Genomic DNA, 135,628 nt, shown 5'->3' with positions numbered 1-135,628 from the left:
TAAACATTTTTCCGTTCTCTCCCCTCTTATGTCTTTTTTTTTCTCAGAGCACAAAAGGATATGAAATAATGCAGCAGTCAGCAGCTTTGTGCTGATAGTTTCTCCCCCATCCCAATTACAACCAGCTCTGCCTCTTACTGGGATCAGATTGAATTATGGGTTCCAGGTTTTTTCGTTTCATTCATTTGTATTTTGATATGTGTATTGTTGATCAATTGTACATTTCAGTGTAATTTTCCTTTTATGATGTAGAGCTTTTTTCAACCAATGGTATTCACCGGAAATCTGTTTTCATAATAAATCCTGATGCGTGGAAGACATACGTCAAAGCAGGTCAGAAAATGGCAGTGTTTTGATAACACAGACAATATTGTTTTCAGTGAGTGGGTGCTACAGAACTGGTATCCTGCTGCATTTTCTCATGGATGTACATGTAAGTGCAGATATTAGGTATTATGTTACCCTATTCCTCTGCTATTCATTAGTCTAGTCTGCTCTTTCGGATGAGACCAGGTTACTCATAACTTTAACAAGACAACAGTGGGTTTCTCAAGCCTCTGTCTCAGTTTTTTCTTAATGTGAGAAAGTTGTGTGAGACAGACGGCAGTAAGGAAAAGGGTTGTTTATGTCATTCCTGATGTCTTCCAGAAGAGACATCACACGTGGCCTCAACAGTCCTGAAAGTGTGTGCAGCTGCCTAATCATCAACACCATATGCAGATAGGATCACTGAATTCCCTGGCTGGTGTTACTACTATTAAAACAATAGAGATGCACTACAGCTGTCTGGAACTGGGTCTCATCATGCATGAAGTAAACATCCCCTTCAAAATGCTGCTATCTGGTATTTTTAGATGAACACCATCCTTTACTTTTCCATGAGTTGAAGTTGATTTTAATGTCTGGTTTGTATGAAGACAGTGAAAGGCATGGTTGTATACGTTTTCTTTGTTATATTGTGATACAGTGCCTTCAGAAAGTATTCATACCTCTTGACTTATTCCACATTTTGTTGTTACAGCCTGAAATCAAAATGGATTAGATCACCCATCTACACACTACTCCATAATGCCAAAGTGAAAACATGTTTTTAGAAATGTTTGCAAATTGATTGAAAATGAAATACAGATATCTCAATTACGTAAGTATTCACACTCCTGACTAAGTACATGTTATAATCACCTTTGGCAGCTTTGCACATTATTCTTTTTAAAATTCTTCAAGCTCTGTCAAGTTGGTTGTTGATCATAGCTAGACAGCCATTTTCAAGTCTTGCCATAGATTTTCAAGCCGATTTAAGTAAAAACTAACTAGGCCATTCAGGAACATTCAATGTTGTCTTGGTAAGCAATTCCAGTGTATATTTGGTCTTGTGTTTTAGGTTATTGTCCTGCTGAAAGGTGAATTTGTCTCCCAGTGTCTGTTGGAAAGCAGACTGAATCAGGTTTTCCTCTAGGATTTTCCTTGTGCGTAGCTCTATTCCATTTATTTTATATTTTTATTTTGTACAGACTTCCTCCTTTTCACTCTGTCATTTAGGTTAGTATTGTGGAGAAACTACAATGTTGATGATCCATCCTCAGTTTTCTCCTGTCACAGCCATTAAACTCACCATTAGCCTCATGGTGACATCCCTGAGCGGTTTCCTTCCTCTCCTGCAACTGAGTTGGGAAGGATGCATGAGTCTTTGTAGTTACTGGGTGTATTGATACACCATCCAAAGTGTGATTAATAACTTCACCATGCTCAAAGGGATATTCAATGTTGTTTTTTTGTTGTTTATTTTTTCATCTACCAATAGGTGTCCTTCTTTGCGAGGCATTGGAAAACCTCCCTGGTCTTAGTGGTTGAATCTGTGTTTGAAATTCACTGCTCGACTGAGGGACCTTACATATAACTGTATGTGTGGGCTACAGAGATGAGGTAGTCATTCAAAAATCATGTTAAACACTATTAATGCACACAGTGTGATTTCATGCAACTTATGTAACTTGTTAAGCACATTTTTACTCCTGAACTTATTTAGGCTTGATATAACAAAGGGATTGATTATTTATGGACTTTCATTTTGTATTCATTTCTAAACATTTCTAAAAACATAATTCCACTTTGACATTATGGGGTAGTGTGTGTAGGCCAGTGACACAAAATCTAAATTTAAGCCATTTTAAATGTAGGCTGTAACACAACAATATTTGAAAAAAATCCAGACGTGTGAATATTTTCTGAAGGCGCTATATGTGAGTTGATTCAGTAGAGAAGGCCTTTGCACTGGCAGGGACAAATAGAAAAGGTGGTATGTATTATGCAAAAATAACACAACCATATAAACATTATTTAGATAGAAGCTGATCATGAAATGGAAAAGTTATGCCCATATAGCATTTCATATATCTTTAATATAGTGCTTTGCCAGCATAGCATTCTGAGTGATATACGTCAAGATATAGGCTACTGTATGTCCAGGTCACATATTGCATGCAGAACTGTATCCTTCCAAGGTTCCATGTGGAATACACTATGACAGGCTCTGCGCTCCTGTGGTTTACAAGAATAAGCCACGTTAGTTTCCCTAACAAAAATATTTATCGTACAGTAGCTGTATCCCTGACCACATATGGGGGGAAAAAAACAACATTACATGGCTGTAATTAATTACTATGACGTTTTCAAGCTACCTCCAGCAGATGGACTACAGACTTGTTACCTACAGAATGTAGCTTCCGCAGTCTAACACACGATGGCAGTAGCACCACTTTGTTTATGCCCTTCCTGACGGTACCTGGAACCTGTTGTCTCGCACCTTTTTACACTGGACAGACCACCAACATACAGTAAACTTTGAATAAACATAGGACGGTTTTTATTGGCCGGTTGACGATAATGATATGTATGCAGAAAATAACTAAGTTCTGTTTTCATGCAACTGCTCTCATGAGGAGACAGTCAGTGTTGTTTGTAGAAGTTGGAATGCAAGCACACCAGCAAGGCCTCGGCTATGAAGACACCTCATCATAACTGAAAGTAAGCAACAAGTGTCACCATTTCTGAATGGATTCGGCTGAACAGCTGTCAGCTGTCACTTGCAGTCCTGAGCTGACATAATTGTGTTTAATTCTAGATAGCCAGACCCTGCTGTTCTGAGGTGTGGTGGATGTCCCTCATGTGGGGCCCAATGGGCCACAGCCCAGCATCTGCTTAGTCCAGATAACACCAACAATCAGCCCAGATCTACATCTACAAATCCACCAAGAGGGGAAAAAAACAGACTGAAATCGCTGTTTACATCTGTGGCTAAGCGGACTCAACAACTGTTGCTTGGAGAACTTTGCATAACAATCATGAGGCTGCAGAAAGAAAAGCAGAGAAAAGAGGGTCTAGATGGGCTGAGGCCCATGGTGCGTGGAGCGGGCCAAGAAGCTGCCAGCGTCCCAGCCGCCCCACGTCTGGGCTGGCACGGCATTAAGCGGGCCGTTTCGAGGCCTGTCAAAAGCTCATCACGGCGAGGAAGCCGTCTCCGTGGGGATGCTGCGGGAGTGCCAGGACACGGTAGGGGAGAGAAACCAGAGTCTTGCCCAGCAGCTTGGCCATAATGAGGAGGAAAATTCCCATTCTTGTATCCAGATTAATGTAACAATAACAATGCGCTTTTGTCCAACTTTTTTTTTTTTTTTCCCTTAATTTCTGCCCGTATGCTATACCAAGTGAATTAGTGATGATTAGTAGACCTATATCTTTTGGTTATCACCTATTTATATCTAATGGAGTGATGTGGAGGGGAGTTATGTTACGTGGTAACCTCCCAACACATTACACATGTCCAGCCACCTGGCTTATTAGAGGAGATCTACTGTATCCTGGTACATGAGACTGCTAATTCTGATGTTGTGTAACATCGTTACTTAATTCATGTGGTGTCTTATAGTGGTACAAAGTGAGCATATTTCCATTCAAAGTGACAGATAGAACATTGGTTGTCTCTGTATATTTGCTAGTAGCCTGGTAGATGGCATTAGATATGTTGTCATGAGGCTCTGATGACTGTGGATGATGTCAGTTATGGCATTTAAGATGCAGAATACCAGTTTTAAGTAATAACTTCTTGGCTGGGGCATTTATATGTGACGTCAATCTAAAGCTGTCAGCAAAAGAGGCGTGATGAATACAATGTCATTCTGTTTTTCATTATTTTCATTCTTGTTAACTGAAATCATGCCTCCTGATTTGTGAACGCACCAATTGACAAGCACCAGGAGTGTAAATTAGCAGCAACTCAGGGAATGGTGCCAGACATTACAAATTGAGAGCACTAACTTCATTTAAAGGGTCATGAAACACAACCTCTGAAATGTCAAATATCATTATTGCCCGCATTCTTTTTAATGTTGCAGGTGTGAAAGTGGGATGTGGGCAGGGAGTTGAAAGGGGGTTTAGATCAAATCTGAAGGACAGTTAATCTCTCATGACAGACATAAGCTCCATTCTTTCTGCAGTCATGGGGTAGGAGGCTACATATGAGGGGGTGTTGCTGGGGAAGGTGGATTCTGTACTGTATGCGTTTTGGTGAGAATGTCTTGTATTCTATGAAGTCTGCATCGTGTAATAAAGTTCTGCTCTGGGCCCTGTGTCTTACAACAGTAGTAAAACCCAGCAGTAAAAAAGAGGCAATCCTCCTTAGCCCAGCTCATAACAATTACAGGGCCTCTATATGGAACTGCAGGCTTGTTTATATGCTGTAATGTTGTGTACACGCCAAGCCCGCTCTGAGCCCTGGGACCTGGTGGTTTTGATTGCAGCAGGGAGTGTGTTGGAGTGCCGAGTCTGCAGCATGGTTCTGACTCCGCGGGGCGGCTGCAGAAGGGTGTGATCCGTCATAGGAGACAGGGTGGGGGTGGGAGTGGGAGGCTTTTCCCTGTTTGTTTTCTTGTTGATTTGTTTGTTTGCTACAAACTGCATCTGTCAGGGAAAACAGGAAGCCCCGCTCTCTTTTTTTTATCACTCCCGTCTCTCCGTCCCCCAAAAAAAACATCTTTGTTCAATGAGGAGGAAGACACTGTCCAACTCCAAACGTTAATTATCTTAAGCTGCTCCAGGCTGTCAGCGTTAATATATTCACAAATTATGCTTAGTCAGCACTTTTCTGATCAAGTTTCTGAGCGACTGAGTGTTACATCTCTGTCTATCTCCTTTTGTATCTCACGGTCCTCTTAATGGGCCTGTGTGCCTCATATGACTGCCACACAAGATCTCCTTCAAGTTGTTGGGGCTGAGGAAAGACATAATGTGCCTGGGTGTAATGTCAGGAAGCCTCCCACTGGTCGTGACAGGAGAGAGCAGTACTGTAGTGTGTGGCCCTGCTCTCACTGCACTGCACTGGGACTGTTTCATATCCATTTACAGCCTGGGCTGCTGCTATTGTCATTAGGATTGGGTTCTATTATTAGTCAAAATCTCATGAAATCCAATCCCATTTTAATGGTGAGAGAGTCTGGATTGGCCACCTTAATCATGTTCAGGAACATGGGCCATGTGACTGTGCAGTGTGAGTGTATGTGTTTCAGGATAGTATGGACTCCAGTATCCAAGGGATCAGACTCCTGTTCCTGTATTAGATATTTTAATTACAGACAGGATGAGGCAGGGATTGTCTTAAAGTAACTTTACACACTCATCCTCCTCTAGTGTTATATACATACATATACTGAACAAAAATAAACGCAACATGCAACAATTTCACCGATTTTACATAGCTACAGTTCATAGAAGGAAATCAGTCAATTGAAATAAATTCATTAGGCTCTAATCTATGGATTTCACATGACTGGGCAGGGGCGCAGCCATTGGTGGGCCTGGGAGGGCATAGGCCCACCCATTTGGGAGCCAGGCCCCCCACAAAATGGCTTTATTACAGACCAAAATACTCCTCAGCACCCCTCCCTTACCCTCCTCAGGCGATCCTGCAGGTGAAGAAGCAGGATGTGAAGGTCCTGGGCTGGCGTGGTTACACGTGGTCTGCGGTTGTGAGGCCGGTTGGATGTACTGCCAAATACTTTAAAATGATGTTGGAGGTCGCTTATGGTAGAGAAATGAACATTCAATTATTTGGCAACAGCTCTCTTGGACATTCCTGCAGTCAGCATTCCAATTGCACACTCCCTCAAAATTTGAGACGTCTGTGGCATTGTGTTGTGTGACAAAACTGCACATTTTAGAGTGGCCTTTTATTGTCCCCAGGACAAGGTGCACCTGTGTAATGATCATGCTGTTTAATCAGCTTCTTGATATCCCACACCTGTTAGGTGGATGGATTATCTTGGCAAAGGAGAAATGCTCACTAACAGGGATGTAAACAAATGTGTGTGCAAAATGGCAGAGAAATAAGCTTTTTGTGCATATAGAAAATTTCGGGGGATCTTTTATTTCAGCTCATGAAACATGGGACCAACACTTTACATGTTGCGTTTATATTTTTGTTCAGTATACATACATACGTACACTACATGACCAAAAGTATGTGGACACCTGATCGTCGAACACCTCATTCCAAAATCATGAGCATTAATATGGTGTTGGTCCCCCTTAGCTGCTATAACAGCCTCCACTCTACTGGGAAGGCTTTCCACTAGATGTTGTAACATTGCTGCGGGGACTTGCTTCCATTCAGCCACAAGAGCATTAGTGAGGTCGGGCACTGATGTTGGGTGATTAGGCCTGGCTCGCAGTCTGCGTTCCAATTCATCCCAAAGGTGTTCAATGGTGTTGCGGTCAGGGCTCTGTGCAGGCCAGTCAAGTTCTTCCACACCGATCTCAACAAACCATTTCTGTATGGACCTCGCTTTGTTCACGGGGGCCTTGTCATGCTGAAACAGGAAAGGGCCTTCCCCAAACTGTTGCCACAATGTTGGAAGCACAGAATAGTCTAGAATGTCATTGTATGCTGTAGCGTTAAGATTTACCTTCACTGGAACTAAGGGGCATAGCCCGAACCATGAAAAATAGCCCCAGATCATTATTCCTCCTCCACCAAACTTTACAGTTGGCACTATGCATTGGGGCAGGTAGCGTTCTGGCATCCGCCAAACCCAGATTTGTCTGTCAGACTGCTAGATGATGAAGCGTGATTCATCACTCCAGAGAACGCGTTTCCACTGCTCCAGAGTCCAATGGCGGCAAGCTTTACACCACTCCAGCCGACATTTGGCATTGCGGATGGTGATCTTAGGCTTGTGTGCGGCTGCTCGACCATGGAAACCCATTTAATGAAGTTCCCAACAAACAGTTATTGTGTTGACGTCGCTTCCAGAGGCAGTTTGGAACTCGATAGTGAGTGTTGCAACCGAGGACAGACGATTTTTACCCGCTATGCGCTTCAGCGCTCGGCGGTCCTGTTCTGTGAGCTTGCGTGGCCTACCACTTCGCGGCTGAGCCGTTGTTGCTCCTAGACGTTTCCACTTCACAATCACAGCACTTGCAGTTGACCGGGGCAGCTCTAGCAGGGCAGAAATTTGACGAACTGACTTGTTGGAAAGGTGGCATCCTATGACGGTGCTACGTTGAAAGTCCCTGAGCTCTTCAGTAAGACCATTCTACTGCCAATGTTTGTCTATGGAGATTGCATGGCTGAGTGCTAGATTTTATACACCTGTCAGCATCGGGTGTGGCTGAAATTGCCGAATCCACTAATTTGAAGGGGTGTCCACATACTTTTGTGTATATATAGTGTACATACAATGTAACTGAGTAGAACTCTCCTGCTGTTGTTATTGGATCCATTGTTTATTGGTGGGTTTCCAGATGTATGTTATATGTACGGCTAGAAATGGCTCACAAACAAAATCCTATGGGAAATTATTACATGGAATTCTCCACCCATAAACATATGGTTAAAATCCAGAATAACTAGCCCTTTATCTATAAACAATCTCTGTTGACATAATCACAATAAGAAATGGAAAGGTAAAGGGGGCAGAAAGAAAGTGCCGTCTTCCTGTTATGGAGGGCGGCCCTATGATTCAATTGTATGAAGGGTGGAGTGTCATCCACCCACCCACTTAACTAAATTCATAAAGGCTGTTTGTCTGCCTGTTCCTCTTTGTTCTTTGCCAGCACAAAACAAAACAGAATTACACAGAGGACCGTGACCAATGGAGAATGTATCACACTCTGGCAAATGCTGACGGAGCTGCAGATGGTCGTGTCTGTACCTCCCTGCCTGAGCCCCTACAGGTGCCACAGTGCAGACTAATAGAAAGCAGAGTGTATGGCGGAGGAGAGCAGATCAGAGCGAGGGAAGGAAAGGGGAGGGCTCCACTTCTCTCTGACATGTTTTACATGCTGCATGGGGTGCCTCCGCAGGCAGGTACTGTCAGTCACCCCACGGCTGCAGTATCCACTCTCTCATATCGTTTTCACTTCTCGCAGATATACAGTGGTCTCCCAGAGAAATAGAGCCCTCGTAACACACAGACACAGACAGGCCATCCGCAATACCAACTGATCTCCTGTGTCTTTGTGTGTGAAGAGACAGTGTGTGTTTCAGATGTTGCACAGGAACAACAGTCTCAAATGGTCTTACACTGTGAGGTCTCAAGGCTGGAGTGTGTGCGTTTTATCCTCCGGAGAGATTCTTCCTCCTTTTTAAAGAAAGAAATATGTCACCTCTGACAATTATTGAAATACCTTTTAATGACGCAACATAATCTTCAAACCCTTCTGGATTAATATTTCTACTGGAGACAATCCACCCTGAGCTTACATCTGCTGCTGTTATAAATCTGCCGGATGAAAAGCAGCGGCTCGCTCCATTCAACCTGAGTGGGTATCCCCTTCCCGTCTGGCAGGGGATGGGGACTGGTGGACATCCTTTGGCAGGAGCTACACACGTCTCTTATGGCTCTCGGCTCGCGCAGGCCCCTGACAACGCTCTCGAGAGATCTTATGTTTCTCTGACAGCTTCTATCAATCCGCTCCCAACAGAACGGCCATTATCAAATCAGCCACATGAGAGCTTTCTTCTTCCCCCTCCCCCCGACTGGCTCTCCTCTTTAGCGCAAGAAGGGGGTACAAGTGGTCCAAGAGATTGTGTTCTGTGAAATAACGCCGGCTGTATAAAGCATGCTCTGTGGGGTCCCCTTTCACTGAAGCACTTGTAAACTAACCCAACTTCCCACCAAACCATTGAGTTTCCCCCAGCTTTGTGGTAGAGGGGGGTTTGAAGGAAGTGTTCCTTTAAATCTCTAAGAATTATTAAAGCAGTTATATATTAACATGGCATGCTCCTCAGAGGCCATATTGTACAATACAATATAATACTGTCATTTGGCAGGCGCAGGATGTTAAAGACCTAAAGATTATATGACATTTCACAAGATATAGGGTATGATAATGACGAGTATAGCCCATAGCTACAGCGTGTGGTATTATAGATGGTGCTCAGTAATGGACTCAGTAGTCCCTCTCAATATATCAACATATCTCCATATTCTGTCCAGTCCTAAGCTGCAGACTCACCAATGTGTCAGAGAGAATTTCAGTGAGGAGGTTTCTGGACCACTTCAGAATGCCCAGGGACTGCATATCTCCATGGAGGCTGCTCCCACACTGTCAAAGCTGTCTTTGGTTAATACTGTGGTTTCTCCTCAGCTGGGGAACAGAGCTGGCAGAACCACTCACTCTTCTCTCACAACAGCCTAGTCAGCACAACACAGGGGAGGAACTGAACTACTTAAAGAGCAGGTAATCAGGTACCCAGGTTCTTCAGAGAATGATTGGAGAGAAAATTGTGTCCTCGCTTTTTCTTCCCCTTCTCTCTGTTTCTTGGAAATGACATTAGGGAAAAATTGGTTGATTTAACAAAGAGTGAAACCAGGAGCGGAGTGGGACCAGAAATTGGCTCTGGCATTCTTTACACACACATTTTTTGATCATAGATTTTTTTCTCGAGGCACCCACACCGGCACATTATTAACCAGATATTGATCATTTTGTGCAAAAAAGCCAAGTTAGACAGGCCCACTAGGCAGAAAATGGACCAGCCCATCTGGCATTTGCCCAAAATGCCAGATGGTCAGTCCACCCCTGAGTGAAACTATCAGAAGGATTCACTCAGCATATAGACACATAGCTTTAAAGTTGATTCATTTGGGTTTATCCTTCCAGCGTGTTGTTAGCGTTGTGCTGTCAGTTTTACAGTTTCCACGGTTTACACTGCAGTCACGTAAAGTGAAATTTTTTGAAGCATCCTCCTCTTTGCGTTGCTCCTCTCTCTGTGCTCGCTGTTCATGCTGACAGGAGGATTTATTGATCACAGAGCCTCTGGCACGGGGCCGGTGTTGGCTCATACAGCCAGAGACGTGTGAAGGTTATGATGTATAACTGGAGGAGGCAGGTATGCTAAACACCCTGAGAGGGCAGGAGGGACATCTGCTCTCTTACTCACTGGGCTAACTGACTGTATAACTCAGAGCAGGCCCAGAGCCCCCCGTCCCCCAACCCGGCCCTGCCTTTCTTGGTGCCGGTCCCTGGTACTATACAAGAGGATCTCACTAAAACAAATAGCAACAGAAGACCTGATAAAGGGAGGGACCCAGCTGGGGCTGGAGGTCCTGTGTGACTATTCTTTAATCCTGACACCTGCAAGCCATTTCATCATGATTTACAGTAGGGGGAACGCAGGCCGGGGGCGGGGAGCCCATGCTGGGAAGTGTTTTCCTAGCAAATGACGGCGAAAGCACTGTTGTCGGTTGTTGTCCAGGCATTTGAAGTTTGTTGCTCTCTAACCTACTGGGAACTCCATTCTGCCGTTTAAAAGCATATGAGAGAAAAACGATAAGTCTCTCACTATATCATTCTCGGTGTGTGTGTGTGTGTGTGTGTGTGTGTGTGTCAGGATAAATAGGTGGGCGGGGACAGGAAGGAAATGGAGTCCACATGGATGGTCATTAGCAAGATCTCAGCAGACCAGAGCAGAACCGCTTAGCTGCTGAAACCCACCCAGCTGCTGGCCCAGAATGCCTTCATACTTGGGCCTGGTTTACACTTAGATGCATTCTCATGTAATCGTTAGTTGATGGATTATCACATTGAATCAAATGTGTTTTCTAGTGTGTTGTGCAATTCAGAAATGTGAATGGTGGTCTGTCGGCCAGTATAGCTGATATACTGACTGTTCATGTCTTCTATGATGAAACAAGATTAAGTTGTCCACCCATTCAGTTTAAAGTGTACTCCCTGTCCAGTCCCACTACACATAGGGTGGATGGGAGGATTGTTGGACTGCTGATCTGCTAAGTAAAAGCCAATCTTCCTCTCTTACCTTCACCTTGCCAGACAGGAGACTGAAAGAACATCTGAGAGAACTGATGCCAAACTAAAAGGACTTAAGTTGATCTACAGCTATGAAGCAATTGTTTGTTTGCCGTTGCTGAATAGGAGCCCCTCAGTTTTCATCCACACCGCTCTGTATGCTAAGTCGTTTCATGCCTTATTTGTTAATGCCGTTATTTGTTAATGATGTGGAAACGCTCTACTATGTCATTGTTCACTAACCTCACTATTTATTTCTATTCTCCCAAGGGTGTGGTAGTGGATGCTATTATATAAATATAAGGATTGCTCAATTCGGTAATTGCCTTGCATTTTCCATCCACATAATTGTACACGCTCTCCCACCGAACGTGGTGCGAGCTTTGGGCTGTCCGTCACTGGTGCCCATTAGAGCTGAGAAACATGTCAGTGATGGGGCAAACTAAAAACACATTGAGAAATGGAATTAACACCTTTCTCTCTCAGGAGCGGGGATGCAGGGCTCTATGTGGAGCGCCGTTAAATAATAATCCCCAACCGTTAAACCGACTCCTCGCAGTCTGCCCAGAAAAACAAACCCCGCCGCTACTCAGCTTGCCTGCACCACTGCTGCGGCCGTGGCGAGGAGGGGGCGAGAACGGCCTGCGAGTGACATCAGTGCTGGACAGCTCAACGTGGTGAGCCTGCTGGCCCCAGCCTATATGTTTGACACATCTCCAGTGCTCTGTGCTGTGTATACAGTTCTGAAGTATTAAGAGGAGACACTGGAAGGTGGCCCTATAGCCTGGACCGGTATGGCATCCGTCCATACACACTTCCTATCTTCAGTGTCATCTGGTCTTTTCTCCAACTGAGAAGAGGTTTGCCAGTTAAAACTGGGCTGTACAAATGACAAAATAAATAGAATAATAAGCAATAATTGGCTATAACTATGAGGCCTTCCACCTAAACACTGGGGTATTTGTGTCACATTACAACACAGCCTCCATACTGTGCAGTAAGCGAGAAGTTTGCTACGATAAGGGCTCTGTATGACATCACCCCTGAAGCATTGTGATTATTGTGATTAAGTAAATCTTATTTTCATTATCACCCATGTCATTGTCATAACCCATTTATGCATCCCGTCCACTTTCCCCATGCACTCACACGAGGGTCTCGGATTCACAGGGCTCAGCCAAGCAGCCTGTGTCCCACCTTTGTGTTTTGGCATCAAGGTGGATGGCAAGCTTCCTGCCATCCAGGACCTCTATACCAGGCGGTGTCAGAGGAAGGCCCTCAAAATGGTCAAAGACTCCAGCCACCCTAGTCATAGACTGTTCTCTCTGCTACCGCACGGCAAGCGGTACCGGAGTGCCAAGTCTAGGTCCAAAAGACTTCTCAACAGCTTCTACCCCCAAGCCATAAGACTCCTGAACAGCTAATCATGGCTACCCGGACTATTTGCACTGCCCCCCCACCCCCACCCCATCTTTTTACGCTGCTGCTACTCTGTTAATTATTTATGCATAGTCACTTTAACTCTACCCACATGTACATATTACCTCAACTACCTCAACTAGCCGGTGCCCCCGTACATTGACTCTGCACCGGTACCCCCCTGTATATATAGCCTCCCTACTGTTATTTTATTTTACTTCTGCTCTTTTTTTCTCAACACTTTTTTGTTGTTGTTTTATTGTACTTTTTTATAAAAAAAATAAATGCATTGTTGGTTAAGGGCTGTAAGTAAGCATTTCACTGTAATGTCTACACCTGTTGTATTCGGCACGTGGCCAATAAAATTTGATTTGATTTAAGATCCCAGACCGTTGGTCTGATAATACCACAGACAGTTTGAGTTTAACAGAATATACCAGTACCGTATCCCACTTGGCCGCTTCCCTGCAGCAGCTACAGTTGAAGTCGGAAGTTTACATACACCTTAGCAAAATACAGTGGGGGAAAAAAGTATTTAGTCAGCCACCAATTGTGCAAGTTCTCCCACTTAAAAAGATGAGAGAGGCCTGTAATTTTCATCATAGGTACACGTCAACTATGACAGACAAAATGAGAAAAAGAAATCCAGAAAATCACATTGTAGGATTTTTAATGAATTTATTTGCAAACTATGGTGGAAAATAAGTATTTGGTCAATAACAAAAGTGTCTCAATACTTTGTTATATACCCTTTGTTGGCAATGACACAGGTCATACGTTTTCTGTAAGTCTTCACAAGGTTTTCACACACTGTTGCTAGTATTTTGGCCCATTCCTCCATGCAGATCTCCTCTAGAGCAGTGATGTTTTGGGGCTGTCGCTGGGCAACACAGACTTTCAACTCCCTCCAAAGATTTTCTATGGGGTTGAGATCTGGAGACTGGCTAGGCCACTACAGGACCTTGAAATGCTTCTTACGAAGCCACTCCTTCGTTGCCCGGGCGGTGTGTTTGGGATCATTGTCATGCTGAAAGACCCAGCCACGTTTCATCTTCAATGCCCTTGCTGATGGAAGGAGGTTTTCACTCAAAATCTCACGATACATGGCCCCATTCATTCTTTCCTTTACACGGATCAGTCGTCCTGGTCCCTTTGCAGAAAAACAGCCCCAAAGCATGATGTTTCCACCCCCATGCTTCACAGTAGGTATGGTGTTCTTTGGATGCAACTCAGCATTCTTTGTCCTCCAAACACGACGAGTTGAGTTTTTACCAAAAAGTAATATTTTGGTTTCATCTGACCATATGACATTCTCCCAATCCTCTTCTGGATCATCCAAATGCACTCTAGCAAACTTCAGATGGGCCTGGACATGTACTGGCTTAAGCAGGGGGACACGTCTGGCACTGCAGGATTTGAGTCCCTGGTGGCGTAGTGTGTTACTGATGGTAGGCTTTGTTACTTTGGTCCCAGCTCTCTGCAGGTCATTCACTAGGTCCCCCTGTGTGGTTCTGGGATTTTTGCTCACCGTTCTTGTGATCATTTTGACCCCACGGGGTGAGATCTTGCGTGGAGCCCCAGATCGAGGGAGATTATCAGTGGTCTTGTATGTCTTCCATTTCCTAATAATTGCTCCCACAGTTGATTTCTTCAAACCAAGCTGCTTACCTATTGCAGATTCAGTCTTCCCAGCCTGGTGCAGGTCTACAATTTTGTTTCTGGTGTCCTTTGACAGCTCTTTGGTCTTGGCCATAGTGGAGTTTGGAGTGTGACTGTTTGAGGTTGTGGACAGGTGTCTTTTATACTGATAACAAGTTCAAACAGGTTCCATTAATACAGGTAACGAGTGGAGGACAGAGGAGCCTCTTAAAGAAGAAGTTACAGGTCTGTGAGAGCCAGAAATATTGCTTGTTTGTAGGTGACCAAATACTTATTTTCCACCATCATTTGCAAATAAATTCATAAAAAATCCTACAATGTGATTTTCTGGAGAAAAAAAATCTCAATTTGTCTGTCATAGTTGAAGTGTACCTATGATGAAAATTACAGGCCTCTCTCATCTTTTTAAGTGGGAGAACTTGCACAATTGGTGGCTGACTAAATACTTTTTTTCCCCACTGTACATTTAAACTCAGTTTTTCACAATTCCTGACATTTAATCCTAGTCAAAATTCCCTGTCTTAGGTCAGTTAGGATCACCACTTTATTTTAAGAATGTGAAATGTCAGAATAATAGTAGAGAGAATGATTTATTTCAGCTTTTATTTTTATAATCACATTCCCAGTGGGTCAGAAGTTTACAAACACTCAATTAGTATTCGGTAGCATTGCCTTTAAATTGTTTAACTTGGGTCAAACATTTCGGGTAGCCTTCCACAAGCTTCCCACAATAAGTTGGGTGAATTTTGGCCCATTCCTCCTGACAGAGCTGGTGTAACTGAGTCAGGTTTGTAGGCCTCTTTGCTCGCACACACTTTTTCAGTTCTGCCCACAAATGTTCTATAGGATTGAGGTCAGGGCTTTGTGATGGCCACTCCAATACCTTGACTTTGTTGTCCTTAAGCCATTTTGCCACAACTTTGCAAGTATGCTTAGGGTCATTGTCCATTTGGAAGACCCATTTGCGACCAAGCTTTAACTTCTTTGAGATGTTGCTTCAATATATCCACATCATTTTCCTTCCTCATGATGCCATCTATTTTGTGAAGTGCACCAGTCCCTCCTGCAGCAAAGCACCCCCACAACATGATGCTGCCACCCCCGTGCTTCACGTTTGGGATGGTGTTCTTCGGCTAGCAAGCAACCCCGCTTTTCCTCCAAACATAACAATGGTCATTATGGCCAAACAGTTCTATTTTTGTTTCATCAGACCAGAGGACATTTCTCCAAAAAGTACGATCTTTGTCCCCATGTGCAGTTGCAAACCGTAGTCTGGATTTTTTATGGCGGTTTTGGAGCAGTGGCTTCTTGCTTGCTGAGCGGCCTTTCAGGTTATGTCGATATAGGACTTGTTTTACTGTGGATATAGATACTTTTGTACCTGTTTCGTCCAGCATCTTCACAAGGTCCTTTGCTGTTGTTCTGGGATTGATTTGCACTTTTCGCACCAAAGTACGTTCATCTCTAGGAGACAGAACACGTCTCCTTCCTGAGCGGTATGACGGCTGCGTGGTCCCATGGTGTTTATACTTGCGTACTAATGTTTCTACAGATGAACGTGGTACCTTCAGGCGTTTGGAAATTGCTCCCAAGGATGAACCAGACTTATGGAGGTGTACAATCCTTTTTCTGAGGTGTTGGCTGATTTCTTTAGATTTTCCCATGATGTCAAGCAAAGAGGCACTGACTTTGAAGGTAGGCCTTGAAATACATCCACAGGTACACCTCCAATTGACTGAAATGATGTCAATTAGCCTATCAGAAGCTTCTAAAGCCATGACATCATTTTCTGGAATTTTCCAAGCTGTTTAAATGCACAGTCAACTTAGTGTATGTCAACTTCTGACCCACTGGAATTGTGATACAGTGAATTAGAAGTGAAATAATCTGTCTGTAAACAATTGTTGTAAAAATGACTTGTGTCATGCACAAAGAAGATGTCCTAACCGACTTGCCAAAACTATAGTTTGTTAACAAGAAATTTGTGGAGTGGTTGAAAAACGAGTTTTAATGACTCCAACCTAAGTATATGTAAACTTCCGACTTCAACTGTATATTTAGTGCTCTCATCCATTGTGCCATGCCAGCTCTTCCTTGTTTAACCCACACCCTTCCATTTTATCACAATTATCTGATAATGTTCAGTTAAAAAAATAGAAAATATGAGTCATTAATCATTCTCCTTGGCTGCACCTCAGTGAACTGTACTGTATGACAGTGAAGGGAACACACATGGCTGTGGTATGTCCATGTCTTCATATTTTGGTATACTTTACATTGGGATAATTATTGTAAGTATCTACAATTAAAGTTGGTCTGATTGCAAAATGACCACACATTCCCGAACAGGGGAGAGAGAAATGAGTGGAAGTGGCATCAGTATGTGGGGAGGAAGGCCCATTGTCAGAGAAAGGTACACAGATCCAAAATGATATTGTACCCATATCCTGAAAATTCCATAATGTAAGATGAGTGCATGAAACCATGTATAAAAGACAAGGCCCGTTTACTGCTGTAATGCTCCAAATTACCATTTGTTTATGGGCCTTTGCCTTTGTCAGGTACAGTAACAACTAACAAGGCTCAAGGGTCCAGTGTCTCTCTCCTCTCAAATTTGCTCTCTCCAGCTCTTTCTCTATCTCCTTCCCCTCTCTCTGTCTACCTCTAGCTAAGCTCTAAATTACAAGTCCCACTGGGCACAACACGTCATTTCAACGTGGATAATTGGGTAATATTTGGTTGAGACGTTGATCATTGAGATTACAACCTATATTCACCCAAAAGTTAGTTGAATTGTCAATGTGTTATCACTATGCTTTCAAACATCTATAAGCACAACCAAATTCTAATTGAGAAACAATGTCTGATTTTTCATTTAGCTGTCACCCAAATGTCTATCACTGCGCTTTCAACATTTTACATTACATTTAAGTCATTTAGCAGACGCTCTTATCCAGAGCGATTTACAGGAGCAATTAGGGTTTAGTGCCTTGCTCAAGGGCACATCAACAGATTTTCACCTAGTCGGCTCAGGGATTCGAACGCTTTTAACCGCTAGGCTACCAACTGTTTAAACCATTTCAACCATTTGAAAGCACAGCAAAGTTCAAATGGGAACACAATGTCAGATATTTTGTTTATTTATACAACAGATTAATGTGCTATCATTGTGCTTCATCTGCTAAACAGCTGCTACTTCCGCAAATGTGTTTGGAGTTACCTTTCTAGCTAATAGGCAATGTTAGAGTTTACACAATTACAACTGTGGGGAGGTTAATTATGAAAATATATCTACCAAATCTATTCATTTTTAAATATTGATAACTTCTCCTTGCCATTATCATTCACCTATTGATAAGAAAAGACATCTGGAAAATGTTTTTTTGACCAATTGTGAAGATCTCCACAGACCTGCGACGACCTATATGTGTTATCTTGAACATACAGGTTCTATATAATTACATTAGAAGAAATGTATAGTTATAGTAACCTCAAAATGTGGCCATGGATATATTACTCATTTTAAGGTTGAATGTTACTATATTTCAAAAGCGATATTGAATTGTGTTTGGTTGTTAACGTAACCAAATATCAACATTTGAAAGGAATGTATATTCTGCTTGGATAGTTCCATCTGTGCCACTGACTTAGTCTGGCTTTAATTCCAGTTTGTCTACAAATTAATAATTGATATGTTGGATTCACGTCTCCATCTCAACCAAAAATCTAAGTTAAAGAATAGGACTAAATCAAATCAAACATTAAATGCACTTTAAATAAAGTTGAATTTGATTAAGTCTTATTCTTTAACTTAGATTTTTTTGTTGAGATGGAGACCTGAATCCAACATATCAATTATTCATTTGTAGACAAACTGGAATTAAAAACAGACTAAATCAGTGGCACAGATGGAACTATCCAAGCAGAAGATACCAATCCGGCGGGGTGCTGTGGGATTATTTAAAATACTCTTTGGAGAGGTAGGGTTTCAGATGTTTTCGGAAGATGGGCATGGACTCTGCTGTCCTAGCTTCAGGGGGAAGGTGGTTCCACCATTGGGGTGCCAGGACAGAGAAAAGTTTTGACTGGGCTGAGTGGGAGCTCAAGAGACCAGAGGTGGCAGAACGGAGTACTCAGGTTGGGGTGTAGTGTTTGAGCATAGCCTGAAGGTAGGGAGGGGCAGTTCCTCTTGCTGCTCTGTATGAAAGTACCATGGTCTTGTAGTGGATGTGAGCTTCAACTGGAAGCCAGTGGAGTGTGCGGAGGAGCAGGGTGACATGGGAGAACATGGGAAGGTTGAACACCAGGCGGGCTGCGGCGTTCTGGATAAGTTGCAGGGGTTTGATGGCACAAGCGGGGAGCCCAGCCAACAGCAACTTGCGGTAGTCCAGATGGGAGATGACAAGTGACTGGATTAGGACCTGCTCCACTTCCTGTGTGAAGTAGGATCGTACTCTATGGATGTTGTAGAACCAAGTCACTGCTTTGATGTTTGTAGAGAATGACAGGGTGTTGTCCAAGGTCACGCCAAGGTTCTTTGCACTCTGGGAGGGGGACACCGTGGAGTTGTCAACCATGATGGAAAGGTCTTGGAATGGGCAGGCCTTCCCTGGGAGGAAGAGCAGCTCTGTCTTGTCGAGGTTGAGCTTGTGGTGGTGGGCCGACATCCAAGCTGAGATATCTGCCAGGCACGCAGAGATGCGTGTCACTAACTGGGTGTCAGAACGGTCGAAGAAGAAAAGTAGTTGAGTGTCATCCGCATTGCAATGATAGGAGAGACAATGTGAAGATATGACAGAGCCGACTGACTTGGTGTATAGAGAGAAGAGGAGAGGGCCTAGAACCGAGCCCTGGGGGACAACAGTAGTAAAATTACGTGGTGCAGACACAGATCCTCTCCACATTACCTGGTAGGAGCGGCCTGCCAGGTAGGATGCGATCCAAGAGTTTGCAGAGCCTGAGACGCCCAGCCCTGAGAGGATGGAGAGGAGGATCTGATGGTTCACGGTGTCATACATCTCTCTATTTTAGATGGGAATACTTTGGAACAGATTTCCAAAATTAAAATCACTTGGAGCTGATTTGCTTGTGTTTTTACTGTATTTTATGTCCAACAATTGGGGGGGGGGGGGCAAATAAAATCACCCACGGGCCAAATTTGGCCTCTGGCCGCCAGTTGGGGAACCCTGCCCTAGGCCTATTATATTGTCTCTTTTTTGTTAAATTCTAGGTTTAATTGAAACAATAGCTGTTGATAACTTGGAAAATGCTAAATAGGGCTAAATAGCATCATTGATGATATGAGTGATAAAGAATGGTCACGTTTCATTTGCTCTCTTAAACCTACCCTTTGAAATTACTTCGATAGCAACAGTGAATCTATTTTGTTTTTAAGTGGAGATCTCTCAAAAGTAATTCTCATGACAGCACATTGGTAATAGTCAGTGACAAATATCAAATCTAAGCAGGGTTGGGCTTGTTTAAAACCCTGTCTGGGAGCTGTAGATAGATCAGTTCTCCAGTAGGAGGTGCTGCCCTGCCTATTGTTTTAGTTTTTTCTGATAGTGGATATAACACTGAGGTTATGTTAAAGGTACAAATTCAACATATTTTATACAAGGTTTGTCTATGTTGAAATTTGGTTACCATGATGACATGATGGTTGAAAATGTCACCTTCAAAACAACACGTTGATGACTTTCTCCAAATCCAATGTATTTTCCACGTCACAGTACGTTGACAAATTACTTTGAAACAACGTTGATTCAACCAGTTTGTGCCCATTGGGGTGGACAGTCAACCTGGAGTAGGTTACTGGTTTGTAGATCCTGTTTTACATCTCTTTCTGGCCATAGAAACCTCCTTCCTCCCCAGAGGAAGATCAGCAGAGCCAAAATACCTGATTCTAACCACCTTCTTCCTCTCCTGTTGGCCAGAGAGTGCTGTGTTTCACCCTTTCCTCCCCTCCGTGACCGCAACATTCCGCAAACCCTGGTAAAATAAGACATTATATATTTGTTTGGATATCAACAAATCACTCCCATCTGTGTGAGTGTAAATACACGCACTCTTTGGTTTTGATTAAGCAAGTCAACTGGTCATTTTTGAGGTTATCTTATGTGTATATGATTGATTCCAGATAGGAAACTACTGATTTAGAGGTAGGAAAAAACAGTATCGCAGTAAACAACTTAACACAGACACAGCTGTCTTCTCAAATATAGACCAGTATTTCTGTGCTTTATCACCTGTGATCCGATGGCATATATACGAGTGACTGATTCAAGAACAATACATTTTTGTTTGACTGACTAAGTGAGTTTGCAGTCTCTTTGGATGCAAGGTTACACACCCATATGACAGCATGGGTGTGCTTTTGGTATTCTCATGCCCCTCTCCTCTCTGTGACTCCCAGACTCCTCATCAAGTCTCTCCAGCCACAGATATATTTGGCACAGCACAGAGGCTCACATCAGACGAAGGGTGGGGAGAGCAGTGTGTCCCCCTCCCTCCCGCGCTGGAACAGAACATTTGTCTCTGCCCTTATCTCCCCATCCCTCCGCTGTCTGATGTGGCATAAATCACAGGAGCTCGGCAGTATTTACGATGCACGGCCGTTTATTAATCTCCCCCAGCTGCCTGTGTTTCACTGACACAACACCTTCAGGGCACTGGATCTGCACCATGTGCTCCGGAAAAGGCCCTTCTCTTCTCTCCATCCAGCAAGCCACAAATAAACTTGATTAAGGGGGGGAATTCTGTGCTCTTTATGGTGAATTTTCACAAACCCGCATTTGAAGATCCAAAGTGGTTTATGGTATTTATAGTCTACATTACTTGTGTTTTTATCGCACAACATTATCCCCATCTCATGTATGGGATGGTTAAAAAAGTCCAAATGTCTGTAAATGATATCACCTGTGTTTACTCTACAAATAGGAAATGGGAGTTTGCCCTTATTAAAAGCTATATTATACTCCAGTATAATAATGTTATTGCTCTAATTTGGGCTCCATGGTTTCCATGGTTTCAATGGCTCTCATACTATCAGCTCCAGGAGGGAAGCATAGTTCAATAGCATAGTTCAATATATATATATATATACACTGCTCAAAAAAATAAAGGGAACACTAAAATAACACATCCTAGAACTGAATGAATGAAATAATCTTATTAAATACTTTTTTCTTTACATAGTTGAATGTGCTGACAGCAAAATCACACAAAAATTATCAATAGAAATCAAATTTATCAACCCATGGAGGTCTGGATTTGGAGTCACCCTCAAAATTAAAGTGGAAAACCACACTACAGGCTGATCCAACTTTGATGTAATGTCCTTAAAAAAAGTCAAAATGAGGCTCAGTAGTGTGTGTGGCCTCCACGTGCCTGTATGACCTCCCTACAACGCCTGGGCATGCTCCTGATGAGGTGGCGGATGGTCTCCTGAGGGATCTCCTCCCAGACCTGGACTAAAGCATCCGCCAACTCCTGGACAGTCTGTGGTGCAACGTGGCGTTGGTGGATGGAGCGAGACATGATGTCCCAGATGTGCTCAATTGGATTCAGGTCTGGGGAACGGCGGGCCAGTCCATAGCATCAATGCCTTCCTCTTGCAGGAACTGCTGACACACTCCAGCCACATGAGGTCTAGCATTGTCTTGCATTAGGAGGAACCCAGGGCCAACCGCACCAGCATATGGTCTCACAAGGGGTCTGAGGATCTCCTCTCGGTACCTAATGGCAGTCAGGCTACCTCTGGCGAGCACATGGAGGGCTGTGCGGCCCCCCAAAGAAATGCCACCCCACACCATGACTGACCCACCGCCAAACCGGTCATACTGGAGGATGTTGCAGGCAGCAGAACGTTCTCCACGGCGTCTCCAGACTCTGTCACGTCTGTCACGTGCTCAGTGTGAACCTGCTTTCATCTGTGAAGAGCACAGGGCACCATTGGCGAATTTGCCAATCTTGGTGTTCTCTGGCAAAATGTCACAATTTTTTTTGTCCATTAAAATAACATCAAATTTATCAGAAATACAGTGTAGACATTGTTAATGTTGTAAATGGCTATTGTAGCTGGAAACGGCTGATTTTTTATGGAATATCTACATAGGTGTACAGAGGCCCATTGTCAGCAACCATCAGTCCTGTGTTCCAATGGCACTTCGTGTTTGCTAATCCAAGTTTATCATTTTAAAAGGCTAATTGATCATTAGAAAACCCATTTACAATTATGTTAGCACAGCTGAAAACTGTTGTGCTGATTAAAGAAGCAATAAAACTGGCCTTCTTGAGACTAGTTGGGTATCTGGAGCATCAGCAATTGTAGGTTCGATTACAGGCTCAAATTGGCCAGAAACAAATAACTTTCTTCTGACACTCGTCAGTCTATTCTTGTTCTGAGAAATCAAGGCTATTCCATGCGAGAAATTGCCAAGAAACTGAAGATCTCGTACAACGCTGTGTACTACTCCCTTCACAGAACAGCGCAAACTGGCTCTAACCAGAATAGAATGAGGAATGGGAGGCCCCGGTGCACAACTGAGCAAGAGGACAAATACATTAGAGTGTATAGTTAGAGAAACAGACGCCTCACAGGTCCTCAACTGGCAGCTTCATTAAATAGTACCCGCAAAACACCAGTCTCAACGTCAACAGTGAAGAGGCAACTCCGGGATGCTGACCTTCTAGGCAGAGTTGCAAAGAAAAAGCCATATCTCAGACTGGCCAATAAAAATAAAACATTAAGATGGGCAAAAGAACACAGACACTGGACAGAGGAAGATTGGAAAAAACTGTTATGGACAGACAAATCAAAGTTTGAGGTGTTCGGATCACAAAGAAGAACATTTGTGAGACGCAGACCAAATGAAAAGATGCTGGAGGAGTGCTTGATGCCATCTGTCAAGCATGGTGGAGGCAATGTGATGGTCTGGGGGTGCTTTGGTGGTGGTAAAGTGGGAGATTTGTACAGGGTAAAAGGGATCTTGAAGAATGAAGGCTATAACTCCATTTTGCAACGCCATGCCATACCCTGTGGATGGCGCTTGATTGGAGCCAATTTCCTCCTACAACAGGACAATGACCCAAAGCACAGCTCCAAACTATGCAAGAACTATTTAGGGAAGAAGCAGTCAGCTGGTATTCTGTCTATAATGGAGTGGCCAGCACAGTCACCGGATCTCAACCCTATTGAGCTGTTGTGGGAGCAGCTTGACCGTATGGTACGTAAAAAGTAATTGCTGCAAATGAAGGATTCTGTGATGAAAGCAAAGTTTGAAGGACACAATTATTATTTCAATTTAAAATCATTATTTCTAACCTTGTCAATGACTACATTTCCTATGCATTTTGCTATATTTGCTATTCAAACTCATTTCATGTATGTTTTCATGGAAAACAAGGTCATTTCTAAGTGACCCCAAACTTTTGAATGGTAGTGTAAATATATATCACTTTGCCTCCAACAGGTACCTACTATAATATATAGTTATTTCCCTGCAAATCCAATTGGATGCTTTAATTCACTCCTACTCTGACACCTCTCACACTACCGTTCCAACTTTGTTCTTCCTGCCATGGCATGACTCACAATACATTCTGTCTCTTCCTATGCTTTATTGTTTTTTTTTCTTCCGTCCTTTTCCTTCCCGTCCTTTCGCCTCCCATCCATGCCCAGAAATGACAGTGTCAGATTTTGAAACATCTCTCTCTTCGTTGGCACTTCCCTGCGTTTCCCTCCGTCTATCTGTTTCTCTTTTGTGAAGACCACACAGAGGGATGACATGCTAGAGGCACGTCCAGACTGGGTGGCCCAGCTGCACACAAAATGTGGGTGACAGGATCAGCCCTCAACCGGCTATGGAAGTAATGCGTGTAGACAGTGTAAAACCAGTCTCTAAGAGACCTAAAGAGGAAAACAACGCTGGCAAATCTGAATAAATGGACTTTTAAAAAACCTGAGTATTTTGGCACTCTTTTCAGCTGGAGCCACATGCGCAAACTCCCATGCACTGGACTCACTAATGCTTTCACACATATTAGGCAAGACGGAATAAGATAAATAATCAGTCTTCCTTTTCTACCCAGTGTGCTATGTAAGGTTATCATGCAATAATTAAATGGAATATATAATATACAAATAAGGGATTGGATATGTAGTTACGTTGGATGGCCAAACTATTAGGTTTACTACAGAATCCTGGAACTAATCATCAAAAAACTATTTAGTAAACTGAAATAAAATAATTAAGAAATCTCTTTCAAAACTAAAACTATACTGAAACTATTATCTTTGACTCCAAAACGAACTAAAATAAAATAAAAAACATCATAAATTATGTTCATTTGTAGTTTTTTCTCTTCTAAACTTTTCTTTCCAATGGGGTTTTCAAGCTTGTGAATCTGGCAGGTAAATGCTGCCAGGAGATGGAAATATTTCAAATAGGCCTAGCTTGTGCATCACTATCACTATCTCTCTCTAGACAGATGGGTTGCCTCCCACAATGTACCGATGTTTCAGCATACACACCTGTACAAATACCTGCGTCAGTTGGGACAGAGAGGAGGAGTCAGAACAGGGAAGACCGTCACTGCCTTATCCAGTGACATCACTGCCTTATCCGCTTGTAAACGTCCCCGCCGGACACAAAGTAGTAGCTAGCTGGGGAACGTGGAGATTATCTTTAATGAGTGCATTGCAAGTGGCTAGTTTGCATCATCTACCTTCATTAAAACCACAGCAAAGGTTTTGCCAGCAAACTTTGGTTTCGAATCGCAACGTTCTGAGATGTCTGCCTACAGGCAATGGAAAGAGTTCGATTTTTCAGTCTTGGCCTGCCTACCCAAACTTATGATTTGTTGGGAGAGTTGTCTGTCTGAAGAGGATCCTCCCCGGAACAAAGTTTTTCTAAATGTCCAACAGAATCTGACATCCTCCCCAGACCTAATGCTGAAAGCCTGGTCATGGTTCACATCAACACCATCATCCCAGACACACTGGACCCACTCCAATTCGCATACTGCCCCAACAGATCCACAGATGACGTAATCTCTATTGCACTCCACACTGCCCTCAACCACCTGGACAAGAGAAATACATATGTAAGAATGCTGTTAATTGATTACAGCTCAGCATTCAACACCAAAGTCCCCTCCAAGCTCATCACCAAGCTCAGGACCCTGGGACTGAACCCCTCCATCTGCAACTGTATCCTGGACTTCCTGATGGGCCACCCCCAGGCGGTGAGGGTAGGCAACAACACATCTGCCACGCTGACCATCAACAAGGGGGCCCCTCAGGGGTGTGTGCTTAGTCCCCTCCTATACTCCCTGTTCACCCACGACTGCATGGCCGCGCAAGACTCCAACACCATCATCAAGTTTGCTGATGACACGATGGTGGTAGGACTGATCACTGACAATGATGAGGCAGGCTATAAGGAGGAGGTCAGAAACTTGTCAATGTACTGCCAGGACAACAACCTCTACCTCAATGTCAGCAAGACAAGGGAGCTGATCGTGGACTACAGGAAACGGAGGGGCGAGCACGCCCCCATCCACATCGATCAGGCTGTAGTGGAGTGGGTCGAAAGCTTCAAGTTCCTCGGTGTCCACATCACTAAGGAATTAACAAGGTCCACACACACCCACACACTCACAGATACTTACACTGACACCCAAACACACACATACAGTGGCTTGCGAAAGTATTGACCCCCCTTGGCATTTTTCCTATTTTGTTGCCTTACAACCTTTTGGGGGGTTTGTATCATTTGATTTACAGAACATGTCTACCAATTTGAAGATGCAAAATATTTTTTATTGTGAAACAAACAAGAAATAAGACAAAAAACTGAAAACTTGAGTGTGCATAACAACACTTTGTAGAGCCACCTTTTGCAGCAATTACAGATGCAAGTCTCTTGGGGTATGTCTCTATAAGCTTGGCACATCTAGCCATTGGGATTTTTGCCCATTCTTCAAGGCAAAACTGCTCCAGCTTCTTCAAGTTGGATGGGTTCCGCTAGTGTACAGCAATTTGTAAGTCATACCACAGATTCTCAATTGGATTGAGGTCTGGGCTTTGACTAGGCCATTCCAAGACATTTAAATGTTTCCCCTTAAACCACTTGAGTGTTGCTTTAGCAGTATGCTTAGGGTCATTGTCCTGCTGGAAGGTGAACCTCCGTAAATGTATTAAGTTGATTTTCTCTAACCCATCTACACACAATACCCCACAATGACAAAGTGAAAACATGTTTTTAGAAATTTAAGCAAATGTATTGAAAATGAATTACAGAAATATCTCATTTACAGAAGTATTCACACCCCTGAGTCAATACATGTTAGAATCACCTTTGGCAGCAATTACAGCCATCTTTCTGGGTAAGTCTCTAAGAGCTTTGCACACCTGGACTGTGTAATATATTCAAGTTAGTTGTTGATCATTGCTATTCAGCCATTTTCAAGTCTTGCCATAGATTTTCAAGACAATTTAAGTCAAAACTGTAACTAGGCCATTCAGGAACATTCAACGTTGTCTTGGTAAGCAATTCCAGTGTATATTTGGTATTGTGTTTTAGGTTATTGTCCTGCTGAAAGGTGAATTTGCCTTCCAGTGTCTGTTGGAAAGCAGACTCAACCAGGTTCTCCTCTAGGATTTTGCCTGTGCTTAGATTTATTCCGTTTCTTTTTATCCTAAAAAACTCCCTAGTCCTTGCCGAAGACAAGCATACCCATAACATGATGCAGCCACCACCATGCTTGAAATTATGAAGTGGTACTCAATGATGTGTTGTGTTGGATTTGCCCCAAACATAACACTTTGTATTCAGGACATAAAGTACTTTTTTTTGCCATATGTTTTACAGTTTTACTTTAGTGTATTGCAAACAGGATGCATGTTTTGGAATATTTTTATTCTGTACAGGCTTCCTTCTTTTCACTCTGTCATTTAGGTTAGTATTGTGGAGTAACTACAATGTTGTTGATCCATCCTCAGTTTTCTCCTATTACAGCCATTAAACTCTGTAACTGTTTTAAAGTCACCATTGGCCTCATGGTGAAACCCCTGAGTGGTTTCCTTCCTCTCCGGCAACTGAGTTAAGAAAGGCGGCTGTATCTTTGTAGTGACTGGGTGTATTGATACACCATCCAAAGTATAATTAACAACTTCACCATGCTCAAGGGGTTATTCAATTTCAGCTTTTCTTTTACCCATCTCCCTGGTCTTTGTGGTTGAATTTGTTTTTGAAATTCACTACTCAACTGAGGGATCTTACAGATAATTGGATGTGTGGGGTACAGAGATAAGGTAGTCATTCAAAAATCATGTTAAACACTATGACTGCACGCAGAGTCAGTCCATGTGACTCGTTAAGCACATTTTTACTCCTGAACTTACTTACGCTTGCCATAACAAAGTGGTTGAATACTTATTGACTCAAGACATTTCAGCTTTTCATTTTGAATTAATTAGTAAAAATGTCTAAAAACATCATTCCACTTTGACATTATGGGGTATTGTGTGTAGGCCAGAAGACACAAAATCTAAATTTAATCAATTTTAAATTCAGGCAGTAACACAACAAAATTTGGAAAAAGTCAAGGGGTGTGAATACTTTCTGAAGGCACTGTATCTATCCTGTTACTTAGTCACTTTACCCCTTCCTATATGTACATAGCTACCTCAATTACCTCGTACCCCTGCACATCGACTGCACATTGGTACTGGTACTCCCTGTATATAGCCATGTTATTTTTTACTTGTTATTGTTATTCGTTATCCACTGTGTATTTATTCCTCATGTCACTATTTCAATGTTATATTTTTTATCTTTAACTGTACATTTCACTGTTAGTCTACACCTGTTGTTTACAAAGCATGTGACAAATAACATTTTATTTTATTTGTTGCTCTAGGTCTGGGATTTCTGATACTACTAGCTATCACTAGCTAACAGGAGACTACTAGCTATCACTAGCTAACTGGAGATTCATAGCTATCACTAGCTAACAAGAGACTATTAGCTATCACTAGCTAACAGGAGATTCCTAGCTATCACTAGCTAACAGGAGATTCCTAGCTATCACTAGCTAACAGGAGAATATTAGCTATCACTACCTAACAGGATACTACTAGCTATCACTAGCTAACAGGAGACTGCTAGCTATCACTAGTTAACAGGAGACTGCTAGCTATCACTAGCTAACAGGAGACTACAAGGTATCACTAGCTAACTAGCTAATAGTCTCTTGTTAGCTAGTGATAGCTATGAATCTCCAGTTAGCTAGTGATAGCTAGTAGTCTCCTGTTAGCTAGTGATAGCTAGTAGTATCAGAAATCCCAGACCTAGAGCAACAAATAAAATAAAATGTTATTTGTCACATGCTTTGTAAACAACAGGTGTAGACTGTTATGTATTATGTCTAGCCTAGTTGTAGAAGAACGGACATCTGCACAGTTTCACATTGTATATCACTCTGTCGTTTAATGACATGTGCCACACATTCTGACAACCCATTCATCCGTAACGCAGCACACTGTCGTAAACCATAACAACGTACAGTACGACGTACAGCACGTCGTACCATACATAACATTCCCCCCCCCCCCTTTCCAAAACCAGGGACTGGTACCATATATAAAATGTCCATAGGGCAAGAACCTAGAGTGATACCTGTAAGAAATAAACATTAACCCTTAAACGGATGGACTCTCCAAACTAGCCAGTTCAGTCCATTAACCTGGAGGTTGACTAAGACACCTAACGGAGCCTAAGAATGAAAAGAGGTTAAGTAGTCCCCCAGATAAGCAGGGCGAGTTCGTGCCCGCATAGGCCTTTCTTCAACCGCCACCGCTTGTGGCTCTGGCCCTTGGGGAACCCACAGAGGCTGGGGCTCAGGTGGTAGTGGTGGAGGAGGTCCATCCGGTGGCGTCTCTGGCCTGCATGTCTGTTTTGTGTGCCTTCGTGTTCCTTGAGGGGCAGGGACTTTTCTGAGGCGGCTGGCGTGCCAGCGTGATCCATTGCTCATCATGAATGTGGCGGGCCCCAGTTGTCGACTGACCTGCAAGGGGTCCGACCAGAATGAGGCCATTTTGTTGCACCGCTGAGGCCGTCGGGCTCGGACCCAGTCTGACACTTGGATGATCGACTTCTTCACCCTGTGTGCCTTGTCAAAACGCTGTTTCATTGCTCTTTGGTGCCTGGTCACTGCCTGCTGTTCTTGGGTGCGCCTAGTCGCCGGTTCTGCTACTCTCTGTGTTCTGAGTCTGTCCAGTGGCAGTTCCATCTCACGACCTAGCATGAGGGATGCCGGGGAGACCTGTGTGGTTGTGTGTTTGCTTGCTCTGTAGTGCATTAGCGTTTGATTCAAAGCAGTTTGGAACGTGCACCCCTGGACCAGGTGCGCTCTGATGCCGTTCTTCAGCGTTTGGTTGAAGCGTTCCACCCCTCCGTTAGCTTGTGGGTTGTAGTAGGCCGTGCGGATGTGTTTGATTCCCTTGTTGCTGAGATATGAGGAGAACTCGGCAGAGGTTAGCTGGGGCCCATTGTCCGTGGTAAGGGTGAGGGGTAGGCCCCACCTTGTGAACAGGCTGTCTAGGATGTCCACGATGGCCTGTGCTGTGACAGTTCCGACAGGAACCACTTCTGGCCACTTAGAGTGGAGGTCATACACCACCACCAGGAAGCGCTGATGGTGAGGGACTGCGTGTCCATGGATCTCGCCACAGATGTCCAGTTGGATGTGCTCCCAGGGGTGGGACGGCCATGCGAGAGGCTGCAGGGGGGGGGGGGGGGGCGGACTGTCCTGTTTTCCCACTGAGGAGGCATGCAGCACAATCCCTGACCAGGGCTTCAATGTCGTGGTCGATGCCTGGCCACCACACAAGGTCTCGACATCGCTGTTTGACCTTCACTATGCCCAAGTGACCCTCGTGCGCCATGGATAGAACACGCGCACGCAGGCCACTCGGGACCACAGTGCAAAACCCTCGAGAGACACAGACTTCTTCCCAGCAAGAAAGTTCGTGCTTCACTCTGGCGAAAGTCGCCAGCTCTTCCGGCACACGTGCTGGCCATCCAGTGCGTATGTAGGTGCGCAGGGTAGACAGTGTGGGATCCTGTTCCGATGCTTGCTTCAGCTCCTCCAGTGAGACGACTGACTGAAGAGGAGCGTAGAGCATTTGTACAAGCTCTGTTTCGTTGTCGTCTGGCAAGACGGTCGGAGTAGGAGCGTCAAAGGAGCGTGAGAGGAGGTCTGCCACCACGTTATCCCTCCCCGGAGTGAACTTCAGCTGATAGTCATACTGTCTGAGGCGGTCGGCCCATCTGTGCAGCCGAAGTGGCTTGTGGCCAGTTCCTGATGCTGACAGTAGCGTTGTGAGGGACTGGTGGTCGGTTCGGAGTGTGAACAGACGGCCATATAGGTAGAGGTGCCACCTTTCGCACGCCCAGACACAGGCCAGTGCTTCTCGTTCGCCCACAGAGTACCGTTGTTCTGTGGGGCTCAGGGCCCTTGAGGCGAAGGCGACGGGCCTCTCAATGCCATTCTGCAGCTGTGAGAGGACAGCTCCTAGTGCTCCAGCTGAGGCGTCACATGTGACAATGGTGTGGCAGACGGGGTCAAAGTGAGCCAAGACTGGGGCTGTGGTGAGCTGGCTCTTCAGTGAGCGGACCGCGTCTGAGCAGGCTGCCGTCCAGGCCCATGGCTCATCCTTCTTGAGGAGCTGGCGAAGGGGCGCTGTGGTCTGAGAGTAGTGGGGCAGAAACCGGAGGTAGTAAGCTGTCATGCCCAAGAATGAGGCCACCTGAGAGGCTGAGGTCGGTTCCGGGATCCGGTGGACGGCTTCAATGTTCGACATGAGTGGGGCAATGCCTTTGGCCGACAGGCGGAAGCCCACAAACTCGACGGCTGGAGCTGCAAAGGTGCACTTTCCACCGTTAAGGGTCAGGTTGTTCCGCAGTAGAGCACTGAATACTCTGTGGAGTCGATAATCATGGATGTGGAGGTCAGGGCCGTGGACCACGATGTCATCCAGATAGACCGCCACCCCAGGTATTCCAGCGAGGATGGTGCTCATCACCTTCTGGAAGCAGCTGGGGGCGGAGCTAAGTCCAAAAGGCATGCGTGTATATCTGAACACGCCAGCATGTGTGACAAAGGCCGTGAGGTCTCTGCTAGCTGCATGGAGGGGTACCTGAAGATAACCCTGACGAAGGTCAAGCTTCGTGAAGATCGTGGAGCCATGGAATTGTGCGGTCAGCTCCTCAGCTGTAGGCAAGGGGTACTTATCCGGGACAACGGCCTTGTTCACAGCACGGAGATCCACACAGGTCCGGATTCCACCGGACTTTTTGGTTGCAATGACCAAGTTTGAAATCCAGGGGGCAGCGTTGACTGGCTCAATGATGCCTGCATCCAACTGTGACTGGAGATATTTTGTGACGTCATCACGCAGTGCAAAGGGAATGCGCCGCAGGGGCTGCATGACTGGGGTCACTTCCGGATTCACTAGGGGCCTGTGAGTAAAGGCTGTGAGGCAGCCCAGTCCATCAAACAGAGTCGGCCAGTTCTGTTGCCATGTGCAGGTAACCTGGTAGATAGCTGACCCACTGTCATCTCTCAGTGTGAATCCCAAGCCTGTGAAGAGGTCGAGGCCCAGGAGGTTGGCACCCCGCTTTGCAACATGAAATGTGAATGATGGCAGGTGTTTGGTGCCGTAGTGTACTGGGACCTGGAGGGTGCCTACAATGTCTATCTTGGATCTACCGTACCCACACAGGGCAGTGGAGGGCTGTTGGAGTGGTAGGTGACTGAAAAACTTGTAGTAAGTGGCAAGGTTGAGCAACGACACCGCAGCGCCAGTATCCAGCAGCAAAGGCAAACCCACCTCACCCAGCTGCACAGTGCATGTCCTGAATGACACATGGTTGGTGGAGACGGTTCGGATTTCCGTGTGTTCATGTTGAGAGTGAAATGAAACTAAGGGCCTGTTCTGGGTGGAGCTAGTAGCAGGGGCAGAACGACACACTTTCGCAAAGTGATTGTATTTTGAACAGTTCTTGCATATTTTTCCACGGGCTGGGCAGTTTGAAGCCCTTGAATTGTGAGAGCTAGCCCCACAGTTGCCACAGCTACTTCTGTTTGTTTGTCTGTGTGCCTGCTGCACGGGCATGTCGGTGTCTGTGTCCATGCAGCTATCGACGCGGGAGGGCGTGCGCAGCGCGTGATCGTTGTAGTGCGCCTGCTCGGGCTGAAGCTGCTGTGTGAGAATGGCTGGGGGCCGAGTGTATGCTGCAGAGCTGTCTGTTAGCATAGAAGAGCATTCCAACGCCGCTTCAACCTGGAGTGCTATTTTAATAGCTCCATCTAGTTGTAAATTATCCGATTCCAAAAGCAGTTTCTCCCTTGTCTTTTCACATAACGTCCCCTCTATCAACTGATCCCTGATGATCTCGTCCTGAAGTGTCCCGTAGTTACAAGAGCTAGCCAAATCCCTCAGATTAGCCACGTAGCTTTGAATGGACTCACCCGGCCGTTGGTGTCTCTTCCGTAGCCGGTAGCGTCGGAGGAGCACTCGCTCTTTCCCGGCGAAGTGGTTCCGTAAGAGGCTGACTGCAGCAGTGAATGTAGGAGCCGATCCAAGCGCTCTGAAAATCCTCTGTCCCTCTGTACCAAGGCAGTGACGGAGCAGTGCTGTCCTCCGCTTGTCGGAGATTGTAGAAAAATCCATAGCTTCTAGATAAGTGTTAAAACTATCAAGCCAGTTATTCCACGGGACTGGAGGTTCGCCAGGCACGGCGAGGAATGGTGCTGGCGGTGGTAAACTGAATTCAGCCATCTTCGTCGCCAATGTTATGTCTAGCCTAGTTGTAGAAGAACGGACATCTGCACAGTTTCACATTGTATATCACTCTGTCGTTTAATGACATGTGCCACACATTCTGACAACCCATTCATCCGTAACGCAGCACACTGTCGTAAACCATAACAACGTACAGTACGACGTACAGCACGTCGTACCATACATAACACTCTACACCTGTTGTTTACAAAGCATGTGACAAATAACATTTTATTTTATTTGTTGCTCTAGGTCTGGGATTTCTGATACTACTAGCTATCACTAGCTAACAGGAGACTACTAGCTATCACTAGCTAACTGGAGATTCATAGCTATCACTAGCTAACAAGAGACTATTAGCTATCACTAGCTAACAGGAGATTCCTAGCTATCACTAGCTAACAGGAGATTCCTAGCTATCACTAGCTAACAGGAGAATATTAGCTATCACTACCTAACAGGATACTACTAGCTATCACTAGCTAACAGGAGACTGCTAGCTATCACTAGTTAACAGGAGACTGCTAGCTATCACTAGCTAACAGGAGACTACAAGGTATCACTAGCTAACAGGAGACTCCTAGCTATCACTGGCTAACAGGAGACTACTAGCTATCACTAGCTAACAGGAGACTACTAGCTATCACTAGCTAACAGGAGACTACTAGCTATCACTAGCTAACAGGGAAGAAATAGATCCTACGACACATACAGTGGGGGAAAAAAATATTTAGTCAGCCACCAATTGTGCAAGTTCTCCCACTTAAAAAGATGAGAGAGGCCTGTAATTTTCATCATAGGTACACGTCAACTATGACAGACAAAATGAGAAAAAGAAATCCAGAAAATCACATTGTAGGATTTTTAATGAATTTATTTGCAAATTATGGTGGAAAATAAGTATTTGGTCAATAACAAAAGTTTCTCAATACTTTGTTATATACCCTTTGTTGGCAATGACACAGGTCAAACGTTTTCTGTAAGTCTTCACAAGGTTTTCACACACTGTTGCTGGTATTTTGGCCCATTTCTCCATGCAGATCTCCTCTAGAGCAGTGATGTTTTGGGGCTGTCGCTGGGCAACACAGACTTTCAACTCCCTCCAAAGATTTTCTATGGGGTTGAGATCTGGAGACTGGCTAGGCCACTCCAGGACCTTGAAATGCTTCTTATGAAGCCACTCCTTCGTTGCCCGGGCGGTGTGTTTGGGATCATTGTCATGCTGAAAGACCCAGCCACGTTTCATCTTCAATGCCCTTGCTGATGGAAGGAGGTTTTCACTCAAAATCTCACGATACATGGCCCCATTCATTCTTTCCTTTACACGGATCAGTCGTCCTGGTCCCTTTGCAGAAAAACAGCCCCAAAGCATGATGTTTCCACCCCCATGCTTCACAGTAGGTATGGTGTTCTTTGGATGCAACTCAGCATTCTTTGTCCTCCAAACACGACGAGTTGAGTTTTTACCAAAAAGTTCTATTTTGGTTTCATCTGACCATATGACATTCTCCCAATCCTCTTCTGGATCATCCAAATGCACTCTAGCAAACTTCAGACGGGCCTGGACATGTACTGGCTTAAGCAGGGGGACACGTCTGGCACAGCAGGATTTGAGTCCCTGGTGGTGTAGTGTGTTACTGATGGTAGGCTTTGTTACTTTGGTCCCAGCTCTCTGCAGGTCATTCACTAGGTCCCCCCGTGTGGTTCTGGGATTTTTGCTCACCGTTCTTGTGATCATTTTGACCCCACGGGGTGAGATCTTGCGTGGAGCCCCAGATCGAGGGAGATTATCAGTGGTCTTGTATGTCTTCCATTTCCTAATAATTGCTCCCACAGTTGATTTCTTCAAACCAAGCTGCTTACCTATTGCAGATTCAGTCTTCCCAGCCTGGTGCAGGTTTACAATTTTGTTTCTGGTGTCCTTTGACAGCTCTTTGGTCTTGGCCATAGTGGAGTTTGGAGTGTGACTGTTTGAGGTTGTGGACAGGTGTCTTTTATACTGATAACAAGTTAAAACAGGTGCCATTAATACAGGTATCGAGTGGAGGACAGAGGAGCCTCTTAAAGAAGAAGTTACAGGTCTGTGAGAGCCAGAAATCTTGCTTGTTTGTAGGTGACCAAATACTTATTTTCCACCATCATTTGCAAATAAATTCATTAAAAATCCTACAATGTGATTTTCTGGATTTTCTTTTCTCAATTTGTCTGTCATAGTTGACGTGTACCTATGATGAAAATTACAGGCCTCTCTCATCTTTTTAAGTGGGAGAACTTGCACAATTGGTGGCTGACTAAATACTTTTTTCCCCCACTGTACATGGCTCCTTGCCTCCCATGCATAGGCTACTTTCTGTCCCTAACACTAAAACTGAAACTAAATACTATAAAAATGAAATATAAATGTTTTTATGAAACGAAAACGGAATAAAAACGATTAAATCAAGTGGGAAAACTAACTGAAACTAAACTGAATTTTCCCCCCAAAACTAAAAACTAATAAAAATAAAAACTAACATAAAAATACAAAACTATATTAATCTTGATCATTACATTATAGATAAGAAGTGACCACAGTGCATCATGGAAATATGTTCCTCCCTTCAGCCCTGTCCACCTCCATTATTAGGAAGGGGAGGCTCTGTCATACTCTGGACAGGATTGTAAAAACACAATACCCCTCCATTAAACAGCGTTTTCAAAGCAGTGAAAATGTTGCATGATTTGTATCAAGGCAAAGTTGTGAAAGCAAACAATCCCCAATAAAGACTTAGAGCTCAGCTGTCTCCAAGATACAATGATAAAAAAAGTATCATATTTTTATTGTTTATATTTCCAATCCAAAATATTTAATTGGATGTCTGTTGCCTGTAGTTACGGACTGTATTGAGGCTCACTGACAGGGCTTGGGAACTCTCCGCGCAGTGAGGGCCCCTCCACTGAAGTTCAAGGAGGACTGTGAGAGTCACAACAGCCAAGGTGTTCTTACAGGACAGGGGGCAATTAGCTGTCCCCCCTGATAATCACCTTGTAGCATTTAGCACACACTTAACAACACAAATGGCCCACAGTGTAGTGTGTGTTTGTGTGTGTGTATGTGTATGTGTATGTGTGTGTGTGTGTGTGTGTGTGTGTGTGTGTGTGTGTGTGTGCACGCACTCGCGCTGGGTGTGCACTTGTGCATGTGATACAGAGAGAGGGGGTTGATTGCTCTGTCCAGTAGTAGAGAGATGTGCTGGGCTTCGTCAAAGGAGAGTGCCTGCAGAGGGAAGAGATCAAGAGTTGTCATCACTAAACCAAGACTCTCCATCCCAGTGGTTGGAGGGCTGGGACATTCTAGCACTCACTGAAGAATGGCCGCAGCCGGCGACTGTTTATTTTTTTTCTCTATCTTGTCTTGGCCACCTTTCCAAATGAGGATCTGCAGTTGTAAACTCAGCTTTTGCCCTCCTCCTCTCATCGGTTGTCAGAGATGGGAAATCAGAGGTAATGTTATTTTGGGGGGGATGAGAGAATGAAAAACACTGTCAAATCCAATTTCCTCTGGTTTTTATAGCTTCACAGCTGTATTTTCTGGGGGGGGAAATGGTTGAAGTACAGCGCCGTAAATCAGAAGTCCCGAATATATAAACAGCTTTGATGTAAAATTCCATTAAGTTGCCAGAATATTGCCATAACATTCAAATCAAATCTGCTCAATCTAAATCCCTTGGTATATCTGTCCAACGATGCATCTCCTTTTTGTTTCACAACCATTTTAATGTTAAGAGTAAGACTTGGAAGTAAAAGATATACAGTAAGTATGAAACTATGTAAGTCAGACAGACATGTGCAGATAGATACGACGGAGGGATAAATGGAGCGATAAATGGAGGGATGGTTGAGGACAGGGGGCAATAGAGTAAATAGATCTCTTATTCCAAAAGCTATTTGGGAAAAAGCAATGAACTGGGAATTGATACAAAAACGTATCTCTATATAGTTAAGATGTGTTTGTGTGTGTGTGTGTGTGTGTGTGTGTGTGTGTGTATGCCCAGTGTGCATCAAAACAGAACAATACTCCTTAAATATAGAATGGGTGGGGATTTAATGAACACACAAGTGCATCTGCTGTCACTAGGGGGGGGAAGAGGCACAATTAGTGGTTTTCAGGCAGCTGTGTGTGTGTTCCCCAGGCACCAGTGGGAGGTCAGGTGGTCAGCTGTGCTCTCCAGCCAAGTGTCACGCCAGCCCAACATCCTCGCTGACGCCATTGTGAGTCACAGAGGCTGTGCGGCTGCAGGGACAAAGAGAAGCCCTTGATCTATTAAGATGTGAATTGTGTTCTCCCCACACTGTGCTGTGCTGCATGGTAAAGGAAATGAGTTGTTCCTCTCGTGCAGACTGTCACTAAGCTTTACAGCACTAGTAGCTCCTAATTTACCGTTCCAGCGTGAGGGAACGCTCAATATCTAAATAACAAGTCTGTCCTCGAGTCTCAATGGTATAGGCCAAGCCATGGAGATTCAGATAGGGTTAGGGTTAGGGTTGAGCCGGGGTTTGGACGTGAAGCTAGGATTAGGGCTATTGTAAATTAACAGTAAGGTTCCCACTGGGCAGAGACGTCAGTTCAACGTCTAGTTCTGATTTACATTTGGTCGAGATGTCAACTAAAATGAATTCAACGTGTAATAAAAAATAAATGTCACTATGTCATTGGATTTAGGTAAAAATTTGGGTGAAAAAAAGACAAATATCCCTAACATTTATGACTTTTTGTAAATCCAATCCGTTTTCCAAGTTGATTCAACGTCATCACATTGACGTGGAAACAACGTTGATTCAGCCAGTTTTTGCCCAGTGGGTTGGCCCAATTGAACCACTATGTAGAATGCTCAGCTTTTAATACGGCCTCTATAAATGTCTATAGCCATTTTAATTGTATGTTTAAGTCCACTGATACAGTTTAATATAGACTGAATAAGAATGTGACGCAACACCCACTAGAGCCCAGCATCCTGACAGGTGGGGTACTGCTAGTGCACCCTTGAGCATGGTACTTAAGCTCAATTATCACAACTTAATTCAATTGGTCCAATAAAACTATCCAGCTGCATAAACATGTTACAGAACGGGTGAAATCTAAAACAGAGAGCATCTTTAACTCTCCCTGGATCAGGCCGTCTGCTGTGCCAATCAATCATTTCACACTGTAATGTAATGATTTAGGAGCTCCCTATTTGTCACATAGTCCAGTGACACCACGCTGAGCCAACGTGTCACTTTCTTATGAGTCTATCGCCGTGAACGACCACTCTCCCAAATGGCTAGCTGGCCAGCAATTTGCCAATGGAGGGGACACGGTGGCCCCATTTGGAGGGCTGTCTGTCTTTGGGGGGTTTCTGCCTGTCACTTTCCCTGTGCCTGGCTCTGTGCTCAAAGCCAGGGCTTTTAAACCTGTGTGTGACTGTGACAGCAGGAAGGTAGTGCTGTGCTGTGAGAGGGGATGGATGCATGGGGTCGGGTGGCCGGCCAGCTGTGCTCTCTTGTGGTAGCTCCAGGGATAGCCTGCCCTGCCTGGGAGGTGTCGCTTCACTGTAAATCCCTTTACTGTAAATCACCTAAGTCTCTTTAAACCAATGAACAATATTTTTTACGACTTCTGAAACCATACATTCTTATGACTCAAAGTGAACTCCCTGATTAAGTAAATGACAATGTTACATTGAGCCGTTTGTTTTATTTCCCTGCTTATGTTCTGTCCATGTTTCTCAGAGGCTGTGCATGCAAACGTTTAACTCATGAGATGAGGTCACAAGATTAACATTCCACAAGTTTTGGGGTTGAGGGGGACTTTCTCGTTGACTCCCTCAGTCCTGTGAGATGCATAATTGCTGCCTAAATACCCATCTCAGGGGTGGCCAGCCTGCCTTAATGTAGAGGTCTGCTCTGTGTCCATCTGCATTTGCAGCCAGTCTGACACGTGCAGTGGCTTTCCTCTGTCTCACAGGACAGCTCCACTGGCTGCCTCATCAAGGCTGATTGCTGGAGACATTCCCTTCCCAGCAGTCATTTCACCTGACGTGAAGCAGACCTGTCTCCTGTAGACCCGTGCTATGAAACAGGAAGACTGACTGGCTGAACACATCTCCCCTGGTGAAGCTGGAACAGCATGACTGAGAAAGGAGAGAACGTCTCTGTGGAGAGTGGATATACCCAGGAGTCAGAAGAAAACAACCGTGTTTAATGCTAACATACACATCCCACTGGGCACACCAAGTCATTTCAACATGGAAATGATGGTAATATTTGGTTGAGACGTTGATCAATGAGATTTCAACCTTTATTCACCCACTCAAAAAGACAGCCAAAGGTTTGTTGCATTCCATATGTGTTATTACTATGCTTTCAACCATCTAAAGGCTCAACCAAATTCCAATGAAAAACAATGTCATATTTCTGGTTTCGTTGTCACTGCGCTTTCAACCATTTAAAAGCACAACAAAGTTCAAATGGGAATACATTGGCAGATATATTGTATTTATACAACGACTTAATGTCTTATCACAGTGCTTCATCTAATAGCACAACCAAGTGACCTGGATTGCAGTTGAGATTACATTAAAAGTAAATAATGCAAGTGATCAATGCTTTTCAAGATTCTGTACAGATTATTACAGCAATTGTGAAGATCTCCACAGACCTGCGACCTTTGCATGCTATCTTGAACATGCATGTTTTCTATGATTACATAAGAAGACATTTATAGTTACTGTAGGCTAACCTCAAAATGTGGCCAGCGATATTGAATTGTGTTTGGTTGTCAACAAATTCCAGTTTGTCTACAAATTAATAATGTATATGTTGTAGTCATGTCTCCATCTCAACCAAGAATCAAAGGTAACGAATAGGACTCAAATTAAACTTTATTTAAAGTGCATTTAAAGTTATTCCTATTCTTTAACTTTTAAGATGGAGATGTGAATCCAACATATCAATTATATATGTGTAGACAAAGTGGAATTAAAGCCAGACTAAGTCAGTGGCACAGATGGAACTATCCAAGCAGAAGATACATCTCCTTCAAATGTAATCTAATCAAACTTTAAATGCACTTTAAATCAAGTTTGATTAGATTTAGTCTTATTCTTTAACTTTGATTTATTTCATGATAAACTTAAAGATTTCATTTTAAATCAACCAAAGCTTAAATCCCTAGGCCTATATGTACATACAGGTATTTTCTATTTTTAGTTGAACCCTGGGTTGAATTGAAACAATAGCTGTTGATGTCTTCACAAATGCTATATAGGCCTAAATAGTATCATTGATGATATATGACTTCTAAAGTATGATTAAATTTAATTTGCTCTCTTAAACCTACCTTTTGGAATGACTTTGATAGCAACAGTAAATCTATTTAGTTAAGAGATCTCTCAATAATCATTCTCACGATAGCAAATTGGTAGTAGTCAGTGACAAATATAAAAGCAGGGCTTGGTTAAAACCCTGGATGGGAGACCAAATTAATAGCTGTAGATAGATCAACTCTCCAGTAGGAGGTCCTGCCCAGCCTATTATTTAGTTTTTTGATAGTGGATATAATGTTGAAGATCTGATGTTGTTTCAAAGGTACAAATTCAACATATTTTATACAAGGTTTGTCTATTTTGAAAATTGGTTGCAATGATGACATAATCCTGTGGTTGAAATTTCACCCTCAAAACAACAGTTGATTAATTTGTTCAAATCCAATGTATTTTCCACGTCACAATACATTGGCAAATTATGTTGAACCAACGTTGATTCAATCAGTTTGTGCCCAGTGGGATAGCAGTGTGCACACACACACAAACACACACACAAATATGGCAAAATATACACACTGAGGCAATAGCACCAGCCATGATGTCATACCATATCTGTTGGGCCTTGGCTAGATGAGCTCATCTTCAGCTCCTTCATTCTGAAGTGGTGTTGATCTCCCAACCTGTGAGGTATCGCTTCACATGGACGTGCTGATTCTCTAGGTAACACTAAATCGCATTCTCAAAAAAACTCAAAACTAATGATTTATCTTGCCTGAGAAAATATTTTTGCCCTGAAAGCAGCCCTTTGGCCCTCCACTTTTACACAACACCAAGAGTTGGTCTGCCCCAATTCACATAGAAATAATTTCATCAGAGAGAGACAAAAAAATATTTATTTATGACCCCAACAGCGAGACAGGAATAGGTTCAAGCCCTTTTCCATCTGTGCGCAATCCTAGCGTAATGCTATCATCACCTGTTTCCATGCTTCTTGCTCACATCTGGCTTGCATTAAAAAAATCACACAAGGTGCATTTTTTTCTGCCCCTTTTTGTGTGCGCTTTAGCAGTTGGCTCATATTTATAAAATAGGCTACAACAACAAATTAAGATCTGAGGCTTGGAGAAAAAAGCACTGATTTCAAACAGCAATTTGCTTTACATTTCAGAACCAGACTCTCCAGGGGGGTTCAATATACTAGACACAGGAGTTTAAGAGCTCACTAAGGTTTATTGCTGTGTGGACTGGAGCCTGGATGCTAAGATAATGGGGGTTTTAATTTATCAAGCTGGCACAGAATGGGTACAATTTTGTCATAGTTAAATCCATTTGGCTTGTAAATAAACCAGAATTCCCTCTTATGTTTGAGTAATTTGAAGGTAGTGCTTCATCATAAATGATGGTAATATAGTAATTAATACCAATACAGGATCCACATCACAGTAGGTAGACTGCCACTACTACTACAGTGCTTAAAATGAACTGTATATAACTTTAACTCTTCCCCAGGTCAAATTTACAGGTTGCAATGTATCCCTAGATGTCCAGTCCTAAACACTTCCCCATGAGTACTTCAGGAACTACCTGCACTTTATCATAGATACAGTAAATGTTGTGTAAATATGATGTAAATATGTAAGTGTCATGTGAGTATGTGAAAGAGATATTGGAACTTGAGCTGCCTCTGTCATAATAATAGCAGGGATGTAGCTTATATATGTAGGCTGCCAATGTACAATATGAGAACTCATGCCCAATTAAATGTTTTTCCGTCGTCCATAACAGACTGGAATCTGTGTATCCGCTCTGCCTCTCCCATGGACACCAGCTGTGCAGCTGGTGCTTGCTGGGAACTGCAGTCGGCCTGCAGTTGTGAGGGATTTTTAACACAATTCTCCCATGTGCATTTAAGGAAGCAGTAATGTCATGCAATTGGGGTCATATTATTATTGTGTGGATCCCGGAGAGTGATGTCAGAGGAAAGAGGAAACTAGCTAACTCCCAAACCAAGAGAGCAAAGGTTACAGTCAAACTGGCAGAGACCCAGATTGACTTAAATACTTTCCTTTCTCTCTTCCCCCTTTCTTTCCTTAAAAAAGTAAGATGTCCCGGTTTGCTTCCTTTGGCATATCTGATTATGAGCTGTAATTTATTAACATTGAGTAATTGTCATCACTAGGGGGTTTGAGATAACAGCTTTTCAAAAAGGAACATCCTGTGAAAATGTCCTACATAAATGGAACATTGTAGAAGGATGAAATGGAAACAAATGACTGAATGGATTCAATTAATTTAATTTATACATTAACGTTGGCCTTTCATCATCTCTAATGAAAAATCAACACTTTTCTAGTCTATCAAAGGGAAGATAATTTCAGTGTTCCAGATATATACCAATATGAGTGTCCTGAAATGAAAAACCAAAGCTGAGATGACACATTTGCCTATATCCTCATTGTCTACAGTGCATGTTCCCTTGTACTTGTAGGAGCAGTGATGTAAGCCTGCTGCATGAGAACACACTATGTACAAAACACTACAGCAGAAACATGAACCATTTAATAGGATAGAATGTGCTCTTTCAGTATGTCAAATCAACTAATAAAATGGTCACATTTCAATTTAACCAAACTCTATCTCCACTGCTGTCCAGTGGCATGTCAATAGAATCCACAGATGAGGAATCAAAACCTCCGTTCCAGGTGCTCAATGCTGCCATGATTTACGGTTGCTTTGCTACCTGTATTGATCGCTTAGATTAGAAGAGTAGCTGTGGTAGGGAAGCAATTTACCAGTGGTGGTATTAGGCAAACCGTTTATGTTGTAGGGAGTTGGAGAATACAGACAGGTCTTGTGGTTTCTGCCAGCACAAGTTCCATCTATTATCTTTGGATGAACTAGGCTACCCTGCGAGCCTTTAGCCAAGAGGGAGACTTGATATTAACAAAATGTGTGTAGCCTAGCTGACCACAGGTCTATTCAAATCTCTGATCATTCTTCCCCTATACTCAGGAACTAATTTGACCTAGGACACCAGGTGAGTACAAGTACCTGCCAGGTAGAAACAGAATGAGTGTTTCCGCCCTCCAGAACTGTAATTGAATAGCCCTACCCTATTTATTTCAGTGAAGAAGTCAGCATTGGCACGCCTGTGTGATGAACTAGGGTCAGACCCTAACCCATACCCAACTAGAGCATCATGAAATTATGAAACCTTTCATCAGTGGGTTCTGGAGTCATCACTGGCCTTATAAGTTGATGGAAACCTTTTCAACAATTGAAATGAGTCACCATATGCCTAATTATGTAATTACATATAATCTATCATATCCTTGGCCCAAGGTAATGCAGTTTTTTATGCCAAAAAATAAACACTTTATTACAATTATTTAAAGGCCCAGTGCAATAAGAAATTATGTTTTTCCTGTGTTTTATAACATATTGCACAATAGCTGATGAAACTAACATTGTAAATGTGTGAATTTTTTTTATCAGAGTTATTTCCTGATAGTTGCTGGTTGAAAATACAATCTACACAGGACATTCTAATCAGTTTCGGCTTTCCATGGTGACATCGGTTTATAGACCAATAACAAATAGAGTTCTAAACCTCTCTGCCAATAATAACTCGTTTCAGTTTTACCCTCCCTACTCAAACCACTCCCAGACAGTCTTAGCAAAATGATTGCTTGAGAAATAGTTTTTTGCTAAAAAGCTATTTTTGACAATTTTAATGTAAATCTCTTACAGTAAGGTACTTAATTGTTACCCAGAAATGATTTGATATTGATGTAAAAATGGCTCGCATTGAACCTTTAATTAGCATGATGGCCAATGACAAATGTACTGGTCAAATTACCAAATGCATAAAGAAAATGTAAACTGTTAGCAGAGATATATATGTTTCATTGGGCTGATATTAAATGTAATTGCTATGATATGAGGCCTGGCCTGATCTGTATTGAGACCCTAGGAATACAATGGTATGGAAATAGGTGGCTCCCCCTAGAGGGACAAAGTGGTAAAGCTTCTTCTGATCTCTGTCCATTAGGTGTCAACTTCTCTGTCCCATCACTGTGGACAAGAAACTGCTTGAGCTCAGGCATGGGTAACGTCTCCTCTAAGCTTAGTGAAGATAAATGACAACATTTAAGACTGCAATGTCACATTCTCATTTAGGTTCTCAAGGCTTAAATGAGACATTGCATTAGTCTCAGAATCTATTTGGCAAACCATGTAAATGATCCTATAGATCATTTAAGTAATTTCATTCTTTGTAAAGTATGTCTCGTTGGTTGAATTTAAGAGTATTCACAGCAATATTGAATCCTTCACCCTATTCAATAGATGTTAAGGTTATATGCAAATGGTTTTCATAAATCAGTTTAATGAGCATAGGGTAATGGTTAGTGAATGATACTTATCAGACACCATAAGTGCTATTTCCAATAAATACATAGAGCTGTTCATTCATATGGGGATTCAGCTCCTGATGGATATAGGATCAGCACTTGACCTTGGAGTGATTCCAAGACAGCGCTAAAGTCAACCTGTACATCATCTGTCCCATAAAGTCTTGACCAATCTTTAAGGATAACACTTCTTAATGGAACATTTATTTTATGTTACATATTAGACTTCTGGTGTCACTGATTCATTCATCATGACGATCTATTCGGGGACAAGATATCACAGTGCCGTCACATTTTTAAGCAAGCTTTTAGTACATGCTTTTTTTTTTTGCTTTTACAAATGTGTTCAAAAATAAATTGTTCTAAACATATATCCTTTCTATTTTAGGTTTGTGGGGCGTTGTGGCTTCTATTTTGATGTTTTTACTGTGCACACAAAAAAATCCACATGGGATATGTCTATCTTCAATATGCCTGCAGAAAAGATGTCACCCTACTGCACAGTTTTTATGTAATTAGCACTACCTGTACCAAACAACTTTCCCATGCATATCAGTTAAATTCAGTGTGTTCACATGAACTTGTACCCATTTCATTTGGAGAGGGAAACATGATGAGGCTTTGGAGAAGTGATTGTTCACTGAGCTTTGGCTCATACTCTGCTGGAGTGAAACGCTTGTATAGAAACTGTTGCACAACATTCTAGTGAGAAGGATCAGACCTTTCCTGCAATCTCTTAGCTCTACGCATACAGTCCACCCTCCTCCTTCGTGAGTGTTCATTACACACACAGTGCCGCAATCCATCTCACTAAAGCTAAAGCATGCCATGGTACAGTAGAGGGCTGAAAACAACAAACAACCTTTCAGGAGGAATGAAATAGAAGAGGGTCATGCTGAAGAAGACTCTGAGACAAACACTGAGACAAAAATGGATTGATTAGGTATGTGAGCACTTTGTTGATGGTGATGAAAGGAATAGCTTCTCCACTATGTGAGGGATGACAGCAGTCCAAAATGTGGTGCTTGAGAGATAAGGAGCTGTCTGAACAGCTGGTTGAATGTCCCTGTCAGTGTGTGGTTTGTTTCCAAGCTGATGTCCTTAACTGGAGGTTATGTCTGTGTGTCCCTGGCCTACTCTGATGTTCCCTGTTGAGCTAACAGAGTGCCGTAATAAGATGATCACTTTTTCATCATCCCTTTGGAATGACTACAGACACCGACAGGCAGGGGGATTGTGGGAAAATCCACCCTGACATTTCAAAAGACAATTGCCAAGGGAAGGCTTCAGCGAAGGGTGCTCACATCTGCACAACTCCTCTCCTCCAAGGCGGCCTCTCACACATACTCTGATTCTTAATCCCTTTCATTGGTCCCTTGGCTCCAGATCTCTTATTTTCATTGGTTCTTTGGCATATCAAATAGCAAATCTTTTGCAAATGTATATGTGTACATGTCCAGAGAGCATAGTGTTTATAATGCTCCCGTGCAGGAGCTGCATGGAGGGACCTACCAGATGTATTGGCCTGTTATTTGTGTTCTATCCTCAGGCCTGCATAATGTAGAAATATACCATTGTTTTTCATGGTATGAATGTTAAGATAAACACTAATATTCAAGACATTGTAACAATCACCAGAAGAGCATCTCTGTTAACTCTGTTACTGCAGTTGCAGTTTAGTGTCTTCCTCCTCAGCCATTACAAAAGGCTTGCACCAGATGCCTCGTTAAGAGAGTAAACTCCTCTTGTTTTTCACCATGAGTTACAACAGCAGCCTTCGTCCTGCTGATAGTTAAATATGAAACGAGACTTGGGGCCCTCCCTGTCTGCCCTCCTCAGATCTCTGGCCAGAACGGAACTGTAAATTGTGCGACCTCATGAAATATCTGAGCAATATGTCAGAGCAGAGATAGCTGGGACACGAATGTGGAAACTGAGCTTTGATGCAAGTGACACTGCACTATATCACAATATACAGTATGACTTCCCATGGCATTGAAACAAACACAGCCGAGCCAGGTTTATGAAAGAAAAAAAGTGTTTTACTGAAAAAATCTATGGTCCATTTTTTATATCTTATAATTTCATTGTACATAATTATATAAACATGAACATAAATGGACACCGATAAGAAACTTACATTATGATTAAAATACATTACTCCTCTTCTTAGCAGGTATGACTAAAATGCTTTTAAGAGGTTAACCATTTTTGTTTTCACGTTTACATTGGTCATACGCTGACATACAGTGTTAAGTGGTAAAAGTTAAAATAAAAACATGAACAATTAGATATCAACAATAAAAAATTCTAATTAACAGTTTCAATGGACTCATCCATTCATTTCTGAGGTTGAGAGCTTCAGTGGTCATGGAATGAGCTGATATGCTTCAATGAATGCTACCTGGCAAATCAACGCAATGATACATAATAACATACAGTATGAGGTTTGACAATGATACCCCACAACACGACCACACTGCCTCCCAACACGCTACAATGATTAGCTGACATGGGGCAAAGCAGGGATGGAGGTGCGGTGCTTCAGTCTGGTGAGTGTCCAACTCCTGGGGGTTAGGGGGGTTTTGGGGGGGACGTGAACAGAGTAGCCTCTCCCATCGTCTCTCCGAGTGCTTTAGTGTGGTTAGTGGAGGAGGTGGGTGAGGGCAGTAGGTGGAGGAGAGGTGGAGGTGGGTGGTTTGGTGTGAACTTGAAACCGCTGGTGGACACCAGGCTGATGGAGACAGCTGATGTTGATGTGAGGACTGCCCATGGGAGGTGAGGGAGAGGAGGGGGCAGGGAGTTTTCACAGCCAATAGAGTTAGTTGCCCATGGTCATGGCTAGTTGGGATGATCAGTGTGTTTTACCACTACAGATAGACAGCCAGAGGGTCAGTGGTGCGCCTCAGAGGAAGTCCTCATCCACTACGTGTGGTGTGGCCGGCTGCCTTAGGAGTTCTTGGCTGAGATCTTTATGGTGATGGTCTTCACCTCTGAGTATTCCTTCAGGCCACAATCCCCCCTGCAAACACACACACACCATGTCAGTTTAAACACATTTCTAATGAACTGTAGCAAGCTTATTGTGTACAAAGCTTCATTTGGGAATATTTTGCAACCAAACTTTTCTCTATTGTAAGTACACAGTTTACATGAATACTTGCTTGGCTTTAGTCATGCACTTTCAGACAGTGGGCTAGGAACCAGAAAAGAATACTTACAATTCACGCCCGTTACCAGACATTTTATATCCTCCAAATGGACACTGCGTGCTCAGGGCATTGAAACAGTTTATCCTAAGAAATACACAAAACATATATCAAACATCAGCTTTTGAATCTTCTGCTTTGTTTAATAATTGTATAATGTTGAATGGTAATGCTGTCAAGACTGGTTAAATTAAGAGCATGCTGAATGGAGTGTAGTTGAATACTGTATGAGCTATCGTGTAAACAGCTACAGTAGTATGCGTCAACCTTTTATATGATCTATAGGGTTAACCAGGGACACATAGATAGCTATGATGATGAGAGGGTTTACCAGACGGTTCCAGCCTGCATGGCTGTGGAGATGGTCATGGCTTTGGTGATATCGCTGGTGAACACAGCTGCCACCAGTCCGTACTCTGTGTTGTTGGCCCTCTCAATCACCTCATCAATAGTCTTGAACTTCATGATCTGCTGAACTGGTCCAAAGATCTGGAGTGTACAGTCAGCAGTACGTGTAAGATGACATGATGAAACATTCCATGATGACATCCTTGCTTAGTCACACCACTAAGTATGTGGGGGGCGAGGCCATTAGTAGACATTTTAACTCATTTGGAAACCACCTTCCGTAAAGTCATAGGGCATGGAAAGTCATACTGTGTTCCAGTCATACTGTGAGTTTTAGTCACACTTTGTATCAGTCATTCAGTGTATCATCGTACCTCCTCTTTTGCAATGCGCATGTCATCCTTGACATTGGAGAAGACAGTGGGCTCGATGAAGAATCCTTTCAGGCCCAGGGCTTTGCCTCCACACTCCAGCCTGGCTCCCTCACTGATGCCACTTTGAATAAACTCCAGCACACGGCTCTGCTGCTCCTGGCTGATCTGGAGTAAGCGAGACGGTGAGAGGGAGGAGAGGAGAGGAGAGGAGAGGAGAGGAGAGGAGAGGAGAGGAGAGGAGAGGAGAGGAGAGGAGAGGAGAGGAGAGGAGAGGAGAGGAGAGGAGAGGAGATGAGAGGAGAGGAGAGGAGAGGAGAGGAGAGGAGAGGAGAGGAGAGGAGAGGGAAAAAAGTGAATATTTAAAATACAGTAAATAAAATACATTATATTTGGTCATGCACATATTGAGTCAATAACTGACATGTTTTGACATAGAGGGTATTGTTTGACTCCTCCCTCCCTTGCAGGGTCTATGGCCCTCCATCCTCACCTGTGGGCCCTGCTCTGTGGTGGGGTCGAAGGGGCTTCCTACTGTCCTCCTCTTGGCCCTCTCCACACTCCTGCGCACAAACTCCTCATAGATGGGCTCTTCCACGAAGATACGAGAGCCTGCAGTGCAGCACTGGCCTGCATTGAAGAACACTCCCTGGTGGGCCTGCTCCACAGCCAGATCCACTGAGGAAGAAGAAGAAGAGGAAGAGGGGGGCTCAGTATACAGTTCATTTTAGCGGTATGTGGTAGTATATTAGAACATATTGAAAAATGTTGCTGAAATTCCATATGGTTCTTATAAATTACATTCATTAAACACGAATATCATTAATGCACATACACTACACATGCACAAAATGTATTTTCCAATTATGGTCAGAATGTTTTCTACCACGGTCCAGCTATTCTCTGTGCTGTGCATTTGCTATCTGACACCTGAGAGACAGGCCCCTGCCGTGTCACGCAAGGGGTTAACGGAGCCTAGTGATTTATGGGTCTCGGCTGATGCAGGCGGCCGGGGCAGGTTCCATTCCCCTGATTTACGGGCCTTGGGGAGCCCCTCTCGGGGCTGCTGAAAGCATTTGAAAGCCCCGGCACCCCCAGTTCTGTGAGACACTTAGAGCTTACATGAGAGCCATCCATCCATTGGTTTTCACAGCCCTGTGAAGCCCAGCGGAAGCTTTTGAAGATGCCAGAGCTCTCACTCCATGTGGACACATCCACTGTCTCATTTTGCATGTCAGACTAAATTATTGGACAAAACATTGTAAATAATCCCCCCTCAGCCCTCTATCAAGACAATGTCTTTAAGGCAGGGGTTCGCAAACTTTTTTGGCCCGCGACCCCATTTTGATATCAAAACATTTTCGCGACCCCACCATGTAAAAATAAAGTGATGTAATCAACTGCCAATGTTTACTTTGTTAATTGGGGCTATGATAGTCTATTACAAACAGTCTGACAGTGCTTTTCACAGTATTTCAATCTAAAGGAAGTATGGTTTGAAATGACTGAAATGCATCAGAAAGGTGTTGAGAAATTCAGAAGATCATCAGGCACACATTTTGTATGATCTTCTGTGTAGAGAAGAACATCATCATTGATGGTGTTCTTTTCCCCCAGTCTGATTTATTGCCTGGTCTTGTCCACTCTGTTCTAATGAGACCTGCATGGCTTGTGGGCATTGTAGAGGGAAACAGTGATGGGGCCATAATATTTTAAAGGTTCAAAAGATAGAGCCACATTTGTAGGAAAAAAACAGAAATGGCTCTGTTTTTTACATCTAGTGCATATTTTATTTCAGCGTTTCTCTCGCGACCCCATTTTCAAATCAGGCGACCCCACATGGGGAACACCTGCGTCCATCTGGAGGACCACCTATGGGTAAACGGGAGGAACTAATAAGACAGTGTCATCAAACTTACAATCAGCGTCTGCAAAAATAATGTTGGGATTCTTTCCTCCTAGCTCCAGCGTTACTCTCTTCAAATTACTCTTCCCAGCTGCTACTTGGATCAGCTTGCCGACCTGGGGAGGAAACAGGGCTTGGGTTTAGTTTACTCAAGCAGACACAGGACGACCTGTGGCCAGATCACTAAATGGGATGCAGCCATTAAATAGCTTAGCAGGTTGGTTAGGCCCAAAACAGGGGACGCACCACTGGGCCCGCTGAAACACGAGTGTGCCAAACACACAGCCGAAATATCTATTACTGGTTCTGGGAGGCTTCAGTAGGAAAATAAAGTGATGTTTCAGCAGTGAACAGCATCTCTTGTTTAATCAAGCTCAGGAAGAAGCAACCACAGGTTGTGGTGGTGGCAGCAGCAGCCTGGGCTTGTGGCACATTGAATTACCTAACTGTGAAAAGTGGTAAAGTGGTGCCTGTTTGGTGTGATGTGGGCCTACACTGCCCTGGCTGGCAGCGCTGAATGCTGAGGATGATCTGAGGAGTTGGTAGTTTTTAACAAACAGCAGCAGGAGCTTTCCTTTCGACTTCTCTGTTCACAATTTCCCCCTCATCAAAAGTGCTGCTCTCACCATTATCCAAATACTGCTGAATTCCACAGCCCTTTCCCGTCTCCCTCCAGACTCACACAGTGGAGACGTGTAAAAACTGTGGTTCTCTAGTAATGCATGGCGTGAGCTCTCTGTGAAAATGAATCGCTTGCGAGTATTTGAGTCTGCCCAGCTGCTCTTATTATACTGATGTATTGTATTGACCCCAACATTATTTCTCAACACCATGAGATGAGATATACCCTCATTACATAGAGACAAGCCTGAGAAAGTGAGCGAGCAGTATTCATAACCATAAACTAACAAGCACACTTCCTGTCCACCCAGGAGTCACTGACACATATTATTTAGTTTTCCAGGAGACAGTGAGAAGACCAGCGCTGGGAGAAGATAGAGGGAGTCAAGGGAGGAGGGAAAAACAAATCTGAGACCCTCCCTGACACCCTGCCCCCCAAGTGGAAAAGAGCGATGCCTCGTCTCTTCGCACAAACAATGTTTAACGCTGGAATGTCTCCCTTTCCCAATAATGCCAGACTGCATTACCCTGTGTTAGGACATGAGCAGGGCAGCCTGCTGAGTGTTCTGGTTAGAGTGGTAGAGCAGCTGTGTGATAGGGACAGCAGGACAAACCTTCCTCTGGCAGGCAGGCAGGCAGCACACTCTCTAAAGCTGTCCTGGCTGTCGCTGTCTTTGATGGCGAGGCTCAAGGGGTGCTGACTAACATGACGTTAGTGTGCGTTCACTGAAGTGTAAAGGAAACACGCTGGGCTGGCTCCCACTTGGGCCACTACTGTGGAGAGTCACAGCTTCGTGTGTGTGTGAGTACAAGAATGAGGCACCGCTGTCGCAATGACCACCTGAAACCACACCACCCCTCCAGCCTCTACCCATCCACCCCTCTACCCCCTCCAGCCTCTCAGAGGATGCTGGGTCCACTGTCCCCTCTCGCCCGGTGTGACTGAGACCCAAGGTGACTCACTGTCTGGGCATCTACATTCTCTCACAGCAGCGCTTCATCCACTCTGTAATTGACTCCAGATCACAGGAAACAACAACAGAGAAAGCAGTTAAAGACAACTGGCCACTTTTTGGGGAAATGTTCTGTAACCGCCGATGGTAAAAAAGAGGAAGGCTAGTACGTGTGTGCTGCCTGATAGCATGTGAAGTGATGGCAGAGAAGGCCCTGTGGATGTTCATTGGTTAGGTAATGGAGCATTGATCAAATGATTCAATGATTTAAGTTCAGGCTGCATGAATGGACTCTCTAAGGATCAATAGAAACCCTATTCACTCTCATTAACTTTATTACTCCATTCAGGTTATCATTAATAACAGTTCAGATGATTTGGACATCTGGATCGTTGTCATCCTTACAGTGCTTGACTGAGATGTTGCAACATTTACGTCAAAAAAAGTATAATAAACAAATCCCCTTCATTCTCAATAAAGGCCTGGATTTGATTCAACCACAACATTTAAATAAATATTTTTCTCCATATTTTGAGCGTTTGCTTTGGTTACGCATTTCTGTTTGTCCCCTTATCACCAATAGCAATCTATTATGTCTGCACATGCGTAGCAGGGTTGGTGGATGCTGAATACCACACAAACAGTCACTCTCCTCCCTTTCTCTCCAAACAAATCCCCAGAGTCAAAGCAGAGACACTATAAACTCTAGGGCTTCTCTAAACACTACAGAACCCTGTTTCATTTACGACATTTACACGTGATATATACGCAGGTCATTTCAAAACATATAAAATCCATCGATTTACGGCACTTCATAATTATGTTAAGATTACTGTATGTGCTCTTACTGACTGAGGGGGTACATTTGTATTTAGCAATAACAGATGTTTATAAAATGATCTACATTAATGGAATTGGCTGTCATTCTGACTGATCACACAAGCCAGAGGAATGCATTACAACCACAACATCTCCTAATTCTCACTGCCTAACATGGTGTGCCCTTGATCATTCCTAGTTTTCCATCAACTTTTTTCCACTGTCTATGAAGGCGGCTGTTTTTCCTAGGGACCTGATAGACAACTCAATGTCTGTAAGGTACAGCAGTAGGTTGTCATTACACTGATTTATGAAGCAGTTTGTCTGTGACTGGTCTACCACAGAGAGAGGAGACAGGGTGATACTGACATGAGATGTTAACAGAGAAAGGTGGAGGAGTACTTCTGTATGTCTGTGTATGTATGTATGTATGTGTTTGTGTGTGTGTGTGTGTGTGTGTGTGTGTGTGTGTGTGTGTGTGTGTGTGTGTGTGTGTGTGCACAGTGTAGATGTGTGTGTACTAAAGTCCTGCAGCAGACTGCTCACCTCTGATCCCCCTGTGGTGAGGAGTAATGACAGGGCAGGCAGCTTATGTAAGCCCCCATTTGTTTGTCATTTAGACTTCAATACAGGAACCCAATATCCCCTAATTACACAGCCCTCCATCTCTGCTGCTCTGCACATGTTGGTCACTGTGTCACTAAAGAAAGCAATATGGACGGTGGATTATCCGTCAATCATTTTGTTCAGGGAAATTACCTCAGTTGATCCTGTGAAAGCCACTTTGTCTATGCCCATGTGTGAAGCGATCGCAGCTCCTGCCGTTGGCCCGAATCCTGGCAAAATATTGACGACTCCCGGTGGAAACCCGGCCTGTCAAAACAATATGAGAGGAAACAAGCTTTAGAGGAGAGGACAGGAGAGCCAAGCAAAACCACAGGCAGTGTGGGGGAATCCGGACCCAACCCAACCTCCCTACCAGTAGACCAGAGAGAATGGACAGAACATCAAAAAGACAAGGGGCAAGAGAGAGACACTGACTCAGAGAAGGGGAGAGGCCGAACACAGAGAGAAGACATGGAGGATGTGGATAAAGAGGCTCTAAGGACTGATTGGGTTACTGTGGTGATTGTGATGTACTGTACCTCTTTGACCAGAGATCCGATGTACAGGCAGGTGAGGGGGGTCTGCTCAGCAGGCTTCAGGACCACCGTGTTCCCACAGGCCAGTGCTGGACCTAGCTTCCACGCAGTCATCATCAGGGGGAAGTTCCACTGTAGACACAAACACCCCCCACACACACAAAAACACACACACAAAAACACACACACAGAAACACACACACAGAAACACACAGAAACACACAGAAACACACAGGACATCAGACATTTGACAAAGGGCGGTCCCTCATACCCAATAAATTGTCACTGCTCTCCCTGCTCTCCCACACATTCCGTGGTTTACCCACTCATAGACTCTCACTTTCACATAGTCATGACAGGAAATGTTCTCTCGCCCTATCTATTCTCTTCCCACATCACTCTGAGAAAACAAGGAAATTGCAAAACATGTGCAGTACTTAGAGCGCGTCATGGTACTACACAGGCCGGTGTTATTTCTACTTTACACTGAACCCCAGTAGGCCTCAGCACAGACCCACACACGCTTCCTCAAGCTCTTGCACAATCAATGCTATGTTCTTACTTCTGTCCTCCTGTCCCTTGTCTCTTTCATAGTGCCCCCCCCCCCCCCCCCCGCTCTCTTTCGCTCTCTCCCTCATTCCTCCCCCTCCCCCTCCTCCTCTCTCTCTCTCTCTCTCTCTCTCTCTCTCTCTCTCTCTCTCTCTCTCTCTCTCTCTCTCTCTCTCTCTCTCTCTCTCTCTCTCTCTCTCCCCCTCCCACCTCCTCCCCTCTCTGAGCTTACACTGACCTGGAACAGTCTCTTTCTCGGCCTGCCAACAGATTTACCCAAATATACACTCACTGATAAGCACGTCAGAGGCTTCCAGGAACCTGCACAATGTGTTTTAACAAAGGGGCTGACTCTGTCCCAGACCTCACAACCACCACCATCCCAACACCTTTCCTTCTATCCACCTCTCTTTCCATATTGAGTGGGAAGCTTTGCAGATGTGGGAGAGGGACTGTTTCATTTGTCCTCTGAGATTAACCATCTGAATAGAAAACAAACTGGAACACTCACAGGGATGATCTGTCCACACACTCCGATGGGCTCGTGTCTAGTGAACGTAAGATAGTCTCCATCTGTAGAGGAACACACAAGTACAAGGGTTGTTAGTATCCTCTGCTCTAGTTGGGTTTGGGGAAAGGAGCATGTATAAGACATTTGCAGAGCAGTGACCGGATGACACATCAAAACACCAGGTGTCCTTGTTGTGCTTTTGACCAACACAATTCATCTTGACAATACATCACACAGCACCATTATTTTGTTACAGTACATTGAGCAAAATTATACGTGTGACTCTGTTTAAAGTCAGGAGAAAGCATTGGGTGTTAAATTGGAAGGAGATTTTCATTCCTTTTACATTGCCAGAGTAAAGGAAGATACTTGTTGAGGGTGTGCCATGTTTATTCGTTCCCTACAACAGTAGTAAAAACAATCGCTATTTAGTGGAAGAAAACTGAACAGTGTTTATTACAATAGAGTTATGTGATGTTCATGAGAACAGGATGGCTAAGGCTTCAGCTGATGAAACATTGCAGCCAGAGAGGAGGAGGAGGAGGAGCTTGGACCTGGAACTAAGGCCAAAGGGTGGACTGGCCAAGTGCTTCATCTTCCCTGGTGGCCAAGATAAGAACAACTCAACATCATCCAGGCCACAGAAACAGCTCTGTTTGTTTGCTCTGTAACACTACTTCACATTGGAATAGTGCTAAAGCCAAACCCGGAACAAGCTGAGGACTGGCTGGGTTTGGTGAAGAAACACAGGAGGGGCTTGAAGAGCGACATTTTACCAGACCACAGTGCTAGTCTCAGGAGGTTGTCAGTACTAGTACTGCTTTCGTAGGTCCTCTGTTTTCTTGGTTTCTAAACAATGACTTAACATGCCTGTTAAAAGAGTGTGGATGACTTATATAGACTCCCTGATGCCAGGCCCTCAGTGAGCAGACCCCATCTGGTCCTCAGGTGGATCCCTGAGAACCAACTACTACCCCAACACCACACCACCCCAACCCACCCAACCCCTCTCCCAGCTGACGGCTGCTCTATGACAAAGCTGGGGAGTGGCTGTCCTAACTCCAATAGACTCCCCGTTGCGGCGCTTTCAAATGGCTAAATTAGCCAGAACAGCCAGCGGTCCTTGCACTTCAGTCCTGTCACTGGGCTCCACTGGTGGCAGTCTCAACAGGAGGGCGACCATTAAGGTTCAGATTTATAACTGGCCAGGGAGCAGCCATGTTTACCCTCACATCACCTCTGTGCCCTCAACACAGCTCATCTCCTGTCCTGCAGGCCCCCAAAGAGAAGCCTGCTGCTCCGCTTATCTGCTGCTAGCTAACTAGTAATCTTCACAGGACTCCTCCACCTGGCACTGGCATCCACCACATACCTCTGACCTGTAACATTCTGCCTGGGTTTTAGTTTGTTGAAATTGAAGAGAGAACTATAAGAATTCAATGTGCGTTTCGCTACATAACCCAGTGTTAGGAAGACTGAGTTGGAATGGACTTACCCATTGGAATGGACGTTCCATGGATCTTGTCTGCGTATCCAGCATAGTATCTGAGCGTCTTTATGGTTCCCTGGAGGTCCACAAACAGGGTGGGCAGGAAAGGCTTCCCACTGTCCATGGACTCTATAGTCTGGAGAGAAAGGAGGGGGGGGGGGGGAGAAATATATATTAAAACACAATCTTTGTCTTTAAATTTTTTCCAAGAAACAGTGTGTCTTAACATTATCTCCGGGGTGAAACATGATAATAAAATAACATCATGCTACAGTGCCTATAAGTTATAAATCATCCTTTAAGTCTTAGGGTTATTAGGTTGATTTAACACTATTATAACCACATGGGCCAAAACGTAGTGCTTTTCTCCGGCATCTTTTAAAACAGTCCCCTTGTTTTGACATTTCTCTGTCACCATACTTTTGTTTGAAATCTGTTTTTTTACATTAATTATTGGAATCATATGCATGTCCTTTAAATTGAAGACATCTATTTTAATGTAAAGTGACATAGGATGTCTAGAAAGGCGCCTAAAATATACAACTTATTGTTGTCATTATCTACAGTAAAAACAGTCAAACTTTATATTTTAAGGGGAACTGGTACTATGAAGATCCTTCTCTGATCTTCCATGGTACACTACATGACCAAAAGTATGTGGACAGCTGCATGTTGAAGAGCTCATTCCAAAATCATGGGCATTAATATGGAGTTGGTCCCCCCTTTGCTGCTATAACAGCCTCCACTCTTCTGGGAAGGCTTTACACTAGATGTTGGAACATTGCTGTGGGGACCTGCTTCCATTCAGCCACAAGAGCATTAGTGAGGTCGGGCACTGATGTTGGGCGATTAGGCCTGGCTCGCAGTCGGCGTTCCATTTCATCCCAAAGGTGTTCGATGGGGCTGAGGTCAGGACTCTGTACAGGCCAGTCAAGTTCTTCCACACCGATCTCGACAAAACATTTCTGTATGGACCTCGCTTTGTGCACGGGGGCATTGTCATGCTGAAACAGGAAAGGACCTTCCCCAAACTGTTGCCACAAGGTTGGAAGCACAGAATCGTCTAGAATGTCATTGTATGCTGTAGCGTTGATTTCCCTTCACTGGAACCAAGGGGCATAGCCCGAACCATGAAAAACAGCCCCAGACCATTATTCCTCCTCCACCAAACTTTACAGTTGCCACTATGCATTGGGTCAGGTAGCGTTCTCCTGGCATCCGCCAAACCCAGATTAATCCGTCGGACTGCCAGATGGTGAAGCTTGATTCATTACTCCAGAGAACGCGTTTCCACTGCTTCAGTGTCCAATGGCGGAGAGCTTTACACCACTCCAGCCGACGCTTGGCATTGCACATGGTGATCTTAGGCTTGTGTGCGCTGCTTGGCCATGGAAACCCATTTAATGAAGCTCCCGACTGTCACGCTCTGGCTCCGGGACTCTGTATGTTGAGCCAGGGTGTGTTCGTTTCTTTGTGTTCTGTTTCTTGGTTGGGTTGTTGTATTTCTTTGTTTGAGTGACTCCCAATCAGAGGTAACGAGTGTCAGCTGTTGGCTCGTTGTCTCTGATTGGGAGCCATATTTAAACTGTCTGTTTTCACCTTGTGTTTGTGGGTTTTTGTTCCTAGTCAGTATTTGTCACTGTGGACTTCACGAATCGTTATTTGTTTTGTTGTTTTCGTATTTCGCTTTAATTAAATAAAGCATAATGTTCGTGCAACACGCTGCGCTTTGGTCCGCTTCCTGTAACGACGATCGTGACAGAAAAACCCACCACAACTGGACCAAGCAGCGAGTTGAGGAGCTGAGTGACGAGGGTTGGAGACAGAGGAGCGAGAGGTGGGCGAGAATGATGGAGGCCTGGCCCACGGGGAGGAGAGACCCCCAGAAAATTTTTAGGGGGGGGCTCACGACGTCGGGGCAGCAGGAGGCCGCGATGGAGCGGCCCAGCGGGTTGCCAGAGGAGGCCGCCAGGTTACGGGGGCCACTGGTCGAAGAGGGGATGGAAGGTGGAGAGGCACGGCGAGAGGTACTGGGGTGTGTTACCAGTCCGGTCCGGCCCGTTCCAGATCCCGATGTAGGGCCAGTGGTGTGTGTCCCCAGTACGGTCCGGTCCATTCCTGCTCTCCGTACCAAGCCTACGGTGTGCGTCGCCAGCCCAGCCCGGCCGGTCCCTGTTCCACGCACCAAGCCCACGGTGTGCGTCGCCAGCCCAGCCCGGCCTGTCCCTGCTCCACGCACCAAGCCTACGGGGTGCGTCGCCAGCCCAGCCCGGCCGATCCCTGCTCCACGCACCAAGCCTACGGGGTGCGTCGCCAGCCCGGTCCGGCCTGTTCCTGCCACTCGCACCAAACCTACGGTGCGCGTCGCCAGCCCGACCCGGTCGGTTCCTGCTACTCGCACCAAGCCAGGGGTGCGAGTCGTCAGCCTGGTTCGGCCCATTCCTGCTACTCGCACCAAGCCAGGGATGCGAGTCGTCAGCCTGGTGAGGCCCATTCCGGCTCCACGCACCAAGCCAGGGGTGCGTATCGTCAGCCCGGTCCGGTCCGTTACTGCTCCACGCACCAGGCCAGGGGTGCGCATCGTCAGCCAGTTCCGGTCCGTTCCTGCCTCACGCGCCAAGCCAGGGGTGCGCGTCGTCAGTCCGGTGCCTGATCAGGTACCGGTCAGCTGCTCCACAACGGAGCTGAAGCAATCCGCTCCGTCGATGTCCAGTCCAGATCCAGCCAGCGGGGTCAGACCGGACCAGGGGCGCTACGGGGGGATTATGGAAGGGTGGTGGTCAAGCCCGGAGCCGGAGCCGCCTCCGAGAAGGAATGCCCACCCAGCCCTCCCCTGTTTGGGTTTTGTTGAGGCGCGGTCGCAGTCCGCGCCTTTAGGGGGGGGTACTGTCACGCTCTGGCTCCGGGACTCTGTATGTTGAGCCAGGGTGTGTTCGTTTCTTTGTGTTCTATTTCTTGGTTGGGTTGTTGTATTTCTTTGTTTGAGTGACTCCCAATCAGAGGTAACGAGTGTCAGCTGTTGGCTCGTTGTCTCTGATTGGGAGCCATATTTAAACTGTCTGTTTTCACCTTGTGTTTGTGGGTTTTTGTTCCTAGTCAGTATTTGTCACTGTGGACTTCACGAATCGTTATTTGTTTTGTTGTTTTCGTGTTTCGCTTTAATTAAATAAAGCATCATGTTCGTGCAACACGCTGCGCTTTGGTCCGCTTCCTGTAACGACGATCGTGACACCGACGTACAGTTCTTGTGCTGTCGGTCCCGTTCTGTGAGCTTGTGTGGCCTACCACTTCGCGGCTGAGCCGTTGTTGCTCCTAGACGTTTTCACTTCACAATAACAGCACTTACAGTTGACCAGGGCAGCTCTAGCAGGGCAGAAAGTTGACGAACTGACTTGTTGGAAAGGTGCCACCTATGACGGTGCCACGTTGAAAGTCACTGAGCTCTTCAGTAAGGCCATTCTACTGCCAATGTTTGTCTATGGAGATTGCATGGCCGTGTGCTCGATTTTATACATCTGTCAGCAACGGGTGTGGCTGAAATAGCCGAATCCACTAATTTGAAGTGTATATAGTGTATGTCTCTTTGAGCATGTTGCTAAAACGAAGAAGTCCGGGATCTGGACTTTGAGCACTGTGGTAGACTCACTGCTAGATAGGCGCTGTCCCTCTCCACCAGGTCAGCCAGTTTAGCCAGCAGTCTACCCCTTTCTGACGCGTCCATCCTCCGCCACACTGAACCCAGGGTGAAGGCCAGCCGGGCCGCCTGCACCGCCTTGTCCACATCAGCCTGTAGAAGAAAAACGGATTAATGATTGAATCAGCCTGAGATAGAGAAAGAGAGAAACCGTATCCAGTACACAGGTGTGTCTCCACCTCCACTGAGACAAATAAAATGTGTCTGTCTATTCCGAATGATTCTTAATGGATCTTCCATTAGCATGTTTAAGGCTTGTTCAGTTATTCCACACAGAGGTGCTGATTTAGGGAAGGAGAGAAGGAACAGCCGAGCCAGAGAACCAAACCACATTAGACTAATCTCCACTCCCCGTTTGCTTTCCTTATTTTTTGGACACATAACTCACACATGGACAATGCATGAAGGAGACGATGCCAGCGCAGAGGTGGTAGGAAACAGTTGTGGAAAACCCAAGCGCAGCTCTGTCTAACAAACATCTAATCCTCAAACACTCCAAGGGAAAATAAGCGTGTTTTCATTTCTGAAAATATAAGAAATGGGGAACTACAGATTTGTTTTTATTTTCTACACTACCTTCTCTGCTTCTTGGACCTCACAGATCTGCTCTCCGTTGGCGGGGTTGTAGACTGGGAAGGTCTTTCCGCTCACAGAGTCTTGCCACTCATTGTTGATGAAAATCTGCAGGGAGAAAAGATGCAGCATTCAGTACACAGGATGGAGAGGCCCATGTGAGAGGGGAAGTATGGTTCTAGGAGCAGCTCTGTTTCTCTTCAGAGCCCATTCAGCCATTCCTGCTTTAAAGAGGCACAGGGGCCCTGGTATAACATTTTACATGTGCAGTTTCCTCAACACACAAATGCTCAATCAAGACAGAAGTATTTACCTGATCAAATAAGAAATGTGCTGTTAAAAACCATGATGTGTTTTATGATTAGATTATTGGGATCTGTTTGAGAGGGAGCATAATTGGAATGTTGATGTCCAAAGTGGATCATTGGCATTGTGTGTTATATTATTTAATAAAAATGATTTGTTTTATCACATGTTACCGTGGTGCAAATAAACCAATAATCTAACTAATGGTAGTTCCTGAAAAAACAGTCTAGTGTGAGTGGAGCCTGGCTCCTACTAGTGCCTCTCAGTTATTGTGTAAAGGAGGGAGAGAGGGAGGGAGAGAGGGAGGGAGGGAGGGAGGGGGAAGAATCTGTGGAAATGTGGACAGAGATTCCTGCCTGCCCGGCATGGCTCTCTGGGGAGTACTCCAACATCCAGACAAAGAGGTGGGGGAGAGATAAATCCCTATCAGACACCAGACACCCCCTCACTCTCTCACACACACTCATACACGCACACACCCACACATACACATACACACACACACACACACACAGAGAGATAGAGAGAGACACACGTTTCACAACACCGCTGCTCGTTTATGAGATCATAAAACACAGGCCACACTTGGTTTCTGTGATACGTTAAAGCAAGCCGTCCGTTAAACAACCACCTGGGATTCCAAACTGACTCTTTTCAAGCTCGATAAAGACCCAAAGAAAAATAAATGTTTAGACAAATAACTGAAATGGGACATATCTCAAGGAATTGGCCTGAGTGAATGTGTTTAATAACAGAGTCATCTGAGCTTTTTTTAAAGCCCCCTTACAAACTGACCCAAGATGCAAGGTGTGGTTTCATCATACAAATGTGACGGATGTCTTATGTAAGACTAGGGTAAATAGAAGATGTCTCAGTCCCGTTGGCTTATTGACATGTTTGGGTCTATCACAGCGACTCCTCAGACACTGTTTTTAATTGATGTCAGTCTGTCTGATAGATGGGGTGTTAAGAAAACATCTGCTGGCTTAAATCCTCCTGTATACACATGTGCTCTTACCATACTTTTATTTGAGAGGGAGAAAAGATTCACTGAGAGCAGAACTGAAAGCAGGGTTCAAGTGTCCTGCTGGCCTAGGCCTCTCTAGCGCTCCAACATGTTTACCAACGTAAACTTAGAGGCTTAAGTACAATTTAATTGGCTGTAAACTGTGAGGAGTGTTTACTTTAGGGCAGGTATAAAATGCCAGCGCACTTGGAAACGATTCAAGACTCAGCACACAGACATCACCCCCACTCCCTCCCACACACTCTCTCCTGCAGTTGGCTGCTTTACAAGAAGAACCTTGCACATGAATAACTCATGTTTGAGTGTTTTAGGTGTTCGGTATCTGCCTGTACCACTCTGCGGGCCATACCATACAGCCTTGTTTACCACTTCATTGATCTGTATTAGCCTGCCCTGAACGCTTCCCCACACAGACAACAGATAGAAACAGGCCCACTGAGGGTCCTCATCCAACACATCACAGCACAACACACAAAGTGGGCCCACAGCCATTTCAGACAGCAGAATCGACACAGGCCCCCAGTGGGCTCTCTCTCAGCCACAGCCCAGCCTTCTCAGTGGGCTCTCTCCCAGCCCATCCAAGCCGAGTGTTCTCAGGCGCCTTCCATCGGGGGCCACCTTTAATCTGACTCTCATTAAGAGCACTTCATAAAAGTGTCAGTGACGACGAGGAGCTGAGGGCCTGCTACAAAAACAGAAAGCCCTATAGAGCACGGAATTAGTTTTTAAATTTATAGGGGCCACTGTAGTGGAACGCCCTAAATCAAGGGAGCCCCCTGACAGCCCCGACAGTCTGAGCAAGAATGCAGTCGGTGGGTAGCTTTATGCACGGCGTAACCCCTCTCACAAGGCACCGCCGAAGGAGAGGGGATAAAACAGGGGAACAGTGGACCAGGCCGCCATCTAAATCATGGCTAGAAAAGGACAACCATCAGCCACCGTTTGGCTCGGCCCTCTCGGGGCTCAGGGGGCTGTTAGACTTTTGTCTCGTCCCATTCAGAGAGTTGATTAACACGACAAGGCTGCACACTAAATCAACTCTCAAGGTTTCTTAAAATTGCTTTTAGGTTCATTTAGAAACAAAGGGGAAAAAACAAGGATGGAAACTCAAGTGCAAAAGTGCAAATTTTGAAATGATGTGTTTTCTTTTTGGTTTTCCCATCCCCCCGTGGTGTCCTTGCTCTCACCACACATGGCGGTTTCATTTGTATAGAAATCATTATCTCCATATAAGTACTCACTGCCTTTGATAATAAGCCATTATAAATAAACTGACCATGTCTTAACCCAATAATGTCTAGCAAAATGAAGAAAAAAAACTGGTATGTCAGTCCCAAAGCCTGTTTTAAGATGATAACTGACATGAGAAAGTTATATGTTGTGTTTATTGTGCAACTAGGAAAGAAAACAAGTGGTGGGACCCAGACTGCTCACAGTACACCAACATACAGACAACTGCTAAAAATGCACAGAACCTTGACACTGAATGAAACCAATCGATTTGTGTTCACGAGGAAATGCTTCAAGCTGTGTGGTTTCTTATTATTTGGTAAACACGCAGGCCATTTTGGTATTACAGAAAGTTGGCAGAGTTTGTGCTCCCGGTGCAGCCGTGACATCTGATCCTCCTACAACACAGAGAGAGAGAGAGCTGCCTGGCATGGATGGGAACTGGACAATCTGCAGATAGGTCATCACTTTATGCATGGGCCACAGGACAGCTGCAAACATTTAGCAACCCCCAATGTTTTTCTGTTAAAACTGTCAATCTCACAGTGCTGACAGTACTTGTCTGTTTGGCTGATGAAATGATGAAACATGCACGCCTGAAGCCAACGATGAGCATAAGGCTACAGAATACACGTTTCTGATCACATCAGTGTGGCTCTATTGTTCACTATAAAGGGCTCAAAATGTCACTATCAAAATACACTCTGCTTATGTACGACATGCTCTCAATGCAATGGGACTAGGTGGTTATCATCTCGACCGAGCAAAAGGTAGAAATATAGGGGAGACCCCTGGGAATACATGTGCAATCAGAAGACATTGAGAAACTAAAGAGTAATGTTCCATCCATTCAGTGAATTCAAGGAGCAGTCCTGCTGATCCATTTCTCATCTGCCACTGTGCTCTCTCTGGAGGCTGCTCCACAACTGCACTAGGGAGTGAGGGCAGGCAGGGGATGCCAAAGTACTCACTGCAGCCAGCACAACATCTGTTTGGCCTCTAGCGTCTTCTCATGGCTCACACGCTTAAGGAATATTTAATGGCACTCATTTCTCGTCCATTTTCGGGAGGCAGGAGAGAGTAAAAAACATACATATATGTTTATACACAACAGGCCAAGATTCCACAGCCAGACGGATCCCGATCAGGGCACCTGCAGCTCTTGTCTGCACAGGAAGTTTCATATCCTTTCCTATCACAGGACCTCTATTTCCATTCTGTTTTCTGGATCTGTTTCAAGACATTTATAATTACTACTGTTACAAGCGAGGGGAGAGCATGTGAAACTGGAGCCCAGTTGGTGTTTTTTCCCCAGTCCACCTGACACCATAGAACCTTCATGTTTTCCATTCACACACCCGGAGACAATGCCACCCTGCTCTCCTGGGTGTTGAGGGGACGACCCCGCTGTCACCGACTGGCAAACATCTTTGTCTTGACTGTGTGTGTGGTGAGAAAGTTGAATCTGTTCCCCCTCACTCCTTAACGCGAGAAACAGAAATTCAATAAGAAACTGTGTTTGAATATGAATTGTCATTTGTTCAAATGGATGAAACATGCGGGAGTTGGAGTTGGGCAGCACAGCCTCTTCTAAGCCACCATGTGGTGCCAATGTCTACAGAGTCTGAGATTGACGCTTTCACTGAGGTACACTGAGTTTGTCTTTCAATCAGCTTTATCATCTGTGCAGATTTCAAACATAACATTTATCCTAATGAAATAAATATATGCGTTAAAGAAATAGCCTAATTTCATAAAATAATATTATGGATATCAAATCCCAGATTTTCATAAAGACATAAGCCTTTAAGACTGAAATATTTAACCATACTTTTCTAAGGGTTCAAATGATTAAATGATTACATTGGTGTAAGAATCTAATATTCTATTCTTACACTACATTCTGTCAGTGGGAGAAATAACACAAATACATTTAATCTGGGTAGAATATAACTACATCTTAAAGTGATCCACTAGTGATAAGGGGTGACTTGGGCCTTGGTGACTGTGACTTAATGTCTGGCAGACTGCTGCTCTCTGTGTATCTAAGACTCTCTAGAGAGGAGAGTTTTTTTATGGATATCAGAGGATTTATGGAGCCAGCAGTTTTTCACAATGACACCATAAGGATTTACACGTTCCATGTCAACCGGCCTGAAGACTTAAGGTATAGAAGTTAATGGGATAACCTCCCTGTCACCGGTCTTCCTTAAAGAGTGATTAAGAGACAGGCAATGCGATGTTGACGCCTCTGCTCAGACGATAATTTACACTCACTGCACAAACAGCCATTTCACACCGACGGACATTCATGGTAGCGCAAGCTCACCCAGTCACAACCAGGGATGTGTATAACTGAGTTTGTGACCGTGCGTCTGAGAGAAAGAAGGGGGGAGAGTGTGAAACGAGAAAAAGAGGGAATGGGAGAGAGAGAAGAAGAAATAGAGAACGCTCACTGTGCTAGTTGTGATAAATCATTCAGGCTCCCAGTATCCTCTACCTTGGGGTTTGTTTGATGTTCATCGCAGTAAGATGGCGGTTTTGAAGTGGAAAACTCCAGAAGTGCAGGTCAGGCTCTGGCAAGGCAGGGCACTGACCCACACTGTGAGACAGGCCCATAATTTACACCCCAGTGGACAGCACCTAGCATTGGGGAGCCCCAGCCTTCATCTGTACTATCTCAATCAGTGACGGATTGATGGGGCCTCTTTCATTCATCCACACTGATTGACTGACTGGACTTCTCCTCACAGATTAGTTTACAAAACCCTTCCTCGCTTCAATAGACAGGTTATATGTTCCTATTAGGGCCAAAAGTGGCAGCAATTGCACAATGAAAAACAACAACAACAGTTAGCGTAAGTCAATCTGGAAAATAAAAGCCATTATTTACATTGGGAAGCTATATAATGAGCAAGGCAACTGCGTCTAGTTAAAGTCTGGTATGTTTGAACATTGTGATGGTTGCATACGCATAGCTCTTCCTGTTTTCACTGCATTTGACACAGTTGAAAATTAAACCCTATTTGGATTACGGCCCAAATTCCTGTGTCAGGATTCACTGATTTAAAGTCCTCATTCCCCACAGTCTATGTATGTTTACAGGTGTAGGATATTAATTTGAGCACCCTGTTCCAGGAGAACTTCAATGCAGGAAATGTAAAACTTGTGGTGTATTTGAGGTTTAGAAAGGCTTCTGAAGTTTGTAATATCCACTTTGAAATTTCAGACTTGATTTTCCCTTACGAAAAATATACCAACCCCTACAAAAATGTCCATGAATTATAATCCACATAATAATTCACATGTCCTGTTGCTGCAGGATTATTTTCCTGCTGTAGCAAACTGGCTCAAATCCTACATCTGTATCAGTACACTAAACTACAACCGTGCTACAGTGACTCCAGTTTACCATTAAATGCAGTTACTTCTGTCCTACTGACAATGAGGAATCCCTGCATAACAGTTTTATAGTAAACAATTAGATAAAAAATGTATATACCTTGGCCGCTCAAACATTATTCAGTGTCATACACACTAAGTATCAATTCAAACACATTTTGTGAACTCAACTTTGCATTTCCAGGTGTCTCTCTCAACAACTTGAAGGAGAATGTGCCAGAAATGCTCCTTCCCTCCATCTCTAAAGATTTATTCTTCTAGGTGTCTGGTTTAACGACTCCTAATCATTGAGCGGTGTGAGAAGCCACCCTGGCCAGAGAAATCACCCACTAAAACCCTGAGAACACTGGCTCTGTCTCCATTCATTAGCTATACACCACACAGTTTCTCCTTCTCCTCTCTCTCCCAGCTCTGCAAAAAGCTAAAATCATCAATAAATGCCCATCAGGGTAGGCTAATTTATGGCTTCCTTCGTGGTGCTATCAGCCCTGCGGACTACCTCACAGACGGAGAGCTCTCAAGCCGACTCTCCTGTGACCATTCAAAAGCTATGTTTTTATACTAGCTTACTACCCAGCTGGTTTCAGGCCACAAGCTATGGTGAAGTGGGGGTAGGGTGGATGGAGGAACCGAGACCCAAGCACCCTCTTTTTACGGCTGTAGCTACAGGAGAACGGGGGTGTGAAAAAAGTGAGATTTTTTTATAACAAAGCTAAGGGAGACCTGAGCAGACCTTCCAAAGTCTCACTGATCTGCACAATCCCACGCAGGGAGGGAGATAGCTTAACTGACACATTCACACAAATGTCTCTTTGAGGGCAAACAGTTCATGGCTCAGTGAAAGGGACATGGGGCAAAGCGTCTATGGCGATAACACCTCTCTAGCTCACACCTCTCTACAGTCACTGTTGGTACTAAACATACTATGGGCATATCTTCAGGGACACACTATTGGTAACCTTCATGTGCAAAACATACTGTTGACTGAAAAAAATGCATGTACATGGTGACTATCTCAAACTGTATTCATATTCACTTATAATATAATAATATAATAATAATATAATAATATAATATCAATTATCATGTTTTACAGTAAGTAGAAAAAACATCAACAGGCTCAAACTCATGTGAGACCAAGGAAACAATTCTAAACCGGAGTGTAAGGAGCAGCGTTACAAGCGTGTTCATTCTCAACTCTCTACTGGACGTCTGGCTGTAAAAGGCAGAGGCACATCACACAACTAGCCTACAAGGAGTGGAAGAGTGTGTAGGGCTACACAGAGAGCATGTGTCCACAGTCCTGAAGGCCAGATCTCTCCTAGCTATAGACTCTGCTCACAGTGTTCATTCTCCCCCTGGCAGGCAGGTGGTGGGGTGGATAGAACATGAACAGGGTGTGAGGAGAGGAGAGCCTGCGTCAGGGGTGCCCATAAATCAGAGTTCTCCTGCCCCCCATGTCCACCAAACCAACAGGGACTGGATGATTCAAATTCCTGGGGGTTAATTCACCAAGGCCTGTGCTCCCTAAAGTTTGTCCTATACACTCAACCCTTTGCGTGCATTCTTTTAAATAATACTAAGCATGAGGGAGGTAGAGTGAGCGGGAGAGAGGGAAGGAGAGCTGATAGCATGACTGTGCACATAAGGCAGGCATGCAAAACCAGCTCTCCTCTTATGGCGAGTAGACCACTGTAAGTTGCTTGTTGCCTCAGTGAAGTGCCCTTTGCACTTACAACAACGAGGTGTGCGGCTAACACTGATTACAACACTGTACTTACATATTGTGCTGTTATGGAGCTCTCCTCAATAAGACGTGCCCTTTACTCTCACTCATGGCAATAAAAGCATTGGATTTCAAACTGCAGAAGGAACCATGCTACAGCAAACAGACAAACAGCCACATATTATACATGTTTGGATGGTGACTAGTAGTCAGGTCCTACTGATTTGATTAAACGTATATCAGCATTGAGTAAAGGGGAGTTGAGAAATATCCTATACTGGGCCTATACTGACATCACTGGGCCTATACTGACATCACTGGGCCTATACTGACATCACTGGGCCTATACTGACATCACTGGGCCTATATTATTCTCATTAATGTAGTTGTCCAAATTAAAATGTGTAAACAAAGTTGATAATGACCAAAACATGACACTTTCAGAGGAAGCCCTTGGAGTCTGATTCCTGATATAATCAGTCTATTGCTGTGTAGGCCTAATTAAACGCCCATAGCGCCCATAATAACCAACCACAAGTGTAATGCACAAAAATCTATTAAAATACCCTTCAAAGACAGTTGTTAGGCTATAGCCTACACATAAAAATAAAATATGTAGGAAATATTAGACTCTTCACATTTCATAGAGTGTTCTTGCGTAATTTTGCATGAGGTCAGAAGGCTCACGCAGTCTTCTAAGGACAATAATGGACTAGAGCACAAACACTTTGCAATTAATTCTGTGAATCTAATAATTTATTCTGAATCACAGTGAAATTAATAGAATTTACAGCATGCGTAAGGGGTTCTGAAACAAGTTAAATTGCTTCTTACGCTGCAAAGAAACCAAGACCCTCCTCATTTTACGCTCAAGCTTTGATATGGTTGAATACAATTAGTTTAAATACATATTTTGAAACGAAAAAAACACACTTAAGATCAAATATGATAATATGGCTATCAAATGTATATCAGACCAAACCATGGATTTTTACAACAACAAAATTATCTTCCAAAGTGAACATTTTCAATGTAATCGTCTTTTGAAATCACAGGTGTGAATGAATCTACACTCATCACAGCAACAACGTATTTTTTCTAATTTTATGCAAGTGATATAAGATACCTGGGAATCATGTTTCTAATCAATAACTGGTTAATAACATGCGATTATTATCAATCACATAACGGCAGGTTAAGGGACGTTTATTCTATCTGGACGGAATTGCGTAACGACAACATTCTATCTGAAAGAATGCTGACCTTCACTAAATGACTGCTGTCACCTGTGATAAATACTATTCATTGTAGCCACTGCAGATGACATACAGACTATTTGAGTCACGGTGAATATAAAAGTGAAATAAAAACCACCTGTGCAATATAATTATGTTGGCAACACTGTTAATCATTCAAACATATCTTGGAAATGACACTCGATGTGGCCGTATGTGATAACTTTTAGAAAAGTTTCGCACAGACTGTATGCCACATGTTGATGAGCTGTATTCTATGAGTTGAGCAATGAATGTGAGCAAAGATCTTAAACCAATTTTACGACGGCAAATCCAGAACTTGAATTAACATTTTAAACCTGACTCAATCACCTGTACTGTGCGCAAAGACATTGGCTAAATTGGACAGTTCCACACATTTAAAAGTGTGCGCTATCTATCATCTACAGACAAATACCATTCGGGGGAAAAATATATTCTGCATAAGAGAAGATATATGATACATTGAACATAAATGTGACTCGGAGTAAAATGTTATGTTGTTTCACAGACCTTGGTGTACTTGATCTCCGCGTTGGGCACCGGCGAGGGCATCATCTGGAGAGATGCCATGAGCGCAGCGGCATCAGCATCGGTCTTCACTTCACCAGGGAGTTCGATTTTACTGGAAGTCATCGCGCCTGCCTCGGTGTGTCTGTTGCAGATGCGTCTTCGTTTTTTTCTACTGATTTCTGATTAGGACTTTGGAATCCTTCCTGTGTTTATAACCAGGTGTCAGCCGCGGTCCATTTTTATTGGGTAGAGAACAGGGCCGTCCTCCTGATAGAATTAAAATCTAGCTTAATTTACATAAACAACCCCAGCCGTCCATGTTGGGGAGGGAAACTACTTATCACAATGTCTCTCGTTATAAGTCAAAAGGAAACGCATTGAAATTGACATTTCATTTTATTTGTATTGAATAGATAGACCCAGTTTAAACACACTGACTTACATTTAAGATATTATAATCAATATGCTAATACAAAACGGCATCAGAATAAGATGTTATATTGAAGAAGTGGTGCTTATGGTATTTACGAGAGAATTAAACACCTTGGTAAATGGTAAGTGTGAAAGCAATTCCTTAAACGACTCTTTAATAAAAACAACATGCTACAGACTGGAGCTGTAAAGACTCCACGGTGCGCCTTTAAGTAAACGAACCTTCTTTATATGAGACTTGTGTGAAAGAGAGATTCTGAACTTTTTTTCTCCAGATATGGGTCTACAATAGGCAAATGTATAAAGTATTTTTAAGTGCTCAGATAATTATTTTGTAGCTAATACTTCAATCTATTCATGTAATACCAGTGACCTTATTTCCATAAGAGGTGATAAGAAGCATGAGAATTCATCTTGATGCTGGACTACTTATAATAAACCCGAATGACATAATGTATTTATTATGTAGCTACACTTGTCATATTGAAGTGTGATGTCTATGAATAAGGTCCGTTTGCCACACATGTCATTAACTCGCCTGTTACAACATCCTCACAAGGTCTTAAGATGTTATTTAGTGTGGACTTAAAGCCATCACTATTATTTCCTAGTCTGTTGATGAGAGGCATCTCTCCTGTGGTGATAATTCCCTGTTAGCATTCCCGTCAAACTTCCCAATACACATTTTAACAATTTAAGCCGGCTCAAGCAATGTCTCAAAAAATAAAAGGAATTACACGGATATTTACACCTCGGGAGTGATGGTAGGCCTACTAGTCAATTGCTCACATCTCAAGATAGGCCTATAACAATTTTGAGCTAAAACAGTTAACTAATAAAACCACAAATGGCTGACATCGCATTATTGCAATTGGGTCAAACTTTTTTACATTTGAAATGTATCAATAAATCGAGTGATTGAAAGCAAAGCTCTTATACCGGCATGAGTAATCTCTCCATCACTGAGATATATAGGCCTACGACCTAAAATATAATGTGTAGCCTTTATAATGTTAGTTGGGTGAGCTTATTTGAACTCTCTCATGTGATTCCATGTTTTCATAATACATCTACAGGCTACATTAAATGATCTAATAAGGTAGCCTACTAGGAAATCCCAAAGGCCTAGATGCAGAATTTCATTCAATGTTCTTGATATATTTTTTAGCAATAACATATTGGGCATTGTCTGCAGATAATCCGACATGTTTATTTATTTATTCCAACCTAATGGCTACTTATTTATGAAAATCTATAAAGTAGGCTATAGCCTACTGTTGTTCGACATCAATATAGTGGAGAAGATCAATTATTACTGTGACATGGCTTTCCACATGGCTTGAATTTATTGACAATCCAAGAAGCCTCAGACAGGATAAAAAAAAGTGGACGGAGTTGTATAATTTGGAAATACCCCCGCAGGGGTGCTTTGTCTCCATCACCACAGCTCCCTTTTTTCACAGCATGGGCGACACTCCTAAAGTGTCTGTTTCTCATCAAAGACGACGAAGAAGAAAATGTGACATTGATTAATGCAACCAAAACATCCCATCCTCTACCTGTCGCCTCTCCTTTTAAAAGACTACAGGGAGCAGAAGATAAGACATACATGGAGACAGTGTCACTTCCCTGCTACCTCTCCCCTCATTCTCTGTTCATTGAGCTCCCTCTGTTGGACAAAACATCAACTCCGAACTCGGTCTAATACAGTAACATGCCACCCTCTGATCCAAGTTATAATTTCCTTTGGTGGCAACTTGATTGATCATAAGGTAGCCCCAACGTTACCAATGTTTAAAAGGTCGAAAGCCTCGAGGGGATTTATATTCCCTATGAAATAAATGGATATTGAATTATCTGAATAGCAGGTATATGTGCAGGCAGTCACCCCTGATATAAGTGCAGGCAGGTCACCCGTGATACAAGTCAGTATGCAACGTCCATCCATGTCTGAGGATGTCGGGAGATGACGTGGAAACCGGCCACTAGGGGCAACAGTGAGCACTGTTACCTTCAAATAGGTTTCATAAGCATCTTCTTCTGGTTTCAAAGGTTGCATGTTCAAATACAGCTATAGAAAGTTGTTTTGATATATATTTTTTAAGCCTATCCCAAACCTTAACCCTTACTTTAACCATTCAGAGTTAATGTCTAAACTTAACCCTAACCTTAAAAATTCGGAGTTAATGCCTAAACTTAACCTTAAACACTTCGAAATTTGACATTTGGAACAACTTCGAAATGTGATGTTTGAGAAACATGGATGAATGTCTAATTCTGACATGAGACTGTGAGAGCTTGTTGCTAAGTGCCTAGGCACTATAACTCCTCATAGTCAGGAACTGACACTTTTAAATACTCAATGAGTTGCATGATGAAACATCACATTATTTCAAACTTCTTGACAATGGTCTACAATACCTCAAGGCAAAGAGATAAAAGGCATATCATTAAAACATTGCCACATGCAGCACACAGCATTTACCCAACACTCTCAGAAGAGGGCAGTGGTTGGCTCTACACAATATTCTTATTGACACCAAATGGATTCATGAAATGAATATAGGTCAATATGATAAGAAATGAATAGTTAACACATATGTATAGCCAAATGAGTCACATTGTCATATAGACTAGGCTACTGCTATTCCATGGCATTCCCTCAAAATCCACAAATAGTTTTATGCTCAACATCCCACTGGGCACACCATGTCATTTCAACGTGGATAATTGAGTAATATTTGGTTTAGACATTGATCATTGAGATTACAATTCACCCACTCAAAAAGACAGCAAAAAGTTAGTTGAATTTCCAATGTGTTATCACTATGCTTTCAACCATCTAAAAGCACAACCAAATTCCAATGCAAAAACAATGTCTGATTTTTGGTTTATACAAGAGATTAATGTCTTATCACTGTGCTTCATCTAATAGCAGAAACAAATGACCTGGATGGATTGCAGTTGGGATTACATTAAATACATGGTGCAAGTGATCAATGCCGTTCGAGATTCTGTGCAGATTATTAAAGCAATTGTGAAGATCTCCACAGACCTGTGACGACCTATGCATACTATCTTGAACATGCACGATTTATATGATTACATAAGAAGACATTTATAGTTACGGTCACCTCAAAATGTGGCCATGGATGTGTTAGTCCTTTTAAGGTTGAACGTTACGTTTGTTTGTGAGACAGCCTTAACATTAGTCTACTTACTATATTACAAAAGTAATATTGAATTGTGTGTGGTTGACAATGAAACCAAATATCAACATTTAAAGGAGATGTATCTACTGCTTGGACAGTTCCATCTGAGCCACTGGCTTAATCCCGTTCTTTAACTTTTATGAGTTGGAGATATTAATCCAATATATTATTTTTTAACTTGTGGACAAGTTAATAGGCTATTTATTGTATTTCAAAAGTGATATTGAATTGTGTTTGGTAGTCAATGCAACCAAATATCAACATTTGAAGGCGATTTATCTTCTGGTTGGATAGTTCCATCTGTGCCACTGACTTAGTTTGGCTTTAATTCCAGTTTATCTACAAATGAATAATTGATACTGTATGTTGGATTCACGTATCCATCTCAACCAAGAATCAAAGTTAAAGAATAGGCATGGCCATGGGAAGATGGTTTGGGTTGGGGTGCTGAGGAATATTCTTCTCAGCTCATACAGTATTCATTGTATGAGTGATTTTGTGGGAATTTATTTTTATTTTTATTTGGATTTATCAGGGGGTGCTGCAGCACCCTCAGCACCTCTACTTCCCACGGCTATGAGAATCGGACTAAATCAAACCAACATTTATTTCAAGTGCATTTAAAGTTTAATTCGATTTGATTTAGTCCTATTCTTTAACTTAGATTTTTGGTTGAGAAGGAGATATGAATCCAACATATGATATAAATTATTAATATGTAGATACACTTGAATTAAAGACAGACTAAGTCAGTGGCACAGATGGAACTATCCAAGAAGAAGATACATCTCCTTCAAATGTTGATATTTGTTTGCGTTGACAACCAAACACAATTCAATATCCAGTTAGTCTACAAGATATGTTGGATTCACATCTCCATCTCAACCAAAAATCAACGTTAAAGAATATGACTCAATCTAATCTAACTTTAAATGCACTTGAAATAACATTTTATTTGATTTAGTACTATTCTTTAACTTTTGGTTGAGATGGAGACGAGATGGAGACGTGAATCCAACATATTCATGATTAACATGAAGATTTCATTTGAAATCAACCAAAGCTTGAAACCATAGGCCTATATGTATTGTTTATTTTTAGTTGAACCCTGGGTTGAATTGAAATAATAGCTGTTTAACTCTGTTAAACCTACTCATTGGAATGATTTCGATAGCAACAGTGAATACATTTAGTTATTAAGACATCTCTCAATAATCATTCTCACGATAGCACATTGGTAGTAGTCACTGACAAATATCAATGCTAAGCTGGGCTTTGTTAAAACCCTGGATGGGAGACCAAATGAATAGCTGTAGATAGATCAACTCTCCAGTAGGAGGTGCTGCCCAGCCTATAGTTTTTTTCTGGTTGTGGATATAACTTTGAAGATCTGAATTTGTTTCAAAGGTACAAATTCAACATCTTTTATACAATGTTTGTCTATGTTGAGAATTCGTTACAATGATGACAAAATCCTGTGGTTGAAATTCGACCCTCAAAACATCAGTTTAGGTTGATGACTTTTTTCAAATCCAATGTATTTTCCACATAGATTCCACACCACAATACTTGACAAATTACGTTGAAACTTTGATTCAACCAGTTTGTCTCCAGTCGGATATTTGTCACATTTTAATGATGTAATTATTATCAACCATATAATTCAAACTTGAAATAATTACTTTGTTGATAGAAAATAGACAAGTTATGAGTAAATGCACACTGTATACATTCGCGCGTATAAATGTGCACTGTCCACATTCAGTCAATTGCTGACCATTGGAGTCATTATTGACCAATCAAGCACTTAGATCCAAAGAGTGGACCCTTGGCGGTAGCGGTGGTGATGGGGACAGTTTGAAGGAAGAAAAAAGATTAACAGGTCATGTCAGTCGAGTGTACATAATACACGCGTAGTAGGCTACTAAGGGGAGGAAGAAGGGAGTTATATCCTAAGCTACCGGAGAGACGCTCACGCTCACACTCACACTACTCGTCAACTGTCTGTCCTGACAAGAGTGAGACATCAGCTGCCCGCGGGAAATATGGAATTTGAGGGCAAAAGAAAAATGAAGGAGCAATGTGCCCTGAGGAAGGACATCATCAAAGAGTTCCTGGCAGAATTTCTGGGGATATTCGTATTAATAGTAAGTACATGGACACTTTCCCTTTTCACCTGCCTGTCATTTAATAGCCTGCTTTAAAGCTGCATCAATATGGTAATAAGGTGTCACAATTGTTCTCAGGAGACTTGATCTGACGACAGTGATATCATGTTTTGATATATTTAGGTGCTGACTAATATATCCTGATAATGTGGATTCTCTTTGATGTGCTCATCCATAATTCTGGTCTTAGAAACTCCTTGGGAGATAATTAAGACATCTAGAGAATGTTGTAATGGCAAGTTTGACAGGTGGAGAATAGGAGGGGGAGAATGCATGGGATGCTTGGTGTTTTCAGACATAAAGAAAAACATGATCAAACACAATAAACCTTTACTAACATGCACCATGCACCATTCCATATGATGTATGATCATCACAGTGATTTGACATTCATATTTCTTTAGAATGTATCTAATCTGTGAATAAATATACCCAATTTATGTAGCATACTGCACACCTTTATATTTCTGCAAAACTTCATTATTTGATAAACAAGTCTACCCTATATGTTGCTTGTAGGCTGAAAATCATTAAAATTAATTTCAGTATATGATATCATCAATATTTAATGCATGTTTTTAAAGCATATTTCCCCCGCTATCGATTGCAATCCACTTGCCAATGAATACAGAGATTTGAGATAGAATGATAATAGATTTATATTCTATGTCTCCCGAGTGGAACAGTGGTCTAAGGCACTGCATCGCAGTGCTAACTGTGCCACTAGAGATCCTGGTTCGAATCCGGGCTCTGTCATAGCCGGCTGCGACCGGGAGACCTGTGCGACGGTGCACAATTCGTCCAGGGTAGGGGAGGGAATGGCCGGCAGAGATGTAGCTCTGTAACCCACACGGGGGGGCCAGTATGAAAAAAATATATTTAAAAAAATAATGTATGAACTAACTGTAACTCGCTCTGGATAAGAGCGTCTGCTAAATGTAAAATACAGAGAAACCATTAAATAGACCACCTGGTTCCCCCCTGAACAGACATACACACTCTCTCTCTGTCATTAAAATTAATTTCAGTATATGATATCATCAATATTTAATGCATGTTTTTAAAGCATATTTCCCCCGCTATCGATTGCAATCCACTTGCCACTGTGTGCTTCACCCTGACTTGTGTCCTGGGGAAAAGGCATCATACAGTAACAGTAATGGACTGTGGAGACCTAGGTAATCACTAGACACACACATATCACCAAGCTTGGAGGGAAACATTGTTTACTAAGCTGACATGTCCTTTGCCTTCCACCTGTCCCCTCTAGGTTCACCTCTCTGTCCTGTCTGTCTGAGTGTCACAGCTCAGTAGCTGGGCTTACTCAGGCTCAGTGAGTCAGTGGCACAACATCAATGGACTAATCCACTCACAACAAAAACAGCTATTTTTGGAGGGCATCCGTCTTTCAACACTTTTGTTTTGATTTACTTGTCCTTCTAATAAAAAAATGAAAGATTAATGATAATTTCCCATGCTTCAAATGGGACATCTTCTATGGCATTCTTCTAACAGGGTTCAGGGGGAATGCACTGATCTAAAAGGCTCTCTAATTAGAAATGAAGTCTGTAGAACAAGAGGACTAGTCTTATGTGCATAATTGGACATTTTAAAACAACGACTCTTTCTTCCTCCTGCCAACGTGTTTTTGCTTTAGTTTTTTTGCCTCTGTGTCTGTCCCAGCTCTTTGGTTGTGGCTCGGTGGCCCAGACGGTGCTGAGTAAAGGGGCTCTGGGAGAACCCCTGACCATCCACATCGGCTTCACTCTGGGGGTGATGATGGCCGTCTACGTGGCTGGGGGAGTGTCAGGTGAATACCATACCTCCTTTACATAACTTTGCATTCACAACATCCATTTCTAAAGTCCACTCTGCACATAGCCAACATACAGTGTTCTAACATCCACAACAGTTGATTTTGCAGTATGATTGATTTCACTTCAGCTATAATTTCCACATCAGGGTATGGCATTATCTTGCTACATACTTATGTTGCAACACGTGTGTTTAGAGTTGAGACTTTTCAGTTGGTCAGCACCTCACTTTACAGGGTGGGCCTTTTTTGTATTTCACTATATCCTCTTCTGTTTGAAACATGAAACTACACAAGGAGAGACTGAGTTACTGGCAGCTGTAGTATAGTGTCATTACTCTAAAAAACACAAGACAAACACTGAGAGAAAAAATTATACTTTGCACTCAGTCACCTCTATCCACAAGCAACTTGTCCAATTACAAAAGGGGCGGCAGGTATCCTAGCGCTTAGAGAGGCGAGCCAGCAACCGGAGGGTTGGTGGTATCAAATCCTAGATGCCATTGCCTACACTCTTAGATAAAAAAGGGTTCCAAAAGGGTTCTTCAGCTGTCCCCATAGGACCCTTTTTGGTTCCAGGTAGAACCCTTTTGGGTTCCATGTAGAACCCTCTGTACAAAGGTTTCTACATAGAAACCAAAAGGGTTCTACCTGCAACCAAAAAGGGTTATTCAAAGGGTTCTCCGATGGGGACAGCCGAAGACGCCTTTAAGGTTCTAGTAGGGTGTCCAGTGTGGCAGCCCCCCGCACCTCTCCAAAAACCTGTTTATGTGTGTCTTTTGGAGGGGTTGGGTTAAAAGCAGAAGTCAAATTTCAGTTGGACTTTGTGTGCAATTGACCAATAAAGTGATCTTAATATTAAAAAGGGTTTTGGGTTAAAAAATGTGAACAGGACTCAAAGGTCATCAATGGTTGTTTGTCTTTGATGAAAAGGCTTTACTTTGCCATGAACTTTGACCTTGGATGTCTGGCTCTCTTTGCTCTCAGGTACTAAACTCTTCAAAGGAAAAACATGTATTTCCCAAATGTCTGGGTAACTGTGTGTTATGGCTCCATGGATGTCCTCACATCCACAGGTTCACGTGTTCATTGTTTGAGAGAGGGGGAGATGATGTCCATCCCTGTTGCCAGGTAGAACACAGGAGAGAAAGTAAAGAGTATAGTCATGATCACTAACACTATCCTGTGTGCTTCACCCTGACTTGTGTCCTGGGGAAAAGGCATCATACAGTAACAGTAATGGACTGTGGAGACCTAGGTAATCACTAGACACTCAGCAACATGGCAAAATGATGTAGAGAACATCATCTTAGTATTCCATAGCAGTCTGGACACAACATGGGCACCGTTTAGTATGAATGTAACTGGGGGAGGGGCACAGATGAAATGGAAGCAATATGCAATAGATCGATTACCCATTCCTAATGCCTGGCTGCTTCTTGGTGTCAGAGGATGAAGTGTGCCGGCTAGATTTACAAGGCTGGAGTGTGTCCTCATGTCCAGGGGGACTTTATTGGGTACATTCCACAGAGATTAAAGCAAGGAGAGCACTCTCCCTCTCGCTTCGGCAGCAATAATGACACAGAGGGATAACGTTAGGGGGAATCACTTTTTAAATGTCACACTGCCTTACGTGGGCTCGCTGAGCAAGGTGGAGAGCGCTTTTTAATCAGCAATCAAGGGTTTCATTATGTCTCAGCGAGGCTTTACGTAATGGGGACGATGAGTTGTAATTTTAAATTGTCGTGGTAATTTCCATCACAATTGGGACATAAAAGAGCAACGACGTGATTAGAGCTTTTAATGCCCACCCCGGGATAATATGAACACTGTAGCATAGGCGCTAATATGAGTGCTATGTGAGCCATACTCATTGTGACTTCATCTTAGAAAATCCAGTGTTGGCAGAGTGTGAGCTTCGTCTTTGTACTGTATCTCTAAAACTCACCTCAGGACAAACCCTCATCCGCAATGCCTGGTTCACAGCTACAGCACATCAGACCATAGTGTTGGGAAACCAACATTTATGCCATGTTTGGATGAATGTGGATTAATCATTAATTGAGGAGATTCCTTGAGTGAACATTTATTGAGGTAGAATGGAACTGTAGAACAAGTCTCTCGTCTCCAACCCTCTTTGATTCATTACAGACTAGCTGATCACTCTGACACAGGGGATCTAGATCCTGAGACGGGTATATAGCTTCAGTAGAGCAGTAGTATGTGTGCTATTCTTGTTGGAGTGTGTAGTAGGCTACAGTATAGGAACCTTTACTGCATGATTGGGCCATTCAACCCTGGGGCCCATGTGTGGATGGGAAGCCTTCCTGCTGTTAGGTGACATCTCTGATGATGATCACAGGTATTGGACTAATGAGCTTTACTGGGGCATGGGTCTCTAGTGGGGTGGGGAGGGGCACTCTGCTTTCCAGCCTTCCCAGCCAGGCTAGCCTCTCCAAGTAGAACACAACATACTTCTGTTTCCCCCCGCTCCTTTTCACTCCTATGTCGGCGATGCTAATTGACAGGCAGAGTAAACCAGCACCCGTGGTAGTGGAGGTGTGTCATGGCCGGGTCATTCCAACGACATGCAGTTTGCACGAGCCTTAAGCAGATTCAGGCAGATTATGTCAGACCCAATTCCGATCGGATGGTTCAGCCGGTTGTTGTGGCCACAGTTAGTGAACAGGGCTGGGGATTAGTGTTTGGGGCGCTCTGATACCCCCAGCAGGGTTGCCCCGCTGATGTCACCCAGAGCTTCAGTCCCCGCCTTGGGCCCCGCCTAGGGTTGTGCCGTAATTGTGTCTATGACTGAATCCACTGTCAACAAGCCTTTAGATAAGGATAGTGGTTACAAATGAATGTGTCTCAGACTTTCTACATAAGCTTGAACCTTGTTTTGAAATCCAGTTTTTACCTTTGTTCCAGGGGCTCATGTGAACCCAGCAGTCTCTCTGGCCATGGTGGTCCTGGGCAAACTGCCTATAAAGAAGTTCCCTGTCTACGTGGCAGCACAGTTCCTGGGTGCCTTCGCTGGTTCTTGTGCTGTCTATGGGTTGTATTATGGTAGGTGTGACTGTCATCATGTCCATCACCATCATCATCCTCATCCTCATTATGATCATACACATTAATGCAGAGATTCTAAATGGAACACATTTTCATAGCATTTAGCCAGGGTGATATTTGAAAAAGGTATTGATCATTATTGGAGTGGGAACATTATTGGTTATTATTAACACTAACATTATTGGGAAAACTCAATTATTCTCTTTTCCATAGATGCCTTAATGGAACACACAGGAGGAGTTATGCAAGTTACTGGCGTCAATGCCACAGCTAATATATGGGCATCCTACCCTGCCAAGCACATCTCAGTCCTTGGAGGATTCGTAGACCAGGTGAGAGATGCACCATCAATGGATATCTAACCATATCCTAATACTGTCTTTGTTACTGAATGATATGAGCCGCACAGGCACACACCCTGATTTAAGTTTGAAGTCCCTGAGCTAGAACATGCCAGTACATGTGTAATAGTATGTATATAAGTGAATGTGCACGTGAGCGTACATTTAGATCAGTCGTGCATGTAAGTAACTAAGCGTACATGGTGAACATGTGTGTAGGCTGTAGTATGTGTCAAAAAAAAAAAAAAAAAATGTTAGCTATCACATGCTTTGTAAAAGACAGGTGTAGACGAACAGTGAAATGCTTACTTACGGTCCCTTCCCAACAATGCAGAGAGAAAGAAAATAGAGAAATAATAGAAAAGTAATAACACATAATAAAAGTAATAATAAATACACAATGAGTAAAGATAACTTGGCTATATACACAGGGTACCAGTACCGAGTCGATGTGCAGGGTATGAGGTAATTGAGGTAGATATGTACATTAAAATAAAGTGACTAGGCAACAGGATATATAATAAACAGTAGCAGCAGCATATGTCATGAGTCAAAAATGTTAGTGCAAAAAGGGTCAATGCAGATTGTCTTGGTAGCTATTTGGTTAACTGTTTAACTAACTATTTAGCAGTCTTATGGCTTGGGGGTAGAAACTGTTCAGGATCCTGTTGGTTCCAGACTTGGTGAATCGGTATCGCTTGCCATGCTGTAGCAGAGAGAGCAGTCTATGACTTGGTTGGCTGGAGGCTTTGACATTTTTCAGGGCCTTCTTCTGGCACCACCTGGTATAGAGATCCTGGATGGCAGGGAGCTCGGCCCTAGTGATGTACTGGGCAGGATGCACTACCCTCTGTAGAGCCTTGCGGTCGGGTGCCAAGCAGTTGCCATACCAAGCGGTGATGCAGCCAGTCAAGATGCTCTCAGTGGTGCAGCTGTATAACTTTTGGAGGATCTGAGGGCCCATGCCAAATCTTTTCAGCCTCCTGAAGGGGAAGAGGTGTTGTCGTGCCCTCTTCACGACTGTGACGGTGTGTGTGGACCATGATAGATCCTTAGTGATGTGGACACCGATGAACTTGAAGGTCTCGACCCACTCCACTACAGCCCCATCGATGTGAATGGGAGCATGCTCAGCCTTCTGTTTCCTGTAGTCCATGATCAGCTCCTTAGTCTTGCTGACGTTGAGAGAGAGGTTGTTGTCCTGGCACCACATTGCCAGGTCTCTGACCCCCGTGTTGAGGGTCAGCATGGCAGATGTGTTGTTGCCTACCCTCACCACCTGGGGGAGGCCGTCTGGAAGTCTAGGATCCAGTTGCAGAGGGAGGTGTTCAGTCCCAGGGTCCTTAGCTTAGTGATGAGCTTAGTCCCCTGTAGCTCAGTTGGTACAGCATGGCGCTTGCAACACCAGGGTTGTGGGTTCGTTTCCCATGGGGGGCCAGTATGAAAATGTATGCACTCACTAACCGTAAGTCGCTCTGGATAAGAGCGTCTGCTAAATGACTAAAATGTAAAATGTAAATGAGCTTGAGCGCACTATGGTGTTGAACGCTGAGCTGTAGTCATTGAACAGCTTTCTCACATAGATGTTCCTCTTGTCCAGGTGGGAGAGGGCAGTGTGGAGTGCAATAGAGATTGTGGATCTGTTGGGGCGGTATGCGAATTGGAGTGAGTCCAGGGTATCTGGGATGTTGATGTGAGCCATGACCAGCCTTTCAAAGCATTTCATGGCTACAGATGTGCTATGGGGCGGTAGTCATTTAGACAGGTTACCTTGGCGTTCTTGGACACAGGGACTATGGTGGGCTGCTTGAAACATGTAGGTATTACAGACTGGGTCAGGGAGAGGTTGAAAATGTCAATGAAGACACTTGCCTGCTGGTCAGCGCATGCACTGAGTAAGCGTCCTGGTAATCCTTGTGAATGTTAACGTGTTTAAAGGTCTTACTCAAATTGTCAATGGAGAGCGTGATCACACAGTCGTCCGGAATAGCTGGTGCTCTCATGCATATACTGTGAGCAATACTGTCTGAGCAAAAACAACCATCTGTGCTGAATACCCAAGAGCTGAGTGTGCACATGCAAGTTTGGAGGCAGTCAATTTAGGAAGTAAACTACAATTACAATTCAATAATTGAAAAAAGGGCATTTATTTTCAAAGACTTCTCAATAAACTGAAAAGTAAAGCTTAATTTAAATTAAGAAATGTAAAAATGTTTGATATAAATAGCTTTACTTTTCAGTTTATTGAGAAGTCTTTGAAAATAAATGCCCTTTTTTCAATTATTTAATTGTAATTGTAGTTTACTTCCTAAATTGACTGCCTTCAATTCGAATTCAGCCCAACCCTGGTGTGTTTGTGGGTGTGTATGTGTGTGTATGTGTGTGTGTGTGTGTGTGTGTGTGTGTGTGTGTGTGTGTGTGTGTGTGTGCACGTGCATGTGTGGGTGTGTGGTTGGGTGTGTGTGTGTGGTAGGGGGTCAAAGTATAATCAGAAAACAATCATTAACTGGTTAATAGAAGCAAACATTCAAGCAGTCGTTTTTCCCTCTATGAACAGGAATTCATGCAATTATTGAGTTGGGAGTATTCTTAGCTCAAGATAAGGTTTGCTCCTAATATCTAGCCATATGGATACTATTCAAAAGACTTCAAAGCTGCCTCATCTATCCTTCATCCAGGGGAAAGGGGAAGCCCCATTATAGGCTTAGGAAAAAGAATAGAGGCCACAGGTCATCACATCAAATTATTCAGGCTGGCCACAGACAGTCATTATAAAACCCAGACCATAACAACAAGCCATCCTCCCCCTGTCACTGTCTGCTATCCAACTCCTATTGTCATCTACCATGACATAAAAAGCTACAAGGAATACCACTTATGCTATTATGAGAGGCTGTCTTTTCTATCTTGGTGGAAGCATCCCAGTAACAACATGACCAGTAGCTACAGATTGTTCTTTTTGTAGCGATGATGAATGTACTGAATACCTATGTAGGATCTTCATTTGATCACTCTTTTGTTGCTGCAAATTTTTCTGCTCAGCAGGAAATGCAAACTTGCAGGGTATTCAATGTTTAAAAAGGCTGTTAGCATTTGGAAACAATGCCAGCCACTGCCAGGGAATGTATACCAAAGCATGGACTGCTGTCATACCTTGTCCATAGACTGCTTACAGGTTGAGGAAACCAATATGTCATTTTGTAATTTCTACATCATAATTCACATTTCCTGATGCTGCAGGATTATTTTCCTGCTGTAGCAAACTGGCTCAAATTATGTATGTCTGTCAATTATCTGTTTTGATCATTGCTATCTCGAAATCATGGCTGATGCCTTCTCTCCAGGTTATAGGAACAGCTGCCTTGATCCTGTGCATTCTGGCCATTATTGATGGGAAGAACATTGGAGCTCCTAAAGGGATGGAGCCACTGTGCATTGGCCTGATCATCATGGCCATTGGAGTGTCCATGGGACTCAACTGTGGCTATCCCATCAACCCTGCCAGAGACCTGGGCCCAAGGCTCTTCACTGCTGTGGCTGGATGGGGCATGGAGGTGTTCAGGTAATGTCCAACACCGCTTATACTAGAGAGAAGAGAAGTCCCACAAATGAGAGCTGGATGGCCTCCATAAGTACAGTAGCATTTCACAAACATTTTTAGATGCCTTTTAGATTTTTAGATTTTAGTCATTTAGCAGACGCTCTTATCCAGAGCAACTTACAGTTAAGTGAGTGCATACATTTTTCATACTGGCCCCCCGTGGGAAACGAACCCACAACCCTGGCGTTGCAAGCGCCATGCTCTGCCAACTGAGCTACAGGAGGCCCTTAAACCTTTTGAAATGGCCAATTTGCTTTCTTCTCCTAAAAAATCAAACAGCCCGTGCTCAATTTACAGTAGAACATTGAAAGATTCAGAAACAGAGTATGTGTGTGTGACGGGAAAGCCCCTCTCTGATCTGAGCGTGCCAAGCGGAGCTGCAGGCACATTATGCTGCTTTTCAGTCCTCCTCCCTAGCAGTGGCTGGGAGTTAGGCACGCAGTGTGAGAAACAGGGGAGTGAATACCAGTGGCCTGGCCTCCTTCTCTCCTTCAGGAAGAGCAGGAATATGTGGCTCTATCGCTATCTCTGCTCTTCTGACAATCTCAATCAATATTTCAGCAACCTCTTGTATCTCCTGCATTTTGGAAAAGGCTTGGAGATGTGAGAGGGCAGAGTAAGGTTCTTTCTCTGCACATAAATATTCCATGCTTCATATAACAGAAAATGGCACCATTGTGTGTTCTACTGTCAGAGGCAGACTCCCTCTCTCTGCCATCACTCTTCAAAGCTGTCCCTGTTACTTTGGGTATTTATTTACACTAGATAAGCAAAGCGGTCATCGGCTACAATGTCTGTACTTTGCCATGCAAACTTCCATAGTCCCCAGAGAAAGCTGGGTGAAGCAATTCACAAGCAGTTATTTAACAATGAGAGATGGGCTAAAGAAGAGTTATATAAGATAAACGTGCAACATCAGTGAAAAAAAAAGAGGGATATGAGGGACCTCTCTGCCAGTGCACTATAGACTTCTCTTCAGTAGAGGGCGCTGTCTGATCTAATGGCCACAGACCACAGTTTCCCAACCTGCTCCTTGGGGACCCCGCCGTTGCACATATTTGTTCTACTCCAGCACTAGCACAGAACACCTGATTCAACGGAAAGGGCTGGTTGGTTAAATCACAAGCTGAATCAGGATTGCTGGTGCTGGAATAGAACAATTGTGTGCAATGGCTGGGGGTCCCTTACTGGGGTGGGAAACATTGACATACCGTATTTGACCCTCTACTTTATACCATGTTCACACTACATCTCACCAGATGTTTCGCATACAGATGTAGGATCTTAATTTGATCACCCTGTTGTAGGAGAACTCTCCTGCAATGCAGGACATTTAAAACGTATAGTGTATTTGAAGTTTTAAATGGTTTCTAAAGTTTGTAATTTCCACATTGAGATTAAAGACTTGATTTTCCCTTCCGAAAAATGTATCAACCCTTACAAAAATGTCCATTAATTATAATCCACATAATAATTCACATTTCCTGTTGCTGCAGGATTCCTTTCCTGCTGTAGCAAACTGGCTCAAATGAAGATCCTACGTCTGTATGAGATTATCCATATATGTATACATTTAAGATTAGTTCTCTCTAATGCGCACATAAACCTGCGGCCCTGAGATTTACATCATACTGTAAAATTAGACGTAATCTGCCCGTTTGAAATATGGGTTTAAATACATCCCTTAAATCTCAGCCGTTTTAGCAGCACGCACAGCTGTAATCACAATGTTAAGATAGAGATGTATAAGGATGATAGTAGGATATTAAAGCGTACATTCCATCCAGCATACATTGCATCCACTGAATCTCTGTAGGGAAACTGAAAGCAATAGGACCAGGTACAGTGGCACAGTTCTTTGACGTCAGTAGGTACAGTAGGAAGAGCTGGCAGTGTGCCATGTCCATTAGACGTCATCGTGTGACCCAGTGTGTCTGTCCGTCATCAGGCCTGATCATGGGATATGGTTAGTCACCCTGGCTCTGCCCATAGATTACACACCCTAATCCACCAGCCCTGTAGTCTGCATCCACCCCCTGGTAGTTTAACAGCTAAACACAGCCTGCTCAGACACTGTCTATTTTCCTATCTGGGCCTTGTCACGTCAGTGCTGGTAATTCAGTCCCTTTAGCCCACAGTATCCAACCAGTCAGTACTAGCAGAGGGAGGCTAATCTCTATCAGGGAGTTGCCCTGAGGTGATCAGGTGCTCAGTTCCGGACAGAATCAGGACATGTACTAAGTAGTAGGCTCCAGTATCAGAGAGCTGTTTAGGTGGGAGTTTGAGGGGTGATCTGGGGGGTCATTGGAAATTGTTAGGTTTTTACCATTACCTGCTATTAAGATAACTGGCAAATCTGTAAAGCACAATTAGAATTAGGCGTTTATAGAAACAGATTGGTGGGGAGTGGGAACAGATCAACTTTACAGTGCCTTGCAAAATGATTCATCCCCCTTGGCGTTTTTCCTATTTTGTTGCATTACAACCTGTAATTTAAATGGATTTTTATTTGGATTTCATGTAATGGACATACACAAAATAGTCCAAATTGGTGAAGTGAAATGAAAAAAATTACTTGTTTCAGAAAATTCTAAAAAATTAATAACGGAAAAGTGGTGCGTGCACATGTATTCACCCCCTTAGCTATGAAGCCCCTAAATAAGATCTGGTGCAACCAATTACCTTCAGAAGTCACATAATTAGTTAAATAAAGTCCACCTGTGTGCAATCTAAGAGTCACATGATCTGTCACATGATCTCACTATATATACACCTGTTCTAAAAGGCCCCAGAGTCTGCAACACCACTAAGAAAGGGACACCACCAAGCAAGCGGCACCATGAAGACCAAGGAGCTCTCCAAACAGATCAGGGACAAAGTTGTGGAAAAGTACAGATCAGGGTTGGGTTATAAAAAAATATCAGAAACTTTGAACATCCCACGGAGCACCCTTAAATCCATAATAAAAAAATTGAAAGAATATGGCACCACAACAAACCTGCCAAGAGAGGGCCGCCCACCAAAACTCATGGACCAGGCAAGGAGGGCATTAATCAGAGAGGCAACAAAGAGACCAAAGATAACCCTGAAGGAGCTGCAAAGCTCCACAGCGGAGATTGGAGTATCTGTCCATAGGACCACTCCACAGAGCTGGGCTTTACGGAAGAGTGGCCAGAAAAAAGCCATTGCTTAAAGAAAAAAATAAGCAAACACGTTTGGTGTTCGCCAAAAGGCATGTGGGAGACTCCCCAAACATATGGAAGAAGGTACTCTGGTCAGATGAGAATAAAATTGAGCTTTTTGGCCATCAAAGAAAACGCTATGTATGGCGCAAACCCAACACCTCTCATCACCCCGAGAACACCATCCCCACAATGAAGCATGGTGGTGGCAGCATCATGCTGTGGGGATGTTTTTCATCGGCAGGGACTGGGAAACTGGTCAGAATTGAAGGAATGATAGATGGCGCTAAATAAAGGGAAATTCTTGAGGGAAACCTGTTTCATTCTTCCAGAGATTTTAGACTGGGATGGAGGTTCACCTTCCAGCAGGACAATGACCCTAAGCATACTGCTAAAGCAACACTTGAGTGGTTTAAGGGGAAACATTTAAATGTCTTGGAATGGCCTAGTCAAAGCCCAGACCTCAGTTCAATTGAGAATCTGTGGTATGACTTAAAGATTGCTGTACACCAGCGGAACCCATCCAACTTGAGGGAACTGGAGCAGTTTTGCCTTGAAGAATGGGCAAAAATCCCAGTGGCTAGATGTGCTAAACTTATAGAGACATACCTCAATAGACTTGCAGTTGTAATTGCTGCAAAAGGTGGACAAAAGTATTGACTTTGGGGGGGGGGGGGTTAATAGTTCTGCATGCTCAAGTTTTCTGTTTGTTTCACAATAAAAAATATTTAGCATCTTCAAAGTGGTATGCATGTTGTGTAAATCAAATGATACAAACCCCCCAAAAATCCCCAAAATGTAATTCCAGGTTGTAAGGCAACAAAATAGGAAAAATGCCAAGGTGGGGTGAATACTTTCGCAAGCCACTGTATGTATATTCGGATCAATAGACTAGCAGGCAGATTAAGAGAGAGAGTAGAGGAGTAGTGAGAGGTGGAGATTAGAGAGAGCCTATCCAGGGAGTCTTACTGTGTAAATAAACAAAAGGTAGTAGTGGAATCTGCTCCCAATGTACCAGTGGAGGCTGCTGAGGGGAGGATGGCTCATAATAAAGGCTGGAACGGAACCAATGGAATGGCATCAAACACATGGAAACCATGTGTTTGATACCATTCCACTGAGCCATTAGTACAAGCCCATCCTCCCCAATTAAGGTGCCACCAACCTCCTGTGCAATGTACAGTAGCATACCCCAGACCAGGGCAGGTTCCTGGGTCGCTTTAAAGACTCATACATTCTTTTTCATTTAATTTTCAAATCATCACTGTATGTCTAGTAAGTCACTGTGTGTGTTTATTTCATGAAAATAACGGCAAATATATTTGTATAATTTATTTCCCTGAGCCTCCTTTTGCTATCAAAATGCTGTCTGATTGTGTGGGCGTGTTGATACAAATTTAAACATATTTTCATACACATTCTTGATTGGCGGATAGGATCGTCCCTACTTACCCCTTCAAATTAGGAGGATACATATGCAAATAAAAGACGACTGGTCATTGGTCAGAATAATCAGATCAGATTATAATTTCATGCTGTCGGCCAAAAACTCCATCCCACCTGAACAGGCTGAAACTCCAGGCATTTTTTCAATAAGTTCTTACTGTTAAAGGGCATTATCATAATTTTCACAATTTCAGTGTTATTTCTACCTCATAGTGTGGCGATATCATTAAAATAACTGAAAAATCATGTTTTTGACTGCACTGCCCCTTTAATGAGGGTGGCCACTATTTACACAGTAGATATACACTGAGTGTACAAAACAGTTGCATCCCCTTTTGCCCTCAGACCAGCCTCAATTCGTCGGGGCATGGACTCTACAAGGTGTCGAAAGTGTTCCACAGGGATGCTTTCCCGTGTTGACTCCATTGCTTCCCAAAGTTGTATCAACTTGGTTGTATGTCCTTTGGGTGGTGGACCCTTCTTGATACACACAGGAACCTGTTGAGCGTGAAAAAAAAACCAGCAGCGTTGCAGTTCTTGACACACTCAAACCGGTGTGCCTGGCACCTACTACCATACCCCCTTCAAAGACACTTTTTGTCTTGCCCATTCACCCTCTGAATGGCACATATACACAAACCATGTTCTCTCAAGGCTTAAAAATCATCCTTTAACCTGTCTCTTCCTCTTTATCTACACTGATTGAAGTGGATTTAACAAGAGACATTATAAGGGATCATAGCTTTCACCTGGATTCACCTGGTTAGTCTATGCCAAGGAAAGAGCAGGTGTTCGTAATGTTTTGTACACTCAGTGCATTTGGTATTAAACGTTTTATTTGAACTTATTCACTACAAAGTCACATGTAATCTCCTGAACACCTGTATATATATCTCCTCTTGTCTATGCAGTGCTGGAGGCTGCTGGTGGTGGATCCCAGTAGCGGGGCCCATGGTGGGAGGAGTGGTGGGGGCCGCCATTTACTACCTGTTCATCGAGCTGCACCATGCCGAGCCTGAGAAACAGGGGGAGAACAACGTCAAGGACAAATACGAGATGGTCACCCTGAGTTAGACAGAGAGGCCAGGGGCCCCCATTGTTCTGAGGCTTGGCAGCTTCCTACCCCTTTAACCCTCAACAGGCTAAACATCCACCTCAATGAGGCCACACTTGACACAATCTTCTCCGCTTGCACTAGAGTAATTTCCTCTTTCTAAGGGACCTGAGGTCAGGTCTCAGTCTCTGCACTCTCATGGACAGGTCCGCTGAAAGAATGCAAATTGAGCCAACACATAAAAAACACAAACACGTATGTAATGTTAAATTCACAATCACAAGCTGAGATCTCAGGCATGTTCACTACCCCATGACATCGTCAACATCAGGTGTTCAGACTATTCATTCTACTCTGAGGATAGTTCCTGAGTACAGTGATTTCTATGAATTTATATTGCATTTCTTGTATAGGGCTATTTTTCATTGCAGGAGGAATTTGCCAAGTTTAAAACCGTCTCAATATTTTCTATCTTTCAGGCAGAGGCGATGGTAAATGTTATTAACCACGTCGATGATAAATGTTATTAACCACATAAAAAAATAGCCAGTAACAGTTTCTGTGATGGAAGGAAGGAAGTGTGTCTATTTTTTGTCAGTGAGCTAGTTTAATAGTATGCTCTCTTCTGCTTCACTTCATCCATCTATTTGTTACAGTTGTGTGAATCCCTCTGCCTGCTGCAACACACAACCTCATCACTGCCTGTGTGCTATATCTAACACACATCTATGTATTTGTGCTTTGAAATGCTCATAGTCTTATTTTCCTAGCTTTTATTTTTAGAGTGCAGAAAAAAAACGGCCTTAATGTGTGTGAAATGAGCCTCACACCGTTCCGTTCCTACTCTCTCTCTCACGTTGAGCACAGGACTCTGTATCGTGACACGGATGCATTTCTAAATTATTTTTATCTGACTTTTATTTCCTCTTATATAATGTTCCGGCTGTCATGTGAATACATTTTCATAGAAGCATGAGTAGGGATGCCTAGTATCTACAGTACCTAGCATGGAAATGTTTTAATAAACAATATACTGTATGAAGTCCAATGAGAGATAATTTACCCCACTGGCCAATGGCCATATGGGAATGTATAAAAATGGTTTGTTTATCGTAATCAATAAGTTATTCCTCCAATGATGTGACTAGGATTCAACCACTGAGGAACTACTACACTATGACCTATAGTGAACTGGACAATAACAGAATAACATCAGTACAACTTCCAAGAATAGAGCCCTTCAACTCAGAGAAAAACACTCAACTGAACCAAGTCCTTCCATCCTAGTGATGTTATTTAGCCATGGGTGGCTGGAGGAACATGGGTGGGCAGAGGAACATGGGTCGGCAGAGGAACACGAGTTCCCTATTCCCAGAAGAGCCCTCGCCAATGAAACACATAGCATTTTATAACCTGTACGTGGCTTACTACTGAACCAGATATAATTCGTAGGGAAAAATAAAGCTCTTTAGAAATGATTTTCTCTATTAATTTACACCTTTGTTACTTAGTGGTTTAGTTGCTGTAGTTTCTTATTGTAGTTCGTTGTTAGTTTAAAAAAATTGCTACTTCATGACTATTTCATGATGCTAGCTTGATTCTCCTGAGATTCAACCTTTGGAGGAGTACAATGTTTTATGGCTGTTGTTTTTTTGTTGCTTCACTTGGCTTAAAATAAAAGGCACTTTTACTCACACTATTTTTCTCAGATGCTGTTTGACGAAAGCTATTTGTTTGTGAAGGTAATTTTGTAATTTATACAACTGTAATGTAGATTTTACAAAAATAAATATTTTATGTGTATTTCTTTCATTGTCTGTCTTGATCAATCAATCCACATTAATTGTCTACTGCTTAAGGGAAGTAAAACACATTCAGTGAGAAACTATCACTATCCACTGTGTTCCACTAGCACTGGAATAAGTGCATTGGTAGTAACTGGCAGGTATTCAATATTACCCGTATGCAATCCTAAAAATAACAGGCCAGAAAACAGGTCACGATCACTAAGTACAACCACTTAGTCACCCAGCGCAGTGTGGAGTGAATAAAACATTTTAAAAGGCAGCAATCGGAAATGCTTATGTAATGTCATATTCAATATTTTATCAAATAATTGTAAGAAATATACAGTTGAAGTCGGAAGTTTACATACACTTATGTTGGAATCATTAAAACTCGTTTTTCAACCACTCCACAAACTTCTTGTTAACAAACTATAGTTTTGTCAAGTCGGTTAGGACATCTACTTTGTGCATGACACAAGTAATTTTTCCAACAATTGTTTACAGACAGATTATTTCACTTATAGATCACTGTATCACAATTCCAGTGGGTCAGAAGCTTATATACACTAAGTTGAGTGTGCCTTTAAACAGCTTGGAAAATTCCAGAAAATTATGTCTGGCTTTAGAAGCTTCTGATAGGCTAATTGACATCATTTGAGTCAATTGGAGGTGTACCTGTGGATGTATTTCAAGGCCTACCTTCAAACTCAGGGCCTCTTTGCTTGACATCATGGGAAAATCAAAAGAAATCAGCCAAGACCTCAGAAAACAAATTGTAGAACTCCACAAGTCTGGTTCATCCTTGGGAGCAATTTCCAAACGCCTGAAGGTAGCACGTTCATCTGTACAAACAATAGTACGCAAGTAAAAACACCATTGGACCACACAGCCGTCATACCGCTCAGGAAGGAGACGTGTTCAGTCTCCTAGAGATGAACGTACTTTGGTGCGAAAAGTGCAAATCAATCCCAGAACAACAGCAAAGGACCTTGTGAAGACGCTGGAGGAAACAGGTACAAAAGTATTTATATCCACAGTAAAACGAGTCCTATATCGACATAACCTGAAAGGCCGCTCAGCAAGGAAGAAGCCACTGCTCCAAAACCGCCATAAAAAAGCCAGAGTACGGTTTGCAACTGACATGGATCGTACTTTTTGGAGAAATGTCCTCTGGTCTGATGAAACAAAAATAGAACTGTTTGGCCATAATGACCATCATTATGTTTGGAGGAAAAAGGCGGACGCTTGCAAGCCGAAGAACACCATCCCAACCGTGAAGCACGGGGGTGGCAGCATCATGCTGTGGGGGTGCTTTGCTACAGGAGGGACTGGTGCACTTCACAAAATAGATGGCATCATGAGGAAGGAAAATGATGTGGATATATTGAAGCATAATCTCAAGACATCAGTCAGGAAGTTAAAGCTGGGTCGCAAATGGGTCTTCCAAATGGACAATGACCACAAGCATACTTCCAAAGTTGTGGCAAAATGGCTTAAGGACAACAAAGTCAAGGTATTGGAGTGGCCATCACAAAGCCCTGACCTCAATCCTATAGAACATTTGTGGGCAGAACTGAAAAAGCGTGTGCGAGCAAGGAGGCCTACAAACCTGACTCAGTTACACCAGCTCTGTCAGGAGGAATGGGCCAAAATTCACCCAATTTATTGAGGGAAGCTTGTGGAAGGCGAAACGTTTGACCCAAGTTAAACAATTTAAAGGAAATGCTACCAAATACTAATTGAGTGTATGTAAACTTCTGACCCACTGGGAATGTGATGAAAGAAGTAAAAGCTTAAATAATCATTCTCTCTACTATTATTCTGACATTTCACAATCTTAAAATAAAGTGGTGATCCTAACTGACCTAAAACAGGGAATTTTTACTAGGATTAAATGTCAGGAATTGTGAAAACTGAGTTTAAATGTATTTGGATGACAATGCAAACAAACATCAACATTTAAAGATGTATCTACTGCTTGGATAGTTCCATCTGAGCCACTGGCTTAATCATTTTAAAAAGTGATATTGAATTGTGTTTGGTAGTCAACATTTGAAGGAGAGGTACAGTGTATCTTCTGCTTGGATATACAGTGGGGAAAAAAAGTATTTAGTTAGCCACCAATTGTGCAAGTTCTCCCACTTAAAAAGATGAGAGAGGCCTGTAATTTTCATCATAGGTAAACGTCAACTATGACAGACAAATTGAGAATTTTTTTCTCCAGAAAATCACATTGTAGGATTTTTAATGAATTTATTTGCAAATTATGGTGGAAAATAAGTATTTGGTCACCTACAAACAAGCAAGATTTCTGGCTCTCACAGACCTGTAACTTCTTCTTTAAGAGGCTCCTCTGTCCTCCACTCGTTACCTGTATTAATGGCACCTGTTTGAACTTGTTATCAGTATAAAAGACACCTGTCCACAACCTCAAACAGTCACACTCCAAACTCCACTATGGCCAATACCAAAGAGCTGTCAAAGGACACCAGAAACAAAATTGTAGACCTGCACCAGGCTGGGAAGACTGAATCTGCAATAGGTAAGCAGCTTGGTTTGAAGAAATCAACTGTGTGAGCAATTATTAGGAAATGGAAGACATACAAGACCACTGATAATCTCCCTCGATCTGGGGCTCCACGCAAGATCTCACCCCGTGGGGTCAAAATGATCACAAGAACGGTGAGCAAAAATCCCAGAACCACACGGGGGGACCTAGTGAATGACCTGCAGAGAGCTGGGACCAAAGTAACAAAGCCTACCATCAGTAACACACTACGCCGCCAGGGACTCAAATCCTGCAGTGCCAGACGTGTCCCCCTGCTTAAGCCAGTACATGTCCAGGCCCGTCTGAAGTTTGCTAGAGTGCATTTGGATGATCCAGAAGAGGATTGGGAGAATGTCATATGGTCAGATGAAACCAAAATAGAACTTTTTGGTAAAAACTCAACTCGTCGTGTTTGGAGGACAAAGAATGCTGAGTTGCATCCAAAGAACACCATACCTACTGTGAAGCATGGGGGTGGAAACATCATGCTTTGGGGCTGTTTTTCTGCAAAGGGACCAGGACGACTGATCCGTGTAAAGGAAAGAATGAATGGGGCCATGTATCGTGAGATTTTGAGTGAAAACCTCCTTCCATCAGCAAGGGCATTGAAGATGAAACGTGGCTGGGTCTTTCAGCATGACAATGATCCCAAACACACCGCCCGGGCAACGAAGGAGTGGCTTCGTAAGAAGCATTTCAAGGTCCTGGAGTGGCCTAGCCAGTCTCCAGATCTCAACCCCATAGAAAATCTTTGGAGGGAGTTGAAAGTCCGTGTTGCCCAGCGACAGCCCCAAAACATCACTGCTCTAGAGGAGATCTGCATGGAGGAATGGGCCAAAATACCAGCAACAGTGTGCGAAAACCTTGTGAAGACTTACAGAAAACGTTTGACCTGTGTCATTGCCAACAAAGGGTATATAACAAAGTATTGAGAAACTTTTGTTATTGACCAAATACTTATTTTCCACCATAATTTGCAAATAAATTCATAAAAAATCCTACAATGTGATTTTCTGGATTTTTTCTTCTCATTTTGTCTGTCATAGTTGACGTGTACCTATGATGAAAATTACAGGTCTCTCTCATCTTTTTAAGTGGGAGAACTTGCACAATTGGTGGCTGACTAAATACTTTTTTCCCCCACTGTAGTTATATCGGTGCCACTGACTTAGTTAGGCTTTCCAATTTGTCTACATATTAATAATTAATATGTTGGATTCACGTCTCCATCTCAACCAAAAATCTAACTTAATAGGACTAAATCAAATTAAATCAAACTTTAATTGCACTTTAAATAAAGTTTGATTTTGTCCTATTCTTTCAACTTTTTTGGTTGAGATGGAGACGTGAATCCAATATTATTAACTTAACTAAATCTGAAATCAACCAAAGCTTGAAACTCTAGGGCTCTATGTAACTCTATGTATTGTGTATTTTTTGTTGAATCCTGGGTTGAATTGAAACAATAGCTGTTGATGACTTTGCAAATGCTATATAGGCCTAAATATGGCTACATTTAATTTGCTCTGTTAAACATACCCTTTGGAATGACTTCAATAGCAACAGTAAATCTATTTAGTTTTTAAGTGGAGCTCTCTCAATAATTATTCTCACAATAGCACATTGGTAATAGTCAGTGACAAATGTCAATAGCTAAGCAGGGCTGTGCTTGGTTAAAACCCTGGATGGGAGACCAAATTAATAGCTCTAGATAAGTTCATTATGCAGTATGAAGTGCTGCCTGCATATTCTTTTCTGATAGTGGATATAACATTAAAGATCTGACGCTGTTTCAAAGGTGCAAATTCAACATATTTTATACAAGGTTTGTCTACGTTGAAAATTGGTTAACATGATGACATAGGTTGACATTTCACCCTCAAAACAACAGTTGATTACTTTTTGCAAATCCAATGTATTTTACACAGATTCCACCTCACAAATTATGTTGGAACAACGTTGATTCAATTAGTTTGTGTCCAGTGGGATGTGTACTGGCATTGGACCAAGACAAATGAAAGCAGAATAAAGTACACCTTGAGCCCAACTTCCAGAATTCTGCAAATACTGAGGTAAAAACTGAGGTAAGTTGGGACAGAGTACATTGTAAAGTGGAACAGATTGTTGGTATGATTTCTTTGAAACTGATACCATTATGGCAATTCAGCAGATTTTAGACACAGAACAGATACCTGGGTAGGTTTTACGAAGAGATAAAAGTTTTGTTGCTGTATGGTGTTCTAAATTGCTTTTGAAGAACTCAGCCACTAGCATAACTGATGTATGCATAACCATAAAAAAACCTGATATCAGTGATTTATATAAGCACAGACACAAAGCAAACAGAAGTTGAAATAGTAGAACTAAGATTGTTAGTGCTTTTATCCCTTTTGTCTAAGAGATATTGACTCAAACTAAGAGGACAATGGAGGATGAGATAGAACTGACAAATTAAGAGATTTTTTCAAGGTTTCAGTAAACTGAGGAAACACTAACAAGCATGGTTAACACTAATGAAAGTTTGGGGTCATCCAGTATCTTTGCTCCCTGCTACAAAACCGTCTCACAATCATCCCATTCTTCCACCCACCAACACCCACCTCTGCACTTTTGCAATCTGGCACGACAGCCAATCAGGACCTGACTTGTCTCCATTTCCCAGGTGCCCCTGCTCCTACTTTTTCCTCCTCTATCTGAGTACAAAGTGTTCTTTACTCTCTTCTCAAGCCCACCCTGACTTCATAAATCACCCCCTGCATACCTCTTCAGTGAGGGTCTCACCTTCAGCTCACACTGCTTAAATAATTCAAACTCCCCTCTTCTATCAGAATTATTCAGCTTCTGTGCCCTCCACCTAAAGTCTGTGTGTTTGTTGGATTACCTGGGAGTCTGTGTCGACACCATGGCTCTGGTCCGAGTGCTCAGAGTTCTGTGCTGCCTGCTGCTCACCTATCACCTGGGTGATGCCAGGAGAATCAAGGGAAATGGAAGAGGTGAGTGTCTATTTGTCACTTATAAGGAACTCCATCCTGTGTTGGGTGTTAATCAAAAACATTGTTAAGCCTTACTATAAAGACTACAGGCCATACTTTATAAAATACAAAGAGGTACATTAAATATATTCGCTGCACCTGGGTGGAAACAATTGATGTATATAAACCCTGGATTGCATATAAACCCTGGATTGCTGATTCTATGTATTGGCATTGAGAGGCTTTGAAGCCACCGGTCGGCCATGTTGACTCTCCCTAGTAGTAGCAGTCCTCCATAGGAATGAATGGAATTCTACAGTATTTAAAGAGGACATAATGTAATTTCAAAGTATGCATTAAGGTGTCTGTATTAGAATAAATGTGGCAAAAACGAATGTAAAAATATAATATTAATAAATGCATTTCTATAGCTTCCAAAATATTATTTTACAGTGGAGGGGGAATGCCAAGATGGACGCATGGTGCTTTCAACACAGTGCCCCCTAATAATAATCTAGTGTATATATAAATCATTGGTGGAAACCCACCAGAGATTAATTCAATTGGTTAATATCTACAGTGGGGAAAAAAAGTATTTAGTCAGCCACCAATTGTGCAAGTTCTCCCACTTAAAAAGATGAGAGAGACCTGTAATATTCATCATAGGTACACGTCAACTATGACAGACAAAATGAGGAAAAAAAATCCAGAAAATCACATTGTAGGATTTTTAATGAATTTATTTGCAAATTATGGTGGAAAATAAGTATTTGGTCAATAACAAAAGTTTCTCAATACTTTGTTATATACCCTTTGTTGGCAATGACACAGGTCAAACGTTTTCTGTAAGTCTTCACAAGTTTTTCACACACTGTTGCTGGTATTTTGGCCCATTCCTCCATGCAGATCTCCTCTAGAGCAGTGATGTTTTGGGGCTGTCGCTGGGCAACACGGACTTTCAACTCCCTCCAAAGATTTTCTATGGGGTTGAGATCTGGAGACTGGCTAGGCCACTCCAGGACCTTGAAATGCTTCTTACGAAGCCACTCCTTCGTTGCCCGGGCGGTGTGTTTGGGATCATTGTCATGCTGAAAGACCCAGCCACGTTTCACCTTCAATGCCCTTGCTGATGGAAGGAGGTTTTCACTCAAAATCTCACGATACATGGCCCCATTCATTCTTTCCTTTACACGGATCATTCGTCCTGGTCCCTTTGCAGAAAAACAGCCCCAAAGCATGATGTTTCCACCCCCATGCTTCACAGTAGGTATGGTGTTCTTTGGATGCAACTCAGCATTCTTTGTCCTCCAAACACGACAAGTTGAGTTTTTACCAAAAAGTTATATTTTGGTTTCATCTGACCATATGACATTCTCCCAATCCTCTTCTGGATCATCCAAATGCACTCTAGCAAACTTCAGACGGGCCTGGACATGTACTGGCTTAAGCAGGGGGACACGTCTGGCACTGCAGGATTTGAGTCCCTGGCGGCGTAGTGTGTTACTGATGGTAGGCTTTGTTACTTTGGTCCCAGCTCTCTGCAGGTAATTCACTAGGTCCCCCCGTGTGGTTCTGGGATTTTTGCTCACCGTTCTTGTGATCATTTTGACCCCACGGGGTGAGATCGAGGGAGATTATCAGTGGTCTTGTATGTCTTCCATTTCCTAATAATTGCTCCCACAGTTGATTTCTTCAAACCAAGCTGCTTACCTATTGCAGATTCAGTCTTCCCAGCCTGGTGCAGGTCTACAATTTTGTTTTTGGTGTCCTTTGACAGCTCTTTGGTCTTGGCCATAGTGGAGTTTGGAGTGTGACTGTTTGAGGTTGTGGACAGGTGTCTTTTATACTGATAACAAGTTCAAACAGGTGCCATTAATACAGGTAACGAGTGGAGGACAGAGGAGCCTCTTAAAGAAGAAGTTACAGGTCTGTGAGAGCCAGAAATCTTGCTTGTTTGTAGGTGACCAAATACTTATTTTCCACCATAATTTGCAAATAAATTCATTAAAAATCCTACAATGTGATTTTCTGGAGAAAAAAAATCTCAATTTGTCTGTCATAGTTGACGTGTACCTATGATGAAAATTACAGGCCTCTCTCATCTTTTTAAGTGGGAGAACTTGCACAATTGGTGGCTGACTAAATACTTTTTTCCCCCACTGTATTTATAGGGGCTGTGCTGATTTTATGAAAACCCTCTTATGCCTGAGTGCATGTTGTTCAAGTAATAACACACCTATTTGGGTCAAAATGGTGACTGAGAAATGACAAATTCTGAGAATAAAGATACTAACAGTGCTAGTTAGATGTAAATATATTACTGTTGTGAAGGATCTACTACAGTGCTATCATTGTTGTGGTTGAAGTGACAACAATGTGGAGGGAGAGTTTGGCGAAAATAAAACAAACACTATGGATATAAAACACAAACACATTTTTTAAATATATATAATATATACACTACCGTTCAAAAGTTTGGGGTCACTAAGAAATGTCCTTGTTTTCGAAAGAAAAATGTCCATTAAAATAACATCAAATTTATCAGAAATACAATGTAGACATTGTTAATGTTGTAAATGGCTATTGTAGCTGGAAATGGCTGATTTTTAATGGAATATCTACATAGGCGTACAGAGGCCCATTATCAGCAACCATCAGTCCTGTGTTCCAATGGCACGTTGTGTTTGCTAATCCAAGTTTATAATTTTAAAAGGCTAATTGATCATTAGAAAACCCTTTTGCAATTATGTTAGCACAGCTGAAAACACCAGTCTCAACGTCAACAGTGAAGAGGCGACTCCGGGATGCTGACCTTCTAGGCAGAGTTGCAAAGAAAAAGCCATATCTCAGACTGGCCAATAAAAATAAAATATTAAGATGGGCAGTCTGAGATATGGCTTTTTCTTTGCAACTCTGCCTAGAAGGTCAGCATCCCGGAGTCGCCTCTTCACTGTTGACGTTGAGACTGGTGTTTTGCGGGTACTATTTAATGAACCTGCCAGTTGAGGACCTGTGAGGCATCTGTTTCTCAAACTAGACACTAGATGTATTTGTTCTCTTGCTCAGTTGTGCACCGGGGCCTCCCACTCCTCTTTCTATTCTGGTTAGAGCCAGAATAGAAAGTGAAGGGAGTAGTACACAGTGTTGTACGAGATCTTCAGTTTCTTGGCAATTTCTCGCATTGAATAGCCTTAATTTCTCAGAACAAGAATATACTGACGAGTTTCAGAAGAAAGTTATTGGTTTCTGGCCATTTTGAGCCTGTAATCGAACCCACAATTGCTGATGCTCCAGATACTCAACTAATCTCAAGAAGGCCAGTTTTATTGCTTATTTAATTAGCACAACAGTTTTCAGCTGTGCTAACATAATTGCAAAAGGGTTTTCTAATGATCAATTAGCCTTTAAAAATGATAAACTTGGATTAGCAAACACAACGTGCCATTGGAACACAGGACTGATGGTTGCTGATAATGGGCCTCTGTACGCCTATGTAGATATTCCATAAAAAATCAGCCGTTTCCAGCTACAATAGCCATTTACAACATTAACAATGTCTACACTGTATTTCTGATCAATTTGATGTTATTTTAATGGACAAAAAATCTGATTTTCTTTTGAAAACAAGGACATTTCTATGTGACCACAAACTTTTGAACGGTAGTGTAAATATTAAATATTAAAATAAAATGTAAAAAATACAGTAAGTTGTATGAGCAAAACAAATCTACCATCTCTAAGGGCTGTTTCACAACTCATATTTCTTGCAATCACAAACAAAAGCAGGATTACAGCATCACCACACAAAGTTATACTCTATATTGGGCAGTGTCTCTAGTCTAGTGTCCACTCATGGTCAAACTAGACAAGGAATACACAGACTCTAGTCACAAGTTAACAAACAATCAATGCAGAGGGCGAGTGGACAGGGGAATCAATTCCTAAATCAATGAGTTTGAACGATGTGCTGTTCAATAATCACTCTATACACAATAATCTGCTGTTGTACTTCAAAACACATTATTGTCAAATATAAAATCATAAAACATTATACCTTTTTATTCTATTATTACTCTGCATTGACCATGTTTGTATTTTTTTTAAAATATTTGTAGTGGACCCGAAGCCTGTCCTGAGAATGAAGATGCCTCACATTACCAGCACAGTCTTCAAGCTCTACTCTAATGGTGCTAAAGACATCGAGGACTTGTGCACGATGGAGGCTTTCAGGCCACATACTCTGACCGCCTGTGGTTTCAACAGCAGTCATCTTCTCATCATCATCACCCACGGATGGTCGTTACGGCCTGTTCTCTCCTCTCCTCCTGGCTCAACTAGTGATGACTGGTACACAACATATGGCCATTAAACACATCACTAATGGACGGCAGATGCCCCCAATGATATACAGTGGAGGGCCAGATATAATATGGTGGCAGTTCTTCTTCTTCTACTCACTTGTTGTTCTGCACTTCAGATGCAGGCCGGTAATGTGATGGAAACTAATAAGTTGGGGGGGAATTAAGTTATATAGATTTACTATGGTCCCTTACAACAAAACGTGAGCCAAATGAGTAGGGTTGCAAAGCTACAGGTGAATTACCAAAGTTATCGGAATCTTCTGTAATTTTGGTAATAAACAGGTAAAATATGTCATTTATACTTTTTTTATGTATTAATATTTAGAATGCATGTTTTATATCTGTGTCCATATTATCCATGGGTTTCTAGTGGATATGGTTCAATAGAAAACATTTGAATTTGTTTTATGAAAAAAGCATCTAATCAACAATGGCATTAGTTTCAATTACCTCTGCAACTCTTCCAACTATTTACTTACTCACAACTGTTACCAGTTTGGCGACAAAATACATATTGACATTGTAAAATAAATGAAAGTGTGGAAAAAAATTAATAAAAGGATATTTAATGCTGAAACCCTCATATTAAACACCAATGGCATTCATTAAGTTGATGGTTTATATTTATAATAATGTTTTACAGCTTTGTCATTCTATTTTTTATTTTAAAACCATCTTATTTGATTATTATCTTATTTGATATGTGATAAGGCCACATAGAGATAATGATGTACACCTGTGATGATCTGAAGTACCCAAAAAGGCCACTAGATGTCATCTGATAAAATTCCCCCAAACACCTTGAAAGATACCAAAATTCTGGGAGTTTACTGGTAAACGTAGAATGATTCCAGTAATATACCCTCCCTTTGCAACCCTACAAATGAGACTAAAACCTGCTTATCTTTTTCCAAGATAAACACTCTGATGGAGAGCTGGGTGCCCGTCTTGCTTCTGCTCTGAAGACCAGTCTTGGAGATGTCAACGTGATCGTCACTGACTGGCTTCTACAGGCCAATATGAACTACCCTAACGCAGCCCAGAACACCAGGGCAGTGGGGAAGGACATATCCTTCCTGCTACTGTGGCTGCAGGTGAGAGTCAGGACAGTGTTCAATGTGTTCAACAAGGACTGTCATAGCAAAGTACTGTTTGTGTGACAGAAATGTGAAGACAACCTCTTTAGGAGGTATAATATGTCTCCTACAAAATACAATAATGTCACATCATTACCTCCTTTTCACATCAACACTAAAATAATAATGATCTTTGTGTGTCAGGAGTTTTACAATTTTCCTGCAGAGAAGATTCATCTGATTGGATACAGTCTTGGTGCTCACGTCTCTGGATTTGCTGGAAGCTACCTAGGAGGACCGGCAAAGATTGGAAGAATCACTGGTGAGGCTTTCTACTCTCCGTAAATATTTTGTCACACCATTTCCTTGCTAAATAATGCATTAGAGTACAATTCTCATAGAAGTATCCAAGTCTAATGGCACTCTGGTGTAAAGCCTGCGATCCTTTGTGCTTCTTTGTCCAGGTCTGGATCCAGCAGGTCCCCTGTTTAAGGGCATGGCAGCATCAGACAGACTGTCCCCTGATGATGCCCTCTTTGTGGATGCCATCCACACCTACACTCAAGAACGCATGGGGCTGAGTGTGGGCATCAAGCAGCCTGTGGCACATGTTGACTTCTACCCCAACGGGGGTGACTTCCAACCAGGATGCCACCCTTTCCAAAGCTTAATGGAACATATCGCCTCGCATGGAGTCAATGGTAAGTCTGTCAGAGTGGTGGAGTGGGGAGGGGAGAGTCATTTGGCATATAGAAACATATTGGTAGGCTATATTAAGGGGAACAGCTATTTTTTAGCAAAGTAAACCATTACCATTTACCTTGCAGAGAGGCTCAAATTAAATAATAAAGCAGTATAGGTGTAAAAGCAGTGCCTCATCTTATATCCAGGCTGCTCTGCTGAATATGAATAGAATTCACAATAGTCTCAAATAAATGGTGGTGGGATTTAGGGGGATTCAATCAAAAATGTTTTTTTTTCTCACATGAAAGGCAGAAGCACATTAAATCATCTGTCATCCTCATGAGTTAATTAGCCAAATACGTTTCCCTCAGCCCTGTCTGTCCACTCTGCGTTCTGCCTCCAGGCTATGATGATATATCCTCAGGAGAAGCAGGCCTGAAGACAGATCTCAGATCAGTCTGCTCACAGACATAAAGAGGCAGACAGGCCTTTTTACCCAGAGAAGTGACAGGACATCATGACAGATATGCTTTGGGGATAATGACATCAATCCCCAAATAATGACCAACTAAAAAGTAGGATGTTGTTAAGGTTTAGTCTGTATTCTGAGGAGAGGAAAAGATTGAAGGCTGGCACAGATTGACAGTTCTGAATAGCCTTAGTCCCAGTTTAGTTTAACCAGGGCTAGAATGGTGCAGTGAGCTGATCACAAAGGGGAACATTTGAGTCCAAAGTTTGAATGCTCAATTAATATGTGTTACAGTCTTATTACCTGCCCCCTTTTTAAATTCCACTCACATTTCCACTCTTTCTCTCCTAGGTTTTGAGAAGACAGTGAAATGTGCCCATGAGCGTTCAGTCTACCTGTTCATCGACTCCCTTCTGAACAAAGACAAACAGATCATGGCCTACAGATGCAGTGATGACAATGCCTTTGAGAAGGGTAACTGCCTGGACTGCCGCAAGAACATATGCAACACTCTGGGCTACAACGTCAGGAAGGTGCGCAGTGCCGCCGGCAAGAAGCTCTACCACAAGACTCGCTCTCACATGCCCTACAAATGTAAGTGCACACAATGGTGTCCCATGTCCCTTACAGACAAAACCCTCTCTTCCATGTACTAAGGACATACTGTAGATGTGTTCATTCCCAGAATTCCAAATGTCAGAACTCCCTCCTTAACAAGAAGGAAAATGTGTAGTTGGCACAGGGAGGAGCCTAGAGTAATACATGTTAACCCCATGGCATTGTACTGTACTGTACAAAACCAGGAATAACCTTTTGCATAAGAGCTTTCTAGAACACGAGTCCATGGTCAATGAGACCATAAAGTTTCATGGGAAGAGACAAACAGGGAATTGTAGGCATATTACATTGTTTGATGCAAAGACCATATTAGTTGGGACACACTTTGGTCAATATATGCCATGCCAAAGTCTCACTAGGAAATAGTTGTCTAGGGTCTATTTCAGATCAAGGGGACCATTTTTGGTATCTGTATAAGCACTTTGTGGCAACTGCTGATGTAAAAAGGTCTTTATAAAATAAATGTGATTGATTGATTGATATTATGAGGTAAAGTCTCTGGAACTTTGGTAAGGGTGTAGTGACAGGGGCTTAGAAATCTAAGACTATGGCTTTATTGAAAAATACTTAATCTGCTGTGGAGCACAGCCAATAACAGCCACTTTAAAGCTTCTCCTCCTCTGAAGCCAATTAGGCAGTTAAAGTCCTACTCCAGTCTCCTTTTCCACTTCATTTATCACCTGATTTACTTAACAAAAGGCACATCTAAATAGGTGGTCCAGGTATGCTCATAACATGGCACAAGTGGGGGGTTGGCCTTTCGAATGTTGTTCTCTATTGCTCCTCTATTGTTCCCGCAAGCAAGGGGTAGGCCGATGATACCAGAGGGCACCATCAGACCAACTCCTTCAATGGCCTACTCCTTGAAGTTTGCAGTTTTGTCTACAAAACACTATTTTGCTTAAATCATAATTTTTTACCCTTAAGTGATTACTGTATTTATACGTGGGATATTGTTTTTCAACAAGAAAAGTTCAAAATTAGCTGAAGTGCATCTTTAAGTGTTGTAGCTGTTGTGTGGCAGCTCATTGGGATGCAGTAGCTACTGCCATGCTATCTGTCTCGCCTTCAGTCACAAACACCCACTAACCTACAGTACCAGTCAAAAGTTTGGACACACCTACTCATTCAAGGGTTTTTCTTTATTTTTACTGTTTTCTACATTAACAGGTGTGCCTTCTTAAAAGTTAATTTGTGGAATTTCTTTCCTTCTTAATGCGTTTGAGCCAGTCAGTTGTGTTGTAGCAAGGTAGGGGGGGTATACAGAAGATAGCCCTATTTAGTAAAAGACCAAGTCCATATTATGGCAAGAACAGCTCAAATAAGCAAAGAGAAACGACAGCCCATCATTACTTTAAGACATGAGGGTCAGTCAAAACGGAAACTTTCAAAGTTACTTCAAGTGCAGCGCTATGATGAAACTGGCTCTCATGAGGACCGTCACAGGAATGGAAGACCCAGAGTTACCTCTGCTGCAGAGGATAAGTTCATTAGAGTTACCAGCCTCAGAAATTGCAGCCCAAATAAATGCTTCACAGAGTTCAAGTAACAGACACATCTCAACATCAACTGTTCAGAGGGGACTGTGTGAATCAGGCTTTCATGGTCGAATTGCTGCAAAGAAACCACTACTAAAGGATACCAAAAAGAAGAAGAAACCTGCTTGGACCAAGAAACACGAGCAATGGACATTAGACCGGTGGAAATGTGTCCTTTGGTCTGGAGTCCAAATTGGAGATTCTTGGTTCCAACCGCCTTGTCTTTGAGACGCGGTGTGGGTGAACGGATGATCTCTGCATGTGTATTTCCCACCGTAAAGCATGGAGGAGGAGGCGTTATGTTGTGGGGGTGCTTTGCTGGTGACACTGTCTGTGATTAATTTAGAATTCAAGGCACACTTAACCAGCATGGCTACCACAGCATTCTACAGCGATACGCCATCCCATCTGGTTTGGGCTTAGTGGGATTATAATTTGTTTTTCAACAGGACAATGACCCAACACACCTCCAGGCGGTGTAAGGGCTATTTTACTAAGAAGGAGAGTGATGGAGTGCTGCATCAGATGACCAGGCCGCCACAATCCCCAGACCTCAACCCAATTGAGATGGTTTGGGATGGTTTGGGACCGCAAAGTGAAGGAAAAGCAGCCAACAAGTGCTCAGCATATGTGAGAACTCCTTCAAGACTGTTGAAAAAGCATTCCAGGTGAAGCTGGTTGAGAGAATGCCAAGAGTGTGCAAAGCTGTCATCAAGGCAAAGGGTGGCTATTTGAAGAATCTCAAATATAAAATATATTTTGATTTGTTTAACACTTTTTTGGTTACTTCATGATTCCATATGTGTTATTTCATAGTGTTGATGTCATCACTATTATTCTACAATGTAAAAAAAAATTAGTAAAAATAAAGAAAAACCCTTGAATGAGTAGGTGTGTCCAAACTTTTGACTGGTAGTGTATATTGGAGCAGCTGCATAGGTTCAGGTTCAAAACATTGTTTAGAGATGATGAAGATATTTTGCACTTTTATATTTGGTATGTCTTCTCCATGTCGTCTTTCATGACTTCTCCTATCTTATTCTCCCTGCAGTCTACCATTACCAGTTCAGGATTCAGTTTGTCAACCAGATAGAGAAGATTGGTGCATTCACCTTATAGCCAGTGGGATAACCACTTTACAATGTTTTTTTTTTAAGGGGGGGTAGAATGATTACTTTATCCTATCCCAGGTATTCCTTAAAGAGGTGGGGTTTCAAATGTCTCCGGAAGGTGGTGAGTGACTCCGCTGTCCTGGCGTCGTGAGGGAGCTTGTTCCACCATTGGGGTGCCAGAGCAGCGAACAGTTTTGACTGGGCTGAGCGGGAACTGTGCTTCCGCAGAGGTAGGAGAGCCAGCAGGCCAAAGGTGGATGAACGCAATGCCCTCGTTTGGGTGTAGGGACTGATCAGAGCCTGAAGGTACGGAGGTGCCGTTCCCCACACAGCTCCGTATGCAAGCACCATGGTCTTGTAGCAGATGCGAGCTTCAACTGGAAGCCAGTGGAGTGTGCGGAGGAGCGGGGTGACTTGAGAGAACTTGGGAAGGTTGAACACCAGACGGGCTGCGAAATTCTGGATGAGTTGTAGGGGTTTAATGGCACAGGCAGGGAGCCCAGCCAACAGCGAGTTGCAGTAATCCAGACGGGAGATGACAAGTGCCTGGATTAGGACCTGTGCCGCTTCCTGTGTAAGGCAGGGTCGTATTCTCTGAATGTTGTAGAGCATGAACCTACAGGATCGGGTCACCGCCTTGATGTTAGCGGAGAACGACAGTGTGTTGTCCAGGGTCACACCAAGGCTCTTCGCACTCTGGGAGGAGGACACAACGGAGTTGTCAACCGTGATGGCGAGATCATGGAACGGGCAGTCCTTCCCCGGGAGGAAGAGCAGCTCCGTCTTGCCAAGGTTCAGCTTGAGGTGGTGATCCGTCATCCATACTGATATGTCTGCCAGACATGCAGAGATGCGATTCGCCACCTGGTTATCAGAAGGGGGAAAGGAGAAGATTAGTTGTGTGTCGTCTGCGTAGCAATGATAGGAGAGGCCATGTGAAAATATGACAGAGCCAAGTGACTTGGTGTATAGCGAGAATAGGAGAGGGCCTAGAACTGAGCCCTGGGGGACAGCAGTGGTGAGAGCACGTGGTGCGGAGACAGCTTCTCGCCACGCCACTTGGTAAGAGCGACCGGTCAGGTAGGACGCAATCCAAGAGTGAGCCGCGCCAGAGATGCCCAGCTCGGAGAGGGTGGAGAGGTGGATCTGATGGTTCACAGTATCAAAGGCAGCAGATAGGTCTAGAAGGACAAGAGCAGAGGAGAGAGAGTTAGCTTTAGCAGTGCGGAGAGCCTCCGTGACACAGAGAAGAGCAGTCTCAGTTGAATGACCAGACTTGAAACCTGACTGGTTTGGATCAAGAAGGTCATTCTGAGAGAGATAGCAAGAGAGTTGGCTAAAGACGGCACGCTCAATAGTTTTGGAGAGAAAACAAAGAAGGGATACTGGTCTATAGTTGTTGACATCAGAGGGATTGAGTGTTGGTTTTTTGAGAAGGGGTGCAACTCTCGCTCTCTTGAAGACGGAAGGGACATAGCCAGCGGTCAAGGATGAGTTGATCAGCGAGGTGAGGTAAGGGAGAAGGTCACCGGAGATGGTCTGGAGAAGAGAGGAGGGGATAGGGTCAAGCGGGCAGGTTGTTGGGCGGCCGGCCGTCACAAGTCGCAAGATTTTATCTGGAGAGAGAGGGGAGAAAGAAGTCAAAGCATAGGGTAGGGCAGTGTGAGCAGGACCAGCAGTGTCATTTGACTTAACAAACGAGGATCGGATGTCGTCAACCTTCTTTTCAAAATGGTTGACAAAGTCATCCACAGAGAGGGAGGAGGGGGGAGGGCGAGGAGGATTCAGCAGGGAGGAGAAGGTGGCAAAGAGCTTCCTAGGGTTAGAGGCAGATGCTTGGAATTTAGAGTGGTAGAAAGTGGCCTTAGCAGCAGAAACAGATGAAGAAAATGTAGAGAGGAGGGAGTGAAAAGATGCCAGGTCCGCAGGGAGTCTAATTTTCCTCCATTTCCGCTCGGCTGCCCGGAGCCCTGTTCTGTGAGCTCGCAATGAGTCATCAAGCCACGGAGCTGGAGGGGAGGACCGAGGATAGGGGACATAGAGAGTCAATCCATACCACACCAGGCCCTGATATGAGCTGAGGTTTCATACAGACAGTACACTGGGGCTACAGTTTTCAAGCCTAGTGAAAGTCTACACACCCCTTGCACAGTCTTCACATTTTGCTGCCTTAACATTAAATCTAAAAAGTGATTAAATTAGATTTTTTCCTACAGACCTACACAACCTACTCCACATTTTCAAAGTGAAAGAATATTCAAGAACATTTTCCAAATTAACCTCTTAAGGATCTGACCCTTTTTTTTTTTCAATTTTTCCTAAAATGACATACCCAAATCTAACTGCCTGTAGCTCAGGACCTGAAGCTAGGATATGCATATTCTTGATATCATTTGAAAGGAAACACTTTGAAGTTTGTGGAAATGTGAAATTAATGTAGGAGAATATAACACATTAGATCTGGTAAAAGATAATACAAACCAAAAAAAGTTTTTATTTTTTATTTTATCATCTTTGAAATGCAAGAGAAAGGCCACAATATAATATTGCAGTTTAGGCGCAATTTAGATTTTGGCCACTAGATGGCAGCAGTGTGTGTGCAAAGTTTCAGATTGATCCAGTGAAGCATTGCAATACTGGACTATTTTGTATCAAGTCTGCCCAAATGTGCCGAATTAGTCAACTGATACATTTTCAAGTACATAACTATAGAGAACATACAAAAAGGATATGGTAATACAAAATGTAAGTTTACACACTCCCAGGAATGTCATACATGATGGATCATTAGTTTATACACTAACTTTCACACATCTAGAGGGCCTTGCGGGGTGGGTGTGGAGCCAGAGACAGCAGTGGTTCAAACTGTAGAACCCAGTTCCTACATTTGAATATAAAAATGGATTTTATCAAACAAAACTATGCTACATTTTATCTCTGGGACCCTTAGGATGACAAATGAGAGCAAGATTACTGAATGTAAGTACATTATTTACCTTCAGAGGTGAATGTATCAAACCAGTTGCCGTGATAAGTGTTTTGTTGTTGTGCACTCTCCTTAAACAATAGGATGGTACTTTTCACTGTAATAGCTACTGTAAATTGGACAGTGAAGTTAGATTAACAAGAATGTAAGTTTTCTGCCCATATAAGACATGTCTATGTCCTGGAAAGTTTGCTGTTACTTACAACTGTCATGCTAATCACATTAGCGCACGTTAGCTCAACCGTCCCGTATACAGGACACCGATCCCGTAGAGGTTAATAAAAAATATACAAAATGAAGATGTCTTGATTGTATATGCCTTCACACCCCTGAGTTATACTTGGTGGAAGCACCTTTGGCAGCCATCACAGCTGTTGATAATTTTTAATAAGATTCTACCAACTTTGCACAACTCTTAGGGCAACATATATCTATAGTTTTTGACCAAATTGCTCAAGTTCAGTAAATTTGGTTGGGAATCATTGATGGACAATAATATTTAAACTTTGTCTCTGATTTTCAAGAAAATGTAAGTCAGAACGTAGACTGGACCACTCAGGAACACTGAACACCTCTCGGAAAGCCATTCTGTCTTTGGCATTGGAACAGTCTACGTTTGGCATTGACATTTGTGTAACATTTGTGTGTTAGATATTCAGAAGACTGAGGCAGGGTTTCCGCTAACTTTTTATCTGGGCTTTGCTCCTTTCATATATCTTTTGATCCTGACAAACTCCCTAGTCCCTGCAGGTGACAAACATACCCATAACATGTTGTATTCGGCACATGTGACAAATACAATTTGATTTGATTTGATGCTGCCACCACAATACTTGAAAATACAGAGGATCAACAACATTGCTTTCACTCCAAATTACTGGCCTTTATGACAAAGTGAAAAGAAGGAAGCTTGTGTTAGAAATTCCACTCAAAACATTCATTATGTTTGCAACAAGGCCGTTACATAATACTGCAACACAACACGGCAAAGAAATTAACTTTTTGGCCTAAATTATAAACTACAGGCTTGGGTCAAATCCAATACAACATAACACAGAGTGAAACCCTCTGTAATTCTAAGTATTGTGGTGGCAGCATCATGTTATGGGTATGCTTGTCACCGGCAGGGACTGGGGAGTAGTCAGGTTAAAAATAAATATGAAAGGAGCAAACCCCAGATAAAAAGTCAGAGGAAAATCTGCCGTAGTCTTCTGAAGACCTAACTCTGGGATAGAGTTTTATTTTTCAGCTAGATAATTACACAAATATTAATGCCAAAAACACACCAAAATACCTATATATATTGAGTGTTCCTGAATTGTCCAGTCTCAGCTCTGACTTAAATCTGTTTGAAAATCATTGACAAGGTTTGAATATTTCTGTCCATCAATGATTCCCATTCTAATTTACTAGGCTTGAGCAATTTTGACAAAAAACTATGGATATACAGTGAGCTCCATAATTCATTGGACAGTGACCATTGTTTTGTTATTTTGGTTCTGTACTCTAGCACTTTGAGTTTGAAAGGATACAATGACAATGAGCGTGAGGTGCAGACTGTCAGCTTTAATTTGAGGGTATTTTCATACATATCGGATGAACCGTTTAGAAATGACAGCACCTTTTGTACATGGTCCCCCCATTTTAAGGTACTACAAGTATTTGTTAAACTGTCCAATGATTTTTGATGCCCGAAAATGGGGGGGACCATGTACAAAAGCTTCTATAATTCGTAAACGGTTCATCCGATATGTATGAAAATACCCTCAAATTAAAGCTGACAGTCTGCACTTCACCCTCATTGTCATTGTATCCTTTCAAACTCAAAGTGCTAGAGTACAGAACCAAAATAACAAAAGAATGGTCACTGTCCAGTGAATTATGGAGCTCACTGTATATGATGCCATAGGAGCTGTGCAAGGTTGGTAGAATCTTATTAAAAATGATTCACAGCTGTAGTGGCTGTCAAAGGTGCTTCCACCAAGTAATAACTCTGGGGTGTGAAGACATGCAATGAATGCATCTTAATTTTGTTTTATTAATTTAGAAGATTTTTCACTTTGAAAATGTGGAGTAGATTGTGTAGATCTATCTAATTTAATCATTTTTAAGATTTAATTTGAAGTCAGCTAAATGTGAAGACTGTGCAAAGGGTCTGTAGACTTTCACTAGAGACTGTATCCAGTCAGCACTCACTCTGCCCCTGTACAACGTAGAGCTTCCCCATGCCTAGGGTAGCAGTAACAGACGTACATGGAAACAGCTCATACCTCTGAATTAAAGAGGACTATAAATGGAGAGGGAGATATCAATAATTGATGTGTGTGTGCATCACAAAGGAATACTCTCCCTGCCAACCTACATTTTGATCCCATTCTGCTGTATATCGTCTTATGAATGATTCACGTGCATCTACAGTAAGAGTAGAGAATCACATGCTTGTGCCTCCCTACTGTCATAGCCAGCACACTTCTGGAGGGGGATGAAAATACTGTATTTCCTCACCCCCGTATGTCCTTATAAAGGAGACTGCCCGAGACTATGGTTATATCACATGCACAGCTCAGCTAACAAATATCAATTTAATAGTCTAACACTTTTTCTGCTTTTCAGGTTCATTACTTGTAGCTCATGTGTGAAACAAAACTGGGAAAAAACCTGAAGAAGTGCATCAAGGTGAATGTACCTCTCTCTAACCTCTATCTCTTTCTCTCAGCATCGAGGAGATCTCTGGCAATAAGACGTACACCTTTCTAATCACCCTGGACTCAGACATTGGGGTCCTGATGATGCTGAAGTTCCGCTGGGAGGGTAGTGTTGTAAACAATATGTGGATTAAGGTGCAGACCTTTAACCCCTGGGGCAGTGGGGGAATGGGGCCCAAGCTCACCGTGGGCAAAATCTGTGTCAAAGCAGGCGAGACACAAAATAGGTGGGTATCCATCCCTCTGGGGGGCAAGGAGGGTGTGAGATTGAATTGCATTAATAAAGATCAATAGAGGCCGGTGAGGAATGGGTGGGAAGGTGAGAAGGGAGCAGACACACACTGAGAGCTCTGTCTGCTAACGTGCCCGTTTGGCTCGTTAGTCATCCAGCTATGAACGACCAGAGGGGCTCATCTTTCTCTGGATGGCAAGGTTATCTAACACTAATTGGGATAAGGCACGCTCATGGCAGCCCTCGTTATATAACAAGATTAAAGAGAAATAAAGAATGAAATCGACAGTTAGTGAAAGGGACGTAATCCCAGTGGGTATACACAGGCAGAGACAGGCATGTGGGGCAGAGTAGAGTCTTGTCATAGTGCCCTCGTTCTGGAAAATACACTGTATGCTACATGAGAGAGAGATCACAGATGCACCAGTTAGACTATAGGCTGTTGGATGCTGTCTTTTAGTTGTCAGGATTTCCATGTCATGTTACATTGTAAATTCACTCATGCTATATTTTATTTATTTATTTTTAATCCCAGCCCCCGTCACCACAGGAGGCCTTTTCCCTTTTGGTAGGCCGTCATTGTGAATAAGAATTTGTTCTTAACTAAACTGCCTTGTTAAATGAAGGTTTAATATATAAAATAAAGAGCACATTATAAATCTTAAAGGTTAAGGCTATACAGGCTCCACTGCATGTGCAGCATCCATTCCAACCCTCAGATGCTGTGCTATAAAAGCTTTCTGAATATCAATCGTTCTAACAAGCACAATATACAAAATAATAATGTATGTATACTATGAATTGATCAATAGCAGCAGTATACTGAACCACACAGTACAAACATTTTTGTCTGTTTGAGGCCTACACTACAGTATTTCCAAAAGGCATTTGACGCCCTCTAGTGCCTGAATTATGAAAAACGCCTGTCGTGGATCAACTTTTCTCCTCATTTTCTGTTGATTGGATTTTCAACTCATATTACACATTAATTTCGAGCGGTTGCATATAGCACACATTAACGTTGTGTAGCTGTTTTTCAAATCCAACTCATACATAGACAAATCGAACAAGCTTGCCAGGAGTCGAACCTAGTATCTTCTGATCCGTAGTTAGACGCATTATCCATTGCGCCATAAGCCCTATACTTATTTATTAGACAACCATAACTCCACTCTCATTGGTTAATTTTCGATATTTGGTCGCGCACGGCAATATGATTGGTTATTATGGTTATTGGTCGCATCAAATTTGCGGACATTGAGGGGATTCGATTAATCTGGGCCAGGCACCCGGTTAGGGATGTTTTGCACAGGGTGAAAGTTGATTACATTATTATTTTTTGGATTCGGGCGTGAGCCCCGTTCAAAGCCCACGGCGAAGTCGGCTCAAAACAAAAGTGAAGAAATTAAGTATGTCGAGTAATGAGTAGGATTCAGAGTGTTTCCACATGCAAAAGTAATTGTTTATTTTATTTTATATAAACGCTTTATCTGCCTTCCCAATGAAAACTAGTTTGAAAATTAGAACATTTTATTTTATGTTGAACGTTTCTGGACGACGCACCATGCTGGTTTATTGACTACAAGATCGAGCGGCGCAGATTAGACTACTGTTCGATTTGAGAAGTGCGCTCCTCCCTCACCTCTTTTGCCCATTCAAGTCATGGGTCATCGGCTGATAACACCGCTGCTCAGCATAATCGAATCCCCCTTGATTCCGCTTCACCGTTGCTGGTGTATATATGAGCTATAAATTAATGGTGCATATAGGCAAAGACACTCAGCACAAATTCACAAGCTATCGCTAATTTTTCCAAATCTCACTCAGACAAAACACACTAGCTTTCCAGGAGTCGAACCTAGAATCTTCTGATCCGTAGTCAGACGCGTTATCCATTGCGCCACAAGCCCTACACTTATTTTTTAGACAACCATAACTCCACTCTCATTGGTAAATTTTGGATATTTGGACGCACACAGCAATATATGATTGGTTATCATGGTTATTGGTCGCATCAAATTTGCGGACATTGAGGGGATTCGATTAATCTGGGCCAGGCACCCGGTTAGGGATGTTTTGCACAGGGTGAAAGTTGATTACATTATTTTTTGGATTCGGGCGTGAGCCCTGTTCAAAGCCCACGGCGAAGTCGGCTCAAAACAAAGTGACGAAATTAAGTATGTCGAGTAATGAGTAGGATTCAGTGTTTCCACATGCAAAAGTAATTGTTTATTTTATTTTATATAAACGCTTTATCTGCCTTCCCAATGAAAACTAGTTTGAAAATTCGAAAAATTTATTTTATGTTGAACGTTTCTGGACGACGCACCATGCTGGTTTATTGACAACATGACCGAGCTGCGCAGATTAGACTACTGTTCGTTTTGAGAAGTGCGCTCCTCCCTAACCTCTTTTGCCCATTCATGTCACGGGTCATAGACTGATAACCCCGCGGCTCAGCATAATCGAATCCCCCTTGATTCCGCTTCACCGTTGCTGGTGTATTTATGAGCTATAAATTAATGGTGCATATAGGCAAAGACAATCAGCACAAATTCACAAGCTATCGCTCATTTGCAAATCTCACTCAGACAAAACACATGAGCTTGCCAGGAGTCGAACATAGAATCTTCTGATCCGTAGTCAGACGCGTTATCCATTGCGCCACAAGCCCTCCACTTATTTTTTAGACAACCATAACTCCACTCTCATTGGTAAATGTTGGATATTTGGACGCACACAGCAATATATGATTGGTTATCATGGTTATTGGTCGCATCAAATTTGCGGACATTGAGGGGATTCGATTAATCTGGGCCAGGCACCCGGTTAGGGGTGTTTTGCACCGGGTGAAAGTTGATTACATTATTTTTTGGATTCGGGCGTGAGCCCCGATCAAAGCCCAAGGCGAAGTCGGCTCAAAACAAAGTGACGAAATTAAGTATGTCGAGTAATGAGTAGGATTCAGTGTTTCCACATGCAAAAGTAATTGTTTATTTTATTTTATATAAACGCTTTATCTGCCTTCCCAATGAAAACTAGTTTGAAAATTATAACATTTTATTTTATGTTGAACGTTTCTGGACGACGCACCATGCTGGCTTATTGACAACAAGACCGAGCGGCGCAGATTAGACTACTGTTCGATTTGAGAAGTGCGCTCCTCCCTCACCTCTTTTGCCCGTTCACGTCATGGGTCATAGACTGATAACACCGCGGCTCAGCATAATCGAATCCGCCCGTTGATTCCGCTTCACCGTTGCTGGTGTATATATGAGCTATAAATTAATGGTGCATATAGGCAAAGACACTCAGCACAAATTCACAAGCTATCGCTCATTTCCAAATCTCACTCAGACAAAACACACGAGCTTGCCAGGAGTCGAACCTAGAATCTTCTGATCCGTAGTCAGACGCGTTATCCATTGCGCCACAAGCCCTACACTTATTTTTTTGATAACCATAACTCCACTCTCATTGGTTAATTTTGGATATTTGGACGCGCACGGCAATATGATTGGTTATTATGGTTATTGGTCGCATCAAATTTGCGGACATTGAGGGGATTCGATTAATCTGGGCCAGGCACCCGGTTAGGGATGTTTTGCACCGGGTGAAAGTTGATTACATTATTTTTTGGATTCGGGAGTGAGCCCCGTTCAAAGCCCACGGCGAAGTCGGCTCAAAACAAAAGTGACGTAATTAAGTATGTCGAGTAATGAGTAGGATTCAGTGTTTCCACATGCAAAAGTAATTGTTTATTTTATTTTATATAAACGCTTTATCTGCCTTCCCAATGAAAACTAGTTTGAAAATTCGAAAATTTTATTTTATGTTGAACGTTTCTGGACGACGCACCATGCTGGTTTATTGACAACATGACCGAGCTGCGCAGATTAGACTACTGTTCGTTTTGAGAAGTGCGCTCCTCCCTAACCTCTTTTGCCCATTCATGTCACGGGTCATAGACTGATAACCCCGCGGCTCAGCATAATCGAATCCCCCTTGATTCCGCTTCACCGTTGCTGGTGTATATATGAGCTATAAATTAATGGTGCATATAGGCAAAGACAATCAGCACAAATTCACAAGCTATCGCTCATTTGCAAATCTCACTCAGACAAAACACACGAGCTTGCCAGGAGTCGAACCTAGAATCTTCTGATCCGTAGTCAGACGCGTTATCCATTGCGCCACAAGCCCTACACTTATTTTTTTGATAACCATAACTCCACTCTCATTGGTTAATTTTGGATATTTGGACGCGCACGGCAATATGATTGGTTATTATGGTTATTGGTCGCATCAAATTTGCGGACATTGAGGGGATTCGATTAATCTGGGCCAGGCACCCGGTTAGGGGTGTTTTGCACCGGGTGAAAGTTGATTACATTATTTTTTGGATTCGGGCGTGAGCCCCGATCAAAGCCCAAGGCGAAGTCGGCTCAAAACAAAAGTGACGAAATTAAGTATGTCGAGTAATGAGTAGGATTCAGTGTTTCCACATGCAAAAGTAATTGTTTATTTTATTTTATATAAACACTTTATCTGCCTTCCCAATGAAAACTAGTTTGAAAATTCGAAAATTTTATTTTATGTTGAACGTTTCTGGACGACGCACCATGCTGGCTTATTGACAACATGACCGAGCGGCGCAGATTAGACTACTGTTCGTTTTGAGAAGTGCGCTCCTCCCTAACCTCTTTTGCCCATTCATGTCACGGGTCATAGACTGATAACCCCGCGGCTCAGCATAATCGAATCCCCCTTGATTCCGCTTCACCGTTGCTGGTGTATATATGAGCTATAAATTAATGGTGCATATAGGCAAAGACAATCAGCACAAATTCACAAGCTATCGCTCATTTGCAAATCTCACTCAGACAAAACACACGAGCTTGCCAGGAGTCGAACCTAGAATCTTCTGATCCGTAGTCAGACGCGTTATCCATTGCGCCACAAGCCCTACACTTATTTTTTTGATAACCATAACTCCACTCTCATTGGTTAATTTTGGATATTTGGACGCGCACGGCAATATGATTGGTTATTATGGTTATTGGTCGCATCAAATTTGCGGACATTGAGGGGATTCGATTAATCTGGGCCAGGCACCCGGTTAGGGGTGTTTTGCACCGGGTGAAAGTTGATTACATTATTTTTTGGATTCGGGCGTGAGCCCCGATCAAAGCCCATGGCGAAATCGGCTCAAAAAAAAAGTGACGTAATTAAGTATGTTGAGTAATGAGTAGGATTCAGTGTTTCCACATGCAAAAGTAATTGTTTATTTTATTTTATATAAACGCTTTATCTGCCTTCCCAATGAAAACTAGTTTGAAAATTCGAAAATTTTATTTTATGTTGAACGTTTCTGGACGACGCACCATGCTGGTTTATTGACAACATGACCGAGCTGCGCAGATTAGACTACTGTTCGATTTGAGAAGTGCGCTCCTCCCTCACCTCTTTTGCCCGTTCACGTCATGGGTCATAGACTGATAACACCGCGGCTCAGCATAATCAAATCCGCCCGTTGATTCCGCTTCACCGTTGCTGGTGTATATATGAGCTATAAATTAATGGTGCATATAGGCAAAGACACTCAGCACAAATTCACAAGCTATCGCTCATTTCCAAATCTCACTCAGACAAAACACACGAGCTTGCCAGGAGTCGAACCTAGAATCTTCTGATCCGTAGTCAGACGCGTTATCCATTGCGCCACAAGCCCTCCACCTATTTATTAGACAACCATAACTCCACCCTCATTGGTAAATTTTGGATATTTGGACGCACACAGCAATATATGATTGGTTATCATGGTTATTGGTCGCATCAAATTTGCGGACATTGAGGGGATTCGATTAATCTGGGCCAGGCACCCGGTTAGGGATGTTTTGCACCGGGTGAAAGTTGATTACATTATTTTTTGGATTCGGGAGTGAGCCCCGTTCAAAGCCCACGGCGAAGTCGGCTCAAAACAAAAGTGACGTAATTAAGTATGTCGAGTAATGAGTAGGATTCAGTGTTTCCACATGCAAAAGTAATTGTTTATTTTATTTTATATAAACGCTTTATCTGCCTTCCCAATGAAAACTAGTTTGAAAATTCGAAAATTTTATTTTATGTTGAACGTTTCTGGACGACGCACCATGCTGGCTTATTGACAACATGACCGAGCGGCGCAGATTAGACTACTGTTCGTTTTGAGAAGTGCGCTCCTCCCTAACCTCTTTTGCCCATTCATGTCACGGGTCATAGACTGATAACCCCGCGGCTCAGCATAATCGAATCCCCCTTGATTCCGCTTCACCGTTGCTGGTGTATATATGAGCTATAAATTAATGGTGCATATAGGCAAAGACAATCAGCACAAATTCACAAGCTATCGCTCATTTGCAAATCTCACTCAGACAAAACACACGAGCTTGCCAGGAGTCGAACCTAGAATCTTCTGATCCGTAGTCAGACGCGTTATCCATTGCGCCACAAGCCCTACACTTATTTTTTTGATAACCATAACTCCACTCTCATTGGTTAATTTTGGATATTTGGACGCGCACGGCAATATGATTGGTTATTATGGTTATTGGTCGCATCAAATTTGCGGACATTGAGGGGATTCGATTAATCTGGGCCAGGCACCCGGTTAGGGGTGTTTTGCACCGGGTGAAAGTTGATTACATTATTTTTTGGATTCGGGCGTGAGCCCCGATCAAAGCCCACGGCGAAATCGGCTCAAAAAAAAGTGACGTAATTAAGTATGTCGAGTAATGAGTAGGATTCAGTGTTTCCACATGCAAAAGTAATTGTTTATTTTATTTTATATAAACGCTTTATCTGCCTTCCCAATGAAAACTAGTTTGAAAATTATAACATTTTATTTTATGTTGAACGTTTCTGGACGACGCACCATGCTGGCTTATTGACAACAAGACCGAGCGGCGCAGATTAGACTACTGTTCGATTTGAGAAGTGCGCTCCTCCCTCACCTCTTTTGCCCGTTCACGTCATGGGTCATAGACTGATAACACCGCGGCTCAGCATAATCGAATCCGCCCGTTGATTCCGCTTCACCGTTGCTGGTGTATATATGAGCTATAAATTAATGGTGCATATAGGCAAAGACACTCAGCACAAATTCACAAGCTATCGCTCATTTCCAAATCTCACTCAGACAAAACACACGAGCTTGCCAGGAGTCGAACCTAGAATCTTCTGATCCGTAGTCAGACGCGTTATCCATTGCGCCACAAGCCCTCCACCTATTTGTTAGACAACCATAACTCCACCCTCATTGGTAAATTTTGGATATTTGGACGCACACAGCAATATATGATTGGTTATCATGGTTATTGGTCGCATCAAATTTGCGGACATTGAGGGGATTCGATTAATCTGGGCCAGGCACCCGGTTAGGAATGTTTTGCACCGGGTGAAAGTTGATTACATTATTTTTTGGATTCGGGAGTGAGCCCCGTTCAAAGCCCACGGCGAAGTCGGCTCAAAACAAAAGTGACGTAATTAAGTATGTCGAGTAATGAGTAGGATTCAGTGTTTCCACATGCAAAAGTAATTGTTTATTTTATTTTATATAAACGCTTTATCTGCCTTCCCAATGAAAACTAGTTTGAAAATTATAACATTTTATTTTATGTTGAACGTTTCTGGACGACGCACCATGCTGGCTTATTGACAACAAGACCGAGCGGCGCAGATTAGACTACTGTTCGATTTGAGAAGTGCGCTCCTCCCTCACCTCTTTTGCCCGTTCATGTCATGGGTCATAGACTGATAACACCGCGGCTCAGCATAATCGAATCCGCCCGTTGATTCCGCTTCACCGTTGCTGGTGTATATATGAGCTATAAATTAATGGTGCATATAGGCAAAGACACTCAGCACAAATTCACAAGCTATCGCTCATTTCCAAATCTCACTCAGACAAAACACACGAGCTTGCCAGGAGTCGAACCTAGAATCTTCTGATCCGTAGTCAGACGCGTTATCCATTGCGCCACAAGCCCTCCACCTATTTATTAGACAACCATAACTCCACCCTCATTGGTAAATTTTGGATATTTGGACGCACACAGCAATATATGATTGGTTATCATGGTTATTGGTCGCATCAAATTTGCGGACATTGAGGGGATTCGATTAATCTGGGCAGGCACCCGGTTAGGGATGTTTTGCACCGGGTGAAAGTTGATTACATTATTTTTTGGATTCGGGAGTGAGCCCCGTTCAAAGCCCACGGCGAAGTCGGCTCAAAACAAAAGTGACGTAATTAAGTATGTCGAGTAATGAGTAGGATTCAGTGTTTCCACATGCAAAAGTAATTGTTTATTTTATTTTATATAAACGCTTTATCTGCCTTCCCAATGAAAACTAGTTTGAAAATTCGAAAATTTTATTTTATGTTGAACGTTTCTGGACGACGCACCATGCTGACTTATTGACAACATGACCGAGCGGCGCAGATTAGACTACTGTTCGTTTTGAGAAGTGCGCTCCTCCCTAACCTCTTTTGCCCATTCATGTCACGGGTCATAGACTGATAACCCCGCGGCTCAGCATAATCGAATCCCCCTTGATTCCGCTTCACCGTTGCTGGTGTATATATGAGCTATAAATTAATGGTGCATATAGGCAAAGACAATCAGCACAAATTCACAAGCTATCGCTCATTTGCAAATCTCACTCAGACAAAACAGACGAGCTTGCCAGGAGTCGAACCTAGAATCTTCTGATCCGTAGTCAGACGCGTTATCCATTGCGCCACAAGCCCTACACTTATTTTTTTGATAACCATAACTCCACTCTCATTGGTTAATTTTGGATATTTGGACGCGCACGGCAATATGATTGGTTATTATGGTTATTGGTCGCATCAAATTTGCGGACATTGAGGGGATTCGATTAATCTGGGCCAGGCACCCGGTTAGGGGTGTTTTGCACCGGGTGAAAGTTGATTACATTATTTTTTGGATTCGGGCGTGAGCCCCGATCAAAGCCCACGGCGAAATCGGCTCAAAAAAAAAGTGACGTAATTAAGTATGTCGAGTAATGAGTAGGATTCAGTGTTTCCACATGCAAAAGTAATTGTTTATTTTATTTTATATAAACGCTTTATCTGCCTTCCCAATGAAAACTAGTTTGAAAATTATAACATTTTATTTTATGTTGAACGTTTCTGGACGACGCACCATGCTGGCTTATTGACAACAAGACCGAGCGGCGCAGATTAGACTACTGTTCGATTTGAGAAGTGCGCTCCTCCCTCACCTCTTTTGCCCGTTCACGTCATGGGTCATAGACTGATAACACCGCGGCTCAGCATAATCGAATCCGCCCGTTGATTCCGCTTCACCGTTGCTGGTGTATATATGAGCTATAAATTAATGGTGCATATAGGCAAAGACACTCAGCACAAATTCACAAGCTATCGCTCATTTCCAAATCTCACTCAGACAAAACACACGAGCTTGCCAGGAGTCGAACCTAGAATCTTCTGATCCGTAGTCAGACGCGTTATCCATTGCACCACAAGCCCTCCACCTATTTATTAGACAACCATAACTCCACCCTCATTGGTAAATTTTGGATATTTGGACGCACACAGCAATATATGATTGGTTATCATGGTTATTGGTCGCATCAAATTTGCGGACATTGAGGGGATTCGATTAATCTGGGCCAGGTTCCCGGTTAGGGATGTTTTGCACCGGGTGAAAGTTGATTACATTATTTTTTGGATTCGGGAGTGAGCCCCGTTCAAAGCCCACGGCGAAGTCGGCTCAAAACAAAAGTGACGTAATTAAGTATGTCGAGTAATGAGTAGGATTCAGTGTTTCCACATGCAAAAGTAATTGTTTATTTTATTTTATATAAACGCTTTATCTGCCTTCCCAATGAAAACTAGTTTGAAAATTCGAAAATTTTATTTTATGTTGAACGTTTCTGGACGACGCACCATGCTGGTTTATTGACAACATGACCGAGCTGCGCAGATTAGACTACTGTTCGTTTTGAGAAGTGCGCTCCTCCCTAACCTCTTTTGCCTATTCATGTCACGGGTCATAGACTGATAACCCCGCGGCTCAGCATAATCGAATCCCCCTTGATTCCGCTTCACCGTTGCTGGTGTATATATGAGCTATAAATTAATGGTGCATATAGGCAAAGACAATCAGCACAAATTCACAAGCTATCGCTCATTTGCAAATCTCACTCAGACAAAACACATGAGCTTGCCAGGAGTCGAACATAGAATCTTCTGATCCGTAGTCAGACGCGTTATCCATTGCGCCACAAGCCCTCCACTTATTTTTTAGACAACCATAACTCCACTCTCATTGGTAAATGTTGGATATTTGGACGCACACAGCAATATATGATTGGTTATCATGGTTATTGGTCGCATCAAATTTGCGGACATTGAGGGGATTCGATTAATCTGGGCCAGGCACCCGGTTAGGGGTGTTTTGCACCGGGTGAAAGTTGATTACATTATTTTTTGGATTCGGGCGTGAGCCCCGATCAAAGCCCAAGGCGAAGTCGGCTCAAAACAAAAGTGACGAAATTAAGTATGTCGAGTAATGAGTAGGATTCAGTGTTTCCACATGCAAAAGTAATTGTTTATTTTATTTTATATAAACGCTTTATCTGCCTTCCCAATGAAAACTAGTTTGAAAATTATAACATTTTATTTTATGTTGAACGTTTCTGGACGACGCACCATGCTGGCTTATTGACAACAATACCGAGCGGCGCAGATTAGACTACTGTTCGATTTGAGAAGTGCGCTCCTCCCTCACCTCTTTTGCCCGTTCACGTCATGGGTCATAGACTGATAACACCGCGGCTCAGCATAATCGAATCCGCCCGTTGATTCCGCTTCACCGTTGCTGGTGTATATATGAGCTATAAATTAATGGTGCATATAGGCAAAGACACTCAGCACAAATTCACAAGCTATCGCTCATTTCCAAATCTCACTCAGACAAAACACAAGAGCTTGCCAGGAGTCGAACCTAGAATCTTCTGATCCGTAGTCAGACGCGTTATCCATTGCGCCACAAGCCCTCCACCTATTTATTAGACAACCATAACTCCACCCTCATTGGTAAATTTTGGATATTTGGACGCACACAGCAATATATGATTGGTTATCATGGTTATTGGTCGCATCAAATTTGCGGACATTGAGGGGATTCGATTAATCTGGGCCAGGCACCCGGTTAGGGATGTTTTGCACCGGGTGAAAGTTGATTACATTATTTTTTGGATTCGGGAGTGAGCCCCGTTCAAAGCCCACGGCGAAGTCGGCTCAAAACAAAAGTGACGTAATTAAGTATGTCGAGTAATGAGTAGGATTCAGTGTTTCCACATGCAAAAGTAATTGTTTATTTTATTTTATATAAACGCTTTATCTGCCTTCCCAATGAAAACTAGTTTGAAAATTCGAAAATTTTATTTTATGTTGAACGTTTCTGGACGACACACCATGCTGGTTTATTGACAACATGACCGAGCTGCGCAGATTAGACTACTGTTCGTTTTGAGAAGTGCGCTCCTCCCTAACCTCTTTTGCCTATTCATGTCACGGGTCATAGACTGATAACCCCGCGGCTCAGCATAATCGAATCCCCCTTGATTCCGCTTCACCGTTGCTGGTGTATATATGAGCTATAAATTAATGGTGCATATAGGCAAAGACAATCAGCACAAATTCACAAGCTATCGCTCATTTGCAAATCTCACTCAGACAAAACACATGAGCTTGCCAGGAGTCGAACATAGAATCTTCTGATCCGGAGTCAGACGCGTTAACCATTGCGCCACAAGCCCTCCACTTATTTTTTAGACAACCATAACTCCACTCTCATTGGTAAATGTTGGATATTTGGACGCACACAGCAATATATGATTGGTTATCATGGTTATTGGTCGCATCAAATTTGCGGACATTGAGGGGATTCGATTAATCTGGGCCAGGCACCCGGTTAGGGTTTTTTTGCACCGGGTGAAAGTTGATTACATTATTTTTTGGATTCGGGCGTGAGCCCCGATCAAAGCCCAAGGCGAAGTCGGCTCAAAACAAAAGTGACGAAATTAAGTATGTCGAGTAATGAGTAGGATTCAGTGTTTCCACATGCAAAAGTAATTGTTTATTTTATTTTATATAAACGCTTTATCTGCCTTCCCAATGAAAACTAGTTTGAAAATTCGAAAATTTTATTTTATGTTGAACGTTTCTGGACGACGCACCATGCTGGTTTATTGACAACATGACCGAGCTGCGCAGATTAGACTACTGTTCGTTTTGAGAAGTGCGCTCCTCCCTAACCTCTTTTGCCCATTCATGTCACGGGTCATAGACTGATAACCCCGCGGCTCAGCATAATCGAATCCCCCTTGATTCCGCTTCACCGTTGCTGGTGTATATATGAGCTATAAATTAATGGTGCATATAGGCAAAGACAATCAGCACAAATTCACAAGCTATCGCTCATTTGCAAATCTCACTCAGACAAAACACACGAGCTTGCCAGGAGTCGAACCTAGAATCTTCTGATCCGTAGTCAGACGCGTTATCCATTGCGCCACAAGCCCTACACTTATTTTTTTGATAACCATAACTCCACTCTCATTGGTTAATTTTGGATATTTGGACGCGCACGGCAATATGATTGGTTATTATGGTTATTGGTCGCATCAAATTTGCGGACATTGAGGGGATTCGATTAATCTGGGCCAGGCACCCGGTTAGGGGTGTTTTGCACCGGGTGAAAGTTGATTACATTATTTTTTGGATTCGGGCGTGAGCCCCGATCAAAGCCCACGGCGAAATCGGCTCAAAAAAAAGTGACGTAATTAAGTATGTCGAGTAATGAGTAGGATTCAGTGTTTCCACATGCAAAAGTAATTGTTTATTTTATTTTATTTAAACGCTTTATCTGCCTTCCCAATGAAAACTAGTTTGAAAATTATAACATTTTATTTTATGTTGAACGTTTCTGGACGACGCACCATGCTGGCTTATTGACAACAAGACCGAGCGGCGCAGATTAGACTACTGTTCGATTTGAGAAGTGCGCTCCTCCCTCACCTCTTTTGCCCGTTCACGTCATGGGTCATAGACTGATAACACCGCGGCTCAGCATAATCGAATCCGCCCGTTGATTCCGCTTCACCGTTGCTGGTGTATATATGAGCTATAAATTAATGGTGCATATAGGCAAAGACACTCAGCACAAATTCACAAGCTATCGCTCATTTCCAAATCTCACTCAGACAAAACACACGAGCTTGCCAGGAGTCGAACCTAGAATCTTCTGATCCGTAGTCAGACGCGTTATCCATTGCGCCACAAGCCCTCCACCTATTTATTAGACAACCATAACTCCACCCTCATTGGTAAATTTTGGATATTTGGACGCACACAGCAATATATGATTGGTTATCATGGTTATTGGTCGCATCAAATTTGCGGACATTGAGGGGATTCGATTAATCTGGGCCAGGCACCCGGTTAGGGATGTTTTGCACCGGGTGAAAGTTGATTACATTATTTTTTGGATTCGGGAGTGAGCCCCGTTCAAAGCCCACGGCGAAGTCGGCTCAAAACAAAAGTGACGTAATTAAGTATGTCGAGTAATGAGTAGGATTCAGTGTTTCCACATGCAAAAGTAATTGTTTATTTTATTTTATATAAACGCTTTATCTGCCTTCCCAATGAAAACTAGTTTGAAAATTATAACATTTTATTTTATGTTGAACGTTTCTGGACGACGCACCATGCTGGCTTATTGACAACAAGACCGAGCGGCGCAGATTAGACTACTGTTCGATTTGAGAAGTGCGCTCCTCCCTCACCTCTTTTGCCCGTTCATGTCATGGGTCATAGACTGATAACACCGCGGCTCAGCATAATCGAATCCGCCCGTTGATTCCGCTTCACCGTTGCTGGTGTATATATGAGCTATAAATTAATGGTGCATATAGGCAAAGACACTCAGCACAAATTCACAAGCTATCGCTCATTTCCAAATCTCACTCAGACAAAACACACGAGCTTGCCAGGAGTCGAACCTAGAATCTTCTGATCCGTAGTCAGACGCGTTATCCATTGCGCCACAAGCCCTCCACCTATTTATTAGACAACCATAACTCCACCCTCATTGGTAAATTTTGGATATTTGGACGCACACAGCAATATATGATTGGTTATCATGGTTATTGGTCGCATCAAATTTGCGGACATTGAGGGGATTCGATTAATCTGGGCAGGCACCCGGTTAGGGATGTTTTGCACCGGGTGAAAGTTGATTACATTATTTTTTGGATTCGGGAGTGAGCCCCGTTCAAAGCCCACGGCGAAGTCGGCTCAAAACAAAAGTGACGTAATTAAGTATGTCGAGTAATGAGTAGGATTCAGTGTTTCCACATGCAAAAGTAATTGTTTATTTTATTTTATATAAACGCTTTATCTGCCTTCCCAATGAAAACTAGTTTGAAAATTCGAAAATTTTATTTTATGTTGAACGTTTCTGGACGACGTACCATGCTGACTTATTGACAACATGACCGAGCGGCGCAGATTAGACTACTGTTCGTTTTGAGAAGTGCGCTCCTCCCTAACCTCTTTTGCCCATTCATGTCACGGGTCATAGACTGATAACCCCGCGGCTCAGCATAATCGAATCCCCCTTGATTCCGCTTCACCGTTGCTGGTGTATATATGAGCTATAAATTAATGGTGCATATAGGCAAAGACAATCAGCACAAATTCACAAGCTATCGCTCATTTGCAAATCTCACTCAGACAAAACAGACGAGCTTGCCAGGAGTCGAACCTAGAATCTTCTGATCCGTAGTCAGACGCGTTATCCATTGCGCCACAAGCCCTACACTTATTTTTTTGATAACCATAACTCCACTCTCATTGGTTAATTTTGGATATTTGGACGCGCACGGCAATATGATTGGTTATTATGGTTATTGGTCGCATCAAATTTGCGGACATTGAGGGGATTCGATTAATCTGGGCCAGGCACCCGGTTAGGGGTGTTTTGCACCGGGTGAAAGTTGATTACATTATTTTTTGGATTCGGGCGTGAGCCCCGATCAAAGCCCACGGCGAAATCGGCTCAAAAAAAAAGTGACGTAATTAAGTATGTCGAGTAATGAGTAGGATTCAGTGTTTCCACATGCAAAAGTAATTGTTTATTTTATTTTATATAAACGCTTTATCTGCCTTCCCAATGAAAACTAGTTTGAAAATTATAACATTTTATTTTATGTTGAACGTTTCTGGACGACGCACCATGCTGGCTTATTGACAACAAGACCGAGCGGCGCAGATTAGACTACTGTTCGATTTGAGAAGTGCGCTCCTCCCTCACCTCTTTTGCCCGTTCACGTCATGGGTCATAGACTGATAACACCGCGGCTCAGCATAATCGAATCCGCCCGTTGATTCCGCTTCACCGTTGCTGGTGTATATATGAGCTATAAATTAATGGTGCATATAGGCAAAGACACTCAGCACAAATTCACAAGCTATCGCTCATTTCCAAATCTCACTCAGACAAAACACACGAGCTTGCCAGGAGTCGAACCTAGAATCTTCTGATCCGTAGTCAGACGCGTTATCCATTGCACCACAAGCCCTCCACCTATTTATTAGACAACCATAACTCCACCCTCATTGGTAAATTTTGGATATTTGGACGCACACAGCAATATATGATTGGTTATCATGGTTATTGGTCGCATCAAATTTGCGGACATTGAGGGGATTCGATTAATCTGGGCCAGGTTCCCGGTTAGGGATGTTTTGCACCGGGTGAAAGTTGATTACATTATTTTTTGGATTCGGGAGTGAGCCCCGTTCAAAGCCCACGGCGAAGTCGGCTCAAAACAAAAGTGACGTAATTAAGTATGTCGAGTAATGAGTAGGATTCAGTGTTTCCACATGCAAAAGTAATTGTTTATTTTATTTTATATAAACGCTTTATCTGCCTTCCCAATGAAAACTAGTTTGAAAATTCGAAAATTTTATTTTATGTTGAACGTTTCTGGACGACGCACCATGCTGGTTTATTGACAACATGACCGAGCTGCGCAGATTAGACTACTGTTCGTTTTGAGAAGTGCGCTCCTCCCTAACCTCTTTTGCCTATTCATGTCACGGGTCATAGACTGATAACCCCGCGGCTCAGCATAATCGAATCCCCCTTGATTCCGCTTCACCGTTGCTGGTGTATATATGAGCTATAAATTAATGGTGCATATAGGCAAAGACAATCAGCACAAATTCACAAGCTATCGCTCATTTGCAAATCTCACTCAGACAAAACACATGAGCTTGCCAGGAGTCGAACATAGAATCTTCTGATCCGTAGTCAGACGCGTTATCCATTGCGCCACAAGCCCTCCACTTATTTTTTAGACAACCATAACTCCACTCTCATTGGTAAATGTTGGATATTTGGACGCACACAGCAATATATGATTGGTTATCATGGTTATTGGTCGCATCAAATTTGCGGACATTGAGGGGATTCGATTAATCTGGGCCAGGCACCCGGTTAGGGGTGTTTTGCACCGGGTGAAAGTTGATTACATTATTTTTTGGATTCGGGCGTGAGCCCCGATCAAAGCCCAAGGCGAAGTCGGCTCAAAACAAAAGTGACGAAATTAAGTATGTCGAGTAATGAGTAGGATTCAGTGTTTCCACATGCAAAAGTAATTGTTTATTTTATTTTATATAAACGCTTTATCTGCCTTCCCAATGAAAACTAGTTTGAAAATTATAACATTTTATTTTATGTTGAACGTTTCTGGACGACGCACCATGCTGGCTTATTGACAACAATACCGAGCGGCGCAGATTAGACTACTGTTCGATTTGAGAAGTGCGCTCCTCCCTCACCTCTTTTGCCCGTTCACGTCATGGGTCATAGACTGATAACACCGCGGCTCAGCATAATCGAATCCGCCCGTTGATTCCGCTTCACCGTTGCTGGTGTATATATGAGCTATAAATTAATGGTGCATATAGGCAAAGACACTCAGCACAAATTCACAAGCTATCGCTCATTTCCAAATCTCACTCAGACAAAACACAAGAGCTTGCCAGGAGTCGAACCTAGAATCTTCTGATCCGTAGTCAGACGCGTTATCCATTGCGCCACAAGCCCTCCACCTATTTATTAGACAACCATAACTCCACCCTCATTGGTAAATTTTGGATATTTGGACGCACACAGCAATATATGATTGGTTATCATGGTTATTGGTCGCATCAAATTTGCGGACATTGAGGGGATTCGATTAATCTGGGCCAGGCACCCGGTTAGGGATGTTTTGCACCGGGTGAAAGTTGATTACATTATTTTTTGGATTCGGGAGTGAGCCCCGTTCAAAGCCCACGGCGAAGTCGGCTCAAAACAAAAGTGACGTAATTAAGTATGTCGAGTAATGAGTAGGATTCAGTGTTTCCACATGCAAAAGTAATTGTTTATTTTATTTTATATAAACGCTTTATCTGCCTTCCCAATGAAAACTAGTTTGAAAATTCGAAAATTTTATTTTATGTTGAACGTTTCTGGACGACACACCATGCTGGTTTATTGACAACATGACCGAGCTGCGCAGATTAGACTACTGTTCGTTTTGAGAAGTGCGCTCCTCCCTAACCTCTTTTGCCTATTCATGTCACGGGTCATAGACTGATAACCCCGCGGCTCAGCATAATCGAATCCCCCTTGATTCCGCTTCACCGTTGCTGGTGTATATATGAGCTATAAATTAATGGTGCATATAGGCAAAGACAATCAGCACAAATTCACAAGCTATCGCTCATTTGCAAATCTCACTCAGACAAAACACATGAGCTTGCCAGGAGTCGAACATAGAATCTTCTGATCCGGAGTCAGACGCGTTAACCATTGCGCCACAAGCCCTCCACTTATTTTTTAGACAACCATAACTCCACTCTCATTGGTAAATGTTGGATATTTGGACGCACACAGCAATATATGATTGGTTATCATGGTTATTGGTCGCATCAAATTTGCGGACATTGAGGGGATTCGATTAATCTGGGCCAGGCACCCGGTTAGGGTTTTTTTGCACCGGGTGAAAGTTGATTACATTATTTTTTGGATTCGGGCGTGAGCCCCGATCAAAGCCCAAGGCGAAGTCGGCTCAAAACAAAAGTGACGAAATTAAGTATGTCGAGTAATGAGTAGGATTCAGTGTTTCCACATGCAAAAGTAATTGTTTATTTTATTTTATATAAACGCTTTATCTGCCTTCCCAATGAAAACTAGTTTGAAAATTCGAAAATTTTATTTTATGTTGAACGTTTCTGGACGACGCACCATGCTGGTTTATTGACAACATGACCGAGCTGCGCAGATTAGACTACTGTTCGTTTTGAGAAGTGCGCTCCTCCCTAACCTCTTTTGCCCATTCATGTCACGGGTCATAGACTGATAACCCCGCGGCTCAGCATAATCGAATCCCCCTTGATTCCGCTTCACCGTTGCTGGTGTATATATGAGCTATAAATTAATGGTGCATATAGGCAAAGACAATCAGCACAAATTCACAAGCTATCGCTCATTTGCAAATCTCACTCAGACAAAACACACGAGCTTGCCAGGAGTCGAACCTAGAATCTTCTGATCCGTAGTCAGACGCGTTATCCATTGCGCCACAAGCCCTACACTTATTTTTTTGATAACCATAACTCCACTCTCATTGGTTAATTTTGGATATTTGGACGCGCACGGCAATATGATTGGTTATTATGGTTATTGGTCGCATCAAATTTGCGGACATTGAGGGGATTCGATTAATCTGGGCCAGGCACCCGGTTAGGGGTGTTTTGCACCGGGTGAAAGTTGATTACATTATTTTTTGGATTCGGGCGTGAGCCCCGATCAAAGCCCACGGCGAAATCGGCTCAAAAAAAAGTGACGTAATTAAGTATGTCGAGTAATGAGTAGGATTCAGTGTTTCCACATGCAAAAGTAATTGTTTATTTTATTTTATTTAAACGCTTTATCTGCCTTCCCAATGAAAACTAGTTTGAAAATTATAACATTTTATTTTATGTTGAACGTTTCTGGACGACGCACCATGCTGGCTTATTGACAACAAGACCGAGCGGCGCAGATTAGACTACTGTTCGATTTGAGAAGTGCGCTCCTCCCTCACCTCTTTTGCCCGTTCACGTCATGGGTCATAGACTGATAACACCGCGGCTCAGCATAATCGAATCCGCCCGTTGATTCCGCTTCACCGTTGCTGGTGTATATATGAGCTATAAATTAATGGTGCATATAGGCAAAGACACTCAGCACAAATTCACAAGCTATCGCTCATTTCCAAATCTCACTCAGACAAAACACACGAGCTTGCCAGGAGTCGAACCTAGAATCTTCTGATCCGTAGTCAGACGCGTTATCCATTGCGCCACAAGCCCTCCACCTATTTATTAGACAACCATAACTCCACCCTCATTGGTAAATTTTGGATATTTGGACGCACACAGCAATATATGATTGGTTATCATGGTTATTGGTCGCATCAAATTTGCGGACATTGAGGGGATTCGATTAATCTGGGCCAGGCACCCGGTTAGGGATGTTTTGCACCGGGTGAAAGTTGATTACATTATTTTTTGGATTCGGGAGTGAGCCCCGTTCAAAGCCCACGGCGAAGTCGGCTCAAAACAAAAGTGACGTAATTAAGTATGTCGAGTAATGAGTAGGATTCAGTGTTTCCACATGCAAAAGTAATTGTTTATTTTATTTTATATAAACGCTTTATCTGCCTTCCCAATGAAAACTAGTTTGAAAATTATAACATTTTATTTTATGTTGAACGTTTCTGGACGACGCACCATGCTGGCTTATTGACAACAAGACCGAGCGGCGCAGATTAGACTACTGTTCGATTTGAGAAGTGCGCTCCTCCCTCACCTCTTTTGCCCGTTCATGTCATGGGTCATAGACTGATAACACCGCGGCTCAGCATAATCGAATCCGCCCGTTGATTCCGCTTCACCGTTGCTGGTGTATATATGAGCTATAAATTAATGGTGCATATAGGCAAAGACACTCAGCACAAATTCACAAGCTATCGCTCATTTCCAAATCTCACTCAGACAAAACACACGAGCTTGCCAGGAGTCGAACCTAGAATCTTCTGATCCGTAGTCAGACGCGTTATCCATTGCGCCACAAGCCCTCCACCTATTTATTAGACAACCATAACTCCACCCTCATTGGTAAATTTTGGATATTTGGACGCACACAGCAATATATGATTGGTTATCATGGTTATTGGTCGCATCAAATTTGCGGACATTGAGGGGATTCGATTAATCTGGGCAGGCACCCGGTTAGGGATGTTTTGCACCGGGTGAAAGTTGATTACATTATTTTTTGGATTCGGGAGTGAGCCCCGTTCAAAGCCCACGGCGAAGTCGGCTCAAAACAAAAGTGACGTAATTAAGTATGTCGAGTAATGAGTAGGATTCAGTGTTTCCACATGCAAAAGTAATTGTTTATTTTATTTTATATAAACGCTTTATCTGCCTTCCCAATGAAAACTAGTTTGAAAATTCGAAAATTTTATTTTATGTTGAACGTTTCTGGACGACGTACCATGCTGACTTATTGACAACATGACCGAGCGGCGCAGATTAGACTACTGTTCGTTTTGAGAAGTGCGCTCCTCCCTAACCTCTTTTGCCCATTCATGTCACGGGTCATAGACTGATAACCCCGCGGCTCAGCATAATCGAATCCCCCTTGATTCCGCTTCACCGTTGCTGGTGTATATATGAGCTATAAATTAATGGTGCATATAGGCAAAGACAATCAGCACAAATTCACAAGCTATCGCTCATTTGCAAATCTCACTCAGACAAAACACACGAGCTTGCCAGGAGTCGAACCTAGAATCTTCTGATCCGTAGTCAGACGCGTTATCCATTGCGCCACAAGCCCTACACTTATTTTTTTGATAACCATAACTCCACTCTCATTGGTTAATTTTGGATATTTGGACGCGCACGGCAATATGATTGGTTATTATGGTTATTGGTCGCATCAAATTTGCGGACATTGAGGGGATTCGATTAATCTGGGCCAGGCACCCGGTTAGGGGTGTTTTGCACCGGGTGAAAGTTGATTACATTATTTTTTGGATTCGGGCGTGAGCCCCGATCAAAGCCCACGGCGAAATCGGCTCAAAAAAAAAGTGACGTAATTAAGTATGTCGAGTAATGAGTAGGATTCAGTGTTTCCACATGCAAAAGTAATTGTTTATTTTATTTTATATAAACGCTTTATCTGCCTTCCCAATGAAAACTAGTTTGAAAATTATAACATTTTATTTTATGTTGAACGTTTCTGGACGACGCACCATGCTGGCTTATTGACAACAAGACCGAGCGGCGCAGATTAGACTACTGTTCGATTTGAGAAGTGCGCTCCTCCCTCACCTCTTTTGCCCGTTCACGTCATGGGTCATAGACTGATAACACCGCGGCTCAGCATAATCGAATCCGCCCGTTGATTCCGCTTCACCGTTGCTGG

At 43.0% G+C, this 135,628-nt stretch overlaps 2 protein-coding genes and 1 pseudogene across 3 annotated transcripts; 2 read left to right on the top strand and 1 right to left on the bottom strand.

Moving 5' to 3' along the window:
• Nucleotides 1-46,956: 46,956 nt before the first annotated feature.
• Nucleotides 46,957-70,774, bottom strand: LOC311128008 (retinal dehydrogenase 2-like). The gene is made up of 13 exons (XM_084159937.1): nucleotides 70,597-70,774; nucleotides 61,122-61,226; nucleotides 60,498-60,638; nucleotides 56,858-56,987; nucleotides 55,363-55,424; nucleotides 54,306-54,434; nucleotides 53,920-54,033; nucleotides 50,781-50,883; nucleotides 49,355-49,539; nucleotides 48,865-49,029; nucleotides 48,474-48,631; nucleotides 48,155-48,229; nucleotides 46,957-47,955 (listed from the first exon to the last, which is right to left on the bottom strand). Exons 1-13 carry the CDS (start codon nucleotides 70,717-70,719, stop codon nucleotides 47,883-47,885), a joined length of 1,563 nt encoding a protein of 520 aa, XP_084016063.1. The 5' UTR covers nucleotides 70,720-70,774; the 3' UTR covers nucleotides 46,957-47,882.
• A 5,261-nt stretch (nucleotides 70,775-76,035) lies between these two features.
• On the top strand, nucleotides 76,036-92,717 carry LOC311127637 (aquaporin-9-like). Its single transcript, XM_084159463.1, has 6 exons — nucleotides 76,036-76,387; nucleotides 78,092-78,218; nucleotides 81,150-81,287; nucleotides 81,504-81,622; nucleotides 84,976-85,193; nucleotides 90,772-92,717. The coding sequence occupies exons 1-6, from the start codon at nucleotides 76,286-76,288 to the stop codon at nucleotides 90,932-90,934; spliced, it is 867 nt and encodes a 288-aa protein (XP_084015589.1). The 5' UTR covers nucleotides 76,036-76,285; the 3' UTR covers nucleotides 90,935-92,717.
• Nucleotides 92,718-98,151: 5,434 nt separating this feature from the next.
• On the top strand, nucleotides 98,152-114,064 carry LOC311128556 (hepatic triacylglycerol lipase-like; annotated as a pseudogene). Its single transcript has 8 exons — nucleotides 98,152-98,242; nucleotides 102,337-102,521; nucleotides 103,498-103,676; nucleotides 103,863-103,980; nucleotides 104,123-104,359; nucleotides 105,163-105,405; nucleotides 108,019-108,085; nucleotides 113,782-114,064. The product of its transcript is annotated as a hepatic triacylglycerol lipase-like (transcript).
• The last annotated feature ends 21,564 nt before the right edge of the window (nucleotides 114,065-135,628 follow it).

This window comes from Coregonus lavaretus (genome assembly GCF_964263955.1).
Source record: "Coregonus lavaretus genome assembly, chromosome: 4".
NCBI lineage: Eukaryota > Metazoa > Chordata > Actinopteri > Salmoniformes > Salmonidae > Coregonus > Coregonus lavaretus.
Note: the sequence above shows the minus strand (reverse complement) of the source record. Positions and strands in the feature narration are given on the sequence as shown.

Bases quoted from the DNA above. Each gene is read 5' to 3' on its own strand.
- LOC311127637 (XM_084159463.1), top strand. From the start codon at position 76,286: ATGGAATTTGAGGGCAAAAGAAAAATGAAGGAGCAATGTGCCCTGAGG. The intron at 78,219-81,149 runs GTGAATACCATA...CCTTTGTTCCAG, and splicing joins CGTGGCTGGGGGAGTGTCAG to GGGCTCATGTGAACCCAGCA. The intron at 81,623-84,975 runs GTGAGAGATGCA...CCTTCTCTCCAG, and splicing joins TTGGAGGATTCGTAGACCAG to GTTATAGGAACAGCTGCCTT.
- LOC311128008 (XM_084159937.1), bottom strand. From the start codon at position 70,719: ATGACTTCCAGTAAAATCGAACTCCCTGGTGAAGTGAAGACCGATGCT. The intron at 56,988-60,497 runs GTGAGTCTACCA...CTTTCTCTCCAG, and splicing joins GGGACAGCGCCTATCTAGCA to ACTATAGAGTCCATGGACAG. The intron at 54,435-55,362 runs GTGAGTGTTCCA...TTGTGTCTACAG, and splicing joins TGTGTGGACAGATCATCCCT to TGGAACTTCCCCCTGATGAT.